Genomic DNA, 113,401 nt, shown 5'->3' with positions numbered 1-113,401 from the left:
TGAGACAATTATTTCATTTGATTGGAGAATCTGAGGCAGAGAAGTCCAAGTTACATAGCTAAGAAACATTTAGAACTGATGCAACAGCTGCTGGTGGTTATGAAAGCATATGTAAATGCTGCTGATGCCAGATCAAGAGAACACTGGATACCAAATTCAGGAGCTAAATGTGCTCTACTCTTCAAAAATTCTCACGTGCGGGGGGGAGGGAAATGGGGACCAAGACATGAGAAAGGGTATCAATGTATGTGATTTAATGCACCTTCTATCTGGCAAATATAATGTAACCCTTCTATTAATTACAATAAAAATATATACATATATAAAAAAAGAAATTCTCACGTGCTTTCATAATGAAAGAAAAGATTTACCCTACATCCTCCAAATGGCAGTTTCCATGCATCAAAGTAGTACATGCATCAGTGTTCTACTATTGTAACAAAATGCCTGAAAGAATCAGCTTTAGGAGAGGAATGGTAGCTGAGTGCTGGTAACTCACACTTGGAGTCCTGGCTATTCAGCAGGCTGAGATCTGAGGAACACAAATGAAGCCAGCCCAGGCAGAAAAGGACTCGTATCTCCAGTAAACTACTCAGGAGAGAAGGATGTAGCACTGTGGCTCAAGTGGTAGAGCATTAATTTTGAGCATTAAGAAGCTCAGGGATAGCTCCCAGGTCCTGCATTCAAATCCCAGGAGCAGCAAAAAAAGAAAGAAAAGGAATTGTTTCTTTGACTGGCAGTTTTGGAGCTTTTTCTTCCATGTTTGCATGATCCTGTTACTCAAGGGGCTATGATGAGTTGGCACATGGTGACCAGATTGTGTGGTAGAGAAAGTTCTTCACCTCCTTGTATTTCGGAGCAAAGACAGATAGACAGGAACGTGTGGAATCTCAAAATCCTCTTCATGGGGCATACCCGTAGTGACCAAATATCTTCCCCAGTCTCTGCCACTCATGAACTCCTGACAATTGCATAGGCTGGAAACCAATCTTTGGCATATGTGCCTTTAGAAACATTTATCTAAACCACAGCAGTTTTGGTACATTGAACAAACCTAGGGTTCTTTGACAGAAGTGAAAATTATCAACTGTTGTCACTTTTTGGCCCCGTGGTTCTTAACTGAGTTAAAGAGAACCCTGAAGCCATCCAAGGAAAGGCTGACCACCAACTCTGGCAGAGGAGGAATGGAGAGCTTTGCCACAAGAGGCGGCTGACTGTCTAAAATGGAACCCCCATGACCAGCTACAGCAAACTGCAGAAGACATTTTGGAAAAATAGAACAGGATAGAAGAGTATGACATATGACAGATGAGAACAAGTTCAGCTTACTACTCTTTTTTTTTTTTGCCAGGGGATTGAACTCGGGGCCTGAGCACTGTTCTTGGGCTTTCTCAAGGCCTAGCACTCTACCACTTGAGCCACAGCTCCACTTCCAGTTTTTCCTATGTATGTGGTACAAAGGAATCGAAGCTGGGTCTTTGTGCATGGTAGGTAAGCACTCTTACTACCAGGCCAAACTCATAACCCTTACCACTCATTTTATAAGCAATGTTTTACTGAAACCATTCACTTATTCATTATTTATGGTTTGCATTGACCAATGTTTCAGTGCTGAGAACCTGCATGAAATACCATGTGGTTCACAAAGCCTGAAGTATCTAGCTCTTTACAGAGAGCATGCTGCCAAACGCTGAAATAGAAAGATTAGGAAAATTCCTACGATGACAAAGAATTCAGTCACTTAATCTACTCTCTCCTCCTGTCCTATTTTCTTTCAACACACAGTCTGAGCACTACAAAGACATTTGCCTAACATCACAGAACTTGGAAAAGGGCATAAACCAAGTCCTTCACATGGGACCAGCGTTCCATCTGCCTCACCAGTCTTGAAAGAGCAAAGCCTCTTGTTTTCTCAACAATTACTCAAAAACTTCTAGAGCTATCATATGCCCAACACTGTCTCCTGAGTGTGCTTTGGGAAGCATAGTAACAGAAGACTCTATCTCTTCTCATCATAGAACTTACTCCAAAAATGACAAGCCTCCTCAACTCCCTCAGCATATGAAGGAAAAAATACACTGCAGAGAGAAATCTCTCTCTCTCTCTCTCTCTCTCTCTCTCTCTCTCTCTCTCTCTCTCTCTCTCTCTCTCTCTCTCTCCTCCCTCCCTCCCTCCCTCCCTCCCTCCCTCCCTCTCTCTCTCTCTCTCTCCCTCTCTCCCTCCCTCCCTCCCTCCCTCCCTCCCTCCCTCCCTCCCTCCCTCCCTTCCTCCCTCCCCCTCTCCCTCCCCTCCCCCCCCACCCCCCCCTCTCTCTCTCTCTCTCTCTCTCTCTCTCTCTCTCTCTCTCTCTCTCTCGCCACACAATGGAAACATTGACCTTTCTCAACAACCCCAGCCCTCAGCCCTCCAGGACTAGAAATGATTTCTACATTTTTATAATGTCTCAGATGAATTCTCTGGCCTGCTTTAGCCACCATACGATTCAGGATGCCTGTGACTCTGCCTGGTACACCTGGGAATGAGGCATGAAGAAGGCATGGCTAGGCCTCTACTCCCTCCAGCAACCTGGGACCTTGGCTTCCCAAGTGAAGGCCAGGTGATATTTTGACACTAGTTGAATTATTTGCCTGCTCTTCTCAAGTAGGAATTTTTTTTCCTGGAAATAGAAAATAGAGTTCATATCCAAGATTTACAGAATCTTGGCATCCGCCTGTCATCTAAGGTTAAATTGACTCCCAAACTCAGGCCAGGGCAGACTTTGGGAACAGGTTCCATGGAATCCTCCAGGTGCCTCTGGCTCAAACAACCTCCATGGTCAAATATCCCTTACTTTGAAATAAATTTACACATTTTAGTGTCAAAACCACATGAAAAGGTATCAGTGTATGTGAAGTAATGCACCTTCTATCTGGTGAATAGAATGTAACCCTTCTATTAATTACAATAAAAAATATATGAAAAAAAAAACACATGAAAGCTAGGCATTTAAGGGCTCATGTTTGTAATAGTAACTATTCAGGAGGCTGACACCTGAGAATCACAATCCCAAGCCAGCCAGGGCAGGAAAGTCCAGGAGACTTTTATCTCCAATTCACTGCAAATGTTTCGAGTCCTGTATAATTTATCATGCCCAAATGAAGTGCTTAGTCCTTTACCATCCAGTGTAGATTTATAGGCACAGTCCAGTTATAACAAATGAGGAAAACCGTGCAATCTGTGTTTCGTTCGATCTGGCTAACTTCACTTATATCATTTTTTCTAAATCTTTCCATTTCCTTACAAATGGGGCAATGTTGTTCTTTCTGATGTAAGCACAGAATTCCTTTGTGTGTGTGTGTGTGTGTTTGTGTGTGTGTGTGTGTATATATATATATATATATATAATATATATATACCACATTTTCTGGATTCATTTGTCAACTGAGGAGCATCTGGGTTGATTTCATATTTTCATATTATGGCAATGGTAAACAGGATTGCAATGAACATCGTTATGCTGGTAGTTTTAGTGTGGCCTTGTTTGTGGTCTATAAGAGAGGATCACAACAACCCAATTGCTACGTGCATATGATCATATAAAATAATGATAAAATAATGTTTATTAAATGAACTCCAAGAAATGGAAACAAGAGAATTTTTTGTTATTTTACATTTTTTTCTCCTCTCTTTTGTTTTTTATTTCTGTACCTTTTGTCTTGTATGCAGGTTTATCTGTTGCAGGTAGGTAAGGGGAGCACAGAAATGATAGGACAAAGGCTAAACAAATAACTATACAACTTGTGGAGAAGGGGATCAGGAGGGAAACTTTGGGAGAAAACAAGGGAAAGAGGTGACATTGTTCAAAAAGAAATGTACTCATTATCTGACACGTGTAACTGTGACTTCTCTGGACAACACCTTTACAATAAATAAAATAAAAACACATTTTTTAAACAGTTAAAAGTGGAAATGTGGTTCGAGTGGCGGCATGTTTTGAGCAAAAAATCCTACGTTTTTGCTCAGGTATGGGAGTTCAAACATCCATACCTGCCCACAAAAACAAAAACAAACAAACAACAAAAAAGCACTGATCAACTCTTTTTGCTTCTGCTTTGCTCCAGATGGTTCTTAAAGCTTTTGTGTAAGGTGACAGCAAGATGCCCTTCTCACCCCACCTCTTGAAGATGGAGCAGCAGGATGGGTGGATGGTGTGTTCTTGTGCACGGGTGTAACATCTGTATGCACATGTATATCTGTGCTGGGATGTGTATGGAGGAAGGAGACAATTGCAGCCATTCCAAATTAGCAGAACAGAAATCGGGGGGGTGGGGGTGGGGGTGAGAGGAGGTGGAAGGGAAATTTAAAAATATAGACAGGCTATGTTTCACAGGACATTACATGCCAAACTAAGATGGAAGGGATTTATGTGGAAAATTGACATAGCCAAATGGGAAGTAAAAGATTATTGTGTCTACATTATAGAGAAGATACCTGTAGGACCAGGACAGAACAATCCACTGGAGAAGTACTAAAAAAAAATCAAATAAGGGATGATGAATGAGGCTTGGGCAAAGGAAAGGACACAAGCTGGAGAGGCACATAGACCTTTGAGACCAGTTCAGGAGAGAAATTTGGCAAGCTTGAGGTAGAGAGAGCATCAGGGTGTTTGGCACACGTAACAGGGTAGTGAGCAGGTAAAATATCTCTAAAAGTTGCCACCACCAAAAGAGAAAAAAAAAAAAAAGAAAAAAGTTTCATTCCACAGATTCCTTTGAGCCTCTGCAGGAAGAGTTGATGCATTAACTGAGAGTTGGTTAGAAATAAGACAAAGAAAACACTAATTACAGGCTAAAATAATTAATCAGCAATCCTGGGATCAGCTGCATGTAACCTCAGTTCATCTGTTCCCCAAAACGGTCCAGTGAGGATGCTGGGGGAAAAGTGTGGGTGGGCAGGACATTTTGCAAATGCTGAGGGAACAGCTGAGCTCAGACCTCAGTGACACTTGAGCTTGATGGGCTTGGCATGTGGACTGCAGTTACTGGAACCCTTGGGGTACCAAATGCAAGCTAGTTGTCCAAATGTCACTCATGCCTCGTTCCACTAATTACTGGGGTCTCCTTTAGCTTTACTGCACTCCATTAGAGGATGCTTGGTGATACACGCAGGAAATGGATGGAGACCATTAGAACAGCCAGGTTGAAAAAGGTCAGGTCTTACTTCCTGGGAGAAAAAAATGAAACATTAGCTTCATAGTCTCGTGCATGAATGAGGCAAAGTTCTCAGAAGGAAAAAGGGGGAAATAAATCATTTTCCCAGCCCAGTCATAGGACTTTGAATATGTAAATCATTTCCCTTCACACAATCTCTAATTGCTTCATCCTAGTCCTGAAGGTCAGACAATGTCATGAGCCCAGAAGCCACTAAATAAATAGTAAATAGGGCCTGGAGCGTGGCCTAGTGGTACAGTGCTTGCCTAACATACACGAAGATCTGAGTTTGATTCCTTGGTGCCACATACACAGAAAAAGCCACAAGTGGTGCTGTAGCACATGTGGTAGAGCTCTAGCCTTGAGGAAAGCCCAAAGACAGTGCTCAGGCCCTGACTCCAAGCCCCAGGACTAGCAAAAAAAAAAAATAGTAAATAAGCTGAAGGAGCTATTGTGACTGAGGTTTATTGAAGGTGGAGTGAAGAAAACAGCATTCTATGTTTATTTCTTCCAACAGTAGTTGTGTGGCCTGGGTAAGTCACTTCTCTATGCTTAGACACTCCCATCTGAAAACTGAAAAAGAAAAAGTAACAATGTTCGACAAGAAATGTACTCACCATCATATGCATGTAACTGTGACCCCTTCGTACATCACCTTGACAATAACATTAAACTAGAAAAGAAAATTATTTTAGATCCATGATTCTTCATGAAAGTTACCTGTGGGGTTTTCAAAAAATGCCCGTCTACACTAGCTATGGGAGAGCAGATTCTCAAGGAACACAGACCTTTGTGGAAGGAAGAACCACTGAATGAATGTTAGTGTCTGTCCACCTCTCCTCTGCACTCCTGCTTCCTTAACAACTTCAGCACCTAGAAGATGTGAGACCTCACTGCCTCTGACCTACTGGGTTATTCCACATTGAAGCCACACCAGCACCAAGAGTTGATGCTCTCCTCACTCCCTAGGGGAGCTGCTTGATGGTCTGTTTGATCTTGCTGCCTTCAGTCCAAACCCCTGATTCATGATAGACCTATGACTATCTCACGATTCCCGTGGACCACATGCTGGATGATCCACCATGTCACTGAGTCATCAAGCATCATCCTCCCAGAGCACGGGACATCATCCTGAGCTCATTAGACACTGCAATTCACTCCCTTTTCAGAACTACTTTTGACCTTTTGCCAAGCTGGTAGAATTTTCTCCCTGTAAGTTGCCTTCTCTAAATCTATGTTTCATTATTTCCTCATTCCCATGTGAATCCTACCCTGTCAAGTTCATTGTGGCCAATTCTGCCCCACTGTGTGAGCAGAATAACCCTCTCAGCTGAAAAGTCAGAAGCAGAGTCGTTGCTCTGGAAGGCAGGAAAAGCACTGGGCCTCTGTGTGTTTTAGTTTTCTCATCTGTGAAACAGAAGTGATGATATTTGCCTTGTGAAAGCATTTCTCAATCCCATCCTCATCCTCATCTGCAATAGCTGTTTGTTAATTTGTGATAGTCTCACTGTGTAGCCCGTACTACCCTCAAACTCACATTTCTCCTGTCTCAGCCTCCCAAGTGCTGGAATTATAGGATTGGCCACTCTGCCCAACTGTTTGTGGTAATTAATATTTTGGTAATACTATGGCTTGAACACAGGATCTCATGATTTCTTTGGCCAGTTGCGCCACCTCTTGAGCCACACACCCCAGTTATGATGATCAATCTTTTTTGTCACCTTTATTAGATTGTGAGATAGTAGAAGATTAATAAGAGAAACATTTTTAAGTGTGTTGCTGAGAGAGATTCCAAGATAGCAATGGTTGAGGGAGAAAGTCTGCGTGTTTCTCTGTCTCTCCCTGTCTCTGTCTCTTTCTATCTCTGTCTCTCTATCTCTATCTCTATCTCTGTTTCTGTCTGTCTCTGTCTCTCTGTATCTCTCTGTCTCTGTCTCTGTCTCTCTCTCTTCCCCCACCATGATGCTCTGCACACTACCATGGCGTTAGTCAATCATGAACTAAAATAAACCAAAATAAAATTTTTTTTATATACGTTGTTTGTCTCAGGTATTTTTGTCTGAGCAGCAGAAAACAAGATAACACAGCACCAATAAACTAAACAAACTCCTTATCTTTTAGTTTTCGGTCTTAAATGTTGCCTCACAATAAAGACTTCTTTCACCAACATTCCACCCGAACTCTTGTAGGAACCTGTATTTTGCTATTTTTAAATAATCCCGTAGCTATATCTGTAAGCAGTCATGAGTAAAAACCACCGATTGAATCTAACTGCCATTTTCCCTATGTGTCTCCTTAAACTTATGTAATAACTAGTTATTGGTTTAAAGTCATTCTCTAGATCATAAATTTCATGGAGCCAGAAACCTCTTTGTTCATCTCTATTAGAATCTTCTGCCTGGCACACAATAAACTTGCACTATATATCTGATACCCAGCCGATGAAATCCTGGATTTCCCCTAGTACATAGCAAAGCCCAATCAATCTTGTTCCCTTCTTTCTTTTTTCCTCCACATTCATTTGCATTTCTTTTATGCTAAATTTATTCCTGTGGCTTACGTTTTTGTTACTTCAGTTTCTTCTGGGTTATCTTTTTCTTCTGTGCAACCTCCTCTTCGGATTTAAGAACAGTTTGCTCCTTTTCAGTAACCATGGTCTCAATGTGGCAGGGGAAGCTCATGGAATGGGTTAATCTGCCCATGGGCTCTGTAAGTTTGGTGGCTCATCTTGGGTACTTTTCACCTGGATGTGTTCAGTGACCCAGGGAATCTACAGCTAAACTCATCCATTTAGCACTACTCTTTGCATTCTCAATCTTGCACAGCAGAAAGTCAGGCTCTTTTTGGACCACCAGTCCTGTGTTTGGCCCACTGTTTGGCCTGGGCACACCTGCCAGCTCCACCATTTGTAACTTGAGAATGGCACCCATGGCTTCTTTAAAGTTGTATCTTTCAGAGACTTGGTAGCTTTTCAGATATGCACACCCTTGATGGCCTGGGCTGTTTCTCTGGTGCTCTTAAAGTTGAACAGATAGATTTGAACTTCTTGACTTGCATGGTTTTTTGAGATTTGCTGGATCAAAAGAGTAGAGAATCTTTTCCACAGGTCACTCACCTCAGGCCACTTACAGGAAGAGAAAGAGCTGCTCCCTCCTTTCTGCAGCAAATAGCACATCACTGAGCTGCTCACAAAGCTGGAAGTGGGAACACTGGAAACAAAGGACAGACCTAAACTGGTACTGGGGCCCAGGGCTGCATTCCTCTGAACCCTGTGCCATTTGAAATCCAAGCAGAGGAGCCACAGCAACCAGAACCAAGTCCAGATCCATGGTTAGTGGGGCAGGGTGTGGTGATTCATTCCTATAATACTAGGTAAAAAGAAGACCTCTCACTACAAAACTTGCCCTGGGAGGGGGGTGGGAAGAATAAGAAATGATCTGAAAAATGAATAAAGCAAAACAAGGATAGGGACATGACCCAGTTGAGTGCCTGCCTAAGTAAGCACAAGGAGCTGTGTTCAAATCTCAACATCCTATCCCTACCCCACTCCCCCCAAAAACTATACAGAGATTTTCATTTGAACATTGTCCGGGTTTTTGTAGTTTGAAGTAAGTCCTCCAGGTGATGCAGGCATGTATGAAAACCATTTGCTTGGGTCTAATCCCCATTTTTCAGACAGAGGGAAGGCCAAGGTTTGGGAGGAAAAGGAATTAGCCTGAGAGCCCACAGAGCTGGAGCTTGAATGTAAAGACTGACTTTCTACCCCCGGCTTCTTCCACATCCTGAGGTAACAGAATAAACAAAATCCCCATTATCAATGACCGAGGCAGCTTTGCTGGCATCAGACAAAGATGAGGGCAACAAACTTGTTTTATCCACTCTGGCAAGTCTCTTATTAAAAGCCTGTTTATGCAAAAAGGATATAATTATAAATGAATGAATGTAATTCCTTTATCTCAAGGAATATTAATTGAAAGTAAACACAGCATCAGATTGAAGCTGAAGGGCAGAATGTTCATGCTAGGATTGTAATCATGTTAGAAAGCCATGAGATGAGAGAGCCCCGATAGCAAAATGTACCTCTATTTTCTTCATATCCTCTTGATTCCAGATGTTAAACAAAATGCAACTCTCCCATCAGGATGGGTTTCATAACTGTGCTTGTCTGCTTAGGCACAGAGCTGACTTGCTCAGGGCACAGACATCAGAGAGTTTGGGTTTCTAAAGATTTTCTGATGTGAGGACAGGACACTAGATAGACAGCTGACCTCTTTAGCTTACCTAGGGAGAAAGGAGCCAAAAAGACCCATTTACCAGCCATGTAGCTCTGCACTTCCTTCTTCCCTAGGAAGAATCTGTAAGGTTCCCCAGGCCTGATAAGTGGGACTCACTGATACCAGGTACTGGGTACCAGTACTGGGACTTGAATTCAAGGCCCAGCCTCTGTTCTGAGCTTCTTCGCTCAAGAATAGTGCTCTACCACTTGATTCACAACCCTACTTCTGGCTTTTTGGGTAGTTAATTGGTGATAAAGGTCTAACAGGCTTTTTTCGGGGGGAGTGGGGTCTGGGCTAGCTTAGAACTAAGATCCTCAGATGTCAGCCTCCTGAGTAGTTAGGACTACAGGCATGAGCCACTGGTGCCAGACTGATACATTAATATTTTCAAGCCGAGCAGAACATGCTTATTGTAGGAGTTACAACAAATTCAGAGAAGAAAACATCCAAAAGTCTATTACAGCCAGCAATACTTACGAACTGTAGCTCAGGAAGAATCATCTATCAGAAAGCAGGTAACTGGCCCACTTTCCTCTATCTCAGACCGCTGTTCTCTCGAAGAAAGAAGTGTTTTTATTTTTTCCTTATTAATTGGAGAAGCAAATGATTGGCTACAAAACTGAGTAGACCAACTATTTCAATGAGCCCAGCAAATGAGCCCTCGATTCTGCCTGTCCATGCTCTCTTTCTGTTCGTTATACTGTGTGTCCTAGACTTCATGGTCTCTCAGAGCTCAGGAAATCATTCTGTGTGTGTGTGTGTGTGTGTGTGTGTGTGTGTATGCGTGTGTGTGTGTGTGTGTGTGTGTGGTGTGTGTGTGTGTGCATGAGAGAGAGAGAGAGAGAGAGAGAGAGAGAGAGAGAGAGAGAGAGAGAGAGAGAGAGAGAGAGAGGGAGAGAGAGAGAGTGTTCTGGGGCTTGAACTCTCATGTGCTGTCTTTTAGCTTTTAGGCGCAAAGATAGTTTGGTTTGTGTGCTTAATTTTTAAAATAAGTCTCAAGGACTTTCCTACTCCACTGGCTTCAAACTGTGATCCTGAGATCTCAGGATTACAGGCATGAGGCACCAGAGCCTGGCCTTTTGGTTGTATTAAAGCATTAGTGTTCTGTCTGCTTTGTCATTACAGGTGTTGGAGGCATGTCACAACTGCTCTGGGGACAAAGCTATGAGAGTTCCAAAGGGGCCATTAACCCCACATTGCCTAAAACAATAATTCTTCAGAAAGTTTGAATCTCATGGCTGAATGTAGTGATGCATGTCTATAATCACAACTATTGGAGACACTGGAAAGAGGTGGATAGCTATCTGAAGCCAACCCCAAGCAAAAGTTGGAGACGGTATCTGAAAAATAACTAAAGCAAATAAAAAAAGGACTGGAAATATGGTTCAAACTATTTAGCAAGGACAAGACTCCAAATTCAAGCCTCATATTACAAAAAAAAAAGGAATATTCACTGTCACCTCCAACATGAAATCTGCCTTCTTCTATCCAAGTATTTGGTTGATCCCAGTTCAATGCTCCAAAACTAATTAAAATATTTGTATCCTATAGAATTTATAGGAAATTTATTTATAGGTCCACTCTAGGGCTGATAAAAATCCTAAAAAAATTTCCAGCATATAAAATAAGCTCAAAAAGAGTTTGACAGCAGATGAATAAATGTTGAACCTTTGAGTAAATATCCTTTACTAAGAATATTTACTAGAAATATTTGTGAAGGATTTTGATTAATATCAATAGGTAGCCCCCAAAACACATAGTAAACATGATGTAAACACTAACGTATAAATCATGTAACTATCACAACTAAAATTATTTTGTCTAGCCTTTCTTCCATTAACTTACTCAATTACTGGATGCATCTAGAATCCAGAGTGGAAGGTGATGTAAGTGATTCTGCAGCATCCCAATCATTCCCAGAAATCCGTAGAACATCTCAGTTCCTGAACTTTCCCAGGTCAATGTGTTTCTACTTTCCAACTCATCCAATTTCAAGTTCAGGAATACGGTATTTTTTTTCCAGTATTTTAGGAGCTAGAAATAGAACCAAATCTAAAGTCAAAGATTTTGATTTAAAATCTAGATTTACTACTATCCAACTGCTGGGTTTATCTCTTTAGCATTTTCAGCTTCGTTATCTTACGATGAAAGTAGAAACTGGGTGTTAAAATTCACAGAAGTTGAAAGGCTAAGGCAGAAAAATGGTGAGTTTAAAGCCAGCATGGGCTACATAGCAAGACTGTCTCAACAGAAAAAAAAATGAAGTGGGAGTTATAATTGATATCATACAGTGAGCAATAAATATAAAAGATTTGATGACCAGTGAAACCCTTCATACTTTTAAGGGAAAAGACAAAAGGAAAATGAAGGTAGGTAAAATAAAATAGAAAAGATCCTTTTTTTGTCGGTTGTGGGACTTGAACCCTGAGCCTGGGCGTTGACCCTGAGCTCTTTAGCTCAAGACTACCACCCTACCCCTTGAGCCACAGCACCACTTTTGGTTTTCTAGTGGTTTATTGGTGATAAGGGTGTCATGTATTTTAATGTCTGGGCTGGCTTTGAGCTGCAATCCTCAGATTTCAGCCTCCTGAGATCCTTTTCTAAGGATCCTTTTCTAAGCCGGTGTAGAAATACAAATGTGTAATCTCTACTACTCTCTTCCTACTAAATGTAGGAAGATTATCATGTGACACTCAGGAAAAAAAATCACAAGACCATATCTGGAAAGGCACAAAATGAAGTACACATATGCACACACACAAAGGCTGGGGGGTGGTTCAAGTGGTAGTATTGGAATGCTTGTCTAGCAAGCCAGAAACCCTGAATTCAATCCTCAGCACTGAAAAAAACAAAACACCTCCTTCTTCTCCAAAGAGGGAAAATTATCACAGTCATGGCATGTCAATGGAATGTCATAGGAACTAAAATGCTTGCACCTGTTTTACAATAGTAACTGAGAGAAAGATCTCGAGACTTTCACAGTGCCATCTTCCTGCCTTTGCTCTGCCATATATCTAACCAGGGTCTCTCTCAAAACCCACTAAGAATATAGGCTCTGAGTCACATTGCCTGGATTTGGATTCTGGTTCCGTCCTGGATGGAATCTTCATTGTCCTGGGTTTTCCCTTTCCTAGTCCATATAGAGTAGTCATAGCATCTCCACGTAATGTCCTCTCGTTCCTCTTGCCTCTCCTCTCCTAAATCGATACTCACATGGTAAGACCACAAATCTCCTTACTCATAACTTGCTTTCCCACATGCTGCTACATGGAGTGTGAAAACAATTTATAAGCACAGGCAAACCGTTCCACTTAAATTATAAGACAGTACCACAGGTGTGCCCTTCAGGCTGCCTGGCTGCCACATTGCATTGCCTTAGTCTTCTCCCTTGCCCAGCTGCTAGGAACAATTTCACAACTCCTCTCTCCTCAGCCCACCATCATTCACATTTTCAGCTAATGACTTTGCTTTTCAGATTGTGGAGAAAATTGAAGCAATCAAAAGATCATTTTTAGGGACTCTCACAAATATATCTGTAAACCTAGCAGCATTTTCACACAATGATCTATCATCCCTTCTATTTGTCTAGTGAGTTGTCCACTTCCTATCAGAGGCTGTGATGTCTTGAGCTTTATACTCTGGAAATTCATATACTGAAGCCTTAACCCACTGTACTTCAGAAAGTAACCTTATTTGAAAATAGAGTTGATGCAGATATTAGTTGAGGTCCGATCACAATGTGGCAGAGGTCACAGAGACGTACATGTAAGCCAAGGAAACACAGGCTACCAGCAAAACCACCAGAAGTTAGCAGGGAAGCATGGAATACATTCTTCTTCCAAGCTCTTAGAAGGATAAGCCATTCCTAGCACCTCGGCCTAAACCTTCTTGCTTCCAGAAGTACAGGTCAGGCAGTTTCCACTATTGAAGTTGTTCAGTGGATTGTCCTTGTGTTGGAAGTTTAGTGTCTACTCTAGAAGCCAACTCAGAAGTATCTGAATTTCATCCCTCCCCAGATGCATGCCGGACTCCCTGCAGAATCCACATGGGCTTTTTTTTTGCCAGTCCTAGGGTTTCAGCTCAAGGTCTGGGCACTGTCCTTTGGCTTTCTCAAGGCTAATGCCCTACCACTTGAACCATAGCACCACTTCTGGCTATTTTTTTTCTGTGTATGTGGTACCAAGGAATCGAACCCAGGATTTCATGCATGGCAGGCAAGCACTCTACTTCTAGGCCACACTCCCAGCCCTCCAAACAAGTTCTTACATATCCCATTCTTGTTTTTTATGGAAGTATTGGAGTGGCCTTCAAGGCCTCCTACTTGCTATGCCCAGACTACTGTTTTGCTTTTCAATTGTCTTAGCTATTTAGTTATTTTTTTATATGGTCTTGCACAGCTTGCTGGGAACCATATAGACCATAACTGAGATAGCAGGCATGCATCATCATTCCCAGTTTTTTCTGTTGATCTGAGGTGTAATTTTTTCCCTGGCTGAGCCATGATCGTTTCAAGCTCTGGCTCCTGTGTCATTGGGATTATAGTTGTAATCCAGTGCACACAGCTTGGGCTCAGGGCTAACTATCATGCATACGTCAATGATTCCTATGCTTGCACCTTCAGATGAACTTCTCTAAACTTGAGTTCAGCCCTGTAATGGATGGATATCACAGACTCAGCACATCCCAAACTGAAGTTTCCACCTTCCTCTAAAAGAGCCTGTTCATGGCATTCACCTCCATTTCAATAAAGGACAACTCCATTCGTCCAGGTTCTCTGGTCAGAATGTGATATCATTTTTAACTCTTAGCCTTCATTTAAATCCACTAAGTTATGAATTCTTGTTGGCTCCAGTCTTCAAATACACATCAAAATTGCAGTCCTTCTCACCCTCTGTGGAGCTGTCAGCAGCCCTGCCCATCTGCCTGTCATCAATAACTCCCTAGCTTTTCTCCCTCTATCCTGGCATCTTACAGTCTAGTCCAACCCAGCAGTCAGAGAGATTTCATCAAACACTAACTTCATTAGGTCAGCTCCCTTTCAATGTTAATGGCCTCCTGTCTTGTCCAACTTGGCTCAGTCAATGCTAAGCCTTGCAGAGCTTCTAGCCCATCTCTTTGTCTCTGCTCTGACCTTCTGTTCCTTCTTCTCTTCACACTAGTCACAGGGTGCCTTCCTGGCCCTAAAACATCCGGGTTGCTGTCACCTCAAAGTTGTTGAGGGCAGATCCCTCTGCCCCCACACACTGTGCCCTCAGGAGCCCCCAGGGGCATTCATCTCTACTCGGATGTCATTTACTCTGGAACAACTACTTGATATAGTAGTCTCTGCTTCCCAGTACTCCTTTGTCCTTCTCCAACCGATTCTAACCCATATTTTGCCTTTTGTTTCGCTAGGTCAGGATGTAAGCTCTGCTTTTTGTTTTGTTTCCCGAAGGATGCAGTAAGTACTCAATCTATAGAATAGAATGGGTGAATGCAAAAATGAGTAAATGGGTGACTATAAAATGTTTACAGTGGTGTCTGGTAACAAAAAAAAAAGTGATTAATACTCATTAGCCACTACCCATATGACTACTATTATTAGATTGGCTTTTTCAGTATGAAGGTCTGGGAACTCAGCTGGCAGAGCACCCCGGGAAGGAAGAACAATGGATGAGGGGTGGAATGAGGCAGGGAATACTGGCAGGTTAATGAAGCTTAGCCCAGACTCATTTATTTCCCGTTGACTTCGAAGGGGTTCTTTCGGTTTTCTTCCAACTGCTCTCCCGCGCCAGCCCTGGATGGATCCCTTGGACCTAGCTTGGCAGGGCTCTGCTAAAAATCACTGCTCTGTGCTTCTCAGGAGACCCACTGGCCCAATTTAGCCAGCAGGAAATAAAAATTAATAACCTCAAAGAAATCTCAGCCCATTTCTACTATTACCTCATTCCCAGGATTTTTCAGGCATTAAGAATAGATAAGTGAATTAAACCCAAAGCTAGGGGTTGGTATATTTTGTGCTACTGAACAGCAGATTTCTCTGTAGCCTACCAGAACATTCTAATGATCAGCAGAAAATACAAATTGTTTTAATATTGTTTTTGGAGGAAAGGGCTTATTGACTTCATGTTACTTAAATTTTTGCAGAAACATTCTATCTGTGGGTTTTCAAACACAAGATAGGGAACAAGAGTCAAGAGTGGGGAAAAGAATTAGGAGGCTATTTCCATCATCTCAGAAAGATAACGGTGGCTCTGCTCACAATGGTAACAACACAGGAAGCAAGAAGTGGATGAGTTCTGGGCACAGCTTGAAGAAGATACCAGTGGGATTTTCTCGCTAGCTGGAGAGAAGAGAGGACTCCAAAGCTACAGAATGGATTGCAGGCTGACCCTTGGAAGAACAGAAGTGCCCTTAGATTAGATGAGGGAGCTGTCCCCCTCACAGGAACTCAGGCCACGGACGGTATGTGTGGTTTGAGCAATTCGGGCCATATTGAATTGTTTTGTACATAAGCATATCACATTTCTAACCCATGAATGTTTTTGCACCGTTTTGGAAATGAAAGCAAAGGAGTCATCCTCAGAGTCTCTAACCTGTAATTCCTCCCTCCTTGACTTTTGACTCTTTCCAGGGAAATGACTTTTCTGAATAATTGTCACAGAACAGAAGCCTAAAGGCCAGCACTCCATACACCCACCCTCTCTCCTGGGTGAATATGAATCATGGACGTACAGATCTTTCTTGAAAATTCCAGTGTGCAGTTAATGGCATCCAGGAAGCGTGTGTCAATACTTCTACAAGAAATCAAACAAAGGTGGAGATATTTTATACTTCTAAACACAGGGAGCAAGGGCATGCCCCATTTTCTAGCCAAAAGTCTTCTGGGCAGGTGGGCCTGTGCTGCTGCCTAGCTGTCATCTGTCCACTGGCAGCTCCTTGTTCAGAGACAAGCTCACAGGAGGGGACTTAGATGAAAAAAGTGGATTAAGAGTGGAATGTGGAAGTTCAGGGTCTCTGATCAACTCGTTACCAATGTTAGCCCACTTTGTATATGCTGCTTCTGCTTATGGAAATTTAGGAGCCTCCGAAGCAGCAGGTGCAAATGAGAATCCTGTCTTGGTTGTTTAGGGGTGTCAACTTGCCTAGGAGGCTCAGAACATGGTAAGAGGAAATATGCACACAATGCATGAATATGTGGTTGCTGCTGGCATGCAGGAGGCCCCAGATAAGGTGAGTTACAGCCAGGAGAGAAGGAAGGGCTCTACATCGGGGCCTGGGAGAGCCTCTTTCAAGAATTATGCTGTGGCCAGGTGCAGAAGGGAGGTATGCTACACAGATCTCAAGCTCAGTGCCTCACTGCTCTCCAAATCAAAGTACAATCATGATTATTTCTTTAATAGCATCATCCTCATTCTCTTTTTCATTTACCTTCTGATGGGAGCCAAAGGTTCATTTGATTCTTGATGCTGGAAGTGCTGGTAGTCTAGAGCAATCTGTCAGGGAAGTGGACATCACTGAGGTAAAGAGCGGCTTCACTGAGACGTTGTGGTCCCTCTGTCTCTCAGACCAAGAGACTCATATCTATCTCCAACCAGAACGAAGGGAAAGAGGCACGGAGAGAGCTGTCATTCCACAGGAGAAAGGATGAACCAATGTAACGATGATACTCACTAGACACTGTGCTGGAAATGAACTTTACAACTTAGGGTTGGGGGGAGGGGAGAAAATTAGGGAGGAGGTAACATTGTTCAAAAAGAATTATTCTTGCCTGCATAGGCTCAATGGTTCCCCTCATTTGTCATAATCAGTAGAAACCTTGGGCTCTACTAGGAGAGATTTACGACAGAGCAAAACCTAGATACATAAGGCCATATAGTATGACACTAAATGAAAGGAGCTCTAGGATATAGAAACAAAAGCCATATAATGAATGATTGCTGTCCTTAATGTACGATGTTATCTCTCATCTCTTTTGCTGTCCCTTGGTTATCTCATATTGTTACAGTATTTCACTTTGTTATCTGATGTATCGTATATAGTAATGCACCTTCTATCTGGTGAATATAATGTAATCCTTCTATTAATTACAATAAAAAATATATGAAAAAAATAATAAAGACTGTCATTCTCGAGGTCTGTCAGTAGGAGGCACTGTTTTCTTGCTTCAGTAGAAAGGCATATGAAGCATCCGCCCAGGAAAATAGTGATTTTATTTTGTTTTGTTTTGTAATTATCTTTAAGTAAATATGCAGTTCATGAATACAATGCATCGTGATCAATGATACCCTTTTCAGCATTCTCACCCATCTCTCCCAAGCTACTTCCTTTCCTTCCCTTCCCTTCTCTTCTCTTCTCTTCTCTTCTCTTCTCCTCTCCTCGCCTCTCCTCGCCTCTCCTCTCCTCTCCTCTCCTCTCCTCTCCTCTCCTCTCCTCTCTCTCTCTCTCTCTCTCTCTCTCTCTCTCTCTCTCTCTCTCTCTCTCTCTCTCTCTCTCTCTCTCTCTCTCTCTCTCTCGTGGGGCTTGAACACTGGGCCTGGGCACTGTCCCTGAGCTCTTCAGCTCGAGGCTACTGCCCTACCCCTTGAGCCACAGTGCCACTTCCAGTTTTCTAGTGGTTAATTAGAGATAACCATTTAGTGCCTGGGCTGGTTTTGAACCTCCATCCTCAGATCTCAGCCTCTTGAGTAGCTAGGATTACAGGCATGAGCCACTATGACCAATTCTTCCTTTACTTTTCTTAATTTTGTAGCATATACAGTGAATTCCTGACTACATTTTCCCCCTTCTCTTCTCCTCTTTGTTCATCTACCTTTCTCCCCTTACCAGTCCCCACAGTGGTGCACTTGGGTAATCCTACACTGGCTGTTTGGGGCGTTTGAGGAAAAGTCTTTGAACTTTGAGAATGCCACTCAGGAAGAGACCAAAAGAGCCTTGAACACAGAATCTAGAGCTTTGTTTCCAGTCCTGGGACTGAATTAAGCTACCTCTGAGACTTCGTAGGCCTTTCTATGGCTCCTCTATTTCTTCACTTGTGAAATGGATAAGAAGACTCTGATGGTTTTCATCTTTGTGTAAAATTTTATTTATTTAGATTGGGTCAGGGAAATATAGCTTGAAGGTTAGAAGATGAGTTGTATTGAATACCAATGAATCAAGACAAACTAAGGAAGACAAGAAAGCAGCACAGACATAGCAGCTAGTGACTGATATTTAAAAAGTCATCCTATAATGAATGGTCTGATATTTCTCATAAGCTCACTTAGTAGCTGCGTGGTTCTACTGTACCAAACTAGACTGGTCTCTATCTGAGGTTGGTTAACTGGCAGGTTTCTGGATTCTACCTTCAGCTCTCATTGTGTGTCCATTACAGCCTAGCACAAATAGCTATTCCTAGCAGTAGCAGGAATCCAAAAGGAAAGTTCTCTGTAAAGCCTCTGCTGACATTGGGTTTGCCTCTGTCCCACTGTCAACTATGAGGCCCAGGGAAGCCGGGCCTTGATGACTCACAGCAGTCACAGCCATAATCCCAGCTTCTCAGAAGGCTGAGATCTGAGGATTGTGTTTCAAAGCCAGCTCAGACAGGAAAGTCTGTGGGACTCTTATCTCCAATGAACCACCAAAAAGCTGGAAGTAGAGCTGTGGCTAAGGGACAAAACTCCAGCCTTGACTGAAAAACCGAGGGGGCAGTGTCTAGCTAGGACTTAAGTTAAAGTATCAGTGGTTGGGACAAAGCGAAGGAAAGAAAGAAAGAAAGAGAGAAAGAAAGAAAGAAAGAAAGAAAGAAAGAAAGAAGGAAGGAAGGAAAGAGGAAAGAGAGAGAAAGAGGAAGGGAGGGAGAGAGAGGAAGGGAGGGAGAAAGAAGGAGAAGGAAAGAGTGAGAGAGGGAGGGAGGACAGGGAGGGAGGAGGGAGAGAGGGGGAAGGAAGGAAAGGAAGGAAAGAAGGAAGGAAAAAAAATTTTCTCACTGTCTCCATGGTGCTGGGGATAGTGTGTGGTATCAAGAAGAGAGGCGCTTAATATTTATTTGTTAAATAAAGAAACTAGGAGGCAAAAAACTAGGAGTCATTATCCTCATTGTATATTTGAGACTCAGAGTCCCACAGTTAATAAATGGCAGCCAGAATCAGACAGAGCTGTCTAATCCCAAGTCGTGGCTGGTTCTGTTGTCCTGCTACTTCTGGGTCACTGGCTTTGGGATGCAAAGAACCTCACAGGCCCAGGCAGGGATGTGTGAGCAGAGTTCTACAGCACAGAGAGCAGCAGGCAGAGTCTCTGAGACTGGAAGACCCTGGACGGAGGTGTGGCTGCAGATGCCAAGCGCAGATGCCCAGCTAAGCTCCCAGCAGGCAGGTGGTATTGCAGACATGCCTGGCTCTCTAGCGCCCCCTGCAGCAGAGTTTCCCTGTAAGAGTCCCAACGGGGCTAAAGTGCTCCCAAAGAAGCCCAGGTGAACCGATGGCTCATAGCCAGGCACCAGTGCCTCACGCCTGTAATCCTAGCTACTCAGGAGGCTGAGATCTGAGGATCAAAGCTAACCTAGCAGGAGAAGTCTGTAAGACTCTTATCTTCAGTTTACCATCAAAAAAGTGGAAGTGGAGCTGTGCCTCAAGTGGTAGAACAACAAACTTGAGTGAAAAAGCTAAGAGGCAGTGCCCAGACCCTGAGTTCAAGCTTTAGTATCAACACACACACACACACACACGCATACACACACACACACACACACACACACACACACGCATACACACACTGGGCCAGTAGACAGCATCAACTGTGGCACTTCTGATGCCTATTGTTCATTTATAGGCAATAACTGAGTCTTGTCTTATAAAGTAGTGGGGGATGAGCAGGGGCTCCCACTAAGCCCAGAGAGAAAATCTCCTTCCTTCGTGTCCACCATGGAGGGCTGAGGCAGGGAGGTGGGGGTGAGGGGTGAGACTGCTCCAAAACACACTTGCGTGTACCTAAGGGGCTGTCTTCATTTTTTTTTCTTTTTTTCTTCCAAGACATCTAATGATCAGTTTCATTGTGTCTCCCCAAATTATTTGTCAGTAAGAATTTCTATCCACATATCTAAAACTGGCTTTATCTTAAAGATTAGGCATGGCCCCACATTCAAATGGAACACTGGGGATAAGGTTCAAGTACAGGAGACAAACTCCAAGATTGTGCTGAAAGAGATCCTCGAGTGCCATCTCGTGGCTCCTATTATTACTGCACCTTTCACCGTACATTTGTACCCGCCACGTTTTTGATCTCAAAGATTTCCAAAATTGAAATCGGCGCCCACTTTTCGTTCAAGTGAACTGGGGCTCAGGAGTTTTGCGATCTGTGTGGTAATTCATCAACTTGTCCATGGCAGAGCCAAAGCAGATGTATGCCTTCCCTCTCATTCCGATGTATTATCACGACTCCATGTTTCACCTTTTCTATCGTTTTGCCCCTTCCCTGGATAGGAATTTCCCACCTGAACCTGAGATCTAGCTGACTGCTTCTCCTCCATGCGGTTAGTTTCCTAAATCTCCCTCTGCAACAGTACCCTATACACCTAGGAAATCATTACTGACTTTATAGTGTCTCCACACCCCAGGGCCCATCCTGGAAGCTGGCATCATGCACAGATGAGTGACTGACACCCGTCTCATGAGAGAGAAGCACAGCCTGCTTGTGACAGGTGTCATGATGATCATTCACCTTCTACCATGCAGCCTGAGGAGAATGGGATATGGTTCTGTCAGGACAGGAACCCCCCTCCCCACACACACACACACTACAACCCATCCTTTGCCATCCAGTCTAGGTCCTTGTATCTGTGCTGCCATGGAGAGGAGAGGGAGCTGGTGTAGTGGGAAGATGGGATCTCTAGGCACCATATCAAGGCTTGCTTTCTGTCCAATCTCAGAAAATGACTTTCTCTCTGTGGGCCTCAGTTTCCACTTCTGCAAAGCATAGCATGAAGTTGTACTCTGCTTTATACCTCTTGTAAATGCCTATTTATTTATTCTAGGACTATTTTTAATATCTTATTATCTGGTACCAACTAAACAAATTGTATGTATATTTAATATGTAAATGCACATATATCAATAAACATACACACACTCATTCACCCCTTAACTAAGCTCCTATTCACAGCAAAATGGGTTAAGAACACAACAAGGAGCCAGAAGATGTAGTCTGGCTTTGGGTAGAGGGTAAATTTCCAACACCAGAGGTATTTCGCCAACTAAAGGCTGGTAGTGACCTATCATAAGACCAAAAAAAAAAAGAAGGTGATTGGCCACCTAGCTCTCTCCAAAGCAAGGTTTCAAGGGGATTTTCAGATTGTGCAACTTGCCTTCCTGCCTCCTTCCTGCCTGCAGCTGGTCTCCGCTGCAGTACCCGCAGGTAGACACAAGAGGGCTCTGGAGAAGCAAGGATGGGTGAGTCTAGAAAAAGCAGCTGCCCACACAGTTCCTGCTTGAGAAAACCTTCTAATGGTCATTTCTTTCCTATTTTCTTTTCCTTTCTATTCTCTGTCCCCTCTAAAGAGATCTGAGAGTAAGAGAGATCTGGGTGAGGTTAGGTCCATTGAAAAACAAAAACAAAAGCACAAGTTGTGAATAAGACATTTTCATAGGGGAAACCTGGTCTATGGCTACTCGCCGTCAACTTCTATTACTTCTTATTGCTGAACATAAAAATCTACAACAACCTCAAAATAAACAGTTCAAAAATCCATGAGTTCTTGATAATTATACAATGCTTAAAAAAAGAGGTCATTATTGCAAGAAGAGTGAAGGATTGTAAGGGAGGTTGATTTACATGATTTTCCAAAACTTTTCAACAAACTCAAGATGACTTCACACAAAAAGTTAAAAATGGTTTTCTTGCCAGACACTGGTGGTTCACCCCTATAATCTAAACTACATAGGGAGCTAAGATCTGAAAATCTCAGTTCAAAGCTAGCCTAGGCAAGAAAGTCTGTGAGGCTTTTATTTTATTTTATTTTTCGGTCATGGGGCTTGAACTCTGTGTCTGGGCACTGTCCCTGAACTCTTTCATTCAAAGCCACTGCTTTACCACTTTGAGCCACAGTGCTACTTCCAATTTTCCAGTGGCTTATTAGAGATATGAGTAGCCTCATGGCCCTTCCTGCCCAGGCTAGCTTTGAACCATGACCCTCATATCTCAGCTTCCTGAGTGGCTAGGGTTACAGGCATGAGCCACTAGCACCCAGCTGTGAGACTCATCTCCAATTAACTAGCAGGAAGCTGGAAGTGAAAGGAACAGCTCCTGGGCCCTGAGTTCAAGCCCCTGTATCCGTGTTTTTCATAAAAATTATACTTTTATTATCTTTAAGTAGTTGTACACGAAGTTACTAGTCAACAAACCAGTTTGTTAATACAGCGAGTGCAATATATCCTGATCAATGTCATCCCTTTGGTCCTCCACCATCCCAACTTCTCCTTTCAATTTTCTTAATTTTTTTGTTGCCAGTCCTGGACCTTGAACTCAGAGCCTGAGCATTGTTTTGGGGCTTTCTCAAGGCTAGAGCTCTACCACTTGAGCCATAACACCCCTTCTGTCTTTATCTATGTGTGTGGTACTGAGGAATCTGAACCCTGGCTTTCGTGCATGCTAGGCAAACACTCTACCACTAAGCCATGCTCCAGCCCTCAATTTTCTTTTCTTTTCTTTCTTTTTTTTTTTTGCCAGTCCTGGGCTTGAGCTCAGGGCCTGAGCACTGTCCTTGGACTTTCTCAAGGCTAGAATTCTACCATTTGAGCCTCAGCACCACTTCCGGCTTTTTCTATATATGTGGTACCAAGGAATCAAACCCGGGTCTTCGTGCATGCTAGGCAAGCACTTTAACCACTAGGCCAACTCCCAGCCCCAGCCCTCAATTTTCTTAATTTTATAGGATATACATTGAATGTTGTGACTATATTCTCCCTTCTACATGTTTTCATCCATCTAAGCTCTCCCTTTCATGTCCCTGCCCCTGTCCATGTGCCTCTCAAGAATTACTTTCCTGGGGTTCATTTTGTTCAACTGAGATTTGTTTTTTAAGGAATTACACCATTTGAATTCTTCGGTTAATATGCTTGTGTACACACTTGCCTACAATCCCATATGTGTTTATTTGTATACTTATGAATTAGTTCTAGCTTGAACATATGAGAAACAGCATGCATTCTTTGTCTCTCTGGGCCTGATTTACTTCAATTCACATAATTTTTTCCAGGTCTATCTAAGAAATTATTTATAGATATCTTGTAGACAGAGTTCTGGTTTAAGAATTCATCAACACTGGGCCAAGAGTGAGGCCTAGTGGTAGAATACTTGACTAGCATGCATGAAGATCTGGGTTCGATTCCTTGGTACCACATACACAAAAAAAGCCACAAATGGTGCTGTGGTTATTTTTTTTTCTTTTTTCCTACTTATGATTAATCTCATGTGGTTACTGTCTCTGACTTTGTTACCTGGTATCTTGTATATATGTTTATTTGTTTATTTGAAATAGGGAAAGGAAGGGGGAAAACAAGATCATTGGGAGAGGGTGAGGGGAGGGAAAGGGGGACAAAAACATGAGAAGGGGTATCAGGGTTCCCAGGACTGGCAAAAAAAAAAAGAAAGAAAGAATCAACATTGACTTTCCAGGTGACCTTGGACAGCTTCTTTCTCCTTTCTGAGCCTCAGCCTCCCCATTTGTTAACACAAAATTACAAGCAAGACATTCTCTCTCCACCCATCATGTCTGATCCATCCTCTGTGTTCCAATCTATGATCCTATACCTTTTCCCAAGCTCCCCATCTATACAAACATCATATATACTTTGTGAAATTCACCCCTACCCTCTTTTTGTTGTGCTTGTCCTGGGGCTTGAACTCAGGACCTGGATTCTGTCCCTGGGATTTTTTGCTCAAGGCTAGCACTCTACCACTTGAGCCACAGCTCTATTTATGGCCTTTTGGGAATCCTGCTGGGGCTGGTTTTGAAATGGGATCCTCTGATCTCATCCTCCTGAGTCGCTAAGATGATAGACATAACCCTCTGTACCTGGCTACAAAATTCTTCAAGTCAAATGAAGGATGGTAAGTGCCAGCTCCAACTCAATGCTCTTTTTTTGCCTATTTCTCTCCCACAGAGCAAAATGAGTCCCCTCTCCCCTTCCCTGTGTGTCTGGATACGCACACAGCATGTAACAACAACTTCAAAGTCCACATAGTGCTTGGCAAGAAGCAAGTGGAATGCTCAGGCTCTCTGCTTATTTTTATGGTGTTTTCTTAAAATAGAAGTCTTCAGATTTATTTGTGAATGTCAGAGTCCCCTGAGGGCTGGTGAACACAAAGATGGCAACCAAGCACTGTGGCTCATTCCCACCCTCCTGCTACTTTAGAAGGCTGTGATCTGAGGACTGTAGTTTGAAACCAGCCCAGACAAACAAATCTCTTGTGATTCTTATCTCCAATTAAGCAGCAGAGATGTGGCTCAAATAGTAGAGCACCAGTCTTAAAAAGAAAAAAAAGAAAGAAAGAAAGCCAGGCAAGAATGAGAGGCCCTGAGTTGGAGACCTTGAGTTCAAGCCCCAGCACTGCATATATATATATATATATATATATATATATATATATATATATATATATATATGTGTGTGTGTGTGTGTGTGTGTGTGTGTGTGTGTGTGTGTGTGTGTGTATGTATATATGCTATATATGTGCTATATATAGTTCAGATTTCTGGGCCTAGCGCCTAAACTTCTTCCAAGATATGATATGAGACTCAGTGAATCTGCATTTGCACCTCATTCCCATGTGCCACTGAAATGCTTGAGCCAATGACTTGACAACTACCTCATTGTAGATTTCAGAGAAATGAGGCCCTGGGAACTGAGGCAAAACCTTTAAGCAAATGAACAAGAGACCCCAAAGCCCAAGGAGAGAGAGCAGATGTCCTGCAAAACAGGCCAGAGGAAAGAGATGCCCAAGCCCTTTTTGTCACCATTCTCCCTTCTGACACACAGTCCCATCCCATCTCCTAGGAAAGAATGGTGAAGGGATAGGGATGGCAAGATGTGGTTGAAATCCCAGCTTACAAGGGTAGGGAAAGAAGGAGGAAGAGTGAAACAAAGTGCCTCAAACATGTAGAACACATGAGCTAGGAAGCCAGTGGCAATTTGGACTGTTCCACACTGGCTTGTAGAAAGAAACGTTGCTGGGTGGTTTGAGGAACAGCATAAGTTGGCGGTTGCCCAGGGCAGTTTTTGTCAATGCCAGGAGCAGTAGCCGAAAGTGATATGGAAGGTGGAGAGAAACTAACTTTCATCAACATTTGAGTAAGTGCCTCAACTTATGCTACACATTGCATATCCCCCTTCGTGAAGCAGCCATCGCTCCCGTTTATATGTAGGGCCTCTATATAACAGAAGTAGCCAGACTGGCTAAGTCCTGGCATCAGACCCTTGCTGTCTGCATTGAATTATTTTATATCCTCCTGGGCTCTGTTATTTCCTGCAAGCTGTATAATTTTCAACAAATCAACTTTTCTGCGTGTCAGTATTTCTCTGAATAAAAGAAGTTATAGCCAGACCTTGGTAATTCACATCCTAACTATTCAGGACCCTGAGATAGAAGGATCTTGGTTTGAAAAATCTGTGAGACAAGTAGGGGGAGGAGGAGGAAGAAGAAGAGAAGGAGGAGGAGAAAGAGAAGGAGGAGGGGGGAGGGGGAAGGAGGAGAGGAAGGAGAAGGGGGGGTTGTTATTGATATTGTTGTTATGGCAAACATCTCCCCAAGGGGTTTTGAGACTTAGTTAAAATAGCAAGAGAAATCCATTTGATGAAATATAGGCTACTGTCAGAATCTCAGAGCAAATCAAGTGCTAACTACAATTACCAGTGATAAGCAAACATGGGACTTTCACAGTGGTTGCCACTTTAAGATTTAACATTTGTTTCTGGGCATCATTGAGTTAACATTTTGCCCTGTTTTAAATAAAACCATCACTCACAAGTGTTACTAATGTTTTATTATTACTAATTCCAGAGCCATTACACCATGGAGCCTAAGTTTACAAAGAATTCAATTTGAAACCAAAACATGCTCAGTAGCAAATGCCTGTTTTTATAAATAATTTCTATTCCAAAGCCTAACTTAGTAGAAGACGTTATTTTGGTATATTTTTTCTTTTTTTTCAGTACAGTGATGCATAATGTTTCCATTGTGTCTCTTTGTAGAATTCTGAAAGCCCCACAAAAACACAGAAACAATCCTGCAAGTTTGAAGAGTGCCAGAGTTTAAGCTAGAAGATGGCTGGGCTTCCATCAGTGTAGACCAGCTACACGGATCCTTAGGTACCAGGCAGGACTAGAGCTTGTGCACTCCTTCAGGTGGCATTAGGTTCAGGCTCCAGACTCTTTGCCTTACACCATGCATCTTTCATAAGGTATCTAGAAAAGTACATTCCATCAATCTTGCTTTTTCCCTTGTAAGTATCTCTCTTGTCATGTGTAATATGTCATTACGTTAGTAATAAGCCAGGACATGATCCCTGACAATCAACACCATGTCAGAGCTGTCCAAACCCTTGGAAAGCACCTTATGATATCAATGGAATATTGAAATTCGGATGAATCTAGAGACAACATAGCCAGAGGAGCTGAGACCTCTGACTCAACCACTGTAGATCTGAGAAGCTTTTTTCAGTTAGCCACATAACTACTAACAGAAGATTATACAAGTTAGTGGAGCTGTGGCTCAAGTGATAGAGCACTAGTCTTAGGCAAAAATAGCCACATAAGAGCATGAGGCTCTGAGCACAAGCTCTAGTACCAACACGAAAGAAGGAAGGAAGGAAGGAAAGAAAGAAAGAAAGAAAGAAAGAAAGAAAGAAAGAAAGAAAGAAAGAAAGAAAGAGAAAGAAAAAGAAAGAAAGGAAAGAAGGAGGGGAGAGAGAGGGAGAGAGGGAGGGAGGGAGGGAAGAAGGAAGGAAGGAAAGAAGGAAAGAAAGATGAAACAGAAATAGAAAGAAAAAAAATATTGACAGACACAGGTGGCTTATGCCTGTAATCATAGCTACTCAGGAAGCAGAGCTCTGAGGGTCATGTTTCGGAACCAGTCCATAGGAACACAAAATTTCATGAGACTCTTAGCTTATTAACCAGCAAAAATTTGAAAGTAGAGCCATGGCTCAAGTAGTAGAATGCCAGAGTCGAGCAAAAAAAAAAAAAGCCAAGCAAGAGCATGAGGCCCTGAGTTCATACTACAGCACTGGCATAAAAAGAAAAACAAAACAAAACAGAAGACACAGAACCAAAAGGCAAAGTTATTGGGATATTCCTGAATATAAGAATGTGAATATCTATACAGCTTTTCTGGAGAGCCTGTCACAACCAAATTATAATCATATGTTTAGATTATTAGTCAATTTGTAGAACTATCAATGGTCAGAGCTGAATGAGAGCTTAATCAATTCATTTATCAAATGGGGAAACAGAAGTTCAGAGACCAAGGTCACATGTACTTCATCATGACAGAAATAGGAATTAGTAATACTGCCGAAAAACAAAATCATACAGGACCAGGAGACTGCTCCTGATCTGTATCCAACAACACTCATAATAAATGAGAGTCAGAGGGCTCGGGGGTGAAGACTCCCCAAGGTTAATCAGCTAGGAACAACAGAGTCTAGACTCATAACTGGTTCTATTGGTCTTCAAGCTCATTCCTCCAACACAACTCTACCCATGGTCGCTTCTTTATCTGTATTTCAAGATGGATTGCCAGTGGGTATAGCCAGAGATGCATTGAAAGTGAAGAGCCTTGAAGGGAAAGCCAATTCAGACATGCTCACACAGGTCCAGCTGACAGTGAGAGCTTTAGTAAGATCCATTTCACCTGCCTACTGATACCTAGCATGGATGCTAAGATGAGGATAAAAGCTACTATCCACAGAAAAGTCCTTACATCCATGACTGCATATAATGTGTATATATATATGTGTGTGTATTTATATTCAGGAGACCCTGATGCTGAGCAGGATGATTAGGAGTGTCCCAGACCTCTCTAAGCAATCTTAAAGTGCATTTCTGTTATAACTGTAGCATTCTGTTTCAACCAAGCATAGTGGAATATATCAGTAACAGTGGCTACAATTTTTTTGTCAGTCCTGGGGTATGAACTCAGGGCTTGAGCACTGTCCTTGGACTTCCTCAAGGCTAGAGGTCTACCACTTGAGCCATAGCACCACTTCCAGCTTTTTTCTATGTATGTGGTACCAAGGAATTGAACCTACGTTTTCATGCATGCTTGTCAAGTACTCTACCACTAGGCCAAACTCCTGACTATGGCTACAATTTTTTTAATACCTCAAACTAAGACAGGGCATATGACTCACATGATAGAATGCCTGCCTAGCAAGCTCAGGGCTCTGAGTTCAATTCCCAGGGCTGCTAAATAAATAAAATACCTCCCCCCACCAAAAATAAATCAGCATGAATGGAAAAATATAAACCCATCAGGATTATAGATCTTTACCGGGGACCAGTAGATTCTTACTGAAATATCCAAGTCAATATTATGTGTAATATTCTTCATTCAGACACCCTTTTGGTGACTCAACATGTACATAGAAACAGTTCTAACTATGCAACACTGTAAATCGCCTTGAAGAGTTTGGCAAGATGGTACTTACAGATGCATTCCTCAAGGAGCTGATAACTCAGTCAAAAGTCTAGGCTGCCCCTGGTGACCTAAAAGTCTCTGAAAGTTTAAAGAAAACCCTTCTGGCCGGTGAGGTGAAGGAGGAAACCATTCGGAAGCTTCTAAAAGGTGATGGCAAAGAAAACAGAATTTTCAAGAATGTTCGCTTTGTACCTTCAGATCTTCGTCAGGAAGATCTGAAGGGCAGGTGGGGACAGTACTATAGAGAAAGGGTCTAAGATCCATGAAGGTGAATTTGTGTGTAAATGTTCACTGCACCAGAAACACACTGGTGACTGCACATAATGCCAACCTGCGTCTGTCCCTCGTTCTATCAGGAGTGTGACCATGCTCCTGAAAAGATGTGGAAAGTCCTTTCTGACATGGCATAAGTGCCCCTGCCACCACTGCTCCTAACCCACAGGGACCAATTGTGTGGAGCCATTCCTTAGAGATGGGAATGACATTGAGCTGGTCTTGATCAACCAGCTATAAGGAAGAGCTTTGTTGATCTCTCTGGGGACCTATATGGATTCATAGGGCCCCAGGAGTTTCCTGTTAGACCATTGTCCCGGAATGACTATTAAATTACTGGAGTTTTTTCTCAGAAATACAAGCATGAGGCATTTCCTGGAGTCACCATTGATGTGTCCTCTGTGTATTTATCATAATTAGCAAGGGGGTCGTGTGGTTAATATCATAGACTCTATCACTGCAGGAATGCCATCTGTTGCTAGATGTATGACCTTGGATAAGAACCTTTAAACCTTGGTCATCCAAGTCTGCACAATGAAAATAATAGTGCTGACCCTCAGGGCTTTGAGCCTCTACTGCATAATTAACATAAGTGATCTAGTCTCTTAATTAGGCATCTCTTAACTCCCAAATGTATATAGGCTCTTCTACTTCTAGGGCAATACTTTAAAAAAATAACATGAACAGAATAAAATCTTCTCCAAATATACAAAATGTTGAAAAAAATGCACCACCAGCTGACCCACATTAAAAGAAACATTCAAGGAAGTGTTTCAGACATTTCTTTGAATAATACCAAATGGAAATCTAGAACACACAGGAAAGGAGAATGCCAGAAATGGTAACCGCAAGGGTAAATATGAGATTTTCATAACTATTTAAATCTTCCTAAATGTGTTTAAATCTTTCTATATATGTTGGCCTGATTAAATAAAATAAAAACACACTATGGGTGTTATACATTTAAATTTTATACATTAAAATCAGTGATTACAGCAATATCATAATATGGAACAGGAATCTATTATTTTAGTTCTTATAGTATATTTAAACTAGGATGCTATCCATTGAAGTTACACAATAGTAAGTTAAACCATACAACAAACAAGAAAATAACAAAGATAATTGTAGTGAATAATGGGAATTGGCAGAGTACTATGTATTTATTGTGTATGAGGACCTGAGTTTGATCCCTGCCCTGCAAGAAAAAATAATTAAAAAGGAATTATCTAATCTATTAACAAAGAAATAAAAACAAATCACAACAAATATACAAATTCTAATCTCCATGAATCTAAAAGAAATGTAAGAGCAAAATAGACAAAAAGAAAACAGGACAAAATATAACATCAGCAAATGTTAGGTATCAGGATAGCAAGTTGGCCTCTGTATCTCAGCTCCTACAAGAATCTGCTATTCATACATGGAAAAATGTCCTTGTGGTGACTTTGAGATCCTGGGCTGCACAGGGAGAGATGATTCCTTGTACTCCATGAGATCCCTTGTATTCCGGGAACAATGCCTCATCTTCCTTCCACAGAAAATCCTGAATTCACTCCATAGCTTGGCTCTACAACCTCCCCTCTGTAGTCTGAGAGTGGTTCTGCCTTCCCAGAGGCCCTACCCAGTGACCCAAGGACCCAGAAGAACTACACCTGATTACATACAGCTAACAAAAATATCCGAATAGTGAAGCCTGAACTAATCCCTCTATGCCAAACTTATCATCCTGTTTCCCCAGGGACCAGAAAAGATTCATGCCCACTCAGCCCCCTGGTGTGGGGGACTGCATGTGCAGATATCCTGTACACTCTGCAGTATTCATGTGTCTCAATTTCATGGAGACCTGGAGACCATCCTAGTTCTCACTGCATAGATTGGGAACTGATCTTGAATAGAAGTAAGCAAAGTGGTGCATACCTGCAATACCAGTACTTGAGAGGCTGAGTTACCAGGATCATGAGCTCCGGCCCACTTAGGCTACATGCAGAGAAGCATGGCATATGTAGGTACATCCTGTTTCAAAACCACAATGAGGTATCATCTCACATAATAATAATAATTATTATTATTATAATTATTATTATTATAATTATTATTATTATGTCTGTTGTGCAGTTTGAACTCAGCCTAGGCACTGTCCCTGAGTGACTGCTGTACCATGGTGAGCCACAGTGCCACTTCTGGTTTTCTAGTGGTTAATTGGAGAGAAGAGTCTCATGGACTTTTGTGCCCTGGCTAGTTTTGAACCGTGATTCTTAGCTCTCAGCCTCCTGAGGAGAATTACAGGTGTGAGCCACTGTTGCCTGGTTGATCTCACACTTCTTAAGGCAGCTATTATTAAAAAGACAAGTGCTAACTAGTATGTTGACAGTGCATTCTTAAGTCTTAACAAAATGCAAGACTGGGCACCAATGGCTCACATTTGTAATCCTAGCTATCTAGCTACTCAGGAGGCTAAGGTCTGAGGATCACAATTTCAAGTCAGCCTGGGCAGGAAAGTCCAGGATTAAAAAAAGGAAGGAAGGAAGAAAGGAAGGAAGGAAGGAACTAAGGAAGGAAGGAAGGAGGGAGGGAGGAAGGGAGGGAGGGAGGGAGGGTGGGAGGCAGGCAGGCAGGCAGGCAGGCAGGCAGGCAGAAAGAATAAAGAGAAAAAAAGAAAAGAATGAAATATTTAGCAAGATTCCACCTCAACTAACAAACTAGGTTTGGTAGTACGTACCAGGAGCTTAGCTAAGCAGGAACCATAGATAGAAGGATTACTGTTAGAGGCTGGCTCTGTCAAACAAAACAAAACAAAATAAGACTTTATTCAAAAAAAATTACTAAAGCAAAAAGAGCTGAGGTGTGGCTCAAGTGTAGAGATCCTGCCTAGGTCCTGAGTTCAAACCCTAGTGCTGCTAAAATGAATAAATAAATTAATAGAGGAAATTATGCCATCTGTGGCAACATAGGTGAGCCAAAGAGCATTGTGTTCAAAAGATTAAACCAGGCACAGAAAGATAGTTCTGAATGAACTCAGCTGTGTGTACAATCTAACATGCTCAACTCACAGAAGCAGAAAAGATTGAATTACTAGAGAATGGGGCAGGGAGGGAGATGTTGATTAAGGGATATAAACTTTTATCTAGACAAGAGGAAAAATTCAAGAGTTTTGTTATAGAATTGGGCAACTATCGTCAACCTATTCTTTCAAATCTTTAAGAAAACTGAGTGTTGGTAGCTCACACCTGTAATTCTAGCTATTCAGAAGGCTGAGTTCTGAAGATTTAGATTCAAAGCAAGCCCAGATAGGAAAGATTATTATCTCCAACTAATCAGAAGAAAAAATAAAAATCTGAAAGTAAAACTATGGCTTAAATGGTAGAGTACCAACCTTGAGCAGAAAAATTATGAAGAACTATCCATCCCTGAGTCTAAGCCCCAGTACTGACATTAAACAACATTATATATAGAGAAATGTATACATACATATATGCTTTCATTATGATCCGTGTTTTACATGATATATATATGTGTCTATATATGTATATACAATTTTCATTATATATATATGGAAAATCCCTAAGAAATATCTACTTCCTTCAGATACTTTTCTGTGACAAAGTATTGTCATTTTTTAAAACATAACTTTTCTAAAAAGCCCTTGTCATGCAGGCATGTGGTGTTGTGACAACTGAAAGTGTTTAAATCTGCCCTGTGGTTTGGCCAGCAAACACTGAGGGCCACCAGACCCACGTGCACCACATGGTCTGGCCCTCAGCCAGAATCCACTCCAGATTGTCTAGCCTGAAGCTCCTTCCAGTTCTTTCCATATGACTCTCACTTCCTGACATTCTTCCTGACCGTGGGACATCAGGAGAGCTGTGAGGCCCCGTACAAGTTGTGGAATGGTTAGCTTGGCTCTCACCTCCTCCCCATCTCCCATTCTGCTATCCGTCAGCTGTGTTTTTTAAGGTATATTCATTTATTTTTATGAAGTAGTTGTATGAAGTTTCCATTCCAGAAGTTGTTTCATCACTACCTCTCCCTCCTCTCTTCACATCCCAATCCTATCCTCCTTTGAGGTACATAGATTACTTTTTACATAGCGTATGTACATCAAATATAGTGATTGCACTTGCATACCCTTCCTTTCTCCATCCATGTGCCCTGTCTCATTGCCCTCCCCCACTGGAGCCTATTTCAGCTTCCCTCATATTCATTCTGTTAAACAGTTAGTTGTTCAAAGGAGTTACATCACCGGAATCCTTCCCTAAGTATACTGTCATTTAATCAATTTGCATATCTCCATAAAACTCTATATATGTTATCACATATGTTTGTATGTTAGATTTAACTTCTACATGGGAGAAAACATGCACTGCTTGTCTCTCCAAGTTTGATTTACTTCACTTAGCATGCTTTGTTTTAGGTCTATTGATGCCTCTGTAAATGACATTATATTATTCATTCTAATAGTTGAGTAAAATTCCATTGTGTATGTGTACCACATTTTCTTGCTCCATTCATCTGTCGGGGGATATGTAGACTGTTTTCATAACTTGGATATGGTAAATAGTACATCAATGAGCATGAAAGTGAAAGTGTTTTGTTTTTTGCTTGTTTGTTTTTTACTGTATCCTGACTTGTACTATTCTGGATAGATGCACAGGAGTGATATTGATGCATGGGAAGACAGCTCTATGTGTAGTTTTGGAGGAATCTCCAAACTTCATTTCAGAGTGGTTGTACTAGTTTACATTCCCATCAGCAGTGTAATAGGATTCTCCTCTCCCCCCACCCGCCCCACCGGCCCATCGCTGACAGCATTTGTTATAATACAAATTACCAGTGCTGCCCAATCTTACTGAGGTGAGATGGAATCTCTTGTTTTGATTTGCATTTTCTTTATGGCCAGGGATGTTGAGCATTTCTTCATGTGTGCATTGGCCATTCTTACTTCTTCTGAGAAGTCTCTAGTTCCTTTGCTCACTTACTTATTGATTGCAAGGGCATTTAGGTTCTTGAGTTCCTATGTATTCCGGAGATGAGGCCTTGCCGAATCTTTTCCCATTCTGCAGCTACCTTTTTAGCTTAGTAACTATTTCCTTAGCTGTGCAGACATTTTTCCGTTGATGCAGTCCCATTTGTCATTTCTCTCTCTAACTTCCTGAGCCTCCAGAACAGCCTTCAGAATGTTCCTACCTGTACCAATAAGTTCTAATGTTTTGCCCACTTCGATTTTTAGAACTGCCATCTAGTCATGTCATTCCCATTCCAAGATATCTTTCTTTTCCTTTATCACCTATTCTAGTCCACTTTCTCCAGACTCTAGGTCAGTTGGTATGGAAATTGTTTTACATATCTGTTTTTATTTTTAATTTGCAATACTAAGATTTAAACTCTGGGGTTCCTGTTTGGTAGGTGGAAATCCTATCACTTGACCCATACCTTTAACCTTTTTATTTTATTTTATTATTTATTTATTCATTTATTTATTTTTGTTGGTCATAATGTATGAACTCTGGGCTTGGGCACTGTCCCTGGGCTCTTCAGCTCAAGGCTACCTCTTTATCCCTTGAGCCACAGTGCCACTTCTGGTTTTCTGGTGATTAGTTGGAGATTAGAGTCTCTCAGACTTCAGTGCTCGCGCTGGCTTTGAACTGTGATCCTCAGATCTCAGCCTCCTGAATAGCTAGGATTACAGGTGTGAGCCACTGGTGCCAGGCAATCTTTTCATTTTAGTTACATTTTGAATAGTCTTATGTTCTTCCCCAGTTGACCTCGATAACAATCCTATTGCATGCTTCCAGTGTAGGTGGAATTAAAGTCATGTGTCCCTGTGTCTAGTGTATTGGTTCATATTCAGTCTTGCTTTTTGCTCAAGCAAGTTTTGGACTGTGATCCACTCAGTCTCTGCTTCCAATGCCCAGCCAGAAATATTTTAAAGTTCCTCATGGGGCTCGAATGCTCAGCCTGAGCAGAGAGCCGTTGTTCTATCTAATAAGTTTTCAGGTATCGCCCAGCACTGGAGGATTGTTGTTCTCCGACCCCTTCTTGCCCTGCTCCACACACCACTTCCCTATCCCAGGTCAAGATTCTGCGTCTCCTCACTGATCCCACCTGTTCTTCATTCCATGCTCTTCATGTATAGCCAAGTTTAGGCTTTTCTTGTGACAAAATAGATCTTGCCTCTCGTTTCTCGGCCCCTGCATGTGCTCTTACTTTACTGGCTCGTCCATTCTTGTCACCCAGGGCTGCTCCAGCTTTCATAACCTCCTTCCTAAATTAAAAATATATATGTATTAAAAATGTTTTACTGTTATGCCAGTATAAAGACAAATGTAATAGGAGATCAGTTCATTAATAATTTTATACAAATTTTAAAATAAATTAAAATTAATCATTTTCATGGGCTCCAACTCTGTGTCCATTATGCCTAATGCCCGTGGGCCTAGACCCTAGCTCCTAACTCTTCTTCCTGCTTCCCACATCCCAAACTGTCTTCCCCTTCACACCCAGAAGAATCTTTTCTCTCATTTATTTTGCTTGCTTATTTATTTATTTATTTTAATTTTTGTTGCTACCTGAGCTTGAATTCAAGGTCTTGTGCTCACTTAGCTGGTACTCTATCCCTTGAACCACGTCTGCAGTCAGTGTTTTGCTAGTTATTTTGGATATAGAATCTCACAAACTTTTCTCTCTGGACTAACTTTGAACTGTGATTCTCCAGGTCTCAGCCTTCTGAGTAACTAGGATTTCCAGGTATAAGCCACCAGCACCCAGCACCAGAGGGGCCTTGTATAAATATATGTGGCACCTCAGCTTGATGGAAAGACATCAGTGAGTGCCTGAACATAACCAAGCCTCTGAATGAACCTTGCAAAACTTAGCCCTACAGGCTTTGTAGTCTTCCAGATAAGAATAAAATCACATAAGGCAGCTGTGGTGACATATGCTCATAATCCTAGTGCATGGAAAGGCTGAGGCACGAAGATCTCAAGTTCAAGGTCAGAATGGGCTATACAATATGACTTTATCTTTGAAAGTCAATCAGCAAACAAATAAGTTATTGATAGATAAAACTACTAATCCACAGTAAATAATTGTAAATAAGTAAATATGCCTATACAAAAGTAAATAAGCCTGTCCATACTTGAAAAAAAAATGAATAAAATCTATTCTACACATTTTTGTGTATGTTTGATATATCTCTTTCCACATTTTTTGTTGATATACAATACACACACATATATATCATCGATGTATACAAAACCTATATTATTTAGTGAGCCTATTGTTTTTTAATTAAATGGATGGTATCTTATTGTATGTATCATTATTCAACCTACCCTTTTTATTCAATAAAAAGACTTGGAGCTAAAACCATGTTGATCTTCGTAGATCTTTAACATGATTTCTAGCTATAGCTTACTATTTTATGTTATGGATATGCCATAGTGCCATAGTATATTAATTACTCTTTACCAAAGCCCCCTTTCTTCTTAACAAGTAATGCTACAATAAGAATGCATGTACACATAAAAGTGTTTCACAGGCACATAGCTTAAGGTAAAACTACTGTCAAGACAAATGTGTTTTTACTTTACTAATACCCCAGGTTACTTTATATTCCCACATGCATTGTATGAGTGAATCCATTGTTCCACATGCCTCCAACATTAACCACCTCCCTCTTTGAGCACATCTTCCAGTAATTACTCATGAAAGGGGCTAAAAAAGGCTACATTTTTTTTGCCAGTCCTGGGCTTGAGCTCAGGGCCTGAGGACTGTCCTTGGATTTTTCTCAAGACTAGAACTCTAGCACTTGAGCCTCAGCACCACTTCTGGCTTTTTTCTAAGTATGTGGTACCAAGGTCTTCGTGCATACTAGGCAAGCACACTACCACTAGGCCCTCTAGGATATAGAAACAAAAGCCATATAATGAGTGATTGTTGTCCTTAATGTACTATATTATCTCTCTTCTCTTTTGCTGTCCCATGGTTATTTCATATTGTTACAGTAACTCACTTTGTTATCTGATATATTGGATATATTTGTATTTGGTTATTTGAAATTGGATAGGGAAGGGGGGAAAACAAGATGATGGGTGGGGGTGGGGGGAGGGAAATGGGGACCAAGACATGAGAAAGGGTGTCAATGTTTGTGAATTAATGCACCTCCTATCTGGCAAATATAATGTAACCCTTCTATTAACTACAATAAAAAATATATGAAAAAAGGTGACATTTTATAGTCTTTATGTATCCTTACTCCAGCTTCATTCCTGTATACTTTGTCTGTCATTTATTTCTAGAAAATGTACTTTTGGGGCCAACAAACACTGCAGTGGTAGTCAGTAGACACTATGTTGAAAATGAACTACACAATTTGAGGGTGGGGAAAAACTGGGAGGGGGAGAGGTGGCACTGTTAGAAAATAAATGTACTCTTTATCTGGCTTGTATAACTGTAACCCTCTGTATATCACCTTTATAAGAAAAATAAGAAAAAAATTTAAAGAAAATGTGCTTTTCCTTCTCTTTCTTACTTTCTTTTTCTTTCTTTCTTTCTTTCTTTCTTTCTTTCTTTCTTTCTTTCTTTCTTTCTTTCTTTCTTTCTTTCTTGGTTTCTTGGTTTCTTTCTTTTTGCCTCTGTTAACTTTTGTTTCCATGATATGCTGAAACGCCCAGGTGTAACATCTTCACTGAGTAACACTTGGGGCTTAGGAGATCCTTTAATTCTAAGAATTTAGGGATGCTTTGGGACAATCAAAACCAATGTTTCTTCATCACTGAGGCACTGGGAGCTCCAGGTAGCCCAGGGAGTTGGGAGGGACTAGGAGAGGAAAACATTGGTTCCAGGCACCTGCATGCGTTCTTATGATAGGACTAAAAGGGGTAACCATGACAGAAGGGAAGAGGAGGATACAGAATAGCCCACGTGAAGAAAGTGCAGGGTAGCTCGGAAAGGGGGTGGTGTTAAGAAACAGCAGTGGGGCATTAGGGAAATACAGACCCCAGCTTCTCCCTGTCTGCCTGCTTTCTGCAGCCTCCTTCCTCCTGGCCCACTTGACCGGGTGGCTTAAGCATCTGGGAACTTCTGGAAGGCGAGAATATGAGTGAAAATTCCTGTCATTGGTATGATTGGGATAGAATGGACATAGATGTACAAAAGTAAGAAAGGTGTGGAAATATGTTATTTGTTCATACTTGGAGTGGAGCAGTGTATGTGTTTTTAAACCACAAAAATCTGTTCTCACACAGTTGCAGGTGTACATCCAGGATCAAGGATCTGGCAGGGTTTTTTTTCCCACCTTTGGAAAAGAATCCATCCGGGAACTGCAGATGTCAGCTTTCTCATATATTACCATGTGATCTCCCCTTTGTATCTATGTCTTCATTTGCTTTTTTTTCCCCCTCAAAGCTAGAGCTCTACCACTTGAGTCACAGAACCACTTCTGGCTTTTTGCTATGTATGTGGTACCAAGGAATCGAACCCTGGTATTCATGCATGCTAGGCAAGCACTCTACCACTAGGCCAAATTCCTGGCTCTTCATTTTCTTTTATAAAGACATTCATCATAATAAACTGGAACCCATGCCAAACACCACATTTTAACTGACCTCTTTAAAAGCCAAATAGAATAGATGGAACTAGAGCTTGTCACATGAAGTGAAATAAGCCAAATGGCGCAAGACAAATATCTACTCTGTGTTCTCTCTCAGATACAGAATCTAGTCTTTCAAAATGAATGACAGGAATGTAAAACAGGGACAGCATGAGAAATGGTACCAAGAGGAGGCAAATAGCAAAGAGGGGAGGTGAATATAGTCAAAGTACTTTATATATATTTACACATATAAATACATATAATAGATGCCTGTTAAAATTATATTTAAAAGGAGACAGGGAGTGAAAAAGAATATTACAGAAAGGGAATTTGATCAAAAGATATGGAATGCATGTATGGAAATACAATGAAAAGCCCAACATTTATATGCTGAGACACTAGGAGTTAAAAGTTCAGTATTTGATTAGAGGACAGCATAAAAAATTAGTGCCAATAAATGGCTCTTTCCTTGGGGGGCGGGAGGAGGAATCTTGTAATCACGTGATGCCATGGTTCATGAATATTTAAAGTCCACTAGAAAGATCAGGAGTCTGCTGATGAAAGCAAAGAGTGGGATTTGGGCTTCAGTTTGCATATTCATGCCAGGGAGATATTAAAATTACAAGTTCAAGTGCCCTACCTGGGTTTATTGAGTTGAATTTCCTGGGATGAATTTCCAGAATGACTTAAAAAAATTCATACATTATTCCGGTAATCTGGTAAACTCAGCCACTGTAGTTTTGAAAATACTATTTATTAGTGAATAGAGCTCTTTATCAGTTTCTTAAATATTCATTGGGAGCCTGGACTTGAGGCCTTGCTCAAATGAAATAAAGTAAAATACCACTGATGGAATTCTTTGCATTTTCTGACACATTCATAGAGTTCCAGACACCCTCACTCAGGAGTTGTAAACTAAATGCTTTGAGAGAACATGTAAACGAAAGTGTTCCAGTGACCAGAAAGTTATAGCATTTCTCCACTTAGGAAGGAGAATTACTACAGTTTTTGTGACTATTATCTAGGAATGAAGAGCCCTATCACTTCCTCCTATGCATTTCCAACCCTTTTTGCTGAACTTGTGAAAAACTAATTGAATCCTTTCCTTTTATACATTACTTTTCTGAATACCTCTGACCGAATTATGTCACTAATGACAAATGTCACTAATGGACAAAGTAAGTATCAAGACTATAAAGGACCTTCTCATCCCTCTTTACAGATCTGGCAAAGCAATCCACCTGCCTGCCTTCTCTGTATTTCCCCACAATCTTTTCATCTCCCTTAACAAGCTTTGGGAACTCAATGGAGCCCAGTCCTCAGATTTTACCAAACAATAAACTGATGCCTGCTCTCAGAAAAGCCTGGTTGCTTGAGGAGTTGGGGGGGGGGTCTTCTGGAGCCTCGGTGACACTCCTTCCACATCAGCAGCTGCTCCCCAGACCCCCCCCCCAACCCTCTCCTTCCGTCCCATCCCTTGGTCAGTATTAACAAAGCACAGGGTAATGTCGCCAATGTCTGCCTTTGTGAATCAACCTAAAGGGAAACTGTCCCTGAGCCCAGATTGTTCGGGAAGGGAGAGGGAGCTGCAACTGTTACTGTTTTCATGCATATTTGTCTGAGCTTTGGCTGGGGCCCAGGGAAGCGCACATCCCTGATCTGCTGTATACTGGCAGAACTTTGGCTTAAAACATATTTCACATGCCTCTCATCGAACATTGGCAGCCTTGAGAAAACATGGCTAAGACATTATTCCAGGAGGACTAATTGCGCTGTGACACTTTACAAGACCAAGCAATGGCTTTCTCTCTCCCCCAAGCTCTTTCCCCATTGCAACCAGAGCCAGAACAAAGGATGCCTTTCCTAGTGTGAGTCCTAAATCCAGGCAGAACTCAGTGGCTGTGGGAATCTAGGGGACATATCCATGAGGCAGGGTTGTGTGCACTCAGTGCTGTGTGCCTTTTGCCAAGTTCTTTTCTCCTTTGGTTTTAAAACCCTTGTGTATTGCAAGAGAAATGTAGTCCATGTGTTTCTGATTCATTTACACTTAAATCATTAAAATGTTGTTTTGCTAGGCTTATTTGATGTCTGAGAGTCTAAGATTCTACTTAATGAGAATTTTAAAGGCTTTTCCTCTGACCTTGCCTGAAATACAAAGCAATATTTTGCTCAAGTGGTGCCTCAGTTCAAACATTAAGTTTTTATCTCAGATACTGGCTTCTGCATAGTCAACCACATCTTCCAATAATAATAATGCAAGCTCCCCTTCATAATCTTAAGCCTTCAATCTGCAGATGGGGAAACAGGATCAGAGATCTTGTGCCCAAAGTACACAGCCACCTTGTGTAGTATGTTCTGAATTTGATTCTCAAGCTCTTTTCAAAATGATTCAAATTGAATTTTACAATGAGGTGTTGTGGTGTGGTGTGATATTCCATATGCATTAGGATATATTAGTAAGAAGCAATGTTAGAAAATGTGTAAGAGCTCAAAAACAAAATAAGAAAAGGTCATAGCTAAATTGCTTAACCTCTCTGGGCAGTTTTCTCACCTAGAAAATAAAGGGAGATGATATTACTACCTCTTAGACAAGCTAGAAAGATGTTAAAAAGCATTAATATACAAACTGCTCATAACAGTGGTTTCCCAGATAACTTACATACAAACAATAGTAGTAACAGCAGGGAAAATGAGTAAATAGCTGGATAATGTTTGTATGCCTCAGTTTCTTCATTTATAAAAGGAAAATAGCAGTAAGTCCTTAATATTATTTAGCCATAAAGAATGATATAATGTCATTGAAACATGTTGAGTGAAATATGCCAAGCTCAAAGAGCAAAATACTGTATGGTTCATGTGTGTATGTGTCATAATAAAACCCACCAAATATTCTTTGAAAAATGGAAGAGAGGAAGAACCTAAGGAAATATAATGGAGGGAGGTAAACTTGTTTGGACTTCACTGTATGCATCTGTGAAACTATCATACTGAAACCCCATTGTTCTGTGATATCTGCAAATTGAAAAAACTGTTTGAGAAGTCTCTTTAGATGACATTTGTGCTCATTACAATGGCTAACCCTGCAAAAGCAAAATGCTCATTAAAATACATTTCTAAACTCAGAAAGGTTTCTCCCTATTCTGTGTGGGCCACCCAGGAGAGGAGTTAAGGTTCATCTCAAGTCCAGTGTTGATTCTCCATAAACCATGGGCACTAACACCGGTACAAAGCTCACATCTTATGAGACCTGGTGGTTCCTTCATCTTCTGGCTGCAATGGCCCTTGTCTAGGCTGGCTTGGACCTCTGTATACTGAACTGATAAACAGAGTCATAAGTCTTGCGTCTAAGTAAGAAAAAAAAAAGAAACCCTACAGATCTCCAAGCTCCCGTCACTATGGGGCCAGCAGCATTGTTCACGGGAAAAGAAAATGTGTAGTTGTCTACAAACAGAATGAGGTTTTACAATTTGTATCTTGTTCCCCTCTGAGGATAGTTATTAGAATTGCCTTCTTACTTAGTTGCTTCTGTTTAAAGGATGTTCTTTTTCTGGTGTTCTGAAGGAGAGGAAAAATTATAACCCATCAGGCAAATTAGACTCCCCCCTTCCTCTCTCTCCCTTTACCACACACACACACACACACACACACACACACACACACACACACACACACACACACTCACAGATACAAATACCTATGCTGTGGAGCCTCTCTGCTATTTTCCCTTAAGGACTGTATTCTTTCCCAGAGAGGGAACTGGTGAACAGAACTGATCTCCCAAGGAAGCAGACAGATTTCATTCTGTCAGGTCCCTCTGAGCTTGTGGAAGAGCAGAGTGGAGAGAGGAAAAGCCAGAGGCTGAGAGGGGGAGAGGGGAATCTGTTGCAGGCAGGGGAAGGCGTGACCTGAATGGAGAATGCCAGCCAATTCCAGAGACACACAGGGACCTCAGAACAAAGATAAGGCATTGCTGACACACCGAGGGACGAGCTCCCAGACAAGTCAGACAGAGGGGACCAGAGGCCAGGCACCCAGGCATTCACAGAGGCAGGAAAATGAGGTGAGTGTCGGGGCAGGAGAGGGCATTGTGCCCTTTGGGGGGAGGGGGGAGGATTCAGGATCAAGTGTCAAACAGCCCGGAGGGTCTGACCTTGTGTCTGGGTAAACTCACCTGCTTGTCCTGGAAGAGGCTGTGGGTTGAGGGACTTGGGGGTTTCTCATGGACCTTTGGGGCTCTGCAAAGAGAGCCTTGGACATTAGTGGGCAGAAGTCTTTCCTTGGACTGCAGAGACTTGCAACTTAAAACAGGAGTTTGTGCCAATCTTCCTCCAGGCTGCCAGGCGCGGTGGAAGCTCTGATTTCTTCCTCTGCCAGAGCACGGAGCTGCCTACTGGCCAATGTGACTCTCCTCCTCTTGCCCACAAGACTGACTTTTTTTCCCCTTTTTTTCTCCTCAGCAATGAGCACTGATTCCTCTCTCTCTCTCTCTCTCTCTCTCTCTCTCTCTCTCTCTCTCTCTCTCTCTCTCTGCACTTTTGAGAGTTAGATATCTGTGTGTTTATTTGTTCTAGCTAGAAAAGGAACCAGCTCTCTCCCCCACCCCCAACACACACACACACACACACACACACACACACACACACACACACACACACACACACACACACCGTAGCTCTGTTTCATGGTTTTTGAAATCGTTAGAAGTTTTCCAGTTAAACCTCAATTTAGAAAACTAAAAACCTGTCCCCATTTTACAGTTCCCTATAAATTCTGTGCCGCTCGCTGAAATCAGAGGCAGCTGGTGACATGAGTCAGGCAATGAATTGCATCAAATGGCTCTTAAAGAGATAGCACTTTTTTTTTTTTTTAAGGAGCATTTGGAATTCTAGGGAATTTAAATTCTATTTGGACTGGTGACTGGTGCTTCATCAGTCTTTCCTGTTCCTCATCCTACTTTATGTTTCTTACTAGAAATTCCTTATCAGGTTTATTTTTGGCAGATCTGAAAACTCAGCCACTCTAATTTTTGTGGTTAATTATGAGTGTGAATGCTGCTAAAAAACTCTCTCACACACACAAGAGGTGAAAGCACGTGCCAGAGATGTGTTAAGTTCTGCACACCTTTCCATCTCATCCCCTGTCCTTAAAATCAAGAGTGGTTCTATTTGTGTCTTTCCTACAAAGTCACTAAGAACTTTGCTTTGTGAGTCTGAAGCCAGCTAGGGGCTTTTAGCTAAGTGACTCTGATTTTCTATTACCTGTGGCTCAAAAGGGATAAACAAGTCCTCAGAATGTTAATTCAATCAATGTTAATTCAATCTTTTTCCTTTAGATCTACTGTCATATATATGTGTGTGTGTGTGTGTGTGTGTGTGTGTGTGTGTGTGTGTGTATATATATATATATATATATTGTTGTTGTTGCTTTGTTTTGTTTGTTGAGACAGCCTGGTGAGCTATGTAGTCCAGGATACTTCCAACTCAAGATCCTCTTTCTTCAGCATGGGGTGGAGGTGGGGGTAGGGGGAGGGATTACAGGTGTGTGTATGTGTGTGTATCACCACTGCTAGCTTCATTGTCATTTAAAGCCTGCCATCAAACTTCATTTTCCTTCCTCCTAAGAAAGCAGTCTTTATGCCCTTCTATATGGAATGATATCTGATTTCCCAGCCCAGGGACTGAATGTCACCCAATTGCTGATTGCCTCCCTCAAAACCTCAGCTGTGTGGCTGCGTAGTGGTCCCATATCTTTGCCTAGGCTTATCCTCAAATCTAAAAGAGCCCTTCCCACTTATTTTCCACCTAGATGACCAGATGGTTTCAACAGGATCAAGTATCACTTCCTCTTCCCGGGTGGGAGATTGCATCTCCTCCTTTGTTCTTCTGAGGGACATCTCTTTCTTTAGACTAACTCCTTATTTAAAGGTCCACCTTGTTTTGCAGATATGTGATCAAAGTCTTCTTCTTTGTACAATGTCTTTATCATCGAGCCACTGGTACCTAATATAATGCCTGTTTCCTGCTAGGTATTCAATCAACATTTGTTCAGTTGAATTCAATTAGTGAATAGCAAAGAGATCACTAGACAAAATCTTCCACTAGAAATGTTTCTAATGGGCCTGGCTTCATCTATATAGGGCACTGAAGAGTTTTATGAAGCACTTTCCTTGGCATTGTCTTGTCCAATTTTCATATTTGGGGTAAAATAAAGAATTAATGGACACGTGAGGGTAAAAGCAGTTGAGAACTTGCTCAATGCTTGAAAAAGCCCAGACTCAAAGTTGGATGTTTGAATTCCAGTGCCACCACTTAAAGAAAACAAAACTATATTTCACTATACTCTAAATCTGAAGTGCACATTAGAATGGCCTCTGGTACTTTAAAAAAAATGTCAATGCCCAGGCCTCACCCCAGATCAATTAAGCCAGAATCTCATGAGGACTAGCTCAGGCATTAATGCTTCTTTTTTTGGGGGAGGGAGGGATGTCCACATAAAGCCATGGGTTTTTAAATTATTTTTCTCAGGATTAATTACTTTGGCCATATGCCTGGGCATGATATGGGCATAGACCCAACTTTTTTTCTGTGGGCTTTTGTTATTCCCTTCTTCTGTTGAAGTTAATTCAACATATGGTCTCAAGCATGATGTGACATCTCACGGGGGTCTCCCTTTTATCATCTGTCAAATGAGTGTGGGGTGTAAAGGAGCTTTACAGTCCCTTCCAACTCATAAGCCAAACATGGAGTCTTGGCATTCTGTAGATTGAAAGGAGGGGAGTGAATGGAGCAGCTCAAAAGTGCTGTTCATTCCAGAATCATAGGTACAACAGACTTCCTCAGGTGTCTCCCACAGACTACTCCTCCAGCGAAGACTGAGATCCCTGATCTCTATATAACTTCTGACATCTTAAACAAAAGTAGCTCAACTCTTTTGATTAGTGGGTGTCAGGAATTGTACCGCTGGTACCTGGTAGATAAGAAGCCAAAACCAACCCGAGTGTGACGAGCAATGAAAGCTGCCGCTTACATTCTTTACTCCATAGCCTCTAAGGCAAACCAGCAGGCATATGCTCAGAGCTCTTTGCTTCCTATGTTTCCAGCTGTCTCAAGAGGCACAAGAGAACAGACCACATCACAGGCCTTCCTCCCACGCTGACCAGTCGCCTACCACACATGGCCCTGGGTCCGGGGAGGGGTCTGGGTTGATGAGCTAGCTGCCAGCCCTTGACAGAACTGAACTGAGGAAACTCAGTTTCCTCCATGTCATCTGGATAAAGCAGCTATGGAAAAACATTGACCTTTCAGCTTTACAAAATCTGGTTGTCACTATTGCTGGAAAGTTGGATGTGGGAGTCAAAGCTCATGGCTGATACCTGCTTTTCGGGAAGCAGTATGATGAAGTCATCATTACTAATGTTTGCGCAGGGCTGGATATTTAACAAAGGGCTGGATACTTAACAAAGTGCTCTCCAAGCCTCCTGTGGAGGGCAGGAGTGTTGCTCTGTAAGAGATGAAGGGGCAAATGAAAAACTTCCATCACTTTCCTAAAATGAGTGAAATAGATAAAATTAAGGCCTGAGAGCTGAATGCACTCTCTCCAGATTGGTGAAACAGAACCTGAGCAGGGAGGCAGTGGCTCATATCTGTAACCCTAGCTACTCAGCAGATAGATTGTGGTTCAGAGCCAACCCACGTAGGAAAATCCATGAGACTCTTACTTGAGGTGAACCATCAGAAAGCCAGCAGTGAAGTTGTGACTCAAGTTGTAGAATACTAGCCTTGAGCCCTGCCCCACCGCCCCCCCCAACCACAAAATGCTCAAGGAAAGCACCAAGCAACTGATAATAAGCCCCAGGATCAGAAAGAAAAAAAATGAGCCTCACCCTTAGTAATAGCAGTTCATTTCCTCTAGAGTTTCTGGATTCTGCTTTCCTTCTCATTGACTGGACAACTTGAATCCAAATCTTCCTTCTCTTTGCCCCCCCCTTTTTTTCCTGTAAATTTTAATTGCTAAGGAGTTGTACAAAGGAGTTACAATTCCATGAGTCAGAGTATGAGTACAATGCTTCTTGGGCCTTTTCATCCCGCCCTTTGCTTTTCCCCATTTTTCCCCACCATCCCTACCCATAAGTTACAAAGTTAATTTTTTTCCATAGGGCATATTGAGCATGAGGAGTGATATGGCTCACCCTTCTGCCATCCATTCCTGTGCCTCTATTTGCCCACCCCCCAAGAAAAGAAATGCAAAGTAAATTAAAAAAAAAAAACACTTTTCCATTTCTTGGAATTCATTTTGATAAGCAGCACTTGAGATGGTCAGAGGAGTTATATCTTTGGGCTTCTCCCCTTCATATACCCTGCTTTCTTCTATTTCTGTGTAAATATATAAAGCCCCATGTAAGTGATCATATTTAATTTGATTTCAGAACTGGCTTCTACATATGAAATCAAGTATGTGCCATTTGTTTCTCTGAGCTTGGCTTATTCATTTAACATGATTTGTTCTCTTTGCCCTTTCTTGACAGATTGGTTTAGAAAAATATTGACATTACCAATCGGGTTAAAACATTTTTGTTGTCTTAATAGCATCCCACAAATTATTATTGTAGAGCCTTTGGAAAAGGTAAATAACCATGTTTTCTTTTTAATTGAAAACTGTACATAGCATTCTAGACCAATTTTAGCCTCTTTTTTTTTGTTTTCAGTTGTAGATCTTGAATTTAGGGCCTAGGTACAATTCCTGAGCCTTTTCACTCAAGGCTAGCACTCTACCACTTTGAACCATAGCTCCACTTTTGATTTTCTGGTGGTTAATCGGAAATAATAGTCTCATAGACTTTCCTGCCTGGGCTGGCTTCAAATCTCAGTCCTCAACCTCAGCCTCCTGAGTAAGCTAGGACTACATGTGAGAGCTACCAGTGCCCAGCTAAATGATGAGCATTTTTATAAAAACTACAAATAGTCATATCCCCAATACAAAGACAACCTGTCTTAATGCCTTTGTGTCTAGCTTTCTAGATCTTTTTATATTACTTTATTCACTTTTTGAAAAGATTATTTAAAGCAGGCAATGTGTATGTGCATGTAGCTCTCTTGTTGTATGTGTACACTCATACTTATGTGTATGCATATATACAACTGAATACATAGAAGAAGAATTTTCAGAGAAACAGCTTCCTGGTTAGTGAAGACTTGGATAGTAATCCCACAGTCTGATATTGGTTTCCAGCTTTGACTTTGTAGGCTAAGACTCCGGCCCCAACTTCTTTATTTCTTTCGTTTCATTCATAATTTATTATCTACCATGTTCTATATGAGATTCTTTACATATATAATTTCTGATGCTCATATGATCCCTATATATTAGAGTTCATAGTCCTAATTTCATATATGAGATATATAAAGAAAGGGACTATTGCCAGAGAAACTAATTTCCAAGTCTTTGTTTTAATAATCAGTGTGAAGAACAAGGATATGAATCCAGGTAACTTGCACTTCAAAGGCTAGGCCTGAAGCAGGGCAGTATAATAACTGCTCTAATACAGATTGTTCAGGGAGCCATGGAATTTGGAGGAAGGAAGAAATACTTCACAGTCTGGGAGTAAATTGGGTGACAGAGATCTATATAAGATGTTTATAGTCAGCAATGGGCAGGGCAGCTGCAATGGGGCTGAGCCATGGGAAGGAATGACCTGGGAAGAACTGACAGGGAACTAGACAAGATGAAACAACATCTCACAAATGGCCTCATCAAACATCCCAAGTGGTGGGAGAGATGGTTTTTGTTGCTGGCACAGCGGAGCTACCTGGTCCTATCGTGCTTTAGAAATCAGGAAGATTGCTATAATGGTATAAAAGAGAGTTTGGGAGCAGGAAGATCGGTTAGGATGCAATAACAACAGTCCAGGTAAGAGGGCTGTGAAATTAAGCAATTGGCTAGAAAGGGAGAAAGAATTCCCAAATTACAGAATGCAGAATCAATAGACCTTGGTGACTATTCCATCTTGCATAAAGAGAAAGAGGAATGATAATATTTTATTTGGAGAATTGATAGAGACTATTAACAGAAATAAGAGCGGGCATTTATGAAGAGCGATATTGATGAGCACATTTGGGGGACATTTGAGTTCAAGGTCCCTGGGTTTCTACAAGAAAAGTGATCTGCTCCACAGGAGCCAGGCATAGTGTGTGTACTGATCATTTGGGCTTTGTCAACTTGGTTATTCTGCACATTCTTGCATCATCTCCAATTGATGTGCTTGGTACATTTTGTTGGGCTTTTCTTGCCTATGCTTGCAACACTGTTTAACAGTTTGTTAGTTCTCATTCCTACAGAAACCAAGTATAGGCCTCTGCTGTGTGTGTGTGTGTGTGTGTGTGTGTGTGTGTGTGTGTGTGTGTGTGTGTGTGTGGTTGTCAGTACTAGGTCTTGAAAAGGGCCTTGCACTCTCACTTGGCTTTTCTCCTCAAAGCTGGTATTCTATCCCTACTTAAGTCACACCTCTACTTCCAGCTTTTTGCTAACTAATTGGAGAAAAGAGCCTCACACTTTCTGCTCAGTCTGGCTTTGAACCAGATTCAGATTCTTGAGTAGCTAGAATTATAGATGAGAGCCACTCCACAGGCTTTTGAGCCTTGTATTAGAGCACTTACCAAGAGGAAGAAGACACACCTTTATTCTGTCTTTATTCAAGACACAGCATACCTTACTTGACTTTTGTGGTAGAAATATTTCTTTTTTCATTTTCTTTTTCATTTTTTTTGTCAGTCTGGGGCTGAGCACTGTCCCTGAGCTCTTCATTTCAAGGCTAGCACTGAGGTAGAAATATTTCTATCAACTAGTTTGAGGTCTGCAGATTTCCTCACTGAAAAATACCCTCATCCTACTATTGCCATGTTCTTATTACTTGTGTCCTAGAAAAATGCATAAAATGATGATTCTTAAATGAAACTGAAGTGAGGAAATAGCCATGATGCTGAATTATGAAGGCACATTTTTCCAGAGTAAAAGAATATATGTATGAGGCCTAAATATAATACTTTCTGGAAAAGTTAACGCTCTTAGCTAATTCTCCAATGAGCAAAACTCAAACAAATCCTTCCCTCCCTTATTATACTGCCTCCCTTATTATAGACTGGATGGCATGCCCAAGTGGATACAGTGTTTTAGCAGGAATGCCGAGTCTAATTCCTGACTGCCGATTCAGGTCAGTGTTGAGGACCTATGTCCATTAATATAAACAGAACCATTTCGTGTCTTTCAGGTGGCTCCTTTTCTACCATGCCCTGTGCCTCTTCCTGTGGAAGGCTTCTGCCCACGTCGTAGAGCTAAATGATATGTTTGGCCAGATCCAATCACCTGGCTATCCAGACTCCTATCCAAGTGACTCAGAAGTAACTTGGAATATCACTGTCCCAGAGGGGTTTCGGATCAAGCTTTACTTCATGCACTTCAACTTGGAATCTTCCTACCTCTGTGAATATGACTACGTGAAGGTAAGGACTCCCCCGCAACTCAAAGTTTCTTAACAGGGCTAGGCTCTCTGCTAGTAATGCAAGATAGCTCCAGGAATTAGATAGCACCTGATGAGTTAAACAGGTCCTTATCTTCCCTGGAGAGAAATACAGGTGACAGTGCAATGAATGAAAGCCAGGGGCGCTATCCCAAGTGCAAACTAAAGTGGACACAATGATGAAGGAAAACTGACCAGTGGGATGTGACTTAGCCACAGTTCTCAGAGGCTTTGATGTTTCCACTAACCTTTGCTCTAATATTCCCAAGCAGAAAAGGGCAGAGACCCCAGAGTAAGCAGTAATGATGCAGAAACAGAGCAGTAATTATGTCCAAAGTTGACATATTAGAAAGTATTGCCTAAATCCCTAAATAATGATCATGAACTTGCAAGCATTGCAAGATGTGAGGTTGGAAGGGAGGGTGAGGGTGCAGTGCTGAAAGGAGTGGAATGACATGTTAAGAAGTCTGCATTTTGCCAGCAAAGGGAATAAAGGCAAAGAGTCACTGTTAGAAAGGGATTTAAAAATGATTGTTAAGAAATGCACCTTCTATCTGGTGAATATAATGTAACCCTTCTATTAATTACAATAAAAATTTTTTAAATAAAAATAAATTAAGAAAAGAAGGGGAACCACTTGGGGAAGCCAGGGGCCGGTGGCTCAACCCTGCAATCCTAGCTACTCATGAGGCTGAGATCTGAGGATCGAGGTTCAAAGCCAGCCGAGGCACAAAAGTCCATGAGACTCTTACCTCCAATTAACCACCAGAAAACCACAAGCAGCGCTGTGGCTCAAGTGATAGAGTGCTAACCTTGAGTTGAAGAGCTCAGGGACAGCATGTAGGCCCGGAGTTCAAGCTCCACAACCAACAACAACAAAAAAGCAGGTGCAAGGAGCAGAACAGGGTCATGACATGCATGTGACCACTAAGGATGAGGATTCCTCACGTTAAGATGGGCCCAAGAAGAAGAGGATAGCGGTGTGCTTTTGATCTTTCTTTTGTTGTTGCTTTGGTTTCCTTGCTTGTTTGCGTTAGTTTGTTTGTGCTGATACTGGGGCTTAAACTCAGAGCCTTGTGCTGACACTTAGCTTTTATACTCAAGTATGATGCTGTACCACCTACACTGTCACCCTCGATTTCTGGCTTTTTGCTGGTTAATTAAGGATAATAATCTCATGAACTTTCCTGCCTGTGCTGACATCAAACCATGATCCTCAGGGGGATGAAGTTTAGTAAGAAGGCACTTATTTCTAAAAGATATAAAGACCAAACTTCTCAGCTCTCTCTAGATTCCTGGAAAAAGTTTTCATCGAATAATCCTAGAGCAGGTTTTGTGATTACTATAATCTTATTTTTTCCCACATCCAGTAATTCAGCAAGAGTTAACCTTGTATTAACCAGAATACTTGATCAATAACAAAGCAGTAACTTTAAAGTTGCTCTTATACTTAAAATATTATTCAAATCTTACACCTCTCCAAGAGACAGGAATCACTATCCCATTTCATGGCCAAGAACCCAACCTAGAAAAGTTAAATCATTTACTAACATTGTATACCTAGTAGGTAGCACATCAAAGTTCCAGTCCCATAACTTGTGGCCTTGGATTTCATGCTGTTTCGGACACATGAGAATAATCACAAGCTATGCCCCACTGAGCTGGGTGACAATGCAGTGCTTGTAAGAACCATAAGAGAGGGGGAAAGGCTGCTAAGAAGAGCTGTGGACCCTTCTCCTGCGTCAGCTGTTTTTATTGTGGGGTGCACAAGAAGTAACCCATGGTGCCCTGTCAGGGTTCTAAATCAGTCTTTCTGAGGAAGAGGTTAATGCTTTAGCATAATCTTTCCGGTAACCTTCAGCTTTGCATGATTTCTAGTACCATTCATAACTTCTACTTGTTGAATGTCAGTCGGTGGCAGCTGTCTTCCCATTAGGACCTCAAAAACTGTCTCCAGATGTTGATAGCATCCCAGAACAACTGCTTTAGAAGCCACCCTCCAAGTCCCCTGAGGACCATAGCATTATTAGGATGAAAGGGACCTGATCCCTGCACAGACATGGGCTGAAAAGACATAAACCTCTGGGCGTTTCGAAGACATAGTCCACTTGAGACATCTTACTATCAGCCTACTAGAAATGCCCTGGAGTTCTTGAATCTCTGAATCAGACAGATTTTTCTAATTCCTTTGGGGAAAAAAAAGAGGTAGCTTGTGTAGTTGGCTCTCTTCCAGAATGCCTTCTTTGCCTTCTCATTCACTTCCCGGCAGAGGCTCTGGGAGCTATGAGACATGAGTAAGCCTCTCTACAAACATGCTGTACCCACATCAGTTAACAACTGGGGCTCGCATGGAGACAGGGCCCTGTGTGCACATGCCTGGCAGGATTTCACTCCAGGAGTCAAGACTTTCTGAATGGCAGGCTACAGAGCCTCTGGAGACTCAGCTAGTCCTAGTTTATAGGATTGTCCTAAATGTTGTTGTTATTATTGGTTATTTTTAAAAAGTGATTTCTCATGAATGAACATATTCTTTTAACCACCATTCAATTTGGCCCTAATAGAGACGAGAGACCAAAGTGGAATGGCTCAGATTGAGGTGATTCTAGAGCTCACTGCTTGCTCATCCTTGGCTATACCCTGCAGCACATTGGTACATCATACCTTGAGTTTTGCCCCTCTGATCAACTTTCCACAGATCAGAAGAAAGGACTGAAGATCAGTGTGTAAAAAGAGGGCCAGGGCTTCTAAACCTTCAAGCAGAGAGGGCTTACACACCTCTGTAAAACTTTTTAATGACCTTCCCAACTCAGAAGATGACTTTTTCCTGGCTTTGAATAAAGCAGGAGCTTTTTGCTTTCCATATATAAATAAAAGCATAGAGTGCCATGTGCCTCCAGGGTAAGCCAACAGCTCTCTCCAGAATTCTGTTTCTTCATCTGTTCAAGGAAAGGTACAATGAGATGACTCCTAAGTTACCTTAAATCCCAGGATTCTCATCTGAATCTTCCTTGCCAGAATTTCCTCGATGATTCTATCAATCCTTCATTATCTTAGTATGGATGACTTCAGAAAATCATTATAGTATCCAGTTCTCAAGGCTTGTAGTCTTGGAATCCCAAAGAAAGGCTACAATCTGCTGAGGATGCCTCGGTGACAAGTTATTTGAGGAGAGATTATGAACATATCACCTACCACCACTGTCTTTCACCAAGGTCACTTTAAATATAGATTTCCCTTTGGCAGAATAACTATCTCCTGTCTTAAACTTATTTTTATCTGTGAGTGAATTCCTGTAGCAGCCAAAGAGTGTGTTTGAGGGACTTCCCAGTCCAACCTTACCCAAGCCCAAGATTGCCCTTCCCACACACCCAGGCCCATCATGGAGCCTTCCTGGAACTGCTGACATCGTGCAACAGTAAGGGGAGAAATAACCAGCAGGGCAAGGCTACGGACCGGATGCTCACATTTACGAGAATTCCTCTCCATCCTGACTTCCCTCAGCCCTTGAGTTTCAAGGCACATGCACATCTGCATAGCAACATCTTCTTCCTTGGAATGTGGCCGCAACCGTGGATTCCTATAGTGCACAGACAAAGCATAGGAGTCTAGGCTGGTTGGTGCTACAGGCGAAGAAGGAGTCTAGACATTGGTTGAAAAGTTTGGAGGCCTCAGTTCTGGTTACCATTCTGTATTAACCTTAGACTGCTTCCACAAGGGACACTGGTTCTTCTCTATCAAATATAGAAAGTTCAAGTAGATGATCTATAAATCCACTTAACTCTCATATTCTAAGACTATATCAAGGTCTACTTTCATCATTGTTTCAAAAGACAAATAAAAGGCAATTCATTAATCAGTCAACATTATCCTTGGACCAGAACTTATGTCTTGAGACTCTCAGTCTTTTCTTCTTTTAAATTAATTAAACTATGCTGGGTGACAGTGGCTTTTACCTGCAATCCTAACCATACAGGAGACTGAGACCTGAAGATTATGTTTCATAGCCAGCGTGGACAGGAAAGTCCACTCTTATATCCAGTTAACCAAAAAGCAGGAAACAGCTCAAGTTATAGACTGGTAGATTTGAGCAAAAACTTAGGATAACATCCAGGTCCTGAATTCAAGACCCAGGTGTCTCTCTTTCTCTCTCTCCCTCTACCCCCCCCCCCCACGCACACATGCACACACACAAATAGCATTAATTAAACTATGGTGTTACCCCCATTTTGTGAATGCTTTGGCTTTAAGTTGTGCTATAAGACACACATTGCCTAGAGTTAAATTTGCCCTTAACAATATCTTAAGGTGGTCATTTTGATATGCATCTATAATCCCAGCACTAAGGAGGCTGAAACAGGAAGATTATAAGTTCCAGGCCAGCCAGAGCTCTATAGTGAAAATGCTACCTCAAAAACCTCAAAAGATGGAAGTGGAGCTGTGGCTCAAGGAGTAGAGTGGTAGCCTTGAGTTGAAGAGCTCAGGGACAGGGCCCAGGCCCAGAGTTCAAGCCCCAGAACTGACAAAAAAAAAAAAAGAGTAAAAACCTCAAAAGAAAAAAAGTCTCTTAAATACACCAGAATATTATCTTTGGTTATTCCCAGAAAATACACTTTTTATTCCAGAAATACAGTAATTTAACTTTCCTTTCATGGAATATCAGCTGACATGGCTGGTTTAGAGGGAAGCTAGGGGGAATTGTTATAGACAGGGGTATATTTACTGAGACCTCAGAACCCTCAAGAGGAAAATCATATTCATACTTCCCATTTTTAAGTTCATTTCATGGCATCTGTTCACTTAAAAGAGAGACACAAATCGCCTACAGTTATTTTCTATTGATGTTTATTCTCTCTTTTTTCTCTCATTATGTGAAAAACTTTAATTGGCAACTGAGAAGAGTTCATGGGATGCAATGCTGCAGTTCTTTTGTTAATCCGATATCCCTGCAGCCTCCACAACTTCTTCCATCCTTTGCACATTATTTCTAAGCTCTAGCTAGCTCCTAGTCACCTCAGCTCCTCCACTGTAATATACTTCTAAATGTCTTCCAGGTACATCTCTCCCTAAAGTTCACCCTCTCTAACTATTCAGACAGACTTTCTTAAGACATTGCTTTGATTATATATTCTGAAAATCTTTCTTCTTTTCAATGAAATGTAAGAATTCTATTAAAAACTTTTCTGTAGCCCAATACTATATCCCAACTGGGTCCTTCATGATGTGCATGATCATTTTGGCCTCCAAGAAGCCGCAATTTGAAGGCATATAAGAAGCCGATTGCATGATTAGTACATTAAATGCAACATAAGGCCATTTTATATGTTTGAAAGTAGTCATTTCTGGGTGGCCAGGAAAGTCCTTAAAATGATGTTTGTGTTACTTCTGAAAGGATAATACAGAATTCAACAGTGTAGCTCCTTAAGTGGGATGTCTTGGCAGAGCTCCAGGACAAAGGAGGTTGAGAAGAAGGGAATGCTAAAGGCAGAGAAGTCAGTGTTTGCGTGCTCTGAGGAGATAGAAAACAAAAGCCGTAAAGAACATCTAGGGAAGACTGAGAAAATGTTGTATAAACAAGGCTTACACGTGTGCTCCCAAAGCCACAGTCAACAGGTTCAATTCATTCTGTAGATGTATTTTGTTGACCGGCCTAGTGTTAGCTCATTCTGTGCTTTGAAGAAAAGGGGGAAAAAAACCATGAAAATGAAAATGAATTAAAATCAACATAAAACTTATGATTTCTTGCAAAAAAAACCCACTGTTTCAAATTTTCTTAGAAATCAGGCAGTCTAGCAGCTTCCTATATTGCAACAATAGCTGGTATGCTGTAGGGATAATATTGTACATGGCGCCACCATTCCCTACAGCTTTCTTGTCATCTCAGGTTCCAGTGGCTCACGCCTGTAATCCTAGCTACTCAGGAGGCTGAGGTCTAAGGGTCAAGGTTTGAAGCCATTTTAGAGAGACAAATCCAAGAGATGCTTATCTCCAGCTAACAAGTTGGTGTGACTTTTGAGGTAGAGCACCGTCCTTGAGTAGAAAGATTTAAGCAAGAGTACAAAGCACTGAGTTCCAGCACCAGTACACACATAAATATGAATATGCATTTATATGTATAGATGTGTATGAATATATGGTATATACATATATACATGTATACCATATATATCATATATACATACACAAATATATGTATAGATGTGTATATGTATATTTGCATGGATATAGCATGTATATCATGAAACTCCTCCCTCTTATACATCATTTTCTTTCAAAAGTAGAAATGATGCAAATGCCCTCAGAAGGATGTACCTTTCCAGAAAAATCACTGTCTGACAATTTTTGTGATGTAAGGAATAATTTCCTGTATTTCATGCACAAAGTATGTTTCTGTCTGAAGAAAGCAAAAGCTTGCTTCACTGTGCTTTCTGCCTAGCATCTTTAGGCATCTTGGTGTAGGCTGTCCAGTTAGAAGCTATGAAATATTTGAAAGCAGGGAAGAAGGTATAGGAGGTGAGATAGTCAGGGTATGTTTGAGGAAATTTGATGTAAAATTATACATACATACGTATATGTGTACGTACATGTATGTATGTATGCATGCCTGTATGTAGGGACAGTTAAGCAGCCAAGCCAAAAGAAACAGGAGTCATTGAATGAGGCTGTACTGAGAAGACTGAATATGGCTATTGAACATAATACATGTCTCAGGGAAATCCCATGTGTTTCTAGATCAGTGGAAACTGAGGTAGAGATAGATGCAGGCTGAAGCCATAGGACAAAGGAAGAATGAGAGGGCTCTACCAAGTTCTAATGGCATAGTTGTTAGATGTGTTTTGAATGATTGGGAATGGTGAAATACACTTGTAATCCAGGCTTCTCAGGAAATGCAGATAAGAAGATCATAGTCAGCCTGAACAAAAGCAGGGCCTTATAGGAGAACAAACTAAAAGAAAAAGGACTAGGGCTGCAGATCGAGTGGTAAAAGACTTGAGTCCAACACCCAGTACCATTAAAAAAGAAAAAAAGTAATGAAAGAGAAAGAAAGGGAAAAGAAAGACAAGGTAAGGAAAACAAAGAAATGAATACATAGAATGGGCTGACATGCAATAAGTTTGGAATCTAGTTGCAAATGCTAATCCAGATGTTGCAAGAGGACTTAAAGAGCCATTGGAGTATAAAGTCTGCCACTGAGTGAAGACCACTTTTGCTTCTCCATTGTAACATGAGGATAGTTATAATTCCCTTCTCATGAGCTTATTGTAAATGCCAAATGATGTAAGTCCTGAAAGGCCCAACATATATGTAACTAACCTGGTAAGTGGTGGCAACAATGGTGACATCCTGGGGGGACTCAGCAGATGCTCTATGCATGTGAATTCTCTCCTCTCTTGATGCTACCACTGCCAAAAAAAACACTGTAGAGTCCCTTGTTTATGTCAATACATGTTTTCAGCCTGTTGGTGCAATGATTACAAAGAACTCTTCACACACTCAGGTGGCTGGTTATTGGCCCCATGTGTTCATCTTATAGCAGCTCACATTTTGAGAAGTATCTATCCTAGCGCCTTATTTGATAGTCATGGAACAGGAAGAACAGAGATTGTTATGGATGACTCACAGAAAAGATCACTAAAGCACAAGTAGATTTGTACCAGTTTCTCCAGAAAAGCCAGGTCCAGACTCCCAAGTAATGGTGGTGTTTCTCCTTGGGACCATTCTCTAGCTCGTTCTTTTCTGGAAGTGTTCTTCATAGGCTCTTCCTATGCCTTCTTTTGAACAATACTTCACCTGTCATAAAAATAGTTAGCAAATTGGTGAGAAAAAAAAGGGTTTCCATGAGTCCAATGGGCTCCTCTGTTGTATAGTTTTTGTTAAGGAACTTTCTATTGTTTTCCTGACTTTGAGAGGAAAATTATTTTTAGAGATGGAACCTAGTAGGGGAAGATACTTAATGGATCTGTCTGAGGTACACAGTTTCTAAGGGTGAGTTCAAGGTCACTCCCATTACACCGTTAATCCCATGAGTTCAAGGCCCCTGTCCATAGTCCCAGGAACAAAGAGAAAAAGCAGTATAGGAAAGGTTTCTGGCCTAGAAGTTAACCTGACTCCTGATGAGACTTGAGCAAGTCACCAGTGGATGTGGGTCTCCATTTTTCCCCATGAGGGAATTGGATTAGCTGGCGTCTGCAAGCCCTTCCAGTTCTGACAAACACCCTCCCCCAGCCTCCAAGTCCAGTCCAGGGCTTTGCCCCTAGGCCACAGAGGCCAGTTTGCATCCTGCTGTGTAATTGAGAGATAAGTACCTCTGACCTCAGCTCCTAATTTCTGCACAGAGCTTTGTGTTTACTTAGAACATGCCCTCAACCTTCAGACCACTCTGACCTCAGCTACTGCAATTGCTCTGTTCATTCTCTGGGATCAGACAGGAGGCCTTGGCCTCAGAAAGAAATGAGAAGTGGATCAACATTTCTCATGAATTTCAATTGTAGTCCCCAGCGGGATGCTGCCCTCCAGAGACACCAATTCCAGCTAATGCAGAAGAATCAGCAATGGAAAATGCGCTGGAGAAAAGTGTGATCAGAGCTCATTTTATACAGGAAATCAAGCATTTCTTGGGGTAGGAGGAGAGGAAGAGGGTGATGAAACATAGAAAGAAGCTTCCAGTTGCTGAGAATGCAAGTGTGCTGGAATCAGTGAGGGACAGGTGTGCTCTGGGAGAGGAGAGGCCAGTGCAGACATCTGGGTGTTTATGTGTACATAGGACTCTATTGGAAATATCTTAATATAAAGTAGATTATGAATTTTTCCCTACAGAGGACAAAGCAGAGAAGGAAAAAAATCTTCCTTTATTCAACAAGTATTTACAGAGTCCCTATAATTTAGTTATTAGAACTTCAGGTTGAGCAGTATGGGAACACACAGAAATCTCTGTCAGTATGGTACTCACATCACAATGAGGTAAGACGACAATAAATACTAAACCCAATCCATAGTAAATTATGCCATAGCAACTTCAAAGGCAAAGGAGTGAAACAGAGAGGGACAAGGGGATCTGTATGAGTTGTGGTGGGTGTTTTTTATTTCAATATGGTGGCTACCCTAGTTCTCAATGAGAAAGGGACATTTGAGCAAAGACATAGTGAACAAGAAGAAATTAGTCTCATGCTTTATGGACCAAAGCCTTCTAATAAGGGTAATGCAAGTGTAATCCGGAGTGGAGAAGTAACTACTTGAAGGATACAAGGGAAAGGCTGACAGTGTGGCTGAAAGGAGAAGAATGGAGTTGAAGCTGGGAATATAGGTGGGAAGGAGAAGGATTTTCTACAAATGGTTACCAGGTGATGGCAGAATTAACGATATTTCCATATCCATGTCTCCTCTGATCTTCTGATTCTTGAAGAACAATATTTATGTCCACAATTGTGTGTGTGTGTGTGTGTGTGTGTGTGTGTGTGTGTGTGTGTGTGTGTGTTCAGGTGCAAGGGCTTGAAAACTGTTCCTTAGATTCTTGTTCAAGGCTGGTGCTCTACCATTTGAGCCACAGCTCTACTCCCAACTTTTTGTTGGTTAATTAGAAATAAGTGTCTCACTGACTCTTTTGTTTGGGATGGCCTTGAACCTTGATCCTCAGGAGCTCTTAGCCTCCCAAGTAGCTAGGCATGAGCCATTGGTGCCCAGCAAATGTCATGTTTGGGACAATTAAGGTCTGGAGACAATAATGTGTGTACTTGTAAATGATGATCACTAGACTGAGAGTTGGGGAAAAGAAATGGGAGAAAAGACACGTCATTCACCATTGAGACACAATAGACACCAATAGCCTGAAGGACGTAAGAGGACAGTGCTAACATACTTAGGAAGTGATGGTTTTCCGAAACATATTGGTTTCTAATGTAATTTATTTAATTGTAAGTTGATGAAGCTTAATCTTCTAAAAAATGCCTGTGTTTAACAACAGAATGGCAACCTTTATGAAAAGTTGACAATTGGCTCTTGTAAGCTAGAAGAAATATCTCTCTCCCCCGACCCCACTACCAAGGTCCAACACAGAACTGCCTGGGGTAGATTAAAGAAACACCTGAGGGACAGAGTAGTGACCAGAACCTAGGGTCCTTTGGTCCCTATTCTAGTGCTCTCAAAGGATTTATGGGCAAAGATTTGAGGGTGGAAGGAGACATGGTCCTGGACAGCAGAAGAGAAGCAGAACAGCTCACAAAGTATGCCACTCTGCCTTAGCAGTCCCGCGCTCAGTACTGGCTCACCACTGCCTCCCCTGCAGTCCTAAGTGTGACATACCAGGCAGCCCCTGCTGCAAAGGAACACAGCAACCTTCTATGGTTGTTGTTGTTGTTTTACAGTCCTCAGCTGTTTTCCTGAATTGAACACTCTAGGGCCCAGCCTCAAACAGCTGAAGAGATTTGCATGTGAATGAACAGACCCAATGTTTCAGACCCAGTGGGATGGGGGTGTCTGGGCCTTTCAGAGGCCCAAGAGTACAACTCCTCCAAGACCCCTCAACCTTGCTAGAATTCCCAGAGTTCCTCCGCCTCCTCTGAGATCATGGGTACTGCTGGTTTCCCACCTGCGGGATACCATTTCCCAGACTCGGGGTGAGACCTCTTCCCTGCCAGCTCTTTCTTCCCTCTCTGCTTACATTGCTCTTTTCTGTTTGATGCTCTTCCTAAGAATGGGCCATCCAGCCTGGCACCAGTGGATTTTTGCATTCTGGGTGGCCGGGAGTACTTTCTCAGGGCCCCCTCATTCTTTTCTGGTATCTAGCGTTTGTCGGTACATAATGCTGTCTATGGGCTCACAGGGCTCAGTTCGGAGGGACTTATTTTTTCTCTGTGATTAACAATCAACAAGTGGGAAGAGCGTGACGCCTAGGTCCTGGTCTTAGCTGTGTCACTAATGTATGGCCTTGATTTATGTGTGAGTTTCCACTTCTCCATCTGAAAAAGAAAGGAAGAACATACATTTGTGAACCTTGAATGCCTTTCCCAGCTCGGACCACCTGTATAGTTGTCTGATACTAATTACTGAACCAGTTCAGGAATCCCAGCTCAGATCTGCTACTCCTGGGCTGTGCGTCTTTGAGGAATTCACATACTGTCTTTCTAGGCTCAGGATTATAATGCCTGCATAAAGTACTTTCATGACAAGACTGCTGATAGGAGCAAATACAATAGATATAATAACGTCCTATCCACTGGAAAGAGGGAGAAGCCATCATTGTTGTCATCATCATCATCATCATCATCATCATCACCATCATCATCATCATCGTCATCACCAATATCATTTAGTTTTCATGACCAGGACTAGAGCCTCAACCTCCATCTCTTCTTGTCTAAGGTCAATGGTGCTCTTAGGCCTTTGGACTGTAGTGTTTTTTCTGTCGTGTGTGTGTGTGTGTGTGTGTGTGTGTGTGTGTGTGTGCACGTACACACAGATCAATATTGAGCACTGTCCCTGTTTTGCTCAAGGCTACGTTCTTTTTTTTTTTTTTTTTGCCAGTCCTGGACTTGAGCTCAGGGCCTGAGCACTGTCCTTGGACTTTCTCAAGGCTAGAGCTCTACCACTTGAGCCTCAGAACCACTTCTGGCTTTTTCTAAGTATGTGGTACCAAGGAATCGAACCCGGGTCTTTGTGCATGCTAGGCAAGCACTCTACCACTAGGTAAAACTCCCAGTCAAGGCTATGTTCTATCACTAGAACACAGCTCCGTTTCTGGCTTTTAGATGATTACTTTCTTGCTAGGCTGGCTGTGAACCATACTCCTCAAATCTCAGCCTTCTGAGTAGCCAGAATTACCTGCATGAGCCTCCAATGAGGTGTCTCTTCTATTTCTAGACTTAGGTTCTTTTTTTGTTTTGTTTTTTGCCAGTCCTGGACTTGAGCTCAGGGCCTGAGCACTGTCTTTGGACTTTCTCAAGGCTAGAGCTCTACCACTTGAGCCTCAGCACCACTTCCAGCTTTTTTCTATGCATGTGGTACCGAGAAATCGAATCTGGGTCTTTGAGCATGCTAGGCAAGCACTCTACCATTAGGCCAAACTCCCGGCCCAAAGTTCTTTCTTTTGTCTGGCACTTTCCATCATGTTTTAATTGAAACTTGGGGCCATATGTAATGCAGTATGATTGGGCCATCAGTCTCTAGCCAAGCCCTTGGAGATAATGGACCATCCATCAGTGACAGTGAAGCACGAGAAAAAGGTTCCATATGAGAGCAGGTACCCTGGGCACAGAACTATCATTGTGTGTCATTAAAAGGACACATACATACACCCCTCTAGAATTATTCTTGGAAGCCCAGCAAAGTACAAAGAGTGGTTCTTAAACTTGAAACTATATTCTTGTAGATCCCTTAGGTTATCCTGATTTTTCTCTTACTTAATATGCTTAACAGGCCTTTCCACAGCACTAGGATGGGCAGGAGGTTTTGTGAAGTACAAAGAGCCAAACAGATCTAAAAAGGCACGTGCCAAAGCAGGAGGCTGGGCTGCAGAGTCTGAAGTTGCATGTGAGTGCTGATAGCTTCAGTGAAGTTACTAATAAAGGAGTAACATCTAGAAAATGCCCATGAGAATGTCCCAGATCTGGAAGCCCAGGAGAGCGCCGTCTCTGTAGCTGAGTCCAGCAATCGTGTTTTCTTCTGTGACTTGCTAAGTGCTGGCTATATTTTCCAGTGATTGCTCAGACTAACATGCTTTCATAGGCACACTAGTCCTGTGGCAGAAATGACATTATTTTCACTGTTTTTCATATGAGAACCTCTACATACGGAGTATATTCACTTATTAGAGGCACCAAAACAAACTAGGTGTCTTTAAAAACAATACAAATTTACTGTCCCTGTTCTAAAGGCGCAAACTCTAAAGTCAGGGTCAAGGTCCCTTTCGAAGGCACTGGGGAGGACTTTCTTTGCCTCTTCTGGTTCTGGTGGTGGAGGGGAATCCTTGGTCCTCATTGTTTTAGGACAGCAAGCGTCTAATCCCTTTCTCTGCCTTCGCTTCCTCTCTGTGTACCTCTCCCTTTTCCAATGTCCATCTCCATTTAAAGATATCACTTCCCGGATTAGGGGCCACCCAAACTGTATGATGTCATTTTAGTTTGATTGCATCTCCAAAGACCAATTTCCATATAAGTTCATATTCAGAGACTCTAGGGGTTAAGACATAAGCATATATTTGGGGAGAATGCAGTTCAATCTACAATACAGAGAGTTTAGCTTTCCCAGTGTCCAGCAGTTAGAAAGACCATGTGCAGCCCACATACAAATGAATTCCACATGGTCCAGTCCCTGCTAAATCCCAAACTGCATCTGAGGAAACAGAAAACCAAAGAAACAGAAAGCTATTCACAATTTCACTCACTCTCCACTCTCTGAAAAAACAAAACAAAAAAGAAATTCCTTACGATCTCTCTTTCTCTCTCTGTTTCTCTCTCTCTCTCCTCTCTCTTTCTCTCATCTCCAGGCTAAGAAATTCTTCTGTCTTTACTCTTTATGCCTCTCCACTCACTCTTTGGATTTTATACCACTCAGTAGAAGATAGAGTAAAATATCTTTAGAATCAAGTTTATTTTTAAATATAAATACAAAGGAAAAAGAAAACCTACCTTTAATTCCAGTAGTTACTGCTAATAGTTTATACTAATTTCTCTTATTTTTCTATTTTCAGTATAAGTTTATGCAATTATATAATTAAAATTGTATAAAATTATGCAATTATAATATTGTATTTTTTTTTGCCAGTCCTGGACTTGGGCTCAGGGCCTGAGCACTGTCCTTGGACTTTCTTAAGGACTTTCTACCACTTGAGCCTCAGCACCACTTCTGTCTTTTTCTATGTATGTGGTACCAAGGAATCGAACCTGGGTCTTCATGCATGCTAGGCAAGCACTCTACCACTAGGCCAAACTCCTGGCCCCAATATTGTGTAATTTTTATATAAATCATATGTAATTATATAATTATAACTTTATACAAAATTATGCTATTTTTCCTGCTTTTTTTTGGGGGGGGGGTGGCCTGGGCTTGAGCTCAAGGCCTGAGCATTGTCCTTGCCTCAGCACCACTTTCAGCTTTTTTCTATGTATGTGGTACCGAGGAATCGAGCCCAGGTCTTCACGTCTGCTAGGCAAGCACTTTAATCACTAGGCCAAACTCCCGGCCCATGCTTTTTTACTTCCTAAGAATCTTTACTGGGTAATACTATCTCAAAACTGTGATTTCAGCTCCTGAGGAAAATGAGATCTGACAATCACAATTCAAAGCCAGCCTGAGTAAGAACATCCATGAGACTCTTATCTCCAGTTAATCAGCAAAAGACAGGAAGTAGAGCCGTGGCTCAAGTGGTACCCTTGAGGGGGAAAAAAAAAAAACACAAAAAACACCTAATCAACCAGGACAATGCTTAGGTCCTGAGTCCAAGCCCCAGGGACACAGGAACAGCGCTTTCCTCTCTCTCTCTCTCTCTCTCTCTCTCTCTCTCACCTACTAAGAATATTTTCAGATTCATATATAATCTCAATTAATGCCTGCCAAGTACTTACTAAATTACTGTTAACAATCCTCTAAAATTGGATATTTATATCATTTCTAATTTTCTGTTATTATAGATAACTACTATAAATACCTTTGTTCATAAAATCATCTTTTTACTTGCAATATTTTCTGTAAATTATATTTCCAGGTACAAAATCAGGACACATTATTTTTTTACTTTCTCTCTTTTTTTGTGTGTGCTACTGCAGGAGCACACAAATCAAGGAGTTTGAAATCAAAGATTCTTGCTCTCATTTGGCCTTTTCACTTAAGGCTAATCCTCTACCACACAAATTACATCTCCACTTTTAACTTTCTGCTGGTTAATGGGAGATAAGAATCTCACAGACTTCTACCTGTGCTGGCTTTGAACTTCAAATTCAGATCTCAGACTCCTGAGTAGCTAGGATTACACCAGAACCTAGCAAGACTATGGCTTTTGGGGGCAACCCTTCTTTGTCTGGAGGTCTTTGAATTCAAAGGAAAGTTACTTATGATCCATATTGTTTTCTTTTCCTTCATGAGATAAGTGTAAAATAACCAAAAAGAACTCCATTTAATGAGTAACTCGGATATCTTACAACTATTTCCTCCAGAGTAATTCTAAAATTGGTTCAGTATGTGTTGCCTACTCCAGAAATTAGGGACATTCCCTGATGAGAGCTCAGTTCTATTCTTTTGGTTCCCAATTCACTGCTTTCTGTGGCTCTGGACTATTGCCTTGGCTTTGCCATTGGCTTCTTGGCTTCATCTCGTAAGACATTCTCTTCCATAAAGTGACTCATGTTTGCAAACAAATATTCCTTTCAGTCCTCTTGCCTCACATAAGCACCTGGGCTCAGAGGCCTCCTCTCATTCTGATCTGTCTCAGTTTTTCCTAATTCACACATTTCCTTTAAAAATCCTTTTCAATATAGAAGAATATGGTTTGGTTCATTAGACCCAATGATGACAAAAGAAAAATCACTCAGTTCTTTTCTAACGAGCATGTTTCTAGAGGGTGTGTGCGAGAGCTCTGAAAATTCTTAAATGCTGTTTGATCTCACTGACAGGGGAGACTAGGCACTGCCTTGAATTTTCTGGATTTTAACAAATGTTACACCCATGCTTTTGATTTGATGTTTTCCCTGAAACTGAGTAGCTAAGATTATGGGTGTGAGCCATGGAAGCCCAGTCTTTCTTTTTCCTTTGTAGTCATTTGGAAAGACCATTTTTCAACTGAACCAGTCCTAGGTCCTCTGTATGTCCTGTAAGTTCTGCTTGCACAGAGAAGTCTGGAAATGGTGCTATACACAGCTCTTAGTATATGCTGTCACACTTGGCCTTCTGTCTAGAAGAATCCTTAGTCATATCCACAAGTCCATTGTGAACCGTTGTTTTAACCTCCAAGTTGCCATAGGCAAGTTTATGAATTGTCTCACCACTACAGAATTCCACTGCCTTTCTCTCAAAATTTCTTCACTGCTGTTCTACCGACCACTTGTTGGTCCACCCAAAACAAAGACCTCAGGTTCCTGTCTGATTTCAGCAGCATCTACTCTGGTACCAATAACTCTACCAATTCAGTCAGGAAAAGTCTCTAGAGTGTTTTAGACAATATATACTTATGGGATTAGAACTCATAAAATTATAACATGTGATACAAAGTTCAACTTGAATGTAGGAAATTAGCAAACCACAGAAAAGATCATCTACCGTTCCCTTTGAGGCCTAGCATGGGTGAGAATGTTGGCATTCACAAGAAAGTCTGGTAAGCTTCTATGGGGCTTGAGAGGATCTGTAAATGTAAAATCCTTGGAGCGAGGTCTCTGAAAGCTGTTGACTGAGAGAACCTCTGCCACTTCTGTGAATGCACACCTGGTGCAGCAGGGGCTACTATGGGTGGCCAGTACTTAGAGGAAAATACTAGATACAGAGTAGAGGAATAAGAACACAAGTTACTGCCTACATCTTCTGAAACAACTTTCAGACAGTATTGACTTACTGCCTTCTGTTCTTCTACAAATTCCTCTGAAAGGAAATTCTGGCATATATACTTCACCAATTAACTAAATTAGAAATAAAATAATGCAATACTCTTCCTGAACGACTGCCTAAATCAAATATGAAAACATTCTTCACAGGTAGGTTGCAACCAAGTAGGTTGCAGAAGGGCTCCAGGATATAGCTTGTGAGCCTGCACAAGCCGACCCATTATACATCTCGAGTACAAAAGAGCCTTTGTTTGTTCAATGTCCTTTTTTTAAATTGTTGGGGTAATGTATGGAGGGGTTATATTTACATTCATCAGGTAGTGGGTGCATTACTTCTCAAATATTGATACCCCTTCTCATGTTTTTGTCCCCCTTGTCCCCTCCCAATCATCTTGTTTTCTCAAAGAGTTCTGGCCAGGGAGTTAGGAGCACTTGGAGAAGCTTTGGTCAGGGAATCTGGATGCTGCAAATTGTGGACCTAGATTCACCACTTACTACATTCTTGTATCACTAGATCATTCATTATTTGGTTCATTTATATTATCTGAGCATTGACTTCTTCATCTACTAAATGAGAACAATCACTCTTGGACTGCTTTCTCCCTACATTTTTTTTTTTGAGAAACTGATCCATAGACTGGCAAGCAGTCATAAATCTATGCATTGAAACTCCTACTTACCATCTTACAGCTTGTTTAATTAATGTGTGGTAATAATGCTGTGTTAGAACACTAGTGTGTTTCTGGGTGCTGGTGGATCATGCTTACAATAATAACTTTTCAGCATGCTGAAATATGAGGATCAAAGTTTAAAGCTGGCTCAAGCAGGAAATCCTCAGACTTATTTCCAATGAATCCCCCAAAAGCTATAAGTAGAGCTATGACTGGATAGGTAGACTACAAACCTAGAGCAAAACGCTAAAGGACAATGCCAAGGCCCTGAGTAAAAGCCCTAGTACCAGAGCCCATGTACAAACACAAGCATGCACATACACACACACACACACACACACACACACACACACACACACACACATAGAAGGGAAAGGAGGGGAAGGGAGGGAAGGGAAGGGAAAGGACTAGTGTGTTAGCCTTGGAAGATACTCGAGGCTCAGCAAGTTCAAACATCTGTTTTTCTATTCATCAATGCGGTTTTGCGACTGCTGTGGTGAATCGCACGGAGGACAGCCCTGGCTAACTTTCCACAGAAATATGGCCAACTTCTTGCGGCCCTGCCTTAGGTTTCTCCAGGATGTTTGTGCAAAAACAAAAAAAAACAAAAACAAAAAACAAACAAAATAACAACAACAAACAATAACGAAACCAGTCTGTACTCTTCCTGAGGTCCACATCCCAAATCACTTATCCTCAACAGAGCCTTTTCCTAGAGCAGCTGGTTGAATGTTGGGCGATGTGGAACTTGGTTGAATAGTCGAAGCCTTCACCATCCCCTCTGCCCAGATGCTCTTTCTACCTGGTCAACCCTCCACCTTCCCTTCTACCTGCCTAAACTCTATTCAAGTGCCATTCCTCAGCTCAAAAGCTATTCTTCTTTCTGAATGCTGGAGATCAAAGTCAGGGCGCATGCCTAACCACTGAACTACATCTCCAACCTCTACATGTTTTCTGATCCCTCTCACCTGCACGAAATGCCTTCTTTCTTTAAGCTCCTGACAGTATTTTTCATTGCATTTGCCATATTCAGACAACACTCGAACATATACTTCGGAGTACTCCTCTTGTTCTCCTAGTGAATGTCAAATCTCCAGGGACAAAGGACACGTACATTAACTTCATGCTACAGAATAAGTGACATTTGTAATCCTCTCTATATGGTGGAGACAGAACTTGGTGCATCAATAGTTGTGGAATTAAGTTTTAAAAGAAAAAAACATACTGATTACATGTGAGCACTTGTTGGTACCTTAAATATCAATCGTCTGCACAGAAATGCCCACACTGAGAAACAGAGGAAATGAGAAATAGAGGAACCAAGAGTAAGTATATGATCCTTCACCATAAGGGTCTCCACTGTTAAGAATTCTTGTGTTTTCACTTGACAAGTTCACTCTACCATGCTGATATGATGGCCCCAGAGATGCAACATTCCAGACAGCAGCCAAATATCAATCTTTCTATGCAAGGAGACAGATGATCTCTGTAGAACTTTATAAGCCAGCTCAGAGGATGCAAAATATCTACTAGGGCTGGTGACCCTTCTGTTTAGGTTATGGCTGGGGTTGTCACTGAGCCACATCCTCTCTGGGAGAAAATCCATGTACTCAAGATAAGGTTTCAACAGGCTCTTGAGGCAGGAAACGTATTTGGCCAAGTGTCTGTGTCTTTTGTCATGTACTTACTTTCTGGGCTTGTTGTTCCCTTCTCCAGACTCAGAAGAGTTCCCAAAGCTGATATCTGAAAGTTATCACTCTACCCTTGTGAAAGTCACTTCCCTTTTTTGAACCTGTTTCCTCTAGAATGAGGAAGATTGGAATACCTCTCAGAGGTCCCTCCCAGCCCCGGTATTCAAAAATTCTATTCTGGGCCACACACTGAGTTCCCAGGGATCCAAGCCTCTGTCCTCTACTTCAGTTCTAAAAGTGTGCATGACTCAGTTTTGCCACGCCTCTCACCTGGGCACACTTCCCTCCTCTCTGGAACAGTGTGTCTCTGCAGATAATGAATATATGTCTGTCATCATGGAAAGGTCCATAAGCCCACAAGTAGTAAGGAGGGAAGAAAATCCTCATACACCCACAGGAGGTCCTCTCTAGTCAAACTGATCTCACTGATTTCATTTTAAAGTGTCTCTGATTCAGGTGCTACAAAACCCAATCAGGCATGGCAAAGCCCCGGAGGGAGGTTATAGGATGGAAGTTGCTGTGCCTGGAACTGTCAATGCTCCAGGCCTAAAAATTATTATGTAGCTATGAGTCATAAACTGAAGTTTATCAAGCTCATCAACTGGCCAGCCATAATCCATGTGTCAAAACTCCATTTCACCATGTTATAAATTCCTTTATTTAGCATATGGCAGTTGTGGCTCATTAGATCACTAGTATGTTTGGCTTGGAAGGGAATCTGGAGCTCAGCAGGTTCCAACTCCTGTTTTACAGATGGAGAAGGGCTAGATGAGGAGGCAGGGGTAATACAACAGTTTATAGTAAATGAAGAATAGAACCCTGGGCCTCTACCAGCTTTGAGCAATTTACATCCAAGCAGAGGTCAGCAGAATAGAGTTCATAGGATTATACATAAAAGAATCACAAGTTCTCACTCTAAACCTATTTAGCCTCTGTCTGTCTGGCTGTCTGGCTGGCTAGCTGGCTTTCTTGCTTGCTTGTTTGTTTGCTTGCTTCAGTGATAGATTAGATTCAGGGCCTCTACCACTTGTTTTTGCTTTTAAGTGTGTGTGTGTGTGTGTGTGTGTGTGTGTGTGTGTGTGTGTGTGTGTTATTTTTCAAGTAGAATCTTGTGCTTTTGCCTGGAATGTTCTAGGACAGTTATTCATCCTACTTCTTCCTCCACACTAGCTGGGAGCATTAGTACATGCTACCATACTTAACTTGTTTTAGAGATAAGATCTCATGAACTTTTGCCTGAGTTGGCCTTGAACCACAGTGCTCACAAACTCTGCCTCCTGAGTTGCCAGGACTGCAGGTGTGTGAAGCAACACTCTTGGTTTACTTTTCTTTCCATTAAGTTTCCATACAAGCTGTGTATATGGTATCAAATTCATGACACACTAAAATTAAACACAAAAGGGCAGCTATGAGACTGATGAAAGACAGAAGAAAAGAGGACAGTCTATAAAGGAGACTTAAAAACAGAGGCAGGTACCCTGACAACATTGCATGCAGCAACTAAACATCCCCCTGGGTCTCACTTGAATATAGTATTGCAAAACTTGAAACTCTTCATAGTACCCTGCATCACAAAGGAAAGGTTAACATGTTTCACTTAAGAACATAGGGATTTGTATTAAGCACTTTTTCAACAGAAGCTTTATACCTAAAAGGAAAAAATAATGTATAAAGATTACTGTTTGAGGAGGGAAATGGGGACCAAGACACGTGAAAGGGTATCAATGTATGGGAATTAATGCACCATCTATCTGGCAAATATCATGTAACCCTTCTATTAATTACAATAATAAATATATGAAAAAAGATTACTGTTTGATCAATTTTCAGCTATCTGGGAAACTCAGCTAACCAAAATGACATTGCAACTGGGATGCTGGAGAAAGTGGTGTGTCAGAAAGACACATTGTACAGTAAGGATCTGCAGAGAAGAGCGAATACCAAAGCCCTGACCTCATCGTCTGTTTACACTTCAATTCCCAGTGGTAGTGATTAATTGTCCTTGTGTGTTGTTGCCAGGGTGAATTGTTTTCCTTTAAAAACTCCTTCTTATTTTAAATAAATAAACCATTAGTTTCGAAACAGAAGTGTCAAATGTCAAGATATTCTGACATGCTAAGCTAATGAAATGAACAATGAATTTTAGATGCTACAAGGGATCCAGCTTTTGAGAATTTTCCTTTAATCACTTTGAAGGGCAGTAGAAAACATTCTTGGTAAGATTTTTCTCATATGCCTTGGGTAAAACAGCACTCCAGAGATGACAAACAGAAATACAAGCTTGAAAGAATTGAATGAGGAGTCAGAAGATAGAGTTAGCAGTCAAAGGGTTCTCCAAACTGTTTCCTAAGTCAGACACAGAAAATCCAGCTGAGTGATCTTAGCTCCTCTCTGCTTTGCACCCTCAAAGCACACAGGGCTGTGGCTCTTTCAAAGTAGAAAATAATGGTGAGTGGAGATTTTGTTTTGCAGCTAGTCTCAGCCCATATATCATTTTGGATGTTGTCAATGACTTCCATGTATTTTTTTTTATTTGTGACAGTCCTGAGGCTTCAGGTCAAGACCAGAAAGCTGTCCTTGACCTTTTTTGCTCCATGCTAACACTTGACCACTTGAGCCACAAGCTCTACTTCTTGCTTTTCTGACATTTCATTGGAGATCAGAATCTTATGGACTTTCCAGCTCAGGAGAGTTTCAGATTGAAATCCTCAGATGTCAGCCTCCTGAGTAACTAGGATTACAAGCATGAGCCACCAGCACCCAGCTATATTTCTTTTCTTTTCTTTTCTTTTTGCCAGTCCTAGAGCTTGAACTCAGGGCTTGGGTACTGTCCTTGTACACTTTTTGCTTAAAGCTGGTGCCCTGCCACTTGAGCCACTTCCAGCTTTTTAGATGTATGTGGTACCAAGGAATCGAACCCAGGGCTTCATGCATGCTAGGCGAACACTCTACCACTAGGCCATATTCCTGGCCCAATTTCTTTATTTTCTTATTCTTATTTTGTGAGTTATGGGGCTTGATTTGTGGGTCCGGGCTCTGTCCCTGAGCTTCTTTTGCTCAATGCTAGTGCTCTACCACTTGAGCCACAGAACCAATGCTAGTTTTTTCTGAGTAATTTAGTGGAGAAATGAGTCTCTTGAACTTTCCTGTCTGGGCTGGCCTCAAACCCCAATCCTCAAATCTCAGCCTCCTGAGTAGCTGAATTACAAGTGGGAGCCCCAACTAATTTCTTTATATTTAAGATACCTACTAAATAGAGTCATAATTACAAGACTTCCTGTTCAAAAGTGTTCAGTGTTTTCCACTTACAGAGCTAAATGATGTTCAAGGTCAACCATTATCTGCTTTCCACATAGCTTCCAAGCACATCTGCTCCAACAATCTTCTCAGACTTCTGACTTCTTCTAGCTCTGAGATGAGCCTTGTACTTTTAGTTCTCATTAACAAATATTTATAAGTAACTTCTCTGTGCTGGCTCACATTTCTATGTCAAAGAAGAAGTCTCCTAATTTCCCGGACCTTCTGTTCTGGTGGAGAGCTTCACTGGAGGGGTTTGACTGAAGTGCTTGTCAGGCTGTATCATAGCTCTGTCTGTGTCTCTCCTCAGGCTGAATACTGCCTGCGGGCCCACAGCACCATATCACATTTCCCCTCACCCCATCAGATGCTATGGTCAGTGGCAAGCATACACTAGATATTCTGTGAATGACTTACATTGTATCCGCAGTTTCTTTTCTTTAGAAATGTAGTAATTAGCTGTTACATATAGAATTCACCTACAAAGTTATCTTGTTCTTTTGGAATTAAAATTTGTGGAATGGGGCTGGGGGTTTGGCCTAGTGGTAGAGTGCTTGCTTAGCATGCACAAAGACCCGGGTTCGATTTCTCAGTACCACATACATAGAAAAAAGCTGGAAGTGGTGCTGAGGCTCAAGTGGTAGAGCTCTAGCCTTGAGAAAGTCCGAGGACAGTGCTCAGGCCCTGAGCTCAAGCACAGGACTAGCAAAAAAAAATGTGTGGGTTTTTTGGATTTTTTTTTTTTTGATGATTAAGTCACTTGGCAACAGGAATGACAGGTATCAAGCTACTTCTGATGGAACTCCAAAAAAATGAATGAAACCAATCAGATGATCTCATTGGCTTACTTTTGTAACATGTCTACCTCAAATGCAAGGGTCCCTAATCCCCTTTCTTGGTGTTTCCCTCGTCGGCCTCATCTAATTTATGGGTATGCCCATCCTTTTGCTTCCAGGAGATTATGAGAGAAGCTAAGATGGGAAACCACTCATCTTCTTCCCTTTCACTTTGACCTCAAAGGTAGAAGCTGAAGACCAGGTGCTGGCAACCTTCTGTGGCCGAGAGACCACAGATACAGAGCAGACCCCTGGTCAGGAAGTGGTTCTCTCCCCTGGCTTCTTCATGTCTGTCACTTTCCGGTCAGATTTCTCCAATGAGGAGCGATTCACTGGATTTGATGCCCACTACATGGCTGTGGGTAAGTTGGGAAACTGCGTGGTTCTTCCCCAAGTCTCTTTCTCTCTAAAGATGAAATTGCCTTGTGTCTTCTCCTCGGTGGAGAGCACCTGCATTTCACCATATTAAGCTCTACTTTGGTGTTTTACGTTTGCTCCATTGACCTGCTATCTACCCATCAATCCATCTTTTTTGCGACATTGTAAGGCATGGCAAATGTTGGAATCCTTCTTCCTTAATACTTCAGATTGTACATTAAATATTTAGAGCTCACTATCTCTTTGGGGTTCTTTTTCTTTAAGTATGAAGTTTACATACAATAAATCTGAAGTATGACCCTTCTATTAATTACAATAAAAACTATATTTTTAAAATCTGAAATATACATTTGTTGGATTTTTGAAAATCTGATGTTTGTATGTAACCCAAAATCCTAACAAGATTGGAACTTTACCATTAACCATAAAAATTCCTTCATACTCCTTCCCAATCAGTTTCTGTCCCCAATTCCATAGAAAACGATCATTCTGGTTTTCTTAAACCACAGGTTGTTTAGCTTTACCTTTTCTAAATCTTTATATAAATGAACATACTGGAAATATATTTGAGGAGTGAAGATACTTGTACTTAGCATGATGTTTCTGAGATGCATTTGGGTTGATTTATGCACCGGAAATTTACTCCTTTTCTTGATAGGGCAATGCTCCATTGTATGAATCTACTATAATTTCTTTTTAGACATTTCTCATTGAGAGAAACCTGGGCTCTATCAAGTTTTGATTCTCATTCATTGTTTCAATGTACATTCTTGCACGATCATTTCTGCGAATGCATATACTTCAATTTCTATCGGGAAAATGTCCAGGAATCATGTTGGTTCATAGACTCGATATGACATATAAGTTGGTTAAGGAATTTTCTAACTTTCTGGAGCAATTGCATCATTTTACATTTGCCCGCCAATGTATGAGTCTTGCCAGCTCCATATTCTCGTCACCACTAGATATGGTCAATTTACTCATGATAACCTTTCTGGAGGATATGTGTAGTACTACCTCCATATGACTTAAATTGTACTCCCCTGATGACCAATGACAACGAGCATATTTTGCATGTGTTTCTTGGCTATTCATGTGCCTCTTTAAGAAAAAGTATATTCGGATGTCTAGGATGGGGCCTGAGCCCCATCAGGTACTTGCAACACGGAGTAGAAGTTAGAGCACACACTCTGGAGCCCTCCCACCTAGGGCATGTAGGTCTCAGTTTTACCACCTACAGTCTATGAGAGGTAACAGCCTTGTTTCCTCAGAATATTGCCTGGCTCCATAATTATTGCCACTGTGAAATGATAGTGCTTCTGCCAGAATTTGCTTTTCCGTAACGGTGAGTAAGTTGTAGAACTTCTCTGGGTCCTAGTTTCCTTGTAAAAAAAAAATGGAAGTAAAGGATGTCTCTGGGCTTTTTATAAAGGAAAGAATGTATGAGCCTTCCAGCCCAGTGAGTGGCTGTAAATGCATACATGGATGCAGCACTTGACTAAGAGGCTTTCCCTGCCCCGCAGATGTGGATGAATGCAAGGAGAGGGAGGATGAGGAGCTGTCCTGTGACCACTACTGCCACAACTACATTGGCGGCTACTACTGTTCCTGTCGCTTCGGCTATATCCTCCACACAGACAACAGGACCTGCCGAGGTAGAGCCCTGGAATGATTCTGGAAAGCATCATGATACACCACCTCTAGCAATAAGACCAAGAAGACTCAAAAGAAAGGCAGATACAGAGTAGGAATGAAGTCAAAGATCTACTACAGACTGTGTTTGGATAAAGATGTTAAAATGCTTGCCTTTCCTGGAAGTATGGGGTCTATCTAGTTCTTAGAAGAATCTCAGACTATCAGATCATCTTTTCCAACTGAAGGTTACCACTTTGGCCAAGTTAAGGAAAGCTGGGTTTCCCATTCCTTTCTGAGCCAGAAACTATGTTTCACCCAGAGGCTCCCTCTTTAACAGAGAGAAGCTCATTCCAAAGGAGAAAAAAAGGAGAGAGAAAGAAAGGCAAATGCAGAGACTACAAGAATGCTTTCCATTCTCCCTTTGCTTCCATTTTCCACCAACTTGGTTCCTTTTTGTGTTGTCAGACTGGGTCAGGAATTGAGACATGGAAAGACTTAGTTTCTCTGGAAGGAATAGTGTCTCCTGTTGGTGGGGTAACAGCCATTCAAATGCTTAGATGACATGAATGTTATATTTACTACACATATGTGAAGGAGATGTGATCTTAGCACAATCAGAGACCTGGGTTGTTCTGGAAAAGTGGACAAGTATTTTCCAGAGATGATAATCCTTGACAGAGTTGAACTAAGCTGGGTAAAGAGGACACTGCACACAGGAAGAACAGTCTCTGCAAACATTCATGAGTGTTAGAAAGCTCAGGATAGTTGGGGAACTGACCCAGGGTGAGAGAGCTTGCCTACAGTTTGACTGGAAACTAGATGAAGGGTCTCTAAAAGAGGGCAAATCTGGAGACAAGAGGTCTTTGTTTTTCATCAAAATCTGCTGCTTATAATATAGGTATCCCTAGATTGTCCATCACTATAAAGTATTGGATTGTTGTAATTATGACTACATTATACCTGACAGACACAACTCAAGGAGGACAGTTTTGTTTTGCTCATAGTTTCAGTCCATTGTAATAAAGAGAACAGGGATGGTGGAGCAGAGCACCTCACGTCATGGCAGACAGGAAGCAAAGCAGAGAGTTAACAGGAAGTGATCAGAGCAAGACACAGCTTCTGAGGTCACATCCCCACAATGACCTATTTCCTCCAAGGGAGCCCCAATTTGCACAGTTCCATCACCTCCCAACAGCCTGTTCCCATTTTGAATTTATCAATGGATTAAACAATTGATTAGATAGGAACCTTCACTATCTGATCATTTCTGGAGATAGCTTCAGGATACACTCAGAGATATGCTTCATTAATATTCCAGACATTTTTCAAACCAGTCAAGTTAATCATCAAGATTAACCATCAAGAGAATTGTAAATCAGTAGAATAGGCACATTATCAATTGTCTTAAGCTGTAGCTGTGACTCAGTGATAAGAATGGCTGTATGATGAGTGTGAGATCCTGAGTTCAAATTCCACCACTGCAAAAAGAAAGGAATATCCTTGAAGAGAGTTATACTTTCTATATGAGTTTACATTCAATAAGTAGATACTGGTATTGACTATCTACTGTGTACTGAACGCAGCGAGAGCTAAGAAAACACAGGCAGGTTGAGCAAGAATACTTACTTGATCTTTGGTTTCATGCCTGCCTCAGGAGCCTTTTTTTTTTTTTTGCCAGTCCTGAGTTTGAGCTCAGGGACTGAGCACTGTCCTTGGACTTTCTCAAGGCTAGAGCTCTACCACTTGAGCCTCAGCACCACTTCCGGCTTTTTTTCTATGTATGTAGTACCAAGGAATCAAACCTGGGTCTTTGTGCATGCTAAGCAAGCACTCTACCATAGGCCAAACTCCTGGCCCTAGGAGCCTTTTTTATCTTTTCTTTTTAGATACCATAGACATATTGGTTTATGGATTATATGTCTATCTGTGCATTATGTAAGAACCTAGGGATGAGAGTAACCTCATGAGAATGCTCAAAGTAGAAAATGAAAACAGATGAGGATTCAAGAGACCTTGATCTAAACCTCTCTCCGAAGTTCAATGCTGTGGGACTTTAAGTCACTGCTGCCTTTCTGGGCTACAGTTTTCTTATTTTCAAATGAGCAGGAGAAACAAAAGGTGTAGAAAGTATGGACGTGCCAGCATTAGAATGGGTCAGCCCAAGGCCAAAAGTTCAACAGCAAATAACAGGACGTTAAGGCTAAGTCATGGCCAGGATCCTAGGACACTGGGTCTTTGATGATAATATAGTGAGGAACAAAGAAGATTCCCAGAACTCATAGAACTTATTTAGTGAGGACAAAAAAAAAATCAAAACATGAGTATGGGACAATGTCAGGGGATAGGAAGCACTGTGACACACAGAAGGAAAACAGCTTGAGAATGAGGGAGTGTGATCTTGTATTATGTGAGAATCAAGAAAGACTTTGAAGCAGGACACTGAGGGGAACACTCATGGAGACACTCAGGAGACAGAGCTCTGAAGATCTCAGCTAGAAGCCAGCCAGAGAAGAAAAGTCTATGAGATTCATATCTCCAATTAACCAGCAAAAAGCCAGAAATAAAATTGTGGCCCAAGTGGTAGAACAACAGCCTTGAGTGAAAAAGCCAAGCAAGAGGCTCTGAGTTCAAGTCCCAATACTGGTGAGGGGAGAGAGAGGGAGAGAGAGAGAGAGAGAGAGAGAGAGAGAGAGAGAGAGAGAGAGAGAGAGAGAGAGAGAGAGAGAGAGAGAGAGAGAGAGAGAGGCAGAGACAGACAGAGACAGACAGAGAGAGAGACCTTGAGCAGAAAACTAATGATGTCTGCATGAAAGAGAGATCAAGGGAAAAGAAACCCAAAAATGGCCAACAAAGAGTATCTCTCATAATCATGCCATCTCAAAACCATCCCTTCTGAGTCCTTGCCCGGTCCCCAAGTACCAGAGAGAGAGAAAGGTCCTCCCAAAGGGTAAACAGCTCTGGATAGAGAAATAGACTCAGCTGTAGTCTTGACAGAAAAATTACTTGGTTTGTGACCTTCCATAAAGCACTTGTCTTCAGGGAGCTTCAGTCTGTCGCCTGTGAAATGGGGATGATTGATCCCTTTCCCTGCTTATCGCATGGCGACACAGGAATGGATGGAGGGCAAGGGCTTGCTGTGACTGTGATGGTGGGATGCCATTTTCTCTGCTGTTTCCCTGCAGTGGAATGCAGTGATAACCTCTTCACCCAGATGACGGGCATGGTCACCAGCCCAGACTACCCCAGCCCTTACCCCAAGAGCTCTGAATGCCTTTACACCATCATGCTAGAGGAGGGTTTTGTAATCAGCCTACAATTCGAGGACACTTTCGACATCGAGGACCACCCTGAGGTACCCTGCCCCTATGACTACATCAAGGTGAGTTTTCAATGGACGTTTGTCCTGGGAATGCCGGAAACCTTAGCTGAGCTAGGAACATCGATACTCTGCATTTTTTCCCCTTCTCATAGGATAGAGGGCTAAATCCTTATATTTCTAACTACTCACTATTTAAATTAGCATCTTAATCAGCTCCACCCCAAGGATCTTTTCACTCAAAAGCTAGCTCCCTGGCTACCTCCCTAGCTTGTTGGGTCTTTGGAGTAGGGGGAGAGAGGGGAAGGTGTCAGATTCACCTTCAAGGATGCCCACCCCATGCAGCCACGTGGGGCTCTGTCCTTTCACCTGTGCTTGGTTTTTCTGCCATTGCCATCTTGATGGTCTTAATATCCTTTGAACAAGGAGCCCACATTTTTATGACAGACTGGACCTCACAAATTATGCAGCTGATTCATCTGTAAGGAAGAAATTATTATTCGAAAGGCAAATAAAGAGGAGGAAGAATAATACAGCCCAGTCGCCACCGAATTTCAAGAGTTCATTAGTGTAGGTGTGATGCAGAGGCAATGTGAATGTCAGCCATGTCTATCACAGTGGAGGAGATAGTTCTTAGCTATATAGGAAGGAGACTCGGCAATTCTTAGTGACTTGCTGAAGCATCTAAGTGGAGTTGCCTGTTGGGGTCTGATTTCAGGAGAACTGCTGAACAGGTGAGAAGGCAGTATGCCATCAAGTGAACAAATAGATGCTTTTTTAAGCCATGTGGACAGTGAGCTATTCTAGAGAGAAAAATGAGCAGAGGCTAGAACACAGTACGTTGTGAGAGCTATCCAAAGGAACAAGAGCCATGAATGAGATCAGAAAGAGCCATAAAATGAATTGCCCACAAAGAGAGCTGCCATTTGTAGGAGAAACGGTGTAATCAAAATCTCTAGAAAGAGATGTGACTCTTCTCTGCATCTACATTGCTTTTCTTAGATTAAAGCTGGTCCAAACGTTTGGGGGCCCTTCTGTGGAGAGAAAGCCCCAGAACTCATCAATACCCAGAGCCATAGGGTTGAGATCATGTTCCACAGTGACAATTCTGGGGAGAACCAGGGTTGGAGGCTCTCATACACAGCTTCAGGTAACATCCCCCTCTCTAGTCCCAGCTACTGGGGTACTCAGTGCCCACCAGGGGGTGGCTGATGGGGGAGGAGGTGTGTGTCTAGGACTTCTCTCAAAACTAGTCGGATTTGGAGCTGAGGAAAACTTAAAACTTAGGGTCATGTCCTCTTGAGACTCGGTTTCCCATCTATAAAACAGTAGCAAGAGCAGTGATGAGGTCGGCTTGAACGGATTGTTCTCAAAAGAACTTGATGGAGATGGAAAAATGAAATCTTGTTTTCTAAGCCCTACTCTTCATACAGCCATTCATTAGGCCATGATAGGTTTCTTTCAGCCTTCTCTAAGTCAGGGACTGGTATTTGGGTGCGTCCCGAAGCTCTAAATGTTTCATTATGGTAGTTTGCCTCCTGTGAGCTCCTAGATTGGCAAAGCACACAAGTCCCATTTTTAATGTCCAAGACAAGCCAGCCTGGCCCCAAACCTGACAACGCTACTCAGTTTAAGAAATCTGTAATCACTCAAGGAAGAAGAATGTGGACATTACACAGTAGTGACTAATCCACTTCATAGCCCTTGAAGCCCTGGCTTCTATGGAGTGCCCAGTCTGGGAAGAAGCATGGACCGGAAATTTACAAAAGAATTGGCCCTGGAAAAAGTATCAAAGCTTGGGGATCACATCAGAATTAACCTTTAGAAGAGAGGACTCAGAAGCATATGATTGCAGTTAATACTTTGAAGCAGGACCTTGGAAAGAAAAAGGAAATTGGGGTCATCTTGGGTGGCCCAGTGAGTCAAATTCACAAGGATATCCATTTTAGCTAAATGAGAAAACATTGTTCATTTCATCAAAGAGGCACAGACTTGAGAGGAATTGAGATCCTTGTCCTTACAAACACATTGGGAGACTATTAAGGGGACCACAGCACAGTGGGGCTTGGACAGGGTTGAATTCAATGACATTTAGTACTTTTAACATAGAGTTTTAATGAAATCATCTGGCCAGCTACCTCATTTGACAAATGGAGAGCTAAGTTAGAAAGTGACTGGCTTCTGGTTGCAGATTGATTTTCCCGCAGGGCGTAAAGGGCTCAGATCTCTGTTATTCAGTCTTGTTGTTTCATGCACCTTCAGGCTTATTTCCTAGGGTCCTTCATGTACATGCTTCACTTTCTTACATGCTGTTGTTTCATTTACTTCCCACTAGGAAATGAGTGCCCAAAGCTCCAACCTCCAGTCCATGGGAATATTGAGCCTTTGCAAGCCACATATTCTTTCAAAGACCAAGTGGTTATCACCTGTGACACAGGCTACAAAGTGCTAAAGGTAGAGTCTCCTACCTGAAAGGAGAAGAGAATGGATCAGAGAAAATTTCTAGAGCCTTCCAGAGCAGATGGGCTGCTGCAATTTGTCATCATGCCGGGACAGTTTCGTACCTGCCCCAAAGCCTCTCTCCCAAAGGCTCCAGAAATTTTAATGCATGTGCCTCAAACTCTCTCACTTCTTACTAAGAGCACAAAGGTCCTCTTCTCGAGAGCATGAGTCCTAATGGCTCTATAATCAAGACTAATAATCTTAACAAAAGGTGGTGGGTGAGTACTCCTTAGCCTCCCATCTTCGGAAATAACAGTTTCAATGAAAAGCAGAATCTTTAAGGCTGAAATCAGTGTTGATATTTCTTGAAATGTCCTCCAGGTAAGCCAAATGTTCAGTAAAGCTAGAGGACCATGGCTGTCAACAAATAGTTCTCAAGGAAGGGTCTCTGGACCAGCAATATGAACATCACCTGGAAATTGGTGTAATATTTTCATTCTTGGGTGGATTTGACCCAAGAATCAGAAATTCTGGGAGGAGGGCCCAGCAGCCTGCCCAATGTTGAGGGCTACTTCTCTGAAAAAAAAGTCAGGGCGAAGTTTCCCCCATCAGAGACTATAATCTATGCCCCTCTTGTACACAGCCCTCACATGTATCTAGAGTACAAACCAAGGGACTATGAATTCTGTCTTCCCCCTATCTGTACACTTGCTCTCAGAATTCACATGGGTGGAAAAGGCCAGTCCAAATGAGCCAGGTTTGGAGTTCAAATTAGTTTTTCTGGCCAACAGATGCCACTAACCTCATGCTCTTCTTCTTTTTCCCAATCCCGTCTCCTTTCTGCTCAGGATTACATGGTGCTAGACCTATTACAGATGGAGTGTCTGAAGGATGGGACCTGGAGTCATGAGATGCCCACCTGTAAAAGTAAGAAAACCAGACTGGTTCATTTTAACTTTAATGAGTTTCCCCATCCATGCTGGGGGGATAGAAGCAGAGATTATGTAAGTGGGACAGCTTGGCCAGAGCTGCTATGTAGGCATGATACAGGAAGTCAATAGATATCAGAGAATTGGACAGAACAAAAAGAAAGTCTCTTTTAAACATCAGACTATAATGTCTAAAGAGAAGCGTTTTGTGGGTCCCTGCTGACTTTCTAAATAGTAATTTTTTGAAGTCAAAGTGTCAAACTTTGTAAAGAAATGGCATGTCTCCACATTTGAAAGGAGCTTTGGCAATTGCTAATGCAGGAATGGAGTTTGTCATTGGTGCCCAGAGCTGGGTGACACCTTACCTATGGCCAGTATCCACATCCATGTCTTGTGGTTTAGCTCATGACTCAGAGGTGTGTAAGAACGCTGCTGTGTCAGCAGTGGGCCCATCTGAGAGAAGGGACACAGCTCTTCACAGGCTCTTGGGACCCAGACTACTTGCTCTGGGTGCCCTAATCCACTCAGTAACTGGGGACATGATCCTTTGCCTCAACTACCAACTCAAGAGTCCACATTTATTTGATTATTCTATAATTTATGCCTGTGATCCAAAGTAGTATAGTTCACAGAAGTCATCTGCTGCGCCTATAAAATTATAGATTTCTAGCACCTAACCTTCTTTCCCTTCACACTCCAGTAATTTCAAAGTAAGCATAACCATAAGTTTACAAACTTACATATAGCAACAATGATGAGAAGAGGTATACCTAGTCACAGAGTCAGGGAAAGAAAGAAAAAAGAGAGGAGGGAGGGAGGGAGGGAGAGGAAAGAAAGGGAAGGGAAGGGAAAGGAAGGGAAGGGAAGGGACAGATTTGCTATAGAATGGGGATTTGAAAACTCAAGAGTTAAAACTGGTCCCACTGATCTCAGTTAATTACTTTTCATGTGAACTTTGAAGCTCTGTCCTCTTCCCTTTCTACTGAATGGCTCCCATTCAGCAAACAGACAAATCTTCTCTGCTGTCCCCAGGTGCGGAGGCCTCTCTGAGGCAAACATCAGCCATACTTAGTAGCATAATGTGCTTTTTATATGATGATATAATCCTTATATGAAGAAGTGTTTTCTATGGGCTTAGCAGAAGATTTCAGTACTTACAGATGCCTATGAATGACACCATAGAGAATTCAGATTCCAGACAGGAGGAACTCAAAAGCTCCTCCAGTAGGTGGCCTAGTGGATAGTGTGGTGGCGGAGTCCTTAGCCAGTCATTTGCAGGATGAAGCAAGAGTCACTTTGAAGAAGGTAAAGGATGGTTTCAGACTCTCAGGACATAACCTGGCTCTGCATTGGGGTGGTTCCACATTTAAATGTAATTTCTAACAACTGAGTGTCTCTACGTAATTTTCTCCTGTTCATTTTGGATTCATTCTCCAATCCTCAAGATCATTGTGAGGACTGTATTAGTCTAGATACCATACCTATAGAATGTCAGGAAATGGTTAATTTTGAAAAGCTTAATTCTTGCCAGGCACTGTGGCTCACACCTATACTCCCAACTATTCAGGATGCTGAGATCTGAGGATCGTGGTTCAGAGACAGCCTGGGCACAAAAGTCTGTGAGACTCTTATCATCATTTAACCACCAGAAGTGATGCTATGGCTCAAGGGGTAGGGCAGTAGCCTTGAGCTGAAGAGCTCAGAGAAAACACTCAGGCCCAGAGTTCAAGTCCCATGATGGACAAAAAAAGAAAAAAAAAGCTTAATTCATCACAGTTTAATACCTTCATTTGAAAATTTGATATTTCTCATTCACACTTTTGGAAAGTAAGAAACACTGTGAACTCTGTTCTTATGAAACACACACACTCTCACACACACATGCACACACACACACACTTTTATTGTAATGGCCACATTGACAGAGCAAGGCAGTTCAGGAAGTTTATGTGACTTACATAATTTGCAGCAGAATACCTTATCATTTTATATGAAGACAATACAGCCCAGTTCTGCATTATGACTGTTATAACTCCCATGTGGACACACCCCGATGTCTTCACACACTCAGTATATTCTGTTGAGCACCTCCCAATTGCTATGTGTTATTCTAAGACCTATGGAAGACGTACAGATCAGAATGAAGAGTTGAGAGTCCCGGGGATTGTGGAGAATGAACTGAGGACAGACAACACGTGTACAATGTGTGATAAAGAAATGTGTACTAGGAAAGGAAGTGGGAATCAAGGGGCGTTATTTAGGCTCTGCCTTCACACTATTGTGATGAGACAATCTACTGTATTCTGAATTCTACGTGTCAAATCAGGGTTCGGATCAGATGAATGTAAAGCTCCCTGCCAAGAAACAAATCTTATAACCTCAGGAGCCAGGATGTAAGATTGTGCACATTTTCCAAATGGTACAAATTCAACCATCCCAAACTGTCCTTCGCACTGGCTCTACCTAAACTGTGCATTCTTAATTCTGGTGGAGTCATTTCTATATTTCCTGCAGGAGCTATTTCTGCTTTGTTTGCTAATTTTTCTTTCTCTTCTTTCTCTCTTTTTTTCTATCTCTCTCTTCCTGTCTCTGCTTTGTTTCTCTTTCTCTTTCTCTCCCAATCCCAATTTGACTTTATAGTGACAGAAAGCGAGATGGATTTGGAGAGCGAATTGGAGTCAGAGCAAGTGACAAAGTGAAGGATGGAAACCCCACACAATTCAGACATCCAGGAATGGATCACGCACAAAGATCCCCAAGTCTCAGCTACTCTCCCCTCCCCACCTACCAACACTTCCATTGTCCATTTCTGTGTGGATCAGAACAAATGCCAAGCAAGCCACACAGCCTCAGCAGTTAAAGCTGTTGTGTGTGAGAGAGAACAAAATCCTGCCTTTGAGGATTCAATCATCATTCAACATTAATCCAAAAAGCAATGAAAAGACAATGGGTGACTTTTTTTAGGACCTCTAAGTGGACAGTACTCTTCTCAAAGGAAAAAATGCCCTCAGTTCTAGAAACATAAGATTTGATATACAATCATACTGCCTTAGGCTAAATAGACCAACACTGGCCCTGGCTTCTGATCCAAACAGCTCACACTCCAAGTTTAAATGTGCCAGAATGCCATTGACGTTAGGACTATAAACATTTTTTACAGTCACTAATTTCTTAATAACCATGAGTAAGTAATACGGACAATAATTTATAGTGTCTTACAGTGTGGATTTTTGAGAACCTGGGTGTTTTCTCATTCACAAAATATCCCTTCTACCATTATTTAACACAGGGCTGAAATTCTTCCAGTAGAAGTTTCATTCTTCTCAGTTTATAAGTTTTGTGTCGGTTCAGATTTACTGATTAAACATTTTTAAAAGGATAGACACTACATGAATATTATGGTCTTCCGTTCTGGGGCCATGGACACTGCAGAGTCGTAAAGAATGGCGAAGAAAGGACTGAGGAACAACTGCTTGGGTTGCAGAATCTCAGCTTCTGCCTAAACAAGGTTTGAACACACAGCAGAGAACACTGTGACTGTCACTAAATCTGTTTCAGGTCTCAATGTCTACTCGGTGAAGGCAGAACACTGCACATGTGGACACTGATCTAGAGGCCAAGGCAACAGAGGTGCCACCAAGAGAGGAGATAAACAGATGGTTGCAAGTTGACACAATAGTCACAGACTTATACCAGTATAACAGAGAATATAATTTGAAAGGAAAATTTCATAGGCATTCAAATAATTGCAGTGCCAAGAAACATAAGATAAACACTATCAGAAAGACATGAGTAAAATATTCCAAAATATTCCAAAACTACCATGTCTAGGTAGAAGGAATAGATAAAGCTTCTAAGAAGGGCTAGTGTTTGATCAAAGTCTCAGAGGCCACATGGATATGGTGTCCCAGGTACAGGAAGGCACAAGACCAGGAGAGGAGGCAGCAGAGGAGATCCTGGTGAAGTTAGAGTTGATCTACTAATTGGAGGAAAGAAGATGAGTCTTGGAAGGGGCGCTCAGGCCCTACTCTTGGTCTTCCATTCTAGAGAGAGCTGCTTACCTGTAGTTTCTCAGAGGCCACGGGGTTAATTTAAAGCATTGCTCAGGATTGTATACCTAAGAAAGATGTGTCTGGTGTACCATAACTGGCAGAACAAGATAAATAAGAGATGAGGTGGGGGTGGTGAGCAAGAGAGAGAGGCCAAGGAAATGGGAAATTGAAGGGGAAAAGAGTGTGAGTGAGTGAGTGTGTGTGTGTGTGTGTGTGTGTGCACGCGCGCACGCGCGCGTGTGTTCTAGGGATGAATGTAAGGCCTGGGCCCTATCTCTTAACATTTTGCTCAAGGACGCTGCTCTACCACTGGAGCTACAACTCTACTTTCAACTTTTAATATGCTGGTTAATTGAGAGACCCACCGATTTTCCTGCCGAAGCTGGCTTTGAACAAGAGAACTCAAGCCTTCTGAGTAACTGAAATTACAGGCTTAAGCCACTGATGCCCAACAAAAAGGGCCTTTTGATTTCCTGGTGTAGATGGCACATTTCCTAATGTAAAAATGGACTTACTTGAGAACACAAGATCTGACACACAGTGACTCTGCAGCAGAGACAATCGTGGTCCTCTTAAGAGGAAGTAGTTGCCTCCAGCTTGTCTTCAGTCATCTCCCAAGGTTTTTTTGCCTAACATTATACACTTAGGATGGAGGTTCGTTCATTCCTTACTCACTGTCACTGAGCCAAAATGGCCTTCTATTTTCCAATATTTTCATCTCTCTAGTTGCAAGACCCACTGTGTTCATGGACAGAACTACTTTTCTGGAGCAATATAAAGACAAACTTTATATCCAGATAATACCTCCTAAGTCTATGTCCAACCCTGAAATTCTTCTAGGAAAGAGCAGCAAAACGTAGTTAAGGAACCAGCTAGTTGCATCTCAAAGATATTTTAAGACAAAAAGAGGCTAACTTTTAATCGAAGCAAATAATATTAATATCAAAGACTAGTCAAGTGCATTTCCCAGAGAGAAGGGAAAAATCTGTTGAGCCTCAGCAGGAAAATAAATTTAGTGTTATTCACAGCTTCAAATAACCAATATTATTTCCTCTTATTACCTCTTATTATCCAGGCATTAACCTTTGCACATTTACCTCACAAACCAGAAAAGTGTCTGTACTTTGACATGATCAAAGCAAATGGAAACTTTTTCTAGGCATAATAGAGGCCAAGACAAAACCAGCCCTTCTGACTTTTGCCTTCTTTACTGGCAAGTACTCACACTTACTCCCTTCCTTGATCCATCTCCTTCAGCCTGAAGTACCTTGGAATTATGCGTATGTTAAATTACATAACCCTCTAGCAATTGAAAGGATGAATATAAAGCCCGAAACTGAAAATCACAATGTCTGGCTAGCACTCAAGTATAAGCTTCTACTCTCTGTTTCTCAAATTACTCACATAATTCTTAAGGAGGTGAAACTGAAAATTCTGTTTGACGTCTGGAGTGATTGATTCTAAGGTCCACTATTAACCAGCTAGTACCTAGAATAAGCCATTTAACTGAGTGGGGGGAAAGACCCTTATGAACTACTAGTATTATTCACTGAAAGAGCACTGAATTCAAGGTCACATTCAATTCTCTCTTTGACAATAACTTTGGATTAGTCAGATATCTTATCTGAGTGGACAGAGGATAGTCTCAACGTCCTAGGTCAGGTTCCTTTCGATCTATCAAGTACTGTAATTCCTTCATGATTCTCCAGCTTTATCATAAAATGTTACATGTAAGATTGGGATTTTCTTAGAAATGAGCTCCATCATCCCCTAAAGGAGACCCTGGAAAAGACATAGATAAATTGAATCCTCAGCTTCTGATGTGGCTATGAAATTTTGACTTAAGTCTGGATCTTTCTGTGCCAGCAACTTCCCTAAGGCCTGACTAGCCTGCAAAGCCCCCCACAGACCATCTCTAAGGATCAGAATCATGGATCATACCCTATTCTGTGACTACAGTCATAATGAGCAGGCGAACACTGAAAGTTAGTCCACTCCTGACCCTCTACTGCCTCTGTGATCAAATGAGCTCTTGGTAGAAAGCCAACTGGGCAGGATTGTATACTTCTGGAGGAGCCTGGTTTTTGTTTGGTTGAATTTTTTTTAAATTTTGTTGAGTTTAGCCAGCTTCCAATATGAGCATACCCACTATTGTTTTTCATCTTGTACTTGGGACTGGAAACGTGGAACGTTCTTTGGCTCAGGTCAGCCAGACTTTTCGCACTGAGCCATGTGCTTTGTGATTTGGCAGAAGGAGCAGAGACGATTTCATAACAGAACTAAAAGTCAAAGAAAGTCACTATGGTGGGAAAATTGACTTAGGGCTCCTTAAAATCTCAACAGATCTTCCCCTGCTGTAAACTTGACACTAGGCCAGGTGAGTTGACCATATAGTATTAATATCATAGTGGAGAAATCTCCAAAGCAAGAACACTGGCCACTGCACAGATTGGACACTGTGCAATTCTTTGAGCATCCTCCAGGCAAACTATAATGCTGTTCTCTGCAGTTGTGTGCAGTGTGTACTCTGCACATGTGCAGAAGATGGACTCATCCTATTTGCTCACAAGGAAGAATTCAAGGTGGTTAAAGGGTCTCACTTCTTTTCTCTCAGTTATAGACTGTGGAGTCCCAGCAGGACTGGAACATGGGCTGATTACCTTCTCCACAAGGAACAACCTCACCACATACAATTCTGAAATCAGATATTCCTGCCAGCAACCCTTTTACATGATCCTTCAAAATACCACAGGTAAGCCATGCTAGGCTGTCTCACTTTTAAAGTGCACTCTCTGAGCCTCAGGGTACAATTTAGGGCTGCAATCTCTCCATAAGGAGTAGCTATAAGTATATGGCATAACGCATCCACATATCACATCATCTGGGTCTCACATTCTATGAGTTTGTGTTATCATGTCCATTTAGAGATGCAGACTGAGTGTCAGAACCAAACCCCAGGGTTGTTCCTATAACTTTAAATTCAGCACTGATTTTACTAATGAGTCTTGAAGCGTAATGTCTTTAAGAACAAAACTAAGGAAGAAATAAAGACCTCAAGAAAATCCAAAATCTCTCAAAATATATATCCTTAAGTTGTCTGAGGAAGACAAAAGGTTTCCAGGAAGTAGCAAGTGCTGCTATTTCAGCCGTCATTGCCTTGGCTTCTGGCTAACCAGAGCAGAGTCATTCAACCCACCCGCCTGCTAGGAGCTCTTCCTTTGAAGTCATGCCTCTAAGATATGGAAGTAGAGTTCAAATGGAATGGAAGAATGAGGAGCAGACAAAGGAGAGTTTGTCTATTTTGGTAACTATCCTATCCTCAGACCAAGACTCAAGTTCAGCTGCAGCTGATCATATACCTTTCCATCCCTCTGATAGGAAGTCCTTTGTTCATCCCAGGATTGGGCAGAAGCACATAGACCCGGGGGAAAAAGACCAATAAGAGCCTTATTTGAGAGGACTTGAAGAAATACTTGAAGATAAGCCCTGCCTCTCACCAGAAGGAGTCACTAGGATACCCTTCCATGAATATGCACAATTCCCAGCAGGCAAAGGCCCTTGGGGAGATGTAAAGGCCCGTCTCCGTGTTGTGTGAAGTCTAAGAAAACTCCTCTCATTTTTTAAAGACTCCCCATCCTCATTTATCAATAAGGCAGTGGGATTTCATTCCCAGAACTATTATGAGACTCAAGTGAAGCAGGGTGCACGTACACGGTGTATTAAAGAGAGTATTATTAACCAAGGTCATTACAACGAATGAGAGGACACCTGCCAGAGAATGGCAACACAAGGCAAGGAGTGGCTTTCAGGCCAGCAAGAGTCAGGTTCCATAGAGCTGTGGACGCTGGACTGGAGCATATGGTGTTTGTTTTAGGACAGTGAGGATCCATTGAACATTCTAAGCTGAGGAGCCACATGGTCAGATTTCCATCTTAGAAAGTTCTCTTGTATTAGCTGGGTGTAGTGGCTCATGTCTATAATTCTAACTATTCAGGAGACTGACATCTGAGGATAAAGGTCAAAGCCAGTCTGGGCACAAAAGGACCTGAGACTCTTATCTCCAATTAACCTCTAGAAAATAGGAAGTGGGGTTTGGCTCAAGGGTAGGGTGTTAGCCTTGAGCTGAAGAGCTCAGGAACAGTGCCCAGGCTGAGTTCAAGCCCCATAACCCACAAAAAGAAAGAAAGAAAGAAAGAAAGAAAGAAAGAAAGAAAGAAAGAAAGAAAGAAAGAAAGAAAGAAAGAAAGAAGGAAAGTTCCCTTGTATTGAGAAGAGTACTGGCTCAGAGGAAATAACACACTACTTGGAAGACCTTTTCCATGGTCTATAATGGAGGAATTAACAAGTCAAACCTAACCTACATTCTATGTGTTCCACAGCATTCATTTTCTTTCTTTTCTCCCATCTTTTTTGTTTCACTCACCCAGGTATATATACCTGTTCTGCCCTTGGGACATGGATGAATGAAGCACTGGGGACAAGTCTGCCCACCTGCCATCCAGGTACCTGATGCACCAAATCCTCTGCTTCAAGTTCTTTCATTTAAGGCCTGGGTGCTTTGTCTATAAATAGGGACTTGAAAGGGAAGAGGTTTTGATTGTTTTTTAAGAGATGTAAGAAATGTCTTTTGAAGGTCAAATATTAGAGAAGCCTCCCCTCACACCTTCTCAACCTAACTGGACTCTATCCTCAGTCTTCTCCATTGTGCAAGGAGTATTCCAGTTACCTCTCTTTCTGATTCCAGTCACTTCCCACCAGATTTTTCTTTCAACCCATTGAGTGTAGGCAACTGTGATTGCCTGGGAAAATCAAGAAAGTGTTCCTTCCTTGTCTTTGTCCCAGGCTATAAAGAAGATGACACTGTTGTAAGACGAATAACAAATATACTGAAGGACAGAGTAAGAACTTCAGGAGCAATTTGTACCAGTCTTTCTGATTGGGGCCTCCTCATTGTTTTATCTACTCATTCCAGCTTAACATGATTGGATGTGTCTGTGCATCTAGATTTAGGGGATATTTGCTTTAGCATTAAAACTATGATTTATTTTGAAATCACAACACATATCTATTAAAACCAAGTTAGGAAAGTGTAGCCCTAACACACATAGACATTTTAAAGTTAAAAAACCCACAACAATTTAAATATTCTTTTTTTTTTAAATCCAGAATAGTGGTAATTAAAGTAAGCAACCACTCAAGATAGCACTGAGGAACACTGAAAAATACTATTCTTCTAGGTTTCATATGCACTTTTGCACAAACAACACGAACTTTACAACATGGTGATATTTTGGATGACCTTTGTATTTTAGTGAATTAAAATGTATTAGATGAAAGGCATTTTACAAACTCCCACTATTCACTAAGAAGACATTTGTCTAGACATTAGGATAGAAAAGCTAAAGAGTTTTCTACCATTAACCCTTACAAGGTGAAGAACATGATATCATTTGAGAGTCAGTGCCAAACCATCACAAATGTGATAGAACTCCAGAGGAGAAAGTAATTGCACAAGCATGTTCAGGAATGAAAGATAGGTACCAGGAAGGAAAAGGTGACATAGGAGATATTTGTGGCCAGGAAGGAGCTTGAAGAGGAAGGAAATTAAAAATAAAAAAGGTTATGTCAGCGGGATGCTTGTGGCTTGTAATCCTAGCTACTCAGGGGACTGAAATCTGAGGGTCTTGATTCAAAGCCAGCCCAGTCTCAGAAAGTTTATGAGACTCTTATCTCCAATTAACTACCAGAAAATTGGAAGTGGCTCTGTGGATCAAAGAGTAAGGTGATGCCTTGAGCTGAAGAGCTCAGAGACAGCACCCAGGCCCAGAGTTCAAGTCCCACAACAGACCAAAAAATAAAAATAAAAAGGTCATCTCATCTGTACTCTGCGGATCCCACTTACCCCAAATTGGGCTTGACCATAATCATCCCGTGAACTATGGATGGTACAGTCTCAAAGAAGAGGAAAATGGTGGAGCTGAAAGTCTATCTGGGCCAAAGAACACTATGGGTGATTCTATTCTGGGAAGCCATATTGCCACCTCTAGAAGAAGAAGATGCACTTGGCTGTGAACCTGAGCTTGGCGTAACTGCCTCCCAACTGGAATGTCTACTAGGTAATCTTGCCTTTCTAGGGACAGGGACTCCATGCCACAGAAAAAAAAAGGAAGCAAGATTAGGAAATCCACAACATCTTATGACTCTTGGACAATATACAAAGCATCTTGGATATTGTGAATCCTGAAATTCTTATAGTACCATGGGTTGGACAGAACCATGATGGATTATTGGATCAGGCCCCAAATTTCTAAAGTCTTTTCTCTTGAAAGGCTAACATAGAACTAAGATATAAACTAAATAGAAAATCTGTTCCATGTAGTGATGTGAACCCTTTCAAGAGGCCTGCTAAGAGATATTATTTGCCCAGTAAAACCGTATGCAGTGAATTTTTCAGAAAGTTCCAGGCAGAGTTGAAAAATGAACCTAAGACTTCTGATGCCAACACAGTAATTTTGAGCCTTCTCTGACTGGGTAAATTCTATGCCAGCCTCATGTGCTCAGGAACCTGGAGTACGGGTCGGTTTAAGGGTCTTCTGTCTATATCCACCATTTACTAGAGCCCAAATCTGCCTTTAGCACAGACAGCATTATAACATTTCAAGAATAATCCTTTCTGAGAAAAGATTGGGAGGACAATCGCAGCAACCCTGGATGATCTCATTTTTGGATGCGTGGTCATCTTGAACAACTGCTTTACTTCAGCTAAGTACAGTGTTTCATGCCTATTGTCACAGCTACTTTTTGCTGAAGCAAAAGGATCTTTTGAGCCTAAGAGTTTGAGGCCATTCCAGCATGGTGCAAGACTTCAACCTCCCTTCCTCCCAAAATAAGGAGTTAAAAACCTGTGGAGCACATCTATAATCCTAGCTAATCAGAAGGCTGAGATCTGAAGATCACAGTCCAAAACCAATATAGGTAGAAAAATTCAAAGAGATTCTTAATTCCAACTAGCCAGCAAAAATTTAGAAGTAGAGATGTGGCTTTTAAATGGTAATATTCCAGCCTTGAGTAAAAAATTTAAAAAAGAAAGTGGCCCTGAGTTCAAGCCCCAGTATGAGTGAGCACGTGTGTACACACACGTGTGCGTGCACACACACACACAGAAATTACCCCACTAAATGAGCTCTCACAACAAAGAGTTGTTATGGCTTTTAACTTCTTCAAAAGACAAGAACACACCAAAGTGGAAATCAGATTTCAATGTAGAAATTAAGCTAGCATCAGAAAAATGGGTTTCGCTTCTTTCTCTGGCACTGATAGCGAGTGAGTTACCCGCCTTTTCTCTGTATCTCAATGTGTAAATTAGCTTTCCCTGAACTTCCTCTGACTCTGACTTTCTGTGATCTGGAGTAGGTGGCTGGCATCTTGCTTTGGCCATGGGTTTTGTTGTGAACTGGATCATAGATAGGACCCTCGCTGCTATATAAATTCTTCTGCCCAGACCTGCCTTGAGGCTCCATCTTGTAGGTTGATACTTATAATTGGAGGCTGGCCCTCAAAGACCAGGGTCACTGACATATACAAGGACCTATTCACATCTGCCCTGAGCTAAATAGTATTGAGCCCCCAGAATCATAAGAGAAGCACCTGGCATCATGAAGAAGAACATCCAAAGCCATCGGGTGGTTGAAAACTTGTCCTCCTGCAATTACCAGAAAAATATAAATGTACCTTGCTCTCTGAAGGACTGATGAAGGCATCCAAGAACAGGGATGGCTGGCTGTCTTCCCATTGCAACCAGAAGGAGAGTCACCACACTCAGCTCAGGCTCATCTACCAGGCTCACATAGCCTGCTTGGGAAGGGCCCATGGGAATTTCTCTTTTAGCCAGGGGGGGCCAGTACAGAAGACCCTCTGGCTCATAAGTCAGAGGCATTTGGCTACAGGAGGCTGGTGGTGCATGTGCATGCTCGGGGTACGACTCAGTGGAATGAAGTTTCCTCAGACCTTTCTCCTTCCCTTGAAGGTATTACAGGGCTTGTGGGAGGCAATGATGATGGCCTTGAGGAAGGCCCATACATCATTGCATATGGATTATGCCACCATCCCCCTCTTTTGTCAGTCCTAGGCTTAATCCACAAGCATCAGCAAATCTTTTAAGTCAGAGAAGAAAAGATTAGAAGGCCTATGACCATCATTTTAATAGAGCCAAAGGCAGAGTGGAATACAGAATTAGACATTGATCTTAGAATCTAGCTTAAGGTCTTCTAACCAACTTGATAGCTATATTACCTGGAGATAATCTAAAAAATCTCTAAAAAATAATTTTTTTGTCTATACGGTGAGAGTGGTAAATGAAATAATAAAGAAATCTGAAATTTGGAGATTATCTTGACCAAAATTGAGATTAAAAAAAATATATCGAGGCCGGGCATGGTGGCTCACCCCTGTAATCCTAGCTACTCAGGAGGCTGAGATCTGAGGATCAAGGTTCAAAGCCAGCCCGGGCACAAAAGGACCTGAGACTCTAATCTCCAATTAACTTCTAGAAAACAGGAAGTGGGGCTTGGCTCAAGGATAGGGTGGTAGCCTTGAGCTGAAGAGCTCAGGGATAGACCTAGGCCAAGTTCAAGCCCCATAACCTACCAAAACAACAACAAAAAAAAAAAAAAAAAAAAAAAACCAATGAAATCATCCAGGCACCAATAGCTGATGCTTATAATCCTAGTTACTCAGGAGACTCATCTGAAGATCACAGTTCAAAGCCAGCATAGGCAGACAAATTCATCAGAATCTTACCTCCAATTGGTAGATCCTTGAATGACAAAGCCAAACAAACAAGAGCCTTAATACCCCCTACACGTCCCCCCCGACACACACATATTGAAATCCACAGAGGAAAACTGCTGCATTAGAGTCACATGGGAAATGAAAAGGTAGGCCCCAGTGCCCAGGTGTGTTGGTTTCCAGTTCAGTACAGAGTAGGAGCTTATCAACAGTCTTTTAGGCTACTCCCATTTCTCTGTGCCTGTGGATAGAGAAAGGAAACTTTCCATTTTTTGGGTGTCCATGGTATGCATGATTCCTGAGATATTAAAGGCATTTCTAGGAGAAACAAAAAAGTAGAGAAGTGACCACTGTTAGTGATAGATGGTTGATGCAAAAAGTAGTTTAAACCAGATTGATTCAGGTTGGACAAGCATGCATGAATTTGTTCCATAGATTAGCTCAGCTACTGGGGAGCCAGAATGGATATGGGCCAATCACAGAAACCTAGACCCAGACTGTCCCAGGAAGGAGGGCCTCATACGTTCAGCATGTTAGGGTGGCATAATCTACACTGGGGTAAGATATAAATTGCTCCTAGTAGCTCTTTTCGTATGGCTGACCTAACGGAGCTCTGTTTCTTGTCCCTACTCCATTCATCTCCTCACAGTGTGCGGTCGGCCTTCCCGCTCCCTGCCCAACCTAGTCAAGCGGATCATTGGAGGCCGGATTGCTGAGCCAGGGCTTTTCCCATGGCAGGCCTTGATAGTGGTGGAAGATACTTCAAGAATACCAAGTGACAAATGGTTTGGAAGCGGGGCCCTGCTCTCAGAGTCCTGGATCCTCACCGCAGCTCATGTGCTCCGCTCGCAGCGTAGAGACAACACCGTGATCCCTGTCTCCAAGGAACACATCACTGTCTATCTGGGCTTGTATGATGTACGGGACAAATCAGGAGCTGTCAACAGGTCAGCTGCTCGTGTGGTGCTCTACCCTGACTTCAACATCCAGAACTACAACCATGACATAGCTCTGGTACAGCTGCAGGAGCCTGTGCCTCTGGGACCCCATGTTCTGCCTGTCTGCCTTCCAAAGTCGGAGCCTGAAGGCCTGATCCCGCACATGCTCGGCCTTGTGGCCGGCTGGGGTATCTCCAATCCCAACGTAACCGTGGATGAAGTGCTGGGGACTGGCATGCGAACCTCCACAGACATCCTGCAGTATGTCAAGTTACCCGTGGTGCCTCACACGGAGTGCAAAGCCAGCTATGAATCTCGCTCTGGCAACTACAGTGTCACAGAGAACATGTTCTGTGCTGGTTACTATGAAGGTGGCAAGGACACGTGCCTTGGAGATAGTGGCGGGGCCTTTGTCATCCTTGATGAAGTAAACCAGCACTGGGTAGCCCATGGCCTGGTGTCCTGGGGAGGACCCGAAGAATGTGGCAGCAAGCAGGTGTATGGAGTATACACAAAGGTCTCCAACTACGTGGACTGGCTGTCGGAGGAGATGAACTCCCCGCAAGATGTAGGGGAAATCCAGGTAGAGCGGTGAGCTGACTGACTTCCTTGGGGCCTGCCAGTGCTGGCCCATCCCAAGGGAAACTGCACCACACACTTCCAGCTACACACTCCATGTTACTTACCAGACCAAATAAACTGAATATATGGACTGCCCTAGCAGGGCTCTCATCCTCCCGAGGCAGCCCGGGAACCCAGGGAGGCAGCATTGTGGTACAGGAGAAAAGTACGAGGCAAGCGACCTGATCCATGACTTGGACCAAGCCCCTTCCCCTTCCTAAGCCACATCTTCCCAGCAACACAATGGAGGAGCTAAGCCAGAGGGCCAGCCAGAGGGCCAGCACTCTTCTCCAGGACAAGCCTTACTGTACTGGCCTTTATTCACTCCCAGCCATTTTTCAAACCCATGGGGGCCACTATGGTATAAGGAATCTTAGACCTGATAGGAAATAATTCCTTACATTGAACTGAAGTCTATATCCATACATTTTCCAAGCTCTGCCTTCTGGTCTCACATTAAGTCCCTCTTATTACTCATGAAGGTTAAAGGAAGGAGATCTGAGGCCTTCTCTCATGGCGTAGCAGACTGGGTCTCTCCACAGAGCTCCCATAGTGCAAGTATTCTCCACTAAAGGAATTTCAAAGGAAGCTAGGAAAGGTTTGTGGTGAGCAGGGACGGAGAATGGCAGAGGACAGCCTTCTAAACCCCTCAAATTGGTATTGTCCACTGAAAACACTTCAATGGGGCCCACATGCCACTCTCAGTCAAATACCAGATAACCCCACAGTGTAGTAACACCTTCCACTCCAAACACAAAACAACATTCCAGCTCTGGGAGGCGTCAGCTAAGACTGCACATCCAGCCCCATGTATGGAGACTTAGCTATTACTTGGGAAGCAGTGGGATCACACTGAACCCCACCAGGATAGAAGAAAAAACAGACGAGTTGACTCTGGAGCTTAGAAGTCCATCAAATCCTCCCAGGCTACCCCACAACCCTGGGACCTGAGCTCAGTGGAAAATACACCCAGCAGGATGATGAGAAGGCTTCACTCCTCTGCTTTTCAGTGTTCAAGGTCAAAGCAGTGAAAAGAGATGGAGTGCCTTAGGACATAGTCCTAATGGGCTATATAACCACTGACAAATCATTTTTCTGCTCTGAGCCTCAGTTTCTCCATAAAAGGAAATCCGGGAAAACCCACTTCACCACCTCTCTAGCTCCTGTTGTCAGTATCTGGTGGTGGCCAAGAGCCCCTCCTGGGCTCTCACGGGTGGATTATACTTCTGACTCTCTCCTGGAAATCTCCATCAGATAGAGGCAGCTGGAGGAGGCCCCTGAGAAGGATTCCAAAAGAACAATTCAGAAAATGTCCGGTTATTTCAACTGATTCATCAAAACACACTCCTATATCTATGACTTGTACATGTAGAGAATGCTATATTTTGTATATTTAAACATCACATGCTTTGCTACTCTGTAGGGGGCCTTTGCATGTTGTTTCTCCTGGAAGGGGTCTAATGAGGAAATAAACCCTCTGTGGATAATCAATGGCCTTGTTTGGGGAGTTTGGTTATTATGGATGAAGGATGTTCATTGTTTTGACTTTTTACAGCCCTTCGTTAAGCCAAAATCTCTTCCTGTATAGAAAAAATTTTGGCAGTTCAAAAGAAGTAGAAATACTAGGCACTGGTGCCTCACACTCTTACCCTGGCTACTCCGGGGGCTAAAGCCAGCCAAGGCAGGAAAAGACATGAGATTTGTATCTCCACTTAACTAGCAAAAAACAGAAGTGGAGGTGTCTCCAGTGGTAGAACACCAGCCTCTCGTGAAAAAGCTAAGCAAGGATGTGAGGTCCTGGGTTCAAATGCCAGTATTGGCACAAAAGAAGTGGAGAGTGGAAGAAGAAGAGGAGGAGAAGGAAGTGGAGGTGGAGGAGGAGGAAAAAGAAATGAGTTGGTTATTGATATATTTCCATATCAAAAGCTTTCTGTTTCCTCATTTAAATGCCTGTCATTTATTTCCTTGGCTTCAAAAAGCTCACCCTAGTAAGCAATATAAAAGGTTTTTCCATACAGGACTTGCATAGGCAAAAGGAGTTGAATATTATAGGAAGAAGGAGATTTGAGTATTGTGGGGACTTAATTAAATGAAGGCATGAGCTCATACAGCTGAAATGGATCAAAATGGCTCCAAAGGAAAATGAAGATCCTGTTAGAAGACACAAGGGATGCTGGATACCAAAATTAAGAGATAGTCTTAGCACAGTGCTGATGAGCTGGTAAATGCAGGCAATAGATGAGATAAAACCCAGAGTATGATCCGTTTCTTCCTCCCTGGCTACAGTGTGTGGTGTCCCCAACGTCTCCCGGAAGGTGACAGCCAAGATCTTCAATGGACACCAAAGCCAGAGGGGTACCACTCCCTGGATGGCCATGATGGTAGAGCAGAATGGACAGCCCTTCTGTGGGGGCTCCCTTCTAGGTAAGGAGAAGGTGAGAGATGAACGTTTCATGGTGTAGGCAAAATAGAAGCTAAAAGACCAAGTCTTCATCCTGGAGACTGATCAGAGTTCCTCATTGAGAATCACTGACCAGTCACTCAGTGGGAAAGAAAGGGCCCTAATGGGAACCAGGACATGTGTACTCGGTATGGAATTCCTCCGGAAACCTAGTCAGTGTTTGACCTTGTGAAGGACTTATTCATGAATGATAAAACTAGGAATGATAAGAACAGGTGTGTATATATGACAATGGCAGAGTGACCTGAGAAACAGACAGATTGTCACCTTTGAGAAATTAGGGAAGGAAGATTTACAAAAGCCTTGAAAGCCAGGCTTATTAAGAACATAGATGTTTATTCTGTACTCAGCTGCAGAGTAAAAGCATATCCTGAAGAGTTCTTTCCACATGTAGCAGGGGGCAAAAGAAAGAGAATCTAGAGGTCACTTCTGTAGATGGCTGCTACAAAATGGAAAGAAAATTCATTAGTCCCACAAAAAGAAATAGAACATAAGAGGTGAAAGTATGCAGGTTCATAAATATCAGAAAATGAGATTGTTAACTTTATAAATGTGCATGGGAATGGAAAGAGAATTAAGAAAGGACAGATGTGGATGTGCTAAGTTTCATTCAAATTCTACTATGTGCACAGCTTCCAGGCTATAGGCTATGTATCTCCCTCAGCCGCATTTGACTGTAGTCAGGGTTGGACAACTCCAGGCCAGGGATCCTTTGAGGCCTGGGCCAGGGCTGTAGTCAAAGACACAGCGAGATGGGGAATGGAAAATGGCAAACGTAAATCTTTCCTTCCAGGAACTGATCCTCATGTTCCTATGAGAGCAAAGATGAACTGTGTGCCTCACTCAGTGAGCCTTTGCAAGATGATAGAGTGAGTAAAGGTATAAAGGGAAGGAAGATGCCAGGTTCTGGTGATTCATGCCTGTAATCCTAGTTACTCAGGAGGCCAACATGTGAGAATCATGCATCAAAACCATCCCAGGCAGGACAGTCTGTGAGATACGTATCTCTAATTAACCAAAAAGCCAAAAGTGGACCTATGGCTTAAGTGGTAGAGCACCAGCCTTGAATAAAAAAGCTAAGAAGCCAGGCAGTAGCTCACACCTGTAATCCTAGCTACTCAGGGGGCTGAGATCTGAGGATCAAGGTTCAAAGCCAGCTTGGGCACAAAAGAACTTGAGACTTTTATTTCCAATTAACTTCTAGAAAAGGGGAAGTGGGGTTTGGCTCAAGGGTAGAGTGGTAGCCTTGAGCTGTAGAGCTCCAAGACAATGCCCGGGCCCAGGGGTAGGGTGATAGCCTTGCTGAAAAGCTCAGGGACAGAACCCAGGATGAGTTCAAGCCTCATGACCCATTAAAAAAAAAAGCCAAGGGACAACACTCAGACCTGAAGTTCAAGTCGCAGTATTAACACACACTCACACACACACACACACACACACACACACACACACACACTCAAAAGATAAATGTCCAAGTGGAAGGTAAGGCTGGAGCTGAAAACAATCCAGTGAGGATAAGGGTAAGGGAGAGGACCAAGAAAGAAAGAGAAGGGAAGAGAAATACACAGAATCAATAGCAGAAGGAAAGACAAAACAACAAGACCTATAATAATAATAATAATAATAATAATAAGAGAGAGGGAACCAAAGGGAAAATGAGAGTGAAATGAAAGAGCTAACAGATGGGAAAGGGAGAAAGGAAGTCAAGAAACAAGAAAGGGAGGGTGAAACTCTAGGCAAAGTTGAAAAGGTGGGAGAAAGAAAGAACAGGAAGGAAAGAGCCAAAAGGTGGGTAAAAGGAAGGGAAGACTGTTTCAACAGGTAATTCCAGTGTTGTCAGAAGCCAAGATGTAATAGATTGTATGCCACTGTTTAAAGACTTAGTTTTAAGTTCATAATTTTGAATTGTATTGGTATGTATTGCATGCTTTTTCCCTATGGTCTGTGCTTTAAAGTTGCTTGAAGTTCACTTCTCTACCCTGTCCAGCTGAGCGATTCTTCACACTTGATCCTCCTCAAAGCTCTGCAGATATATAATCCTTTCCCTGCTGTGCTTCAGCCTTGTGAAGGGAGGTAAGGAAAGAAGAGGGTAGAGGGAACTAGAAAGAAGCTAAAGGACAAAGGAAGGGGTGAAGTGCATTCTGCATGTGGACATGAGGCCAGGTGGAGGAATTGGCAGAACTTGGGGTCTGGACTAACCACCAGTACACCCTCTATGATTCATCTGGCTATCCCAGATCTCTGCTTTGAAGCAGGCTTTCTTCACCTGAGCGCCTCAGCCCACATTATCCAGCTGGGAAACCAACCCAGTAAGCCCCGGCCATGGCCAGGATCAAAAATACCTCAGGGAAAAGATGGTACCCTACATGAAACTCCATCTATAACCAGGAGCTAGAGCTCCTAGATGCTTCTGAGAGGGCCAAGTGGAGCCTGAAATCTGAGAAAGCAACTGTGCCCTTGATGCTCAATTATATAATCTGTACCCCCGAGTCTTACCCATACTCCCTTACACTACAGCCTTTTCTTCTGCTTGGCTCCTCCCGGATGTATCTCAGATCTCTGCCACCAATGAGTTTATTATCTTCTCCACTGAAAAGATGAGGTGCAGGTATCTATCCATCCAGGGGAAGAAAAAGCCAAGACACAAGAAATACAAGTAGGCTACCACTGGAAGACTCAGGGCCACCAACCTCCTTAAATAAGAAATCTGGATCAGAGCAATGGGGCAATCCAATTTTCCCGAGGACCATTGAAAACATGCCTGTGCTGAGTCCCGCCCTATAGCGTCTATGGTCTACTTCAAGCCCAGCACTGACTCTTCTAATTCCCCAGGCAATTCCAAGTGCAGCCACCTAGATTCCTTTGAACTTGTCAAACCAGAATATGCACAGGAGCTATTTGGGCATCTTTCAAGGTCTAATTGTATACTCTAATGTGAGCCCTGACATTCTTTACGACTAAGTTATTATCAAATGGTGTGGCTGCTCGTGGTCCTGCTGTCACATTTGAGAGGCAAAACTAGAGAGGCAGCCAAAGCATGAGGGTTTTAGAGACCTGGTTTGGTTTGTCTGGCACCCACACCATAAGGGTTTCTAGGCATAAGGAAGACCAGACACCCTCTTTAAAATGTTTAGGCCAGGTACAGTGGCTGAATTTGTGGCTCACACCTCTAATCCTAACTCTTTAGGAAGCTCAGATCTGAGGATAGCAATTCAAAGCCAGCCTAGGCAGAAAATTTCATGAGACTCTATTTCTAGTGAACCAGCCAAAAAATTGGACTGGGTGCATAACTCAAGTGATAGAGCACCAGCATGAGTAGAAAAAGCTGAGCAAGTACATGAGGCCCGGAATTCAAGTCTGATACCTACCCCTCACCCAACCAATCCTAAGCCTTGATTAAAAATATGTAGTTGAGCTAAATGCTAGTGCCTTCCACCTGTAATCCTAGCTACACAAAGGCTGAGATCTAAGGATCATGGTTCAACAGCAGCCCAGATAGGAAAGTCTGTGAGACTCTTATCTCCAATTAAACTGCCCAAAAGAAGCCAAACATGGAGCTATGGCTCAAGTAGTAGAGTATTAGCCTTGATTGAACAATCTCAGGTACAGCCTCCAGGCCATGAGGTCAAGCCCCAGGACTGGGCACACACACACACACACACACACACACACACACACACACAGAGGCATTAAGCTAGCACCAGTGGCTCATGTCTGTAATTCTAGCTACTCAGAAGGCTCAGTGGATTGAAGCCAATGGTTTGAAGAAGAAAAGTCCATGAGATTCTTATATTCGATTAACCATCAAAGAACCATAAGTGAAACTGTATTCAGGTAATAGAGCACAAGCTTTGTACAACAAAGCTCAGGCCCTGAATTCAAGCCCCAGAAGTGGCATTAAAAAATAATACAGTTAATGGGCCAGGAGTTTGGCCTAGTGGTTAAAGTGCTTGCCTAGCATGCAGGAAGACCCGGGTTCGATTCCTCGGTACCACATATAGAAAAAAAAAGCTGGAAGTGGTGCTGAGGCTCAAGTGGTAGAGCTCTAGCCTTGAGAAAGTCCAAGGATAATGCTTAGGCCCTGAGCTCAAGCCCAGGACTGGCAAAAAAAAAATAATAATAATACAGTTAAGCTGGACATGGTGGCTCACGCCTGTAATCCTAGACACTCAGGAGGCTGAGATCTGAGGATCGCCCTTCAAAGCCAGCCAGGACACTAGAAAGTCTGTGAGATTCATCTACAATTAAACACCAGAAAGCCGGATGTGGCCCTGTGGCTCTAGGGGTAGGGCAGTAGCCTTGAGCTGAAGAACTCAGGGGCAACACCCAGCCCCAGAGTTCAAGGACCACAACCACCACCAACAACAAAAATAATAATATAGTTGAAATCACAGACACAATACACAATCTTCAAATGATACTGTATTACTATCTTGGGGCATGAAATTCAGTGGAGGGGCATGTGGTCATTGTGAGTCTTAAGATGTGGCCTGGAACAGGCTTCAAGCCCTCAGCTCAAGACAGATGGAGCCAGGACAGAGCAATGAAAGAATGGCATATGAATGTTCTCTTCTCCAGGCTCCAAATGGATTGTGACTGCTGCCCACTGCCTCCACAGACCACTTGATCCTGAAGACTCAATCTTAGATGCCTCATCCTTGTTCAACTCTTCTGAGTTCAAAATCATCATGGGTGAGTGAGGCTCCTGTGGACCTCTGACCTCCTGACGTCAGTTGTGAGTTTGGGAACAGGTTCAACCATTGCCATTTTCCAAGGCCTTCCTTTATAAAATCAGGACATTAGCTGATTTAATCAACACATTGAAAGTCAATTCCATCAACAAGTACTAACCTGTCAACACTCTGCCAGAGTCTAAGAATACAGTAAAACCAAGAATGAGTTTCCTCACCCAAGGAGCTTACAGTCTAATGAATGAATAAGGTATTTGTCTGGAGCCTTAAATTGTAAGGGAAGAAGAAGAAGGTTATGAAGGAGAGGGGCAAATAGAATGCTATGAGTGTTCACAGGGAAATGTTATCTACCTCAGGTGTCCAGAACTTCCCAGAGAAGAAAGAACATATGGCCCATATGCTAGTAAAGGTCATTACATGGGTTGGACTGTGACAGCAGCTATAAGAACTAGCATTCTAACACCTTCCTTTCATGAGGAAACACAGAGGTGAGAAGCCATGATACTCTGAAAGATTTCAGGTTGGCCTGGAGAGCTGGGCTGCGGGGAAGTCAGGTGAGCTTCTCTGGAAGGGTTGAGTCTAGAGGTACACGAGACATAGGGCCAGATGGCCAACCAGGCCAGAGTGAGGTGTGGCTTCTTCTTCCACTGCTCTCATACCTCATACACCTTCTTTTGTCCAGGCAAGCATCGAAGACTCCAATCAGATGAACATGAACAGCATCTCCAGGTCAAACGTAGCTACCTCCACCCGCGGTATAACCCTACCATATTTGAGAATGATGTGGGCCTGGTGGAGTTAACAGAGGGTCCAACACTGAATAACTTTGTGATGCCCATTTGTCTGCCGGAACACCCCACACAGGAAGGTACCCTCTCCTTATCCCTTGCTTCACCTCTGCAGGGCAACTGAGTCAACTGACAGTCTGCATGATTCTCCATTGTCTCCCCACATAGCAGCTAAGTCAGAAGTGGTTCTAGGGGTAGTAGAAACACTGTTAGACACAAAGTAAATGGAAAGGACTATGGGTCCCGACAGGAAAATAGAACCAACCTAGTGATTTTAACAAAGAGAACTGGTAATGTCAATAAGCAAGGGGAAAGCCAAAAATACTAAGAGATGGTACTGTGAGAAGAAGTAAACTCCTCTAGGCCTTGAAGAACCAAAATAAGCAGCTTGAGTTATAGAGCCTTGAGGCTTGGAAAAGGGGTCTTTTGACACCAGTACTTCTGCAGACAAGACAGATATGCTAAGGAAAATAACTAGAACCATTCACCATAGGAGAGAAAAACATTTCCAGAATGATGTCAATAGTAAGAGTCTTCCAGACTCCCTGAAAAGTGTCCTCTGGTTGCAGGAAAACAGCTGGCCAAGCCAAATTTCCATCCCAGGACCTCTTCTCTCCCATCACAAGACAGAGGGTAGAAGGGCACGTCAGAAGCCAGAGGGAACAGAGTTTAATCACCAGCACAGGTTTGAATCCTGCTGCTGATATTCTCTAGTTGAGTGAACTTGTAGAAGATCACTTGGCCTCATGAAAGCCTCCATCCCTTTATCTCCAAACTCAACACAAAATCTCAGAGTGCCTGTGATATTTAAACAAGATAGTACAAATGAAACGTGTCCAACATAGCAGACAAGGCCAACCCATCTTAGATGTCTTCTTTTTCATTCTGTATCTGATAGAGCCATATCATAACTCATTTTTTAGCTCCAAGGTGTGGTTGTAGATAGGGACTATAAGATGTTGAGAATATTAGCAAAGGTACAGGCACAGCTGGCTGGAGTTGATAGAAGGCCATGATATTACCATGCTCCAGATATTTTTATGTTCATTGCCTTATGAAAGCTTTACATGGTAGAAATTAGCTTAGAGTACCATTTTACAGATGAGAAAATTGAGGCTTAGCAAGGAGAAATGACCTACCCAAGATGCAGCTTATATGAAGCTCTAGGACTTGGGTTTGAATTTTATCATACAAATACCAGTGTTGTTTTGAATACTCTATCCATATTCAACACATTTTCACATTTTCCTTGGGGCCCCAAACTTTATAGGTTTCTAGAATATCCAAGTTTGAAAACATTTTCAGAAATACCAAATACTACCTTTTAATTTTATAGATAAAAAGTACAAGACATCCAGGGCAGGAGAAGAGAGAGTATTTACTAGAAGTAATGTAGCCTCTTGTTGAATAGACAGGGCTTTTAAAATTTATTCTGCATTATTAACTGCACACCACTATATTGCAGCACTGTTATGGGCATGGGGATAACATAGAGAACAAGAGAGATGAGATCACAGCATTCACAGAGCAGGAAACAACAGGCAGGCAAATAAACAATCATATAGTATATCATAGAAACAAATGCCCCCTTGCAGCTGAAGGTCACCTTGGGCCCATCAGCCTTTGCCACCTTCTTCCATCTCTCACTGCCGTTCTTGGAGAAGGCAAATTCAGCCCTTCTTTCACAGGCGGAAGGGGAGGAACTGCCAGGTACAGTCCTCTGCACATCCTCCCCACAGCCATTTCCTCACAGCATCTCCTCTCCTCCAGGAACCATGGCCATTGTCACTGGCTGGGGAAAGCAGTTCTTGAGACGTCTCCCTGAGAAGCTGATGGAGGTGAAGATTGAACCCCATAGATAATAACATTCCCGGCCCCTCATGAGCCCTGCTTGGTTCCCATCTCCCTGTCAGTGCTGTGCAGGCATGGGCAGGGGGAGAGGGGCCAGATTCATTTACAAAGTTTAGGTAGACTCTGAACTCCACAAAGTTTTGTTTGTTCTTTCCATGGACTCTGCTCTCTAAACACTCTCCAATGACCCTGTATAGCTTATTTAAGCCTCACTTTATAAAATTTCCCCAGAAAACTGTGGTTGGACACCCCCAAAGGCTTCTGATTTATCTTCATGCCTTTTGGACTATAGACCAAATTAGAATGAATAGTCCAAGCTTGGAGAACCACAGAAGTAGACTTTATTATTTGTACTGCAAGCTCACATTCCTATCATTTCAGAAATGAACACCAAACCAGACATAAAGGGCCATCGCTCCCAGTCCTGGATTGTACAGATTTACTGGATTGTCTGAAACAAATCATTTTTTAGCCCAAACTCTAAAGTTAAGAGTCACGGTGGACATCCTCTGAGAACTTCCTAGCTCTTACCAGGTTTGGTACCACAGCTAAGGTTGCAATACACAATACACATTATTTATTGAATGTACTGGAAAGTTTTAAATTTGGAGAGAGCTGGCTCCTGTCTCTCTTGATCAGTGGAACAGGAAGAAAGTCACACATACAATTAAGAGGTAGAGAGGAAGAACTATAGAATGTTCTAGAATGTGAGATCTGATCTCATCTTGAGATCAAAAGATATGTCATTGTGTAGTAAAAGGGAGTTATCTAGGGGCCTGACAGTGGCTGACACACTACCTATGACACAGCTTCCTCTCCCCACTTACCTGGAGAAAGACAATGGAAATGGCCCCGGTTCCTGCTTAGCACCAGGTATATTTGGGGTATGTAGTTGATTTAGTTCCTCATGTGGCTGAATCAGACTCAGATGTTTCTCCTTTATTCTAGATATCAACTCCATGCTGAATAAAAGCAATTTAATCATATTTTATATGCAGCATTTTAATCACCTTAATTTTAAAAAGTATTTCCTAAGTACCTATTATTTTCCAAGTTCTGCAAGATAGAAATGGACAAGAGGCAGATTTAGGGTCTAGGAATTTACCCTGGAGAGAGTGAGACAAGACAGAGAAACAGAAGGAGAAACGGAGACAGAGAAACAGAGACAGACAGACAGACAGAGACAGAAAAACAGCAATATAGAGAAATGCTTGCTTTATAGAAAGCAGTGTGAAGCCTGGCAAGGTGGCTCACATCTGAAATCCTAGCTACTCAGAAGGCTGAGATCTGAGGATCACAGTTCAAAGCCAGCCTGTACAATAAAGATAGTGAGATAAGAGTCTCTTATCTCCAGTTAACCACTACAAAACCAGAAGTGGTGGCACTCAGGGATAGACCTGCAGCCATAGCTGAAGAGCTCAGGGACAATGCTCAGGCAAAGAGGTAAGGTGGTAGCCTGAGCTGAAGAGCTCAGGGACAGCACCCAGGCCCAGAGTGCAAGCCCCATGACCCACCCAAAGGAAAAAAAAAAGAAGAAAGAAAGAAACAAGGAAGGAAGGAAGGAAGGAAGGAAGGAAGGAAAGAAAGAAAGAAAGAAAGAAAGAAAGAAAGAAAGAAAGAAAGAAAGAAAGCAAGCAAGCAAGCAAGCAGCATGAGCCCTTGAGGTCCCTAATAATATGTATAGTGTTTGCATTTTATAAAGTACTTTCTTATTTTATTTCCTCCTTGTATTTGTGTATAAATACTATGGGTTCTATTTTTAGATAAATGAGATTCCCTCATTTGTAATAATTAGAATGCCTATAAATCCACAAGTAAATCCAATGACTAGCAACAAAAATAAAAAATAAAAAAAAATTTACACTTTGACATGATAAATTAAACAGGACTATAAACATTCACACAGTGAGACCAAAGTAGGATATTCTTGGGAGACAATCACAAAAGCTAAATAGCTATATGCATATGGTCCAGGAAATAGAAACAAGAGGCTTTTTATTTTACTTTTTGTGATTCTTTTTTCTGTTTTTTCCCCTTTTTGTTGCTGTTTTAAATTTGTGTATGTAAGTTTATCTGATTTGGGGAGGAGAAGGTGACGCACAGAAGCAGCAGGACAAAGAGGAGCTAATTTAGCAGTGAAACCCACTAGTCATTATGTTGGAAATGAAGTATACAACTTGGAGAGAGGGATGTCAGGGGGGGAATACCTGGCAGAGGATGTGGTAGGGGTGACACTGTTCAAAAAGAAATGTACTGATCTCCTGAATTATGTAACTGCTGGCCCTCTGTACATCCCCTTTATGATATAAATTATATAAATCAAGGCCCCCCGAGCGAAGGAGGGAAACCAATGGTAGCTTTGTGTTCCAGATTGAAATTCCAATCATTAATCATCACACCTGCCAGAAGAACTATGCCGAGACAGGTGATAAAGTGACGGAGGACATGATCTGTGCTGGAGACCTAGAAGGTGAGTCAAGAGCACAGTCTGCCAGTGAGGTGCAGTCAGCAGTGGGAGGATAAAGACTTTCCCTCCTGGCAAGAGAAAGTCACCGCAGAGTATATTCCCATAGCTGAGACAACAGAGTGGGGCAGGAGGGAGTGGGGCGGTTAGATCATGGACGAGAGATTCCACTTAGAGAAGACACATCAGAAATAAGTGCTACGGAATCTCCATCCTTCCATCCCTGTATTGGCCCTTTGTAGAATTTGAGTTCTGCGGGCAGGGCCCCTTGCATAGGCTCATCACAGGACTCAGGTCCTGTGGTCTGTTCTGCCCTCTGGTGCCTGTTTCTCTGAACTACAAGTCAGGTATCCACAGAAGAAAGACTCCCTTAGATTTGGGCTGAAGAAAAGGGAGTTTGACTCTACATGTCTCTTTTCATTTAGGTGGGAAAGATGCCTGCATGGGTGATTCCGGAGGTCCCATGGTAACCTTGGATAGAGAGAGAGGACAGTGGTACCTGGTGGGGATTGTGTCCTGGGGCGATGAATGTGGAGGGAAAACCCACTACGGAGTGTATTCTGATGTCTACCACAATAAGGACTGGATCCAGAGGATCACAGGGGTGGTGAACTGAGTTTGGAAACCCAGCCAATTGACTACAACTAACTACCTGCTGTAGTCAGTCAGCAATGGAGGTTGATCATCTGCTCCGTGGGTCCTTTCACACACATGTCCTTGGCAATCAAAGCAGTGATTTAGTCCCGTATAACCTCTCTTTAAAGAAGCAAAGTAGCAGAGGCAGAATCCAGGCTTTGCTACTGTCGAACTTTGCAATGCCACACTTCATTTCTTGAGACCTCTTTATCCATGAGATGTGAATAATGCACCTTACCTACCTCATGAGAGTGTGATTACAATAAAATTAAATAATATATACACAATACTTAGTCCAGAGTATGTCATAAATTAAATGTTCTATATGTGTGATTTGAGTCAGGTGTCTATGGCTCCTTGCTGCTTGGGAGACTACGAACTGTGGATCTTTCCAGAGCCAGCACAAGTAAATAAATATCCATGAGACTCTATCTCTAATCAACTATCAAGAAATCTGGAAGTAGAAGTATGGCTCAAGTAGTAGAGTGCAAGCTTTAGGAGGAAACACTAAGCAAGGGTAGGAAACTCTGAATTCTAAAGTCCCAGTACCACTATGAGAGCAGAGTGGGAGGCATTGATGAAGACAAAATGCTGCTACTGTTCCACTGCTCATCTAAGCTCATCATGCCCTGGAACCTAAAGACATGGTCCAGGCAAAGTGCAGCCAAAGATCTTTCCTTTCTACTCCTAAGAACAGCATTTTCCCCAGGTCCTAACTTCTTACCCTTCTTAGATTTGGGCTGCATAACATGGACTCTTTGGTAGGGTAATCCTTGGGCCTATTGAAAGAAAAGGGAGTAGAGAGAAAGCCTCACTAACTCCAAATGAAGCCTATTCCAACTTTATGCTGCCCTTCTGAAGGTCTCTCTTCTATGCAAATCCACCTCCCTACCACATAATTTGTATTACCACAGCTGGAATTTAATACCATGAATGCAGCTATTAGCAATAATAATCGTGCCTGGATTTCATTAACAGTGGAAGCTGATGTTCTTATGGGAAAATACACAGTTGTTCCAATAAACATCTGCATTGAGTCAGAGGTCCCCGTTTGGTTTGTATATTTTTTCATGCACTGATGAGTTTGATGAGTTGTTTCCATGTTTCAAAATTTTCTCTCTTCAGTTAGAATCACTGTAGCATGAAGACTGAAAAAGACTATAATTTGAAGTTTGTATTCTAGGTACAAAAGCTTGTCTTAAGTTTGAGGGTTCATTTTATTGTTCTTATAAGTTATCAAATATCTTGTAATGCCAGACTGTCAAGACCCAAATTATATTTCTTAAATGCTACTCATATTCAGAAAAAGAAAATGCAGATGACATGTTAAGTTTCTGTTTAGGAAATATGACACTATACGTAGATTATTATGTTCTAGACTATAGTGTATGCTTTCCTTCTGCTGTGAGTTAATCTTGTACACAAAGCATGACCCAAAGAAGCACCACCACTAAGTTGCCATTCGGAAGGAGACTGACAAGAGTCCGGGTTGGGAAATGGAGACTACTCACTCTTATGGCAGAGGTTTATCCAATCTTATTCTAGTACTGATCTTGGAAGCCAGAGACTTAAATTCTAGTGCATTTCTAGGTTGACTTTCTTTACTTCTGTAAATTGCCCATCTATTTGGATGGTAGAATAACCTTTTCTGAGTTTACTGAATCATAAGAATCAGTAGATAGAAAAAAAAAATAATTTTCTGGTCCTGGGGCTTGAACTCAGGGATTCCTAAGCCTTTTTGTTTGTGTGTGTGTCGGACTTAAACTCTGGGCCTGAGCGCTGTCCCTGAGTTCTTCAGTTCAAGGCTACTATGCTATCCCTTGAGCCACAGCAACACTTCCAGTTTTCTGGTGGCTAATCGGAGATAAGAGTCTCACAGACTTTCGTGCCTGGGCTGGCTTTGAACCGAGATCCTCAGATCTCAGCCTTCTGAGTAGCTAGGATTACAGGCATGAGCCCCTGTGCCTGGCCCTAAGCTCAAGGCTAGCATTCTACCACTTGAAGCAGAGTGCCACTTCCAACTTTTTCTGAGGACCAGTGAGTACACATGGCAGGCAGATTGTGGGGTGGAATAACAACTTCTAATAAAAGAAACAAAAGATCCTGGAAGAAATGGCTGATTCAATGGTTGATTTCAAATATGAAATATACAAGATAAGCCTAGAGCATCTTGTAGTACTAAAGAAATGTTTTAAGAACTTCTCTGTGGTAGGATATGTCAGAAGGACACAGAACTCAACTGAAAATGGTCCAGTTGCTAAAGCTGGAACCATTTGAGGAGCAAAACTAACAAAGAACCATTGGCTAATAACCCAAAGTATGACGCAAATACTCATAGTACATGTTTGCATGAGTAAATTATTGAGCAAATGTAAATACTATGAAAGGGGCCAAATAATCTGAAACTACAGAATAATTTGCCATTCATTTAGTGTAGGCAACAAAAATGACTTTCTTCTAAGGAGATGAGTGTGGGAATGAGGAAAATAGTAGCTTGATATGGAGAAAACATGCAGCAGTGTCTCAGCCAGGCAGTCAAGGTTAACAGGAAGCATGATAAATTATGTTAACACTATGTGACCTTCATATAGTCTTCTGACAATGGCTTTACAGTTTGTATTCCCCTCTCTGCCCTCATATTCAAAATCTCATAATCCCAGTCTAATCATGAGAATCGTATCAGAATCATAGTGGTTCGTACAAAATACCTGACCAATGCTTCTCAAAAACTGTACAAGTCACCCAAAATGGGAATAGTAGCATCGGCCCAGTCAAGAAAACCTATAAAGCAATTAAGTGTGCCCCTCCCCCACAAAAAGTCTCACTGCAAGTACCTCTAAATGTGAATTACTTGGAAACATGATCATTGCAGATGTAATTAGTTAAGAAGATGTATCCTAGAGTAGGGTGGGCCTTTAATATATACTGACTGGTGTCCTTCAGAGAAGAGGAGAGAAAAGGAACAGAAAGGAATGAAAGAGAAAAAAAGGGAGAAGTGTGAGAGGGCAAGGAAAGGGAAAAGAGAAGAGAAAAAAAGAGGAGGTGAGAGGAGGGGAGGAGAGATGAAGTGAAGAGAGCCAAGGAGAAGAAGGGAAGAAAGGGAAGGAGAGAAGGAAAAGAGGAGAGGAAAAGAGAGAGCTGGAGAGGGGAGGGGAGGGAGAAGAGAAGTAAGAAGAGAAGAGAAAGAAGAGGAGGTGAGAGGGGGAGAGGAGAGATGAAGTGAAGAGAGGCGAGAAGAGGGGAGGGAAGAGAGGAGAGGAAAGGGGAGATGAGAGGAGATAAAAGGAGAAAAAGGAGAAAAGAAGAGAGAAGAGAGGAGAGGAGAGGAGAAAGGAGGAGAGGGAGAGGAGGGAAGAAGAAGAGAAGTAAGAGGAGAAGAAAAAGAAGAGGAGGTGAGAGAGATGAAGTGAGAGGGGGACAAGGAGAGGAAAGGCAGGGGAGGAAAGAGAGGAGGAGAGAGAAGAAAAGAGGAGAGATGAGGAGGGAAGAGGAAGGGAGAGGAGAGGAGGGGAGGGGAGGAGAGGGTATAGGAGAGGAGAGGAGTGGAGGGGAAGGGAGGAGGAGGGAGGGGAGAGGAGAGGAAAGGAGAAGAGAAGGGAAGAGAAGAGAAGAGAAGAGAAGAGAAGAGAAGAGAAGAGAAGAGAAGAGAAGAGAAGAGAAGAGAAGAGAGCAGGAAAACATGATGATATAGAGACAGAAATCCTATAGCTTCAACCCAAGAATTGCCAGCAGCCCTTACAAGCGAAAGCATGTAAGGAAATATTCTCAGCTATACCTTTCCAGCTTCTTAACTGCACAACTAAAACTGCTGCTGTTTTAACTCACCAAGTTTGGGGTGCTTCATGACAGAAGACAGCATACTCCGATGAGAGACACGCCATCTAAATACCATGTGGCTTCC

General features: G+C 42.1%; 1 protein-coding gene and 1 long non-coding RNA gene across 4 annotated transcripts; one reads left to right on the top strand and one right to left on the bottom strand.

Annotated features, from left to right (window-relative positions):
- Nucleotides 1-30,705: 30,705 nt before the first annotated feature.
- On the bottom strand, nt 30,706-43,496 carry LOC150069085 (uncharacterized). Its single transcript, XR_016537396.1, has 3 exons — nt 43,156-43,496; nt 35,495-35,654; nt 30,706-31,405 (listed from the first exon to the last, which is right to left on the bottom strand). It is a non-coding gene; the product is annotated as an uncharacterized LOC150069085 (long non-coding RNA).
- Masp1 (MBL associated serine protease 1) lies at nt 42,948-109,781 on the top strand. Of its 3 annotated transcripts, XM_090343649.1 has the most exons (16): nt 42,948-43,044; nt 50,248-50,479; nt 73,696-73,873; nt 75,413-75,544; nt 78,707-78,903; nt 79,843-79,990; nt 81,176-81,294; nt 82,131-82,209; nt 88,878-89,015; nt 90,691-90,765; nt 98,896-99,033; nt 103,649-103,762; nt 104,444-104,629; nt 106,320-106,387; nt 108,771-108,870; nt 109,290-109,781. In XM_090343649.1, exons 1-16 carry the CDS (start codon nt 43,040-43,042, stop codon nt 109,478-109,480), a joined length of 2,100 nt encoding a protein of 699 aa, XP_090199775.1. In that variant the 5' UTR covers nt 42,948-43,039; the 3' UTR covers nt 109,481-109,781. The 3 variants fall into 3 exon arrangements, with proteins under 3 accessions (XP_090199775.1, XP_090199784.1, XP_090199765.1); XM_090343658.1 differs by lacking the exons at nt 106,320-106,387; nt 109,290-109,781 and having other exon boundaries at nt 108,771-108,839; XM_090343639.1 differs by lacking the exons at nt 98,896-99,033; nt 103,649-103,762; nt 104,444-104,629; ... (1 more) ...; nt 108,771-108,870; nt 109,290-109,781 and adding an exon at nt 95,700-97,065.
- Nucleotides 109,782-113,401: the final 3,620 nt, after the last annotated feature.

This window comes from Megascapheus bottae, chromosome 1 (genome assembly GCF_031878675.1).
Source record: "Megascapheus bottae isolate mThoBot1 chromosome 1, mThoBot2.hap1, whole genome shotgun sequence".
NCBI lineage: Eukaryota > Metazoa > Chordata > Mammalia > Rodentia > Geomyidae > Megascapheus > Megascapheus bottae.
This window is presented reverse-complemented; position numbering and strand designations above follow the sequence as displayed.

Excerpts from the sequence above, each read along its gene's own strand:
- Masp1 (XM_090343639.1), top strand. Across the intron at positions 79,991-81,175 it reads GCTCTCATACACAGCTTCAG|GAAATGAGTGCCCAAAGCTC; the intron begins GTAACATCCCCC and ends ACTTCCCACTAG. Across the intron at positions 82,210-88,877 it reads TGAGATGCCCACCTGTAAAA|TTATAGACTGTGGAGTCCCA; the intron begins GTAAGAAAACCA and ends CTTTTCTCTCAG.